This window comes from Gnatocerus cornutus, chromosome 3 (assembly GCF_029298725.1).
Source record: "Gnatocerus cornutus isolate USDA-ARS CGAHR chromosome 3, icGnaCorn1.1, whole genome shotgun sequence".
In the NCBI taxonomy this organism is placed as follows: domain Eukaryota; kingdom Metazoa; phylum Arthropoda; class Insecta; order Coleoptera; family Tenebrionidae; genus Gnatocerus; species Gnatocerus cornutus.
The window spans coordinates 14,504,948-14,645,337 of record NC_142235.1 but is presented as its reverse complement, the minus strand read 5'-3'; the positions used below and the strand labels follow the sequence as shown (position 1 = coordinate 14,645,337).

General features: G+C 35.9%; 14 protein-coding genes and 1 long non-coding RNA gene across 16 annotated transcripts in view; 9 read left to right on the top strand and 6 right to left on the bottom strand.

The window, feature by feature from the left end:
• LOC148177319 (cytochrome P450 4C1-like) overlaps positions 1-228 on the bottom strand; it is a 1,400-nt gene extending 1,172 nt beyond the window's left edge. The window contains exons 1-2 of the mRNA XM_088032766.1: positions 150-228; positions 1-107 (exon numbers count right to left, since the gene is read on the bottom strand). The exon at positions 1-107 is cut by the window's left edge and continues 79 nt beyond it. Coding sequence (XP_087888892.1) covers positions 1-107; positions 150-207 — 165 coding nt within the window. The 5' untranslated portion in view covers positions 208-228. The remainder of the gene's footprint in view (positions 108-149) is intronic.
• Positions 229-3,123: 2,895 nt separating this feature from the next.
• Positions 3,124-4,938, top strand: LOC148177318 (cytochrome P450 4C1-like). The gene is made up of 7 exons (XM_088033309.1): positions 3,124-3,322; positions 3,368-3,568; positions 3,615-3,800; positions 3,849-3,915; positions 3,980-4,259; positions 4,313-4,550; positions 4,595-4,938. Exons 1-7 carry the CDS (start codon positions 3,124-3,126, stop codon positions 4,936-4,938), a joined length of 1,515 nt encoding a protein of 504 aa, XP_087889435.1.
• Positions 4,939-6,532: 1,594 nt separating this feature from the next.
• LOC148177317 (cytochrome P450 4C1-like) lies at positions 6,533-8,264 on the bottom strand. Its single transcript, XM_088033308.1, has 6 exons — positions 7,862-8,264; positions 7,635-7,820; positions 7,521-7,587; positions 7,203-7,476; positions 6,925-7,162; positions 6,533-6,876 (listed from the first exon to the last, which is right to left on the bottom strand). Exons 1-6 carry the CDS (start codon positions 8,262-8,264, stop codon positions 6,533-6,535), a joined length of 1,512 nt encoding a protein of 503 aa, XP_087889434.1.
• Positions 8,265-32,525: 24,261 nt separating this feature from the next.
• On the top strand, positions 32,526-33,279 carry LOC148177316 (uncharacterized). The gene is made up of 3 exons (XM_088032774.1): positions 32,526-32,694; positions 32,852-32,974; positions 33,027-33,279. Exons 1-3 carry the CDS (start codon positions 32,618-32,620, stop codon positions 33,154-33,156), a joined length of 330 nt encoding a protein of 109 aa, XP_087888900.1. The 5' UTR covers positions 32,526-32,617; the 3' UTR covers positions 33,157-33,279.
• A 912-nt stretch (positions 33,280-34,191) lies between these two features.
• Positions 34,192-41,770, top strand: Sos (Son of sevenless guanine nucleotide exchange factor). Of its 2 annotated transcripts, XM_088032105.1 has the most exons (13): positions 34,192-34,616; positions 35,956-36,075; positions 36,128-36,271; positions 36,393-36,557; positions 36,775-36,786; positions 37,005-37,177; positions 37,227-37,387; positions 37,515-37,823; positions 37,870-38,927; positions 39,097-39,366; positions 39,414-40,345; positions 40,398-40,844; positions 40,898-41,770. In XM_088032105.1, the coding sequence occupies exons 1-13, from the start codon at positions 34,521-34,523 to the stop codon at positions 41,046-41,048; spliced, it is 4,038 nt and encodes a 1,345-aa protein (XP_087888231.1). In that variant the 5' UTR covers positions 34,192-34,520; the 3' UTR covers positions 41,049-41,770. The 2 variants fall into 2 exon arrangements, with proteins under 2 accessions (XP_087888231.1, XP_087888232.1); XM_088032106.1 differs by lacking the exon at positions 36,775-36,786.
• On the bottom strand, positions 41,708-42,504 carry agt (O-6-alkylguanine-DNA alkyltransferase). The gene has a single exon (XM_088032107.1). It carries the CDS (start codon positions 42,310-42,312, stop codon positions 41,779-41,781), a length of 534 nt encoding a protein of 177 aa, XP_087888233.1. The 5' UTR covers positions 42,313-42,504; the 3' UTR covers positions 41,708-41,778.
• Positions 42,505-43,243: 739 nt separating this feature from the next.
• On the top strand, positions 43,244-50,241 carry LOC148177313 (uncharacterized). Its single transcript, XM_088032493.1, has 5 exons — positions 43,244-43,644; positions 44,116-44,447; positions 44,493-44,661; positions 48,120-48,489; positions 48,541-50,241. The coding sequence occupies exons 2-5, from the start codon at positions 44,215-44,217 to the stop codon at positions 48,849-48,851; spliced, it is 1,083 nt and encodes a 360-aa protein (XP_087888619.1). The 5' UTR covers positions 43,244-43,644; positions 44,116-44,214; the 3' UTR covers positions 48,852-50,241.
• A 2,461-nt stretch (positions 50,242-52,702) lies between these two features.
• LOC148177312 (ribosome biogenesis protein BOP1 homolog) lies at positions 52,703-55,256 on the bottom strand. The gene is made up of 2 exons (XM_088032518.1): positions 55,087-55,256; positions 52,703-54,925 (listed from the first exon to the last, which is right to left on the bottom strand). Exons 1-2 carry the CDS (start codon positions 55,180-55,182, stop codon positions 52,757-52,759), a joined length of 2,265 nt encoding a protein of 754 aa, XP_087888644.1. The 5' UTR covers positions 55,183-55,256; the 3' UTR covers positions 52,703-52,756.
• A 153-nt stretch (positions 55,257-55,409) lies between these two features.
• Positions 55,410-56,568, top strand: unc-119 (unc-119 lipid binding chaperone). Its single transcript, XM_088032519.1, has 3 exons — positions 55,410-55,844; positions 55,890-56,062; positions 56,110-56,568. The coding sequence occupies exons 1-3, from the start codon at positions 55,498-55,500 to the stop codon at positions 56,226-56,228; spliced, it is 639 nt and encodes a 212-aa protein (XP_087888645.1). The 5' UTR covers positions 55,410-55,497; the 3' UTR covers positions 56,229-56,568.
• Positions 56,569-57,658: 1,090 nt separating this feature from the next.
• Positions 57,659-58,961, bottom strand: LOC148177310 (sn-1-specific diacylglycerol lipase ABHD11-like). Its single transcript, XM_088032403.1, has 4 exons — positions 58,885-58,961; positions 58,336-58,834; positions 57,942-58,300; positions 57,659-57,842 (listed from the first exon to the last, which is right to left on the bottom strand). Exons 2-4 carry the CDS (start codon positions 58,729-58,731, stop codon positions 57,704-57,706), a joined length of 894 nt encoding a protein of 297 aa, XP_087888529.1. The 5' UTR covers positions 58,732-58,834; positions 58,885-58,961; the 3' UTR covers positions 57,659-57,703.
• Positions 58,962-61,396: 2,435 nt separating this feature from the next.
• Positions 61,397-68,722, top strand: LOC148177309 (fatty acid synthase-like). The gene is made up of 18 exons (XM_088033307.1): positions 61,397-61,857; positions 61,906-62,109; positions 62,155-63,111; positions 63,160-63,534; positions 63,581-63,807; positions 63,851-64,196; positions 64,237-64,488; positions 64,534-65,509; positions 65,559-65,689; positions 65,737-65,893; positions 65,939-66,585; positions 66,632-66,787; positions 66,834-67,085; positions 67,132-67,285; positions 67,332-67,687; positions 67,737-68,022; positions 68,069-68,332; positions 68,381-68,722. Exons 1-18 carry the CDS (start codon positions 61,397-61,399, stop codon positions 68,720-68,722), a joined length of 6,543 nt encoding a protein of 2,180 aa, XP_087889433.1.
• A 2,226-nt stretch (positions 68,723-70,948) lies between these two features.
• On the top strand, positions 70,949-78,626 carry LOC148177308 (fatty acid synthase-like). Its single transcript, XM_088033306.1, has 19 exons — positions 70,949-71,409; positions 71,456-71,659; positions 71,704-72,663; positions 72,712-73,086; positions 73,133-73,362; positions 73,406-73,751; positions 73,792-74,043; positions 74,089-75,064; positions 75,117-75,247; positions 75,291-75,447; positions 75,496-76,142; positions 76,189-76,344; positions 76,391-76,642; positions 76,690-76,843; positions 76,890-77,245; positions 77,295-77,583; positions 77,630-77,893; positions 77,942-78,279; positions 78,404-78,626. Exons 1-19 carry the CDS (start codon positions 70,949-70,951, stop codon positions 78,624-78,626), a joined length of 6,771 nt encoding a protein of 2,256 aa, XP_087889432.1.
• A 7,344-nt stretch (positions 78,627-85,970) lies between these two features.
• LOC148177307 (uncharacterized) lies at positions 85,971-86,794 on the bottom strand. Its single transcript, XR_015769773.1, has 4 exons — positions 86,538-86,794; positions 86,409-86,486; positions 86,121-86,355; positions 85,971-86,059 (listed from the first exon to the last, which is right to left on the bottom strand). It is a non-coding gene; the product is annotated as an uncharacterized LOC148177307 (long non-coding RNA).
• A 3,971-nt stretch (positions 86,795-90,765) lies between these two features.
• On the top strand, positions 90,766-98,128 carry LOC148177306 (fatty acid synthase-like). The gene is made up of 17 exons (XM_088033305.1): positions 90,766-91,220; positions 91,270-91,473; positions 91,518-92,903; positions 92,949-93,178; positions 93,223-93,571; positions 93,612-93,863; positions 93,908-94,883; positions 94,934-95,064; positions 95,112-95,268; positions 95,316-95,962; positions 96,011-96,166; positions 96,213-96,464; positions 96,511-96,664; positions 96,713-97,068; positions 97,117-97,405; positions 97,456-97,719; positions 97,769-98,128. Exons 1-17 carry the CDS (start codon positions 90,766-90,768, stop codon positions 98,108-98,110), a joined length of 6,600 nt encoding a protein of 2,199 aa, XP_087889431.1. The 3' UTR covers positions 98,111-98,128.
• Positions 98,129-110,435: 12,307 nt separating this feature from the next.
• LOC148177305 (fatty acid synthase-like) lies at positions 110,436-117,797 on the top strand. Its single transcript, XM_088033304.1, has 17 exons — positions 110,436-110,899; positions 110,950-111,153; positions 111,198-112,586; positions 112,632-112,861; positions 112,906-113,254; positions 113,295-113,546; positions 113,593-114,568; positions 114,619-114,749; positions 114,797-114,953; positions 115,001-115,647; positions 115,696-115,851; positions 115,898-116,149; positions 116,196-116,349; positions 116,398-116,753; positions 116,804-117,092; positions 117,143-117,406; positions 117,456-117,797. Exons 1-17 carry the CDS (start codon positions 110,436-110,438, stop codon positions 117,795-117,797), a joined length of 6,612 nt encoding a protein of 2,203 aa, XP_087889430.1.
• Positions 117,798-140,390: the final 22,593 nt, after the last annotated feature.

Here is a 140,390-nt window from a genome sequence, read left to right as displayed (position 1 = left end):
ACGGGCCATGATGGTACTCTGTCGGGCGAAGACCTCCACGAAACCATCGAGGACTTTCTGGTTGAATGCTGGCATTATGATCTTGCGATGGCGCTTCCAAATGGGTACTAATGGCAATTGAGCGACCATAGATAACAGAGTTAACTTACCAGAAGCTGTGAACAACCCATAACCGACCACTGGTTCCGCGTATTTGTACAGATACATCTTAGAAAGAGCGTACGGACTGGTGAGTACCTTCTCCAGGTACTCCGGCTTGGAAACACCGTAGATAAGAGTGGGACCGTACCAAACCTTTGCCAGATTCGGATAATTAGTAAAGTGCTTTGTTATGGTATTGTAGATTTCTGCAAAATGGTCTGTTGACTGTTGGTGATGGAAAAACACGACGTACCATCGGTACCACCGGTAAAATCCAAGAGGTTGCCGATGAGTGGCCAACCTTTAGGTCCTGGGACGTTTCTGGAGTGACGGTACAAATGGCGTCTTTTCCAATGGTACTGTAAGTACCATATTAGCGCGATTGTGACCAGAGATAACCACAGGGCAACGTTTAGGGACCACTTTAGTTCAATCGCATTCATGGCGGGTTTAGAACAAGACTGGTGGACCCATTTGGCCGGCAGTTCTTTATTTGGCCCCCTCTGTGGGTATCTGAACTAGATTTGAGATTGCGAGGTTGGTGAGTATGAAAATTTTTTTGAGAATCGCTACATCTATTTCAATTTTGACAGCTGAGTTTTAATTTTGACACCAAAATGACTTCTCCGTACTCTGAAATTTCTTTGGGTAGTTTTATCATTTTAGCTCTTCTTTTATACGTTTTAGTGATTGGTTTCCGTAAGTTTAAACTATAGAAAACTAGTACTTTTATTTTTAGTTTTTAGTACTATGGATCCAATATTGTACTCAAAATAGTGTTTTGTGTCCTTTCTCGTCAAACCAGATCCACTGCTGTTATTACCCTTCAAACGACCAAAATATCTGCTCAAGTTGTCATATGAAAAAAGAACCTTCGAACTCTTTTTGCTGTCGGAGGAGGCACAATCTGTATTTGAAGATTTACAGTTGAAATAGAATTTCATAGATTTGGGTGCTGTAATAGTTTATTATGATACGAGTTTTATAATAAGGATTTTGGCGCACGCACGAGCGCAGCAAGAGTGGTCTTGAATCGATCAAATCGAATTATTTTGAAAAATTTTGAAGAAAATAAGTTAAAAATTGACAAACTTTGGTTTGTATTTTATTTTTTAATTATACAGGGTCCGGCAACACTTGTGTCCACCCCTAAAATCGTCTTTAATTTTAAAGATAAAATTTTGAAACTTTGCATACGCTCAATAGTTGACAAAGCTCTAGAAGCTGACGCAAAAATTTATTTTTTATCACGGTTTGGTTGGCGTCGCGACGTCTAAGAAGTATAATTTTTAGAGATTTTTGAGTTTTTGCGTAAAAATTCGCAAATTCAATTTTTTTTCAACATAACTGTGATACAAATATCTGAGTTTTTATTTTAAATCTAATGCAAATTGTGTTTGAAATTTGCGAAATAAACGTTGTTTTATCAAGTTAGTTTTCAAAATTATGACAGCGCATTGGCAAACTACGTTTACACCAAAATTTCACAAGTCACTTCATTCACTCTTATAAAGGTTAATTTTGATTATCACGGGCATGTTGCACTTTATGGACACCAGAATTCATTAATTGACATCGACAAGACGACAATTTCACCAAGTAACACTTTTGTTACAATCTAAAGCGAACCAAAGAATAGATGTCATTTGTGACACAAGATGTTGACAGATGGGTGTAAACGTAGTTCCCAATTTTGACGTAATAAAATTGGAAACTAACTTGATAAAACAGCATTTTTTTCTCAAATTTTGAAGACAATTTGCATTAAATCTAAAGTGACAACTGAGATATTTTTAACACATTTATATTGAAAAAAAATTAAATTAGAGGTTGATATCTCAAACCCTCACAATTAACTAACAATTACATATATTTAAGGCGTCGCGACGCCAAAACTACAGGGATAAAAAAAAATCTTTGCGTCAGCTTCTAGAGCTTTGTCAACTATGAGCGTGTGCAAATTTTCAAAATTTTATCTTTAAAATTAAAGACGATTTTGGGGGTGGACACAAGTATTGCCGGACCCTGTATAGTATTTAACATAGTTCGGAATATTTTGAAAAATTTTGACAAATTAAAAAAATATATATATACATAACAACAAACCTCGGCTACGTCTCGGTTTGTATATGTATACTATTTTATTCCCAACTATGGCTAAAACTTATAACGGTCTATTTTCTAACTCCCTAAAATTTATTAGACCAAATAAATCTTTTTCAAAATTATAAAAAAATTTAAAAGCAAACTCGGTTTGTATACTATTTTATTCACAATTATGTTCTGACTTTTTAGATTCTAGAGTCAACATATTTTAAAAAATTTTGAAAAAAATAGCAAACCGAGGTGTTTGTATACTATTTTATTTTCAATTATGTTTTGACATTCTAGAATCTAAGTGTGTAGGAGCAAAATATTTAGATTTTTTTTTTGAAAAAATGTACTACACAATTTTATTTTGACTTTCTAGAATCTAAGTTCAACATATTTGTAAAATTTTGAAAAATGTATATAGAAACAAACTTTGGCTACGCCTCTGTTTGTATACTATGTTAATTACAATTATATTTCGACTTTCTAAAATCTATTGTAAGTATAAAATAATAAAAACAAAATTAAAATAATTTGATTAAATCTGATATTGACTCATTTCCAGATCTAAAATCTAACATTTTAAATAAAAAAACTTAAAATTTGATTCACCTACACAATGTCAATTTAAAAAAAAAATATTGACTCGCTCGGTCTATATCTCGTACGCTAAAACCTCACTTCACTGACTTGATCCATTAACAACTGTTATTTTAAAAAATGCGAAATATTTAATTTACTACAAATTTAGATGTGTTCTTGATTATTGCGAATGTACCGGAAATGGCAAGGACGAACACCAAAGTCAAAGACAAAATCATAAGAAGGTCACCAAACCCGATTTCCTCGTAACAATCTTAAAAATCAAATTTAAAAGTGCTATTGTCCGTCATGGCTGCAACATCATCTCAAGAGCTGCAGTACTACCTAAACGTATCTTTATGGATAACTTTGGGTACCACCATCATAATATGGCTCCTCCGGTACCACTGGAAAAGACGCCACTTGTACGCCCTCGCCCGGACAGTACCAGGACCCAAAGGCTGGCCCATCATAGGCAACGGTCTGGACTTTACCGGTGATTGCGAAGGTACGACTCTAACTCCAATTTACAAAATTGAGTACAAAATTTTAGCCATATTTGACAACATCATGAGGCATTTCAACACTTTCCCGAACTTTTTTAAAGTGTGGTTTGGCCCGAAATTGGTTTACGCTATATCGCATCCAAAATTTGTCGAAAAAGTGTTGATGAACCCGAAGGTGCTAAAGAAACACGACTTACTGGAGTATATTAAACCAGCGATGGGACCCCGTGGGCTCTTCACAGCGCCTAGTATGGTAAAAAAAAATTCTGGTACGATTTTTATTGTGAGTTTTAGTACCCGTTTGGAAGCCTCACAGGAAGATTATTTTACCAACTTTTAACCAACAAATCCTCAATAGTTATGTGGAGGTTTTCGCGCGGCAAAGTACCATCCTGGGACAGCAACTCGAAAACCATTTGGGTGAAAGTGAATTTGACGTTTTCCAAATAATGAGTCGTTGTACTCTTGATATATTATGTGGTACGACTTAGGGTATTCGTACTACTTATCGTAATGATGTTTTTACAGAAACTACAATGGGAATTTCGATGCAAGCACAGACGACGAATTCTCGTTTTGGCGAGTGGCTCGAACGGTAAGAGCAAGGCCGCGAACTTGGCTAATATGGGTTAAACTAATGTACAAAAAATCCTTGACAGGTTGTTGGAAATCGCGTTTTTACGCATTTATATAATTTGGTACCACTCCGATTTTATTTTCAAACAGACGCAACTCTACAAAGACGAGTGTTTTTTTCTTGAAAAGTTCAACAAGTTTACTGAAAATGTCATCAAGGAGAGGAGGAAGACCTTTCAGAAAAATGACGGAGATGGAAAGGGGAAAAGACAGTCGTTCTTGGACTTGTTGTTGGAGGTGTCAGCGGAAAATAAGTTGACTGAGGACGATCTTCGAGACGAGGTCAAAACTTTCCTGATCGGGGTAAGTTAATCAAACAACCAAAAGAAGTAGCTTTTGTTCTTTGACCCCTCCAGGGCACGGACACCACAGCAAACACCCTCAGCTTCATCTTCATTCTCCTTGGCCTGCACCCCGAAATTCAAGACCGCCTCCTCGAAGAAGTCCTGCAGGTGGTAGGCCCTGACCGAATGGTAGAGTCCCAAGATTTGCCCCACCTCAAATTTACCGAACGCGTCATTAAAGAAACTCTTCGCCTGTTCCCACCTGGAGGTTTTATCGGCCGCGAAATCGACGAAGACCTTGCCGTAACAGGTATAAAAAACTCACATTTTTCCATAACTTTCTGTTGCTTTTAGACGAAATTACCATTCCGGGCGGTGCGTCAGTTCTTATTGGAGTTCTAGCGGTGCATCGAAATCCGGAAGTTTGGCCGGATCCTTTGAAGTTTGATCCTGATCGATTTTTACCGGAAAAGATGGAAAAGAGACATCCTTGCGCATTTTTACCGTTTTCGAAAGGACCTAGGAATTGCGTGGGGTTTCTCTTTGCGCTGATGGCGACAAAGACGATTCTTGCTATGACAATTAGGAAGTTTCGGTTTTCGACGACTTATAAGAGCGTGGAGGATGTTAAATTGAAGACTACCATCATGACTAAACCGATTGATGGGTACAAGATTAGGGTGGAACTGAGAGAATGAGTCAAGGGTTGGAATTATAAAAAAGAGTTAATGATATGTTAAATAAAGCGGTTTTTAAAAAATGTGATAATATTTATTTGTAAAAGATTTAAATTGCCCGGCGCATTCACCATTTTTGATGAGTTTAAAAGTTTTTGGAAAAACTCCACTTTACGTAAGTAAGGTTTTTAAATTGTCTTTTTGGGATAATTTTTAACAATCTTTCTATATGTCTTAGTTCCGAAGAACTAAATATTTTAAAGCTTCAAAATTTTCGCCCTCAAGCGACAACCCAAAACTTTAATAGCTTCTGATTCAGTTATTTGTTGACGTAGGTACGTCAAAAACTTACACAGTTTTGGATTCTGCGTAAAATTCTGCTTTAAATAAGCACTACTAATTTAAGTTTGCTTTACAAATAAACGAGATATTGGCAGAATTATGAGGTATTTAGATTGTCTTTTCTGGGTAAAATTAAACAAACTGTTTGGTGTGAAAATATTTTTTAATACTTTTCAGTTATACATCAATTGAACAAGCGGCTTGAGATCTATCAACTCGCCAAATTTTAGATCGGTAGGTCAAATAGTTTACTAGTGGCGATAAAAAAAAACAAATTCAAAATTTTTATCGTTTGAAACGCAATTAAAAAATTATTGAATTTTAGACATTGGAAACCGGATTCTAAGCAACAAAAACGCAAAAAACGATGGCGAAAACCGCATCTTTCTATTTGCCGTAGTTCCGGAGATATAGAGCACCAAATATTCTGGAGCGCCAAAATTTTGGCTTCTGACAACTACTCAAAATTTCAGTCGCTTTTAATTTAGTTATTTGTGTGCGTTTATAAAAAAATTGCATTGTTATGGATTCTGCGTAAAATTCCATTAATTATACACCAACAAATTTACATTTTTTTTTAAATAAACGAGATATTGACCGAAATAAGTTTCCAGTTGGTCTTTCTATGAACAATTTTAGGATTTTTTTTAAGGCGAAAACAACGTTAAGTACTTTTGAGTCATACATAAATCGAAAAAGCAGTTCAAGATCTATCAACCGGCAAAATCTCAGATCGATAAGACAAGTAGTTTTCGAGTGGCGGCCAAAAACCCAAAAATTCCGAATATTTCAAAGCTGCAAAATTTTGGCATTTTGGCTACTACCCAAAATTTCAGTCGCTTTTTAATTCAGTTATTCGTCTGCGTATATGTAAAATTCGCACAGTTTTGGATTCTGCTTGAAATTCTGCATTAATTGAGCACCTACAACTTAAATTTACTTCAAAAATAAACGAGATATTGATCGAAATAAGTTTTCAAAGAGTTTTTTTAGGGTTATTTTATGTATCTTTTTTGAGACAAAATCGACATTTGGTACCTTTGAGTTTACATCAATTGAAAAAGCAGCTCGAAGTATTTTTCGAGCGCCGCGACGGTCGAAAAACCAAAAACTCAAAAAAAAGATTGGATGTTTGAGAGCTGATTTTAGACAATTCTTTTAAGTTTTACATTTTAAAATTAAAATCTAACAAAATACAAAAAAAAATTGGTAATTTTAGCGAACCCCAACACCCCACAATTGTTCCTTTTCTTTCACAACTCTCACAAATTCTTCATTTTCTCGGCTTTACAGTCAGTTTGTGGCCATCCTGAGGTTTCAAAACCAAATTAATTTTCAATTTAATTTCTTGAATGCTCTTATAACTCGTAGCAAACTCAAACTTCCTGATGGCCGTAGCGATAATCGTCTTCATAACCATCATGGCATATTTAGGAGCTATACAATTTCGTGAACCCCCAGAAAACGGCAAATATGCAAAAGGGTGTCTCTTGGCCACTTCTTCAGGCAAGAACCTGTCAGGATCAAACTTCAGAAGATCTGGCCAAATCCCACCATTTCTATGTACGGCAAAAATGCTCAAAATAACTATTGAAGCTTTAGGTAACACGACACCATCTAAAATCTCTCAGTTATAACAAACAGCAAAAGAAAATTACTCAAAACCTTGAAGAGGAATATCTCCAGTGATGTCTCTGACAAAAAAAGCACCAATTGGAAAGAGCCGCATGGTCTCTTTTACCACACGCTCTGTATATACCAAATGGGGTAAGTCTTCAGACTCCACCACCCGCGTGGAGCCTAAAACATCAACGACTTCTTCGTACACTTTTGACTGAATCTCCGGGTGCAATGCCAACATCACGAAAACAAAGGAAACGGTGTTAGCTGTAGTGTCAGAACCCTGAGACAAATGACAGTGGAAACGGTAGCAAACAACTCACTGCGATCATGAAGGTACTAACTTCATCCCGAATCTCTTCTTCAGTTAGTTTGTTGTCAGCAGCAGGGAGCTCGATCAACAGATCTAAGAAAGCTTTGCGCTTTGGTACTTTGGTGGTACCACGTTTAGACATTTTCTCAGCGATCACTTTTGAAATGAACGCCTTGTACCTTTCGGTTAATTGGCAGTTGTCGCGGTACAATTGCGTCCATTTGAAGATGGGATCAAAGTGGTACCACACCACATAAATACGTAAAAACATGATTTCGAAAAGTCTACGTCGTCTTAGTTAAAATAGAATATTCGTGATGGTACTTACCTGTCCACTGATTCTCCGAAACTGGAATATTCGGTTTGGGCGTTTACACGTACGCCCATCGCAGTTTCTACGAGTTTGGTTATTAAAAAGTACCCACGACTTTTATAGTAGTACCACAGATGATATCAAGGAAGCATGGACTGACTATGGTGTACAAATCAAACTCTTTGGTTTCAACCATGACCTCCAATTGTTTTCCCATGATGGTACTCTGTTGTGAAAACACCTCCACGAACCCATCGAGTACTTTTTGGTTGAACGCTGGCATTATGATCTTGCGATGTCGCTTCCAGATGGGTACTAATGGTAATTGAGCAACTATAAATAACAAGTTAACTTACCAGAAGCTGTGAACAACCCATTTCCAATCAGAGGTACCAAGTGTTTACATAATAGTTGATTCTTAGAGAGAGCGTGTGGACTTGTGAGTATCTTTTCTAGGTACTCTGGCTTGGAAACTCCGTAGACGAGCAAAGGACCGAACCATATCTTTCCCAGATTTGGGTGCTCAGAAAAAAATTTGGTGATGGTACTGAAAGTTTCTGAAATATGGTCGTTACGGTTGGTGATGACAGAACAAGACGTACCGTCGGTACCACCGGTGAAATCCAAGGCGTTGCCGATTAGCGGCCAACCTTTGGGTCCTGGGACGTTTCTGGAAAGACGGTACAAGTGGCGGCGTTGCCAGTAGTACCATAAGTACCATATCAGAGCGGTTAACAGGGATAACCATAGGAAGACCATGGCGTGACTGGTCAAACTATAAGGACCTCCGTTCTTTTATGTAGCCTTTATGCGTCAACTCAAATTGCGTTTAATAATATAGCCATTACACCACAAGTAAAAAACGAAAAAGTACTACCAATTTACATATCACTTAAAGAGTATTGTCTTGTAACTCCTACATGGTAAAAAACAGCAAAAAGATTAGAACAGAATTTATTGAGGACGCCTGTTTGGACTCTGAATTAATTAGAAGACGTAAAACTAGTTGCCTAGTTTATCAAATTCTAGCGCTCTGTACAAACTTCGCGTTTTCCCCACGAGATGTCGCCGCTCTCGCGCATTAATTCCAGATCCGTACTCCCCCGTTTCTTCCATTTTTTTGGTTTATTACATCAAAGAATTAAACCCTTTCGTCTCCGATGCGCACAAAGTTGTCAAAGACCGCATCCATCATCCAATTTAATACGCCGCATGAATTTTACATTTTACATCATATCAACACTCATACGTGGAAAACTTTCCAATTTTATTTAAAACATCTTACCTTTACGATACGGCACATTATGCATACGAAAACAACATAAAAGCCGCATGAAAATCCCACAAAGAGAAGCAATGTCGGCGTACTTTAACATTTCAATTCCATCAGCATAAAAGAGGTAGAAAATTGATGTGGACGACGAAATGAGGCGGCTCTTTGACCCGAAATCAATTATTTCGGGCACTTTGTTACGGGCAAGCTTTCAAAAAATGAAATGGTGGTAATGTGATTATTCGCGAGCGGGAAAGAGCTTTTTAAAGGAAAAAGTGGTGTTTTTTTAGGACCGTGGCCGATGAAGATTTGACGGTAAAAAACGGGTATTTTATTGCTCTAGATATACAGTAATCGACATATTTTTTCAAATTTCTATTATTAAAGCGTACCAAAATTTTCACAAATTAAAAAAAAACTATTTCAGTTAGTTTTGATCCTGAGGTTATTGTACTTAACTTGTTTTGTAACTGTGTCCGATTTCTAAATTTTAGAACAAAAAACACATTTTTTTAGATTTCTATTTTTAGGACAAACCAAAATTTCGAAAATTTTTGTAAAAATTGTAACTCAGCTAGTTTTGATTCTGGGGCAATAAAATTTGGAGAAAATATGGTTCATGATGATTGGCTTAACAATTGTGACAAATTACTAAATTTAAAATCAAAAAACACAATTTAAAAATTTTTAAAAAAATACAAAAGTTTCATAAAAAATTTAAAGTCGTTATTTTTGATCCTGTAGCTATAAAATTTCGTCAGGTTATTGTCCTTGACTCGCTTTGTAACTGTGCCCAATCACTAAATTTTAGAGCAAATGACACATTTTTTAGAAATTCTTATTTTTAGAACGAACTAAAAGTTTTTAAAATTTTCGTAAAAGTTATAACGCTGCTAGTTTTAATTCTGTAGCAATGAAAGTTGGGGAAGGTATTATTGTTCTTGACTAGCTTAACAATACTGACAAATTACCAAATTTTAAATCAAAAAACAAAATTAAAAAAAATATATCTTTGAGGAAATATACAAATTTTATAAAAAATTTTTTTTTTTTATTCTGAAGCTACGAAATTTTGTCAAGTTATTGTTTTTGTCTCGCTTTGTAACTGTGCCCAATTACTAAATTCGAGAGCAAAAAAACACATTTTTTAGAAATTTTTATTTTAAGAACGAACTAAAAGTTTTTTAAATTTTTGTAAAAGTTATAACGCAGCTAGTTTTGATTCTGTAGCAATGAAATTTGGGGAAGATATTGTTTTCAATTTGCTTAACAATTATGACAAATTACAAAATTTTAAATCAAAAAACAAAATTTAAAAAAAAATATATTTTTGAGGAAACACAAAAATTTTATAAAAAATCTAAAGTCGCTATTTTTGATTCTGTAGCTATGAATTTTTGTCAAGTTATTCTTCTTGTCTTGCTTTCTAACTGTGCCCAATCACTAAATTCTAGAGCAAATGACATATTTTTTAGAAATTTTTGTTTTTAGGACAAACCAAAAATTTTCAAAATTAATTTTTTTAAAATTGTAATTTAGCTAGTTTTGAACCTGTAGCAATAAAATTTAGAGAAGTTATTGTTCTTGACTAGCTTAAAAACTGTGCCAATTTATTAAATTCTAGAGAAAAAAACACATTTTTTAGAAATTTTTATTTTAAAGACAAACCAAAAGTTTCCAAAATTTTTGTAAATATTTTAACTCAGCTAGTTTTGATCCTGTTGTAATGAAATTTGGAGAAATTATTTCTAAGAGAAAAAATAATTTTTATTTTGAATTTCTGTGTTCTCTAATTCTCGGTTCCTTAAACTCTTATTTTCTCAAATCACTCACGCTAATATCATAAGATTTATTACGTTTTTGTCACATTTTTGTTGTCCAAAATATTCATCTTCCCGAATTATAACAATATCAACGTTACAGTCATTAGATCAAATTTTCATTTTCTTATATCCAATACATATTTTAAAACTTTGAAAATTCTAAATTTTTTATTTTCTCGAATTTAAAAAAAAAAAAATTCAAATTTCCCAATTCTGACAATTCGAATTTCTGTGTCCTCTAATTTTCAGTTTTTAAAAGTTCTATTCTCTCGAATCGCTCACTGGAATATGGAAAGATTTACTACCATAGTCATTTTTCGAATTATTACAGTGTCAATGTTGCAGTCATTAAATCAAACTTTCGTTTTTACGCATTTTTAAAAATTTGAAGATCTAAAATTAATCATTGGTACTTTTAACTGTGATGTTTTCAGAGTAAAAAATATTCATTTTCCCGAATTAAAAAAAAATATAATTTTTAAATTAGTTAGTTCTGACGGCATTTCGATTTTCTATGTTTCCTAATTCTTAGTTTCTAAAAATCCCATTTTCTCGAATAAATAAAATTAATTAAAATTAATTAATTAATTTAATTAATTAAATAATTAATTAAATTAATTAATTAATAAAATAAAGTAAATCGTAAGATTTACTAAAATACTATTGCCACATTTACGTTGTTTAAAATATTCATCTTTCCGATTTCTTACAGTGTCAATGTTGCAGTCATTAGATTAAATTTTCATTTTCTTAAAACTTCAACAAAAAATGAATTCACATTGCTTTTACCCAATTTTTAAGACGATTTTTAAATTCTAGAAAAAAAAAACACAAGAAAGAGAAATTAGAAATTAAATTAAATAGAATTAGAAATTTTCATTTTAAAGACAAACCAAAAATTTCCAAAATTTTTGTAAATATTTTAACTCAGCTAGTTTTGATCCTGTTGTAATGAAATTTGGAGAAATTATTGTTCTTGACTAACTTGTCATAGTTTTCCACCGCCGTTGTAGAATTTATTACTTGGCCAAGTATAAGTTACTTTGTTTCTTTGTTTGTTTATTGTAGTTTTAGTAATAAACGGCGGAGCTTGTGAAAAATTTTGTCCGTTTGTTTGTCCCCAACCCAATTTGAAACGTGACAATCTGGACAACTTTGCCAAATCACCAAATTTTTAATCTAAAATCTTTTTTTTGAAAAATTTTGAGTATAAAAATGAATCAAATTTTTAAAAATTTCTGAAATTTGCACGTTTTTAAAACATAATTTTAAGAAGTTACTATGCTTGACCACCTCAGTAGTTAAACCAAAACACAACTTGTAATTTAAAAAAATCAAAAAACAATTTTTGAAAAAACAAACACTGTAATTTCCGCAGTTTTAATTTTGTAGCAATAAAATTCGGAAAAAGACTTGTCAGCTAAATACCTTTATCAGATTACAGAAAAATAGAACAAGAAACACTAATTTAAAAAAAATAAAACTCCCACTATCCCGGAATTGAAAAGCTGATGAAACAAATCAAAATCTTCTGATTAAATTCTAGCTTCTCATCAATCACGCATTTGTAACAAAATGAATCATCAGGCATTTTTGTTTCCTTATCGCATTCCACGAGTACTTTTTATGCGAAAAATTTTGAAACTCGTGTCTATTTCAGAGTTCATCAATGGTCATTATCACGAGCAGCAGCCATGAAAAGATTTAACACTAACCTCCTTTCATTAAAAGTTCAGGAAACGATTACGCGCCATTTCATCAAAAAATAGATCAGAGACAAATAAAAAAAAAATTCGGCCATTTTGTTTGACGAAAGGGTCAAACTTTAACCTAAATCTCTTGATAAGAGGACGTCTGTGTGATAAAATTCTCCGTTTTACGAGAATTAAACTCTAATTAACAACGTATTGATAATCCCATTGATAAAAGTTCGTAGTAAATGCTCGCAAGTTTATTTTCTTTTTGTGATTTCCGGCGGACTCGTGTTCGCTCAACTTTGAAATATGAAATACACGGGAAATTTGATTTGGCCTCGAAGATGTTTGTTTTCGGTTTTATTTGATAAAATGTTGGAGGGGTCAGTTTGAAATGAAAATAAAAAATAAATTATAGATGGCAAATTGCTACAAATTTGGATGGATATTGCTTTATCTTTATGGTTTGTAAACAGAAACATGAAGTTCGTTTACGGCGAGGTTAAAGCACAGAAGGCGAAATTAGAAGTATAAAATCGGCAGTTAAGACAGATAGTTTTTTTAGCGGGACGCTGGATACTAATTTATGGGCTATAAGCGGTTTATTATCCCTAAAATTCCCATCAAATTAACACGACGAAATAATCGAAAATCGATATAATCGACAATTGGGAATTTATTAGTAAAGTGGCTGACGAAGTTTGTTTTTTAGTAGTGAACTTTTTATTTTTTGCAATTATTGCAGTGCCAGTTTTTTAACGAAACAATGAGTTTCCGATAGTATCGAATTTTCACCACCGACAGTTGAAAATGTCATAAGGTCAAATTTTCTTTAGTGAATACAATTGAACCACAGGTACTGACGACAATTTAGTCTTTAAATAATCTAATAAAACCCCAATTATTTATTCAAAATCTTTTTGTTTAAATTATCTATTTTTACTCATTTCAGTTAGTAATATTTTTATTATCTCAAATTTTTATAGTTGTCCCGATTGTTACAATTTCCAAATTCTCGGACTTTTAAAATTTAGAAATACCACACTTTCAAATCGATCGTTGTGACATCAATATAACACACTTAATGATTCTATTGCTAAATTTTCTTTGTTTAAAATTTTTATTTTTCCAAATAGAATTTCAATGCTGCAGACATTAGGTGAAATTTTCATATTCTCAGATTTTCAATTTGTGGAAAGTTTAAAGTCCATAATATTTATTTTCTAAAATTCCCATCTTCTCAAATTACTTACTAAAATGTCAGTATCGTAGTTCATTTTTTTCTATTGTCACACTTTTATTGTTTCAAATGTTACACGAATTATTGTTGTCAGCAAATATTAATTGTGACATATATGGTGGAGGCGCCGGGTAATTCACCCGATGGTCGTTGCAATTAATCTTACTATTGTTCAAATTTTTACTAGTTTTAAGGTTCATACATTGATACAAAACTCAGTGTTTAAAATCTTTATTTCACCAAATTTCTAAGAGAAAAATAATCACACTTTTCTGTGATTCCTAATTTTCAATATATAAAAATCTCATTGTCTCAAATCGCTCGCTGTAACATCAATACCGTAACGTTTACATTTTTGTTGTTTAAAATATTCTTTTCCTTGAATTATTTTAATACCACAGTTGTAGTCACTTGGTCAAATTTTTATTTTCTCGCATTGTAAATATTTAAAAATTTGAGATTTTGAAGTCAATTATGAATTGGTACTTTCCACTGACGCGTTTTCAAGTGTTTAAAATCTTTATTTTCAGTAATTTTCAAAAAAAAATTTCAATTTTGCCAGTTCTGTGTCATCTAATTCTCAGTTTCTAAAAATCTCATTTTCACGAATCGCTCACTGTAATATAGTTAGATTTAATACCATTGTCACATTTTCGTTGTCCAAAATATTTATCTTCCCAAATTCTTAGTCTCAGTGTTGCAGTCATTAGATCAAATTTTCGTTTTTTATATTGCTAATATTTAAAACTTTGAAGATCTGAAAAAAATAATAATCAGTGGAACTCAAATTTGTTAATTCTGAAATTTCTGTGTTCTCTAATTTTCAGCTCTAATAAATATTAATTTCTCAAATTGCTAACTGGTATATGGAAAAATTTACTACTTTTGTCACATTTTCGTTGTCCAAAATGTTCATCTTTCCGAATTATTACAGTGTCAATTAATGTTGAAGTCATTAGATCAAATTTTCGTTCTCTAGCAGTTTCAATATTTAAAAATTTCTAGATTTTAAAATAATATAATCAGTGGTACATTGCAATGTCGTGCTTCAATGTCCAAAGTGTTTATTTTCCCGAATTTCTAAGAGAAAAATTAATTTTTATATTAGCCAGATCTGACGACATTTTGAATTACTGTGTTCTCTAATTCTCAGTTCCTTAAACTCTTATTTTCTCGAATCACTCACGCTAATATCATAAGATTTATTACGTTTTTGTCACATTTTTGTTGTCCAAAATATTCATCTTTCCGAATTATAACAATATCAACGTTACAGTCATTAAATCAAATTTTCATTTTCTTATATCCAATACATATTTAAAACTTTGAAAATTCTAAATTCTTTATTTTCTCGAATTTAAAAAAATAAATAAATTTTTAAATTTCCCAATTCTGACAATTCGAATTTCTGTATCCTCTAATTTTCAGTTTTTAAAAGTTCTATTCTTTCGAATCGCTCACTGGAATATGGAAAGATTTACTATCACAGTCATTTTTCGAATTATTACTGTCAATGTTGCAGTCATTAAATCAAATTTTCGTTTTCACACATTTTTAAAAATTTGTAATTTGTGTTTTCAGTGTAAAAAATATTCATTTTCCCGAATTAAAAAAAAGATGATTTTCAAATTAGTTAGTTCTGACGGCAATTCGATTTTCTATGTCTCCTAATTCTTAGTTTCTAAAAATCCCATTTTTTCGAATGTAATATCGTAAGATTTACTAAAATACTATTGCCCCATTTATGTTGTTTAAAATATTCATCTTCCCGATTTCCTACAGTGTCAATGTTGCAGTCATTAGATTAAATTTTCATTTTCTTAAAACTTCAACAAAAAATAAATTCACATTGCTTGTACCCAATTTTTAAGACGATTTTTAAATTTGACAGTTTTGATAACAAAAATTTAAATTTTCCTGTTGCCTAACTTTTAGATACTTAAAAATCACATTTTCTCCAGTCGATCAGTGTAACATCAATGTAGTAAATTTAGTTAATATTTTCCAGTTTTAAAAAATATTCATTGTCCCGAATTGTTAACCTGTCGCTATCATTGGTTCAAATTTTTACTTTTTCACCTTTTCAACCGCAAAAAATTTCAAAGTATTGAATTAATCATCTTTATTTTCTCAAATTTCAAAGACAGTTTTTTTCCATCGTTCAAAATCTTTATTTGCACGAATACTTGGTCCCCAATTTTTCAGTAATCAAAATTCACCTTCGAAATGACCTACTCAAAATTGATAAAGATTTTTTTAATGCTGGCGTTAGTGGTAAAAAAAAGAGATGTCCCTGCACGCATCGAGTTAGCAGAGACGTGCAACCCGAAGTCTGTGACTTTGTATTTACTACAGATAAGAGGTTAAGTAAGTTGATAAGAGTAAAATTAGTATATAATTGCCAAAGAGATAACGAGTGTGTAAATTCGCGTAAATCAACAAACCGTTCTTGAATTTAACAGGTGTCCACCCAAAAATGTCCACTTTTCCCAATATGTACTTTAATTAATACAGAAAATGACTCGTTGACAGCTTGTCAAACAGACAAGACGGAAACACGCTTCACTCATTTTCCGCTGGGGTAGATAAAAGATAGTGAAACAATTAACCTGAATTATAGAGAAAACTGCCAAATATTGATACAAGACGAACTTGACACGCTTTTCTAATCAAGCGTGTGATTACACTTAAATCAGATTGGAGGGCGTAATTGCGTATAATTTCATTTAGACCCTAATAATTGCCGCTAATTTCTCCAAAAGCCACTGGAATTATCCGGAAACGTTCGAGGATTTTGACGTCGAGGTGCTAATTTCTCTCGGCCTCAATCCAAGCACAGTTAGAAATTTTTGTTTGGATGGTTCGTCATTCGCTGCCAGTGCACTTGGAATGATACGAATATCAACTCAGTCTAATTATAGTCTGTAATTAATAAATAAACATAAAAAGACGTCGCATAGATATTGCATTTTATTGCTTTTTTTAGAAAGATTCCGGCGGCCACGTGACGGGAGTGCTTTCCAAAACGTGATTTTTATCGGGACAGTCGGATTAGATTTGCTTAGAATTTGACGTGGGGTTTCGTGAGGTCATGAGGAAAATTCCCAATTTTCTGATGTAATTTTAATGAGAAGCTGGCGTATACGATGGGGACCATAACAGCTCCTTGAGGGACCCCCTCTCTCGAAAAAATTGAGATATTGGAATCGCGGGGACCTTTGGACCCACCGCATCATCTCAGATCCGCATTTCTAGACCATCTGTGTTAGACCTTGATATTACAAAAAAGATAAAACAAATGTAAAAATAAGCATTTTTTTCTTATTTTTGACTCCAAACATGATGTTACTAGAAACCAAGTTGCAACAGATATATCAAGAGGTTGCTGGCCTGTGGGAATTTTGCAATGCTGCCGTGATATTTTTAGTTTTCAGAAGATTCAATCAAAATCTAATCGGAAGAAGAAGAGTTTCAAAATTAAGTTCTCTCATAATTGGAGTTCATGTGATTGTTTGGTTGACACTTATTTGTAATTAGTTCCGTGTCACTGGACGAGCAAAACACTTTTTTGGGTCAGTTGTAAATATTTTAGACGTTTGCATCATTTCAATAAAAGTTTTATCTTAAAATTGCCCAAAAGCAAAACAAAGTAATTTAGAATTGTGTAATTCAGAGTCACCAGTTTTGCATAACAATCATAATCTTGCCGATTCTTGACCAGCTTAACAGTTACATCAAATCGACAATTTTTTTAGCGAATACAATTTTGGAAATTTTTATTTTCGACAAACTAAAAACTTTCAATTATTTTTCTCAAAATTGTAACTCAGCTAGTTTTGATCTGGTGGCAATAAAATTTTGAAAATTTATTGTTTTTGACTCCCTTAACAACTGTGCCAAATTCGCAAAGTTTAAATGAATAAACAACAATATATAAAAATTTTCATTTTTAAGGAAAATCAAAAATTCAACTAAAATGCATTGTAATTTTGTATCCTACAGCCATGTAATTTCGGAAATTTATTGTACTTCTTTTGTAACTGTGCCTGATCATTAAAATCATAAACACATTTTTCAGAAAATTTTGTTTTCAAGACAAACATTTTTTTTTTTAATTTTTGAAATTTTACTAAAATCGTCATTTTCGATTCTACGGCTATAAAATTTTGAGATTTTTTTACTTTTTGCCTTTTGCAACTGTGCCCGATCATACAATTTTAAGGCAAAAGGCACATTTTTCTAAACTTTTTATTTTCAAGGCGAAGCAAAAATTTTCAAATTTTTTAAACAAATTGTAATTCAGCTAGTTTTCTGTAGCAACGAAATTTAAGGGAAATATTTTTATTGACTAGCTTAACAACTGTGTCATGCCACCAAATTTTAAACCAAAAAACACAGTTTTTTAAAAAAAATTTTTTTTAGGAAAACAAAAAATTCTACTAAAAATGCAAAGTCGATATATTTAATTCCGCTATAAAATTTCGAAAAGTTATTTTGTTTGACTCGCTTTGTAACTGTCCCTGATTATTAATTTTGGAGTAAAAGACACGTTTTTTAGAATTTTCATTTCAAAGACGAACCAAAACTTTCCAAAATTTTTAAATTTTTTTCAGCTAGTTTTGATTCTGTGGAAATGAAATTTGAGGAAGATATTGTTATCAATTAGTTTAACATCTGTGCCAAATTCTCAAATTTTAAATCAAAAAACACAATTTAAACACAAAAAAATAGAAATATTTTATGGAAAACAAAAAATTTACTAAAACTGGAATATCGTTATTTTCGATTCTACGGCTATGAAATTTCGAAAATTTATTTTACTTTTTGCCCTTTGTAACTGTGCCTCACTAAATTTTAGAGCAAAATAGTATATTAAGTATTAAGAACGGTAAGGACACTTTACCGATGGAAGACGATTGTTTGGAGGAGGACCGCAGCGAATTATTGTCTGAGATCGGTATAGTCCTTAACGTTCGTGATGCTTATAAAATTTTTTGCACGATAGACAAATTTCAATTATTTTTATAAAACTAAATATGTTACAAATAATTGACATTAATTGTTCTTCAATAATTCCTGAAAAGTCAAAATTTCGGTCTGAGAATGAATATAAATCCTTCTTTTTTAATGACTATTTTTAAATTTTTACTTACCGTTTTTTTTATCTTGGTAACCAGTAAACTCAACTTACTGTTCCAACAGCAGGCGCGGTAACTAAGCAAAATTGTTCTATTGTGCAAAAACACATTTTTCAAACATTTTTATTTTTAAGACGAACCAAAAATTTTTAAAATATTTGAAAAAATTAGAACTCACCTAATTTTTATTCTGTGGCAATAAAATTTAGGGAAGCTTAACAACTGTGCCAAACCACCAAATTTTAAATAAAAAAACACATTTTTTATTTTTTTTTATTTCACTAGAACCCAAAATTTTAATTAAAAATGTAATGTCGTTATTTTTCATCCTACGGCTATGTAATTTTGGAAATTTATTGTACTTTAGTTTATTTTGTTACTGTGTCCGACTACAAAATTCTACAGCAAAAAACACATTTTCAGAAATTTTTATTTTTAAGACGAACCAAAAATTTTCAAAATTTAATGAAAAATTGTAATTTAACTAGTTTTGATTCTGTGAAATGAAATTTAAGGAAATTATTGTCTTTGTCTAGCTTAATAACTGTGCCAAATCTCAAAATTTTAAATAAAAAAACCCACTTTTTTTAAATGTTATTTTTTATAATAAACCAATAATGTTTTAAATTTTTGTCAAAATTATAACTCAGCTAATGTTGATTGTACGAGAATAAAATTTCGAAGAGTTAATTGCCCAATTGTCATTTAAAAACAGAGAACAAACAAGAGATTGAATATTCCGTTAAATCTGGAAGGGGTGAAAAATAAATCTAGAACATGCCACAACCCCATCAGATGCATTATTTATATTTAGCCACCTAAAAAACTTCGTCCTAATTTGCTTTTTATTCTTTTCATTTGCAGGCGCGGCAAATTTTTCCGTCACTTTTTCCCATTTTAATCGCAAGACACCCCAACTTTTTAATCTCGATTGATGAAAGAGTTAATTTGTATTTTAATAGACTTGATGAAGTTTACTTTGAGCGCTATAGAAATTTTTAACGGAATTAAAGAAAAACCGACCTTTAGATGTTTTCTATCTTAATTAACACATAAAGTGTCTTTTAAATTCAATTCCGGGAGAGCGATAACGGAATAAATTTCCCAAATAGAGAAAATACAATAAGCAGCTTCTATTCAAATACAAATGAAGTGGAATTAAAAAAATGGTGGAGGCGGTGGAGGCGCCTTATCTCTCACGTCAAATTCGATGAAAAATTTTTATCAGTGCGTACGTCAAGATGATTATCGAATTGTGAGATAACGATCGAAAAATTCCCAAGTTCTATCTAATGTACGTGGGGAAATTTAGACGGATGATATTTATATCTTCTTGAAACTTTAAATTACGGTTTAATTTGTGTTAACAGACTAAGTCAAGAGTGATAAATTTCAGTTGTGCAGAATTTAAATATGTACTTATTTTATGTTGGAATTTAGAGAGACGCGACGCAAAATAAATAAAAATATTTTTCATTTTAGCCACAATTTAAATAAAAGTTCTATAGATAGAAATAAAATATTAGTTTGGCTTTCAGGTCTTTGGCCCTTGAAATTTTCTTAGTTTCTTTATTTCTTATTTTGCCTCTAATTCTAAGAAGCAATTTTCATCGAGGAAACTAAAAGTTTCTCGTAGATTTTCTGTGATTTTCTATAGTCCAGAACTTCTCATTTTCACATTTCAATTTTCTAGAACAACAACTGTTATTTAAAAATTGCATGTTTAGAATCAAAAGTTTATCAGATTAATTCAATTTAGTTCCGATTTTATTGCAAAACACAAAATCGCGGTTGCAAAATTTCGACAGACCACCAACCTCGTGATTTCTTTTTTAACTTGTTTTCCAGTGGAATCTCTGAAAGTCTAAATTTGGATTAAAAACACGAGTAGAGGAATCCAGAACACAGTATTAACCTCCGCAAAGATACAAAAAGTTTGGTGATTTTATTAAAATATCTAAGAACTGAACCTCCGGTTTCCTCTATCTATTTGTTTTTTGATTTATCTGTTTTATAATTTCACCAACTTACGAATCCCAATGGTGTGTTGGGATCAAAGGTTTTTTGTGATACCCATATCTCAATTTTTTGAGACCGACCTACGTCAATCGAGTTCTTCAAACTGGCGGGGTCACTCAAGGAGCTCTTGTGGGTCCGTTTCTGTTCACTATACTGCATATTTCCGCGTTTTGTTGCTATGGGGCAATTCTGATAAAAATGAAGTGCTGTGGACGTTGGATTAACATTGTTGGCATCAGGAAATGTTCTTGCGAGTTGATACGCCAAAGTCTCAAAATATAATTGGTTTTACTATATCCAAAAGTTTTTGAAGAATCTAAATTTCTAACACATCTGATATCTGAAAAATTAATAATTAATTAACTATGATTATTAATTTTAGTAGTGTTTTGGTTTCTTTTAAAAGCTGATTTTTAAAAAGTGTGTTTATAAATTTGAAATTTAGTGATTTTTTACAATTATTATGTTAGTCAAGAATAACAACTTCTCTAAGTTTCATAGCTGTAGAATCAAAAATAACGACATTACTTTTAAAAATTTAGTAAATTTTTGCTTTGTCCTAAAAATAAAAATTTCTAAAAAATGCGTCTTTTGTTCTTGAATTTAATGATTAGACACAATTACAAAGCGAGTCAAGTGCAATAATTTCCGAAAATTTTATCACCACAGTATCACAATTAACCGAGATACAATTTTTTTTTAATTTATAAAATTTTTGGTTTTTTTTAAAAATAAAAATTTTTGAAAAACATTTTTTGTTCTAGAATTTAGTGATCAAGCACAATTACAAAACGAGTCAAGTGCAATAACTCCTAAAAAATTCATCACTACAGAAACAAAATTAGCTGAGCTACAATTTTTTCAAAAATTTTTGGTTTGCTTTCAAAATAAAAATTTCTGAAAAATGTATCTTTTGTTCTAGACTTTGGTGATCGGGCACAGCTGCAAAGCGAGTCAAAAACAATAACTTGACGAAATTTCATAGTTAGAGGATTAAAAATACCGACTTGGTTTTTTCGTTTTCTTCAGTATACAATTTATTTAAAAATTGTGTTTTTTAATTTAAATTTTAGTGATTTGACATAGTTTGTTAGGCTAGTTAAAAACAACAGCTCCTTCAAATTTCATTGCAACTAAATCAAAACTAGCTAAGTTACAAAATTCAAAAAAAAATTCAAAATTTTTGGTTTCTCTTATAATTAAAAATCTCTAAAAAATGAATCTTTTACTCTAGAACATCGTGATCAGGCACAGTTACAAAAAGAGTCAAGTACAATAAATTCCCAAAATTACATATCTGTAAAATTAAAAATAACAACCCTACATTTCTTATTTCTCACAAAAATAAAGATTTATAAAAATTGTGTTTTTTTATTTAAAATTTGGTGATTTGGCACAGTTGTTAAACTAGCCAACAACAATAATTTCCCCAAATTTTATTGGCACCCGATGCCAACTGACTTACAATAAACTAGCTGACTTACAATAATTACAAAAATTTTCAAAATTTTGGTTTGTTTCAAAAATAAAAATGTATAAAAATTGTACTTTTTGATTTAAAATTTGGCGACATGACACAATTGTTGAGCTAGTCAAGAACAATAGCTTCTAGATATTCCATTGTTCTAGAATCGAAATTAGCTGAGTTAAAAAATTTTAATTTGTCTTTAAAGCAAAAATTTCTTTAAAATCTGTTTTTTGCTTTAGAATTTTGGGATCGGGCACAGACACAAAGCGAGTCAAAAACAATAAGTTGATGAAATTTTATAGCTATAGAATCAAAAATACCGACTCAACATTTTTTGTAAAATTTTAGGTTTTTTCAAAAGTACAATTTACTTTATTTATTTAAAAATTGTGTTTTTTGATTTAAATTTTAGTGATTTGACGCAGTTTGTTAAGCCAGTAAAAAACAACAACTCCTTCAAAATTTATTGCAACTGAATCAAAAGTAGCTGAGTTACAATTTTTACAAAAATTTTTAAAATTTTTGGTTTGTTCTAAAAAATAAAAATTTCTAAAACTGTGTCTTCAGCTCTAGAATTTAGTGATCAGCCACAGTTACAAATTGAGTTAAGTACAATAAAAAATAATGACTACATATTTTGGAAAATTTTTAAAAATTGTGTTTTTTGATTAATAATACAGGATTATCTATAAATACAAGAAATTCAAAATAAGACTATAAAAAACTCCAAAATTAAGAAAAATATTTGGATTTTTTTTGGAAAATTAAAAATAAAAATTTTGTTGCATCTTGTAAAAAATCTAAAAATTGGAAAAATTTAGAGAATATAGAAAATACGAAAAAACAAACAACAAAAACAGAATAAATAAAAAGTATATTAAAATGGAAAATTAAAATGACTAATTAGCGAGCAAAAAATCAAATAATCTCCGAAACCGAACAAATCCGCCAACTTAAGATCTCCACTTTCAAAGATCCCATCCACGAAACATTTTATTAACGCACAAAAACCAAAGACCCTCGAACGCACCTGTCCCATGACCTTACCTTTCCCCAATAAAAGAGCAAAAAACATTTATTTTCTTTTCCCCAGCGTAATTTTCCCGGTCGCAGAGCATGAAATAACCGTGTCAAAGTCAAGTATCTCATGTTTATTCAATTTTATTGCGATTTCCTTCACCCTCTTCAAGGCGCCTCCACACCCAAGATCAAGGCGCCATAATCACCGGAAATCGCCAAATTCCCTAAACCCATCTTGAAAATAAACAAACACTATCGTAGCCGGTCCTGGAAGAATACATTACTCAATTGTTTTATAGCTATTACGTAAAATGATTCACCATCTGTCCCATTCTTAAATAAAAGTTATAAGGACGTCAGTCAGTTTTACGAGAGGGAAATTTTATTCCGTGTGGGATATTACAAATTTTATTGTTTTCATTATTAATAACGCATCTGAAAACGATACAATTTTATTAATAATAATAACAGAGATATCTGCACTCTTATCGTAGAATTATGTTTATTGTTTCATAAAGTGTAACACGTGTTATCTCGTCTCCGATTTTACACGTAAGAGCACTGATAACAGATAAAGTGGGTGTGTAAAATCCTAATTGTGTAACCGCACAAAAAGAGATTTTCATTCATTTTTCCTGACAGGAAAACAAATATTTGAGACTGTTCTATTTCTAGATTTAGTTTTCGCATGTAAATACAAGGTCGCGACGTTTATAAAATACCGATTTCGAGATGTTTGCTTGTAAAAATAAGAAATTACAACAAACTGAGATTGATGTGGTTTAGCAGTCTGAACTGCCGTTAAAATCGTAAGCAAATTTGTAAACGGAAATCGGCAAATATTTGGATATTTTGTTAAAAGTGTTAATCAGAAGAAATGAAGACGTTCTGGGCAGTTACACAAAATTTCCAACGATGATTCAGCGCGACTATAAGTTCCAAGTTTGTTTAATTTTGTTATTACTACGGAATTAAGTAATTAAAGTAAACAATGAGTGTGGACTTTGCTCCCTTATCAAAAATTCGTACGAATATTACAAAATTACGGAACTAATATTTGTCTCATCCAATTATTTTTGTGAGATCTTTTAAATAGGACGAATGCCAAATTTGTTTTAATTTAAGTGAGTTGCACTTTAATAGTCAATTATCAGTTGAGAATTACTGCGTGACATTGCAGTTTTACTTGTTGAAATTTAGTGGAAACTTTTGTTAACTGTAAAATTTAGGAAAATTTCTTAAGATTTTTATTTGTGCAACTGTTTATATTATAAATATAACGGTTTAGGAGAAAAAAGGTATCCACAGGTGGAAAAAAACTAGACGTTGTGTATTTTATTTATTATTTCAATATTCTGAGACAATCTTCGAATTTTTAAAAATGTAAGAATGTGGTTTTTATGCCTATTTAATTGTTTTTTCAGTTTTTGTATTCCTTGCAATTATCAGATTTTCTTCAGTTTCCAAATTCCTCAGCGTCTTAAATCATTTCGTTTTGTAAATTCCATTCGAGTTTGATTGAAACTTTTGGCTTCTGGTACTGTAGAATGCCTTTACCGAACTTGTTAAACTGTTGGAATTCCTCCGACTCTTTGGATTGTTTGAATTCCATCCATTTCTTAGACTTGTTGGATTTTTGAGACTACTTGTATTAAACACATTTTAGATTCATTGCTACTTTCGAATTCATTGGATTTTTTCAGTTCATAAAGTTTACAGACTGTCTAGATAACTTATTCAATTTCTTAAATTTCTAAGAATTAGGAGACATTTGCAGATTTGTTACTTTTTTAGATTTCTTGGAAACTTAAAATAAAAATTGAATCTTTTGCATTTCTTCTTATTCTTTTAATTTTTTACGATGGTTTTGATTCTTTATCCAAATGAATTTTTGGTTCTGTTTAATGATTTAAATTTCTTAATATTTTTGCATCCAATTTTTTAGATTTTCTAAATTTTTCGTCCTTTCTTGTATTTTTATTTTAGAGACCTTTATCCCTTTTAGATTCCTCTCTTCTGAGATTTCCAAAAATAAATATTTTAATTCCTCAATTGTTTGAATATTCTTATATCCATTGATTTTGATTCATAAAATGTTTTAGAACATTTTAGAACAAGACACAAAAATTTTGATTCTAAAGCTGACCAAATTTTCTGTATTTTTCGTAATTTTTAAGTTACAATAGTAAAAATTTGTGGCATTACTTCCGTCCAGATGTTTATAAACTTCCTTAATTTAGAAGGTTTTAGAAGCAAAAACAATTCTTACATCAAGACAAATTAAAAGTTTTCAAAATTTCTTATTTAATTCTGTAACTTCGGTAATTTTAAAGATAATTTAATAAAATTTAAATTCTTTACTTCTTCTAAAATGTTTATTGACTGTGCTAGATTGCAAAATTTTAGAACGAGAAACAGCAATTTTACAAATTTTCTTTTGAAGGCGATCTGAAAGTTTTCAAAATTTTCAATTTAGTTCCGTACTTCTGGATTTTTAGCCAAAGCAATAAAATTTTGCAGCATTGGTTCTGTTAAACTGTTTATAACTAACATTAAATAATAAGATTGTAAGTTTAAAATTAGCAATTTTAGAAATATTAATTTTAACTAAAATTTTTCAAATTCTTTTGTTTAGTTTGGTAACTTTAGTAATTATCAAGAAAATTTAAAAATTTGGAGGCGTTTCTTGTTTTCAAATATTTATTGACTGTGTTGGATTGCGAAATTTTAGAACGAGAAACAGCAATTTTAAAAATTTTCTTTCAAGGCAATCTAAAAGTTTTCAATTTTTTCAATTTAAAATTGTTACTTTAAGAATTTTGAAGTCAATGCAATAAAATTTGGCAGTATTGTATTTTCAAAATTTGTTGTTAAATTTCGTAACTTTAGTAATTTTGAAAAGAATTTAATATAATTTGAAAGCGTTACTTGTTCCAAAGTGTTCATTGACTGTTAAATTTTAGAACGAGAAATAACAATTTTAGGAATTTTTTAGATATTTATCATTTGCTTCAATCAGAATTTTTAGAGTCATCAGTATTATGCTCCTTAAATTGTTTTTTCAAATTTTTAGGCTTTTTAGTTTTATTGAGCACTTGGAGCTCTTTCAGATTTTTTATTAGACTTTTTGATACCTTTGGATTTGTTAATTTCAACTGAGGTTTTTACGGTTTTTTGGATTTCTCAACCTTCTTAGATTATTCCTAGTTTCCGATGGTTTTGATTTTACCTCAATCTTTTGCCTTTTTTGGATGTTTTAGATTTCTTAAAAAGTCTGAAATTTATCTGAATTCTTTAGCTTCATTGAATTCTTCAACTTTAGAACCTTCAAAATTGTTTGATCTTTTTGAATTTTCTGTTTTTTGTTCGTTAAAAGACTTTATATTTCTGAAATAATTTTGACTTTTTATATTCCTTGAATTCCTATTTCAATTGTTTGGATTTTTTCTACGTACGATTTTTTTTAAACATTTTTAGCTGTTTTTTTTTCACCGCTTTTGAATGTGTGCAAATCTTTTTTTTTTCTTTTTTATTTCACCGCTCAAAACGTTATTAATTTTTTTATTTGAATAAATCAAATGTTGACACTATCAGCATTCATAAAACAAGACGGATAAAATCGTCTCACTTGGATTAAATTTATTATTATCCACATATGTTCAAAACGAGGCTCAACTATGTTTCGCAAGAGCACAATATAAACATCACAATCATAATCCAAATTAAGTTAAATAAATTGAAGCATATGTTTTTTAGTTTTTTCAGTTTATCGCACGACGAGCTTTTGATCCGTTTTCATGCGTGAGTTTATGGATATTTAACTACTCTAAACAGTACCTAATTATTAATTAATTATTAATTAAATTATTAATGATTTATGTGTTCAAAGTTGTGCATGTTCACAGCAGTAAACTCTTGCGACATGATAGTCGATTTATTTTAAAGCTCTCCGACAAAGGGCTTTGATAGTGAGATTAAATAAATTTGAACTAGGCAGGAAAAGCGATAATACAAATATTCAATGAAAGAGAAAGATAACTGAGGGCCGAAATATTGTTATTATTCAAAGGAAGTAGACTGTAAATCTTTCAAAATTTTAGGAAGAGGAAATTAAAAATTTTGATCTGACGACATCACTTGTAAGTCATGATTAGAACAATCAAATCGATTGGAAATGATATCGCTGCGTCATTAATAAAATTCGCGTGTAGTAAGCAACTTTTAAATTGAATATACATCCGTCAAATTATAAGAAATCTGACTCACTTTACAACAGTCATTGTTCGGCTCAAGTTTATTCTTTCGTAAACTCCTGACGCCAAATTTGAAGACTAAAAAATTTAATCTTTGAGATTATGATAACCTCTCAAAAAGACACTTAAAATTGCAAAACTCTCATAAAACAATAAAGAAAAACACACACGTAATCGGCAACAAAAGTGTGAAATTGCGGCCACAACTCGCTAATTATGAGTCAAAAGTCCGAAAAAAAGTAAACAAATACTTTCGCTTTTCGCGGGGGTTTTCCTTAAAAGTTTCACTTCCAGGTACTGGTCTAAAAACACTTTTATGGCGCGATAATTATAGCACTCAATGGTAATAAAATGAGCCATCAGGGGTAAACTCCAATAAAGAACAATAAAATCTCTATTAGAAGTGCAGATTGTGATCAAGTGGGCGGAGTATGAAACAAAAAATTATTTAAAATTGCGTCACATATGACGTAAAAGATGACTTGGCGCTTTCCAATGTTATCTTTGATGAATTGACAAGTTTGGACATGTTAGATTTCACTTGTGGTGAAATCGGAAGATGAGAGTCAAGGTGGGTTCTGGGATTTGGAAAATTGGCAGTTGGCGAGATTAATAAAGTGCAAATTTATGTAAATTTTCCGACATCAGGATTTCCGACGTTTGAAAAATTGGTTTTTGCAGTAAATCTACACAAGAATATGTGAATAATCAAAAAAAAAGTTTTATGAAGTAAATTAAAATAACGAGACTTTCCTAAATTTTAAAAGATTGAAGATCTTTTAAATATAGGATTCGAACAAATTTGGGTCTAAAGTTGAAAAATTTAATGAAGCTAAGAATTTCTTAAGAAATCTTAAACATCAAGAAAATGCGAAAGATTGAAACAAAATCAAAACCATCTGAAATTCTTATTTCTCCTACTATTTTTTTTTAATTTAGCACATTTCTGAGGAAGTAAATTTCCAAATTTCACTAAATTATCTTAAAAATTATGAAAGTTACGGAATTAAACAGAAATTTTTACTCCCCTAAAAAATTTCTGTTTAATTCCGTAACTTTCATAATTTTTAAGATAATTTAGTGAAATTTGGAAATTTACAAAAAAAAAGAACCAAGAATCTAAAAATCTAAAAAATCCTAATAACGAATGCAAAAAATTTAAGAAATCTAAGAAAAGAGAACCACGTGAATCTAAACCATGCCACAAATCTAAAAAAATTAAGAATGTTAGAAAAGTCTAAAAATTTCTCGGAATCCGTATAATAAAAAAAAGGATCCCAAAAGTTTAGCAGCTCTAAAGAATTCAAGAAATTTAAAACATCAAACAAAACAATGAATTTATTCGGGTATAGAATCAAAACTATCGTAATAAATTCAAAAAGAAAAGAAATCTAAAAAAATTAGGAAACCGAAGAGATCCTTAGGTACCAAAAAATCTAAGGAAGCCAATAAATCTTGTTTACTGAATCTAAGAAATATAAGAAAACGAAAAAGCAATATAAAGAGTTCAAAGACTTTATAAATTGAAAAAATTTAACGAAGTCTATGGTCTCAAAAATCCAAGTCTAAGAAATGGATGGAATTCAAACAATCCAAAGAGTCAGAGGCATCCCAATAGACCAACAAATTCGATATAGGCGTTCTACAGTACCGGAAGTTAACAGTTTCAATGAATTGAAGTAAATTTACAAAGCGGAGTTATTCAAGACTGAGAAAATTGGAAACTGAAGAAAATCTAATTATTGCAAGAAGTGCGAGGAATGTGCGAGATCTAATCCAAAATTCCAAAAAGCAAGAAATCTGAAATATTCGGAAAATTAGAAATTTGTGTTGAAACTAAGGAACTGTTGCAGTTTTCGAATTTACAAAATCTTCCTAATTTAGAACTAAATGTTCAAAAACTAAATATTGCAGAACTTTAATTATAATCGCCGACCCACCTGCTCTGCAGCTTTCCTTTTAAGTTTTTCCCGACCCTTCTAAAAATAGCCTCCTTTATTGTTGTTTTCATAAACATCGCAAAATGTTTGCCCACACTTATTTATTATCAAAATGACGAAAATGGATTAAACCCGTTCTAAGAACGCCAATATCTTTCCTATCGCGTTTCCCATTTTTCGAAACAAAAATTTATTGTTATCCTTTTTCAAACGAACTCAATTAACGCACGTTTCTGCTCCGAGTGCTCCATTTCGATGTCTCCAGGCTGAATTTCATTTCATTTTCTCCGGAACTTCATTTAGACGACTTTTGGTGACTGTACAGCGCATTTTATCAATCATTCCAAGCTTATGTTCGCAACAATTAAATGATTGGACGTGAAGTGGTGTCGGAAATACTGAAAGATAGTCTGATGGGATTAGGGAGGATCTATGCGTTAAAAATAAAAGGGATTAGAATCGGTTTCAGAGATCGGAATTGCATCACTAAAAAATACGAGAGGGTAGAAAATACGTGCTCAAACTTGTCAAAATATAAATAGTTAAATTATTTGTTTATTTATTTGTGAAATATTTAAGTGATAAGCAGTAGTACGATCGCTATCAGTTGGGTCAGACTTAGGTTGAATCAACGCGTAATTTGAAATGAAATTTGCAAGGAAATATTTAATTCTAAATTTATTTCGTACAATGAAGAATTTTGTTGCTATAATTTGTATAATTAGTGAAAATTAGTCCAAGTTTCAAAATTTACGATTATTTTTGGCAAACTAAACAACTCTAAAGTATCAAAGTAATGCAAATTAGTCAAATTTCTCATAATTTAGTGAAAATTAGTCCGAATTAGTAAAATTTGTTGCTTCAATTAATATATTCTTATCGTTGTAATTCATCAATTTATGAAATTGAGTTTAAAATTAGTTCATTTCTACATCATTTAGCTCATTTTAATGTGAAAGAAAACACATTTCTTAATTCAGAATCTAATTTAAGTTTGAGTTTATCTCAGAGTTGGAGTCCGGTCTAATAATTTATTGTAAATTAGTTAAATCTTGCCCAACTTGGTCTACTTATTCAGATATAGTTCTAATTAAGTAATTTCAATTTTAAATTAGTCAAACTTAACAAAATTTCAAACGTTAGTCCAAAATAATGTATGTAGTTCAATTGAACAAAATTAGCTGAACTGAAAATAATTTAGACAATATTTTGGTGCAATCTATTTCTTTTCAGTAATATTATATGACAATGTTTTATCATTTTAATGTAATTTAAATTACATCAAGAGAGACTAATTTCTAGTAATTGAGTTTCAAGATTTTTTTTTAACAAATTTTGGCGAGATTAAAATAAGAAACATTTATTTATAGTAATTTAAAAGTAAATCAAGAAAATTTTGTTCAAGTTTCACAATCTACAATTATTTTTGTGTTTTTCAAAGTACCAAAGTAAGAAAAACTAGACTAATTTTACTAAAACTTTGTCCCAATTAGTGCAGAAAATAGTCTTAGTCCAATTTAGTCTATTTTGTCAGATCTAGTTCTAATTATATTGGTTTTATCTAAAATTAGTAAAATTTAACAAACTTACATAAATACTTAGATTCTTAGACAAAATACTAAAATTATGTAAAAAAACTTGACTTGTAGTTAATTTAAAAAACTAGACTAATTTTGGTTTGACCAAATTAGAAGCAAATTTTAAAAATTAGCCAGTTTTTTTTTGCCCTAATATTACTAATTGAGATAAATAAATTTGATTAAACTGATTTGAATTTAACTAAAATTTAGGTAAAATTGAAATAAAAAAAAGGAAATCCAATAAGGTTGATAAAAATTACACTAATTTCAATAATTTTACTAAAACTTTTGCTCCTAATTAGTAAAATTTACTAATTACATTTATTACCCTTTTACTTTTTAATTTATTTCTCTGTTTGCGGTAATTAATATAAGTGTCAATAGTTCAACTATTTTATTTTGTTTAGATAAAAATTATTTAGCTTAGACTAATTCCATTCTCATAAATTAGTCAAAACCATCACAGATCAAGTTCTAATTACATTGTTTTCATGTTAATTTAGTCAAAATTAACGAAATTAAAAACTCAGATTTTACCTTATTTAATAAGACTAAAATTAGTTGAGATAATTAGCATAAACTTGACAAAGTTGGCGTCAAATCAGATTGAATTTAATTAAATTAAGGACAGTTACATTTTGATTTCATCAATTTAACAATAAATTTTTGTTTTAATTAGTGAATTAAGAAAATAGGAACGAATCAGTTGTCTCAACATTAAACTAATTTGTTTGATTTTTGGTTTGACTATCTTAGAAGATTTTGAAATTGTAATTAAAACCGAATAAGTTTGATTAAGCTGATGTAACTTTGACTCAAATTAGAATTAGTAAAATTAGTATGTACTAAATAATAAATACAATAGATGGTAAAATTTGACAATGGCAGTCATCTTTAATTTAACAATTTTGGACTAAATGTTGACTAACTTGAATAGCATCCAGTTAGATTAGTTTTTGCGTAAATTGGTCACTATTTATAATAAAATTAAAGTTGAATGCACTGTAATCGGATTACATTTTTATTGTCATCCTACTTCCAACCTCAACAACTTGTTTAGTATTCACTAAATATTTTGCAGTTATCAGGTGTGCAAATAGCACAAATTAATCCAAAAACTGACACACATCATATCTTACACATATGGCCTCCAATCCTTGCCACACATTCGGCGCTTTGCCCAAATCTAATTAACGTCATATCAAGCGTCTCTGTCACAAAATTTTTGCGGAAACCGAGAACAAATAAGAAAAAACCTATTCTGGCACCATCTATATTTCATTCTCATGACAGTTTAATTTTTATGGCCTCACCTCTATTAATCAAAAATTACCGTAATTACCGGGAGCGAATCACTATGTCCACAAATCTAGAATGCTGCATCATTTGTTTAGCCGGCGCCAATTGTTTAATTTCAAATCAGTGACGTCTCGAGGCTAGAGCTGATCAGGATGTAAAATTAATAATTCGGGGTGCTATATACAGGGTGTCTTGTGCAACATGACGTAATATCTGCGCACGTTCGAAATATTCAGCGATATATAAAACACATCTCAGCGTTCCGTCATCATAGACATCAGAGATAGCGTCGTGCGACTTTCTATAGTGAACATTGCGAGTGACAAGCGACGAGTTGTGTTTTGTTTTTTGAGTGGCCAATCAAAATGAATAGTTGTGCAGTGTGTATTTTAATTTTTCTGGTCGTTAGTGTACCTAATGTTTTCGCTGGACCTAGAAACAGGTAAGATCAAGTCGCTTGTGCTAAAAAAAAAAATCCAATTTCCGCGGCTCTCTTGAGGCTTCGCGCTTTCAAACAAATTCAATTTATTATTTCTCCGGCGTTTGATTGTTTCGAGCTTTCCAAGCCTTCTAGTCTTATAATATTCTATTATTTTCAGAGTCAAGAGGGTCTCAGATGCTCATTTTGCGGACTTGCAATCGCGGATAGCCCTGAATAACAAAATCAAAGGTGTTTCGATTACGATGCCGGTGGGTGGTGGCCGTTTTGATCCGGCGATTATGTAAGTACGGTCCTGTTAATCCCCGAAATTTTTCTTAAGGTTTTATTTATAGTGGTAGGCGACGACGGTCTCAAGCTCGCTTCCTTGACGTTCTTTTCAACCAGTCTGAAGAAGATAAAGGAGACCCTGTGGATCTAAATGATTATGACAGCTTACTACAAAGATTTCGAAGTTATGAATAAAAGTTTAATTGTTCTCGAATCTAATCCAAACAGTATTCGTTTTACTTAGCTAGTCTAGTCGTTATTTAAATAATTTATTTCTTAATTTATTTGTACATGTTATATTTTTTTACAATGATTAAATTTATTCAAGAAATCTGTCTTTTTATTCGACGCCATCTTCTCTGAGTGGAATAACTCATGAACTGATAAGTGAAAACAGTGTTAATGTCCGATGAACGGTTCAAGTGTCAAGGAAATGCATGGGTCATTCCACAGGATTACGAACAGCAACAAATTAAATTTTTACTGTTTTTATCAAAAAATGTGTCAAATTTGTAACAATTATAAGTATAATAGGTTGTCTAAGCATCTCTCATTGGTCACTTTTACAACTTGTTCATTTTCCTATTATGATCTTTTTTATATGAATTGTATTGATTCGTCACTTTTATGTATCTTCATCCTTTACGTGTGCAGTGAGGTATCTAAAATATTTTAGCCCAAACAAAAGACAAATATGTACACAAAAACTGCATTGTTTTCTCTGAATCATTCGGCATCACAAGACATTTATGGCGCAGTAGGCGTCGCATGTGACATGACCAACACCGCATTGACGTTCGAGTTATTTTTTGTTTTTTGACGCAAGGCGCCACACAAAGTAATAAATTGTCTCATGTGTCAACAAAACAAAGCCTACTCGCTGCCATAAAACAAAAAAATAAACCAATTCCTACTTTTTGGCATTGTTGGCGCCAATGCAAATGTTTGTTGTTTCAAAGTGGTGTCCTCTACCGGGTAAACCAAGAATGTCAATTTTCTGTCAAAATGATCCAGTGTCGGCACCCGCTGATCGGTTAAAAGAGACATCCGCTGAACAGTTCGCGCTATCGATTCAATTCTCAGCGCACACTCCCTCTATTTACGCATCTGATGGAGAGAGAGGCTCTGACGCGTCTTTTAGTGCCCCCAACAAAGAGAGAGCTGCGAGACATGCGCTCGTCTCATCACAGCTTTTTGTGGGAACGAGACACGGCTATCTCCCCCACGCGTGTTGGAAAGAGACGCCAAAGCCCCGATCGACAGTCCAAAATGGCGGCTGACAACTGATCGGTATTTTGTTCATCAGCCGTTGCGAAAGTGAAAAAGAAAACAAAATCGGTGCAAAGCCTACTTCGAGTGCTTGAAAATGTGCAATATAACGTGAAATTCGCCCTGTTTTCGCCACCCCCTCCGTCTCCTCCCCCTCTTTTGAGGGTGCTTTTCGGTTATGGTTTTCGAACAATGGCGGTTATAATACATTGTTTTGAGTGTGTGTGTGTGTTCGTTTCTTTCGTCTCGATCTAGTGTGTTGATGTTGCCCGTCGACGTTCATTTGTTTAATGATGAATACTGTTAATGCTGGCGACATCTACGATTTCAGTAACGAGGAAAATTCGGCCAAATGGAAAGGGGTGCTCACCGCCGCCTTGAAGAAGGTAAGGGGGCTGTGTGCTTTGGGGGCGGCGGAATTCACACTCCGGCAGCCCCCAGGATAGTTAGAAAAGTCAATCATTTTGGTTGGTAACACCGCACCCGGCAACTGTCAAACCCCTAGCGCCTTTTCGGGTTTTTTAAAAAGGGGAATTACCGAAATTTCAAAATTTGATCTAGTTGGCCGCTGGCTTTTGTTTCAGTTGATTGACAGTTGAGTGATGACGTCATGTGCCACAGATACTTCCATGTTTTGTTGTTTTTTATAAATAATTGATTGATTAGAGTTGTGTAATGCAAAGAAATATGTTTATTCAGCCAGTTGCAATAATGTTGACAGAATTTTGACATTTAAAGATCAAATGACAACTTTCTGGTCAATATATCAAGTCAACTGGAAAAACTCAAGGTCGTTTAAAAATTTGACAACTACAGTCGAGAGCAAAAAGTTTTGGTCGTCAAATTGACACTTTTAGGAGGTGGTGCGTGCAAACGACCAATCAAACGACAATCTCATGTGGTGATGTCAAAACAGTGACATTGACGAAGAAAATTTTTGGTTTGCTCGCGACTGTAAGTTAAAAAAAATTGTAATTTGTATTTCAGGATATAAAAGTTACAGTTCTGTTTTCAATTAAATGCTTGCCCTCTTTTTATATAAACATCGAACGCGTGGGGGTTGATCTATAAAATTATAAGGTTAAAGGTTAAATCATTATTTTTAATATAAATAAATAAATGGCAAAGGGAAAACAGAACAAAAGCAAGTAAAGTTTAAAATAACACATAAACAAAGAAATGTGTTGGTAACACTGTCAATCGAAATGTCAAACAATAAAAGATGATATATGCCAAATACGATGATTTTAAAAAGTTGAAAGCCTCCTAGATTGAAGTTAAAAAAAATGTCTTTTATGACTTACGTAATTTAAAAAAGTATGATCATATTACAGTTGCGAGCAAAAAATTCTTGCTGTTGGCACTGTTTTTGACATATTACTTATAAAGTTTGTTGGTCTGTTGTCTGATGGTCGCTGGTAGTCAGTATAACCTATAGATGTCAATTTGACGACCAGAATTTTTTTATGTCGACTCTATATAATTTGGTTCAAATTACAGTTACAATGTCAAATTATTGAAAAAAAAAACTGCCGGCCATGACTTTAAAATGCTCTACAAAATGTCGTTTTTAATCCTATTTCAGTCCTACCAACTACAAAATAACCCCACAGCCTGCTTAATATTTGACATATTTATCGTAACATGCAACAAAAATCCCTAACATGTTGGCATTGGTGCCAACTGAACGCAACAAAAACCACTGCATGTGTATCCGTTTTGCAGGTTCTGGACCAAGTGCATCCCTCTTTAGAAGCCCGCGATGATGCCCTCGACTACGTCGAAAATCTTTGCTTGCGTCTGTTGGCAATGCTATGCGCCAAACCTAGCCCACATACTGTGCAGGTTCGTTTGTATTCATCCCTCGAATTTCCCGACCCTAACTGTAATCTTCCAGGATGTCGAATATAGAGTACAAAGCACCTTCCCGACACCCATTGACAAGTGGGCGTTGAAAGAGGCTCAAGGAGCTCTAGATCGGGGCAAGAAGAAATCGGTGTTGCTGTTGCCTGTTGACAGAATTCACAGTTTATTGCAAAAGGTGAGGAATTTAAAGGGTTGAGTCACTTTTAACAGTTTTTCAAATGTTCCAACGCCGCCCAGACGATTTTTTCTTTTTGAGTTTTGTTTTGTTGTAACGTTGCTTTTTTGTTTCTTTTCAGGAATTGTTACTGTATAAGGTTGATGCGACCGTCTCTCTCTTTCTAGTCGCTGTTTTGGAATATATTTCGGCCGACATTTTAAAATTGGCGGGGAACTACGTGAAAAACATCAAACACTTCGAAATCACGTATCAAGATGTTCAAATTTCAATGAACGCCGACAAGGTGAGTGGGGAAATCACAAAGCCATACGTGGTTTTATCATTTTGAGGAGACTTCCACATAGAAAGAAAAATCTAGAATTTGTGATAAGTCTCATCTAGAATAGATGTTTTCTGTTTTTAACGTGAGGATAGGATAGGTTTTTCTTTTTGGCATTTTTGTGATAGGGAGGCTTTTCGTTTTTTGATTAACTTGCTTTTGCTTTCACGCTGCGTCACAGCCCACAGCCATGGTAGGTAGCCATGTTTTAATTTCTTTCATATCGCAGCATGTTTCTTTCCTTTCCTTTTCTTCTTCAGTACTTACAGAGTAGATCGACTCGATGTTGGCTTGATTTTAGTTGCCGCTTGCCGACGTTCACTTTTTTTCCACTTGTGCACTCTTGACTATCTTTTCGGTAGTTTTTTCGGTTCCATCAACTCGTTTTAACATGTCGTGTTTTGTTTATAGGCTCTCATGGACATGTTCTATCAAGACGAAGGTGGGGGACCTACTTTACCGACTGAAACCATATTACCGACTGCGCCGCGCACGAGCCTCACATATGAAGAAGTCGTTCGAGAGCTTATCGCTTCGGAAAAAGCGTACATTAAAGAGCTGCACATGCTCATCAAAGTCTTTCGGTAAAAAAAATGGAGGTCACGTAACAAAGCTAAAGCGAGGTTGTTTCAGAGAGGAGATAATCAAATTGAGCTCCGACCCGAACGAAATCGAATTGATATTTTCCAACATTATGGATATTTACGAGCTCACTTATACTCTTTTAGGAAGTTTAGAAGACGTCATCGAGATGGCTCAGGATCAAATGTCATACATTGGCAGCTGTTTTGAAGGTAGTTATCCAGCGCCACCTAGCGGATGCACAAAATATTCATTCTTTTGTGACAACCCTGTACATCAGTGGTTTTAAAAGATTTATATTTATTGGACATTTTATGACTACTTTTTCTGCGTTTCCAGAGCTCGCGGAGGCGGCGGAGTTCGACGTCTACATCAAGTACGCCAAAGACGTGACCGCCCCCTCGTGCCGCGACACCCTCAACAAGCTCCTCTCGAAACCGGAGGTGGAAAGCGCCCTTTTTACCGCAGGCCAAGGCATGCGATTAGCTCTAAAATATTACCTCCCAGCACTGTTGATGGGCCCCATCAGGCACTGTTTTTCGTACCTTGAATACATCACCCTCCTCCGTGGCCTGTCGGTCGCTGAAGAAGATAGAGAGACGTTAACTCAAGTTGAGGGACTCTTAAAACCTCTGCAGATCGAACTAAGTATGTCAGGTCTCGAAAAAGTGTAGTTTGTGACTTTTTGTTGTAGGCCGCTGCGTACCTTCGCCGGCGATGCTGCGCAGTTGTTCGACGCCGTTCCTGCAGGTCCGCGCACGGCGGCAGGCCGCGTTGGATAAACTCCACGAGATCGAGAAGAATGTGGAGAATTGGGATCCGAAGGACTTGGGGCAATGTTGTAACGAGTTTGTTCGCGAGGATGTGTTGTTGAAGGTTGGGGGAGGGAAGCGGCTTACGGAGCGGCGGGTTTTCCTCTTCGATGGACTTTTGATTTTGTGTAAACCGAACACGAGGAGGCAGAGTTCCGTTCATCAGAACCACGCGGATTGTCGGTTGAAAGAGAGGTTTTTCATCAGGAAAGTGGAGATTGTGGACCACCAAGACACTGATGATATCAAGAACGCGTTCGAGATCGCGCCGAGACACATGCAGCCCTCGGTCATCCTCAGCGCGAAGTCTCCGGAAGATAAGAACTCCTGGATGGCCGACCTGGTGATGTTAAACACGCGCTCGATGTTGGAGAGGATTCTAGACAGCATCCTCTCGGATATCGAAAGGAAACATCCGTTGAAGCTCCCTCCGCCTTCGTTGTACAAGTTTGCAGAGCCGGACTCCACGGATAATATTATTTTAGAACAAAGGGAGAACGGAGGAGTGCCTCTGATCAAAGGAGCCACTCTCTACAAACTCGTTGAAAGACTGACGTATCATATTTACGCTGATCCGAAGTTCGTTCGCACGTTTTTGACGACGTATCGGAGTTTCTGTTCGCCGACGGAGCTGCTGAATTTGTTGATTGCGCGGTTCCAAATCCCGGATCCGTCGTTGGTGTACGAACAAGACTGTTTAGATAGTGATAAGATGCAGAAGAACAACCAGAGGGAGGACTGGAAGAAGTACCGGAAGGAGTACTGCCAACCGGTGCAGTTTCGCGTGCTGAATGTCTTGAGGCATTGGGTTGACCACCATTTCTACGACTTCGAGAGGGATCCCACGCTGCTGGTGAAGCTGAGGGACTTCTTGGACGCCGTCAACGGGAAGAGCATGCGGAAGTGGGTCGACAGCGTCCTGAAGATCCTCCACAGAAAGGTTCGTTCTTATCAAAGCTCATTTTCTAGTCAGTTGCGACTTTACGCACGTGTGTCTTAACTTGACATAAAAACATCAAAAACATGACAGGTATAAGTGAATGACAGATAACCAGACATACGTTTAGAGAAACAGGCGACTAGATAATTCATGACTTATTTTTTAATAGGTGGAAAACGATTCGCAAAGGCACATCCAAAGACAGAAGTTCCCCTACGACGAGCAGCCGCCCCCATTCGAATGGCACATTCCCTGCACTGAGGAAGAATACGGAATTCTCACCCTCCACCCTGTGGAAATCGCCCGACAGTTGACGGTCCTAGAATTTGATCTCTATCGCATGATCAAACCCTCGGAGCTGGTGGGGGCCGTGTGGACAAAGAAGGACAAAGAGACGACGAGCCCCAATTTGTTGAAGATGATCAAACACACGACCAACGTGAGTACTGCAATTGATTGTTTCTTACGACTCACCACGTTTTCTAGGTGGGCCGCTGGTTCGAGAAGAACATCGTCGAAGCGGAGAACTTCGAAGAGCGCGTTGCCATTTTGAATAGGATAATCGAGATCATGAGTGTACTTTACGATATTAATAATTTCAACGGGGTGATTTCCATAGTTTCCACGTGTGCGTCGGCGTCGGTCCATCGGTTGCAGTTGACTTTCCAGGCGCTGACTCAGCAGAATAAAAGAGCGCTGGAGGATTGTCGTGCGGATGATCATTTCAAGAAGTACCAGGAGAAGTTACGTTCGATCAATCCTCCGTGTGTTCCTTTCTTAGGGATGTATCTGACGAACATCCTCCACATTGAGGAAGGAAATCCGGATTTTCTCCCCAACACCAAGACGCAACTGATTAACTTCTTCAAGCGAAGAAAAGTCGCCGAAATCACGGGGGAGATCCAGCAGTACCAGAACCAACCGTACATCTTCAATGTTGAACCGAAAATCAGAAGATTCCTAGAGAATCTGAACCCGTTTGGAGATATGTCGGACACGGAGATCAGCAACTACTTATATAATAAGTCGAAGGAGATCGAACCAAGGGGGCTGAAGCAAGTGCAGAAGTTCCCTCGGAAGTACCCCCATTTGAGTCTGAAGAGTCCGGGAATCAAGACCAAAACAACCAAGCAGTTAGCGACAATCGTCAACAACACCATGAACTCCACACTGAACTCTACCAATTTCAAGAGTGACGACTCCAAAAGCGAAGATTCCTCCAAGTCAGATAACGAGTTCAGTGTCTTCGCCCCCGTGCAACTGGGGACTTGTCAAAACAGCCCCACTTTGAGCCCCGTGTCACCCGCAGCTACCGCCACCCCGTTTTTGAGTTGGTTCCAACCAAACCACAGCAGGAGCCCGAGCGTCACTTCGATCATCTCCAACTCGCGAAATCCGCCCCCACCACCTCCTCAAAGGTGAGATGAGATTTTGGAGAGTTTGTTATTACTTTTGTTTGTTTGTTTGTAGTTCGAAATACGCGCACCACAGCCAAAGTTCCACCGGCGGCTCCAATAGTCCTGGTCCCCACAGCCCCGCCTCTCCCGGCCCCGCTCCTCTCCCTTACGAGCCGAACAGCCCGCGTCTTCCACTAACGCCTCCTCCGGCTCCGCCTCCTCTCCCGCCGCGCCGACGACGCGACAGCCCCGAAATCGGCTCCCCGCAACTCAAAGCCAACAGTGACCACTCGTGGAGAGAGTGCTCTCCGCCGCCACTCCCCCCACGACGGTGCGAACCCGGCTCCTCCCCCAGTTCACACTTCCACCAATCACATCATTCCTCTTTTAGCTCGTTTGGGGGCACCATGCCCAGGTTGAACCCTACGCACACTTCGCAGTTACATATGAGGCGGCATTCGACGGTGCAACCGCAAGTTCCGAGGAGGTCCGCGCCTCCCGTCGTCAATGGAGGCATCATGTAAGTAACATTTCACTCGGGAACTGGACGGGTTTTTATAGTTTGGTTTGCAGAGTTCCGCCGCCTCAGTCGAGTAATATCTCGCCAAGGTACGACTCGTCAGTGGGACAGACCACCCCCAGGTTGCCGCCACGGCCGGCGGCGAGGTCCGCTGATATGGTCACGGGGCCAATGTTCCAGTATCCGAGCACCACGACGACATAAATGGAAGGACGAGAGTGAGGTTGGGGCTTTCTGTTCTTTTACCTTAGTTGGGGTGGAGTCTTAAGAACTCAAGACTGTACTCGATTTCAAACTGAGTTGCTTCCACGATGTCACGTCAAATGTGGCAGGCATTTACTGTCCAATATGACAGAACTGTCAGATACGACGTTGACTTAACCTCGCTTTGACTTAACCTGACCTGACCTAACCTCACTTCACGAGAAAATTATTTCAAATTGTCTTATTCAGAGGGTGTGTGTACAAAACCTTGTTGTATTTATTACGTATTTTATGTAAATCGAAGTGTTTAAAGTAAGTTCTAGATCTGACGGTGTTTTTCCTCCCCATAACTGTACATTGTGTAAATATTGTAAAAACTGTAAATGTATAAATATAGTTGCCAAAACAATGTACTATGGTAAACATAACGTTTTCTATGTTGAATTTTTTATGAAAACAAATCTTGATATGGTGCGATTGACCACAGGGCTCAATCCCACTATCTCAAAGTGGAAAGGAATTGTTAAAGTATAGATGTTCTATTTTGAGTTTCAAGCAATTGTCAACTTGTCTCCCTCTCAGACTTCGCCGACAAGTTCACAGTTGCCCCATTTAAATCGATGATTTTTTAATCTGTGATAGTAGAAAAAGGACCATACTTTGTAAAAAAAATATATATATTGTATGACCTTCGATATAAGTACAATAAATGTATCAATGTAGCAAGCGTCTAAATAGCCCCCTCGAACCTGAGCATCTTCTCTTTCCTCTCCGGGCCCCCACCGTACTTATGCAAACTTCCGTTTTTCTTAATCACGCGGTGGCAAGGCACGAAATACGGAATACAATTCTTGGCCACGGCTCGAGCGGCGGCTCTTGTAGCCTTCGGACGCCCTATCAACTTAGCGACGTCTTCATAGCTTACAGTTGTCCCTTTCTCGATTTTCAGGAGGGCTTCCCACACCTCCATTTCAAAGCTCGTGCCTTTAAGATACACCTCCAACTCTTCAGGATTTCGGAAGAGTTTCTGTAACTTGGCGGAGACAAGGAGCTGATTCTCGCTCAACGAAGCGAAGCCCCAGGCAGCCCTCAAGTCATTCAAAGGGACTTCAGTTTCATAGAATTTCAAGTAGCAAAGGGCATCGCGGTGGAAGGCCCCAAGACAGTTCCCGAAAGGCGAAGGGGCGCTACCGTACTCAAGGAAAAGCGCCGGGAGCTTTTTGAAGAGTTCGGGGGGCATGCGAGTTGTCTTGACGGCGCTCATTGGGGCAAGTTGTGCAACAACCAAATTAAAAGAAAACGGGGCTGGGGGTACCTGTGGGGCTCCTAATCAAGTTCGAGGTGCTTTTACACGGTGTCTTTCTCACAATTTTCAAAAAACAATGAAGGAAATTGCGGTGGTTTCAAATATAGGGTTGACATTTCCGTCACTAGCTCGGAAACTAGGGACTTTAGTTGGGTGGTTGGTACGGATGTATATATTTTCTTTCATTTTCACCCCCCATGAGCGATTTTCTTGGGGATTGGGGGTAATGGTTGGGGCTCCATCCCTTTCTGTGCCGCCTTGTGTCTTGAGACAATTTATAAGCAAGTTTTAGTTGAAATCTCAAGTCACTATATCTAGTGATTTTTGTTGGTGGATTGGCAGCGGACGATTTTTCCACATTTTCTCAATTTTCAAAAAAAGATAAAACAAGATGTATTTTTGTATTTTCTACGTTTTTCGTTTGTTTTAATTAATATATTTCGAAATTATGTTTTTGGGGTGAAACTGGCGTATTTCCTTGGGGTTTTCTTCCGGCGTCGCCCCCGCGACGCCGATGTTTGGGCCCCGTCCATTGTTAAGTCCTCGCGACGCATGACGCATTAACAATTTTCATGACGCATCTCCCTGAATTTATGTAAATTTGAGCGTTGCCGCCCTTACGTCGTCTCTTTCAATTGTTTACAGTACAGTCCCGTCTTCGTCATCCGTCAAGCGTTTTTTTTCGTAACGTCGCGTATTTTTTCGAGGAGAGTTGCGTCGCGACGTCGATTCTGGCGTCGCGTGATGTTTTTCGTCACGTCCGAACCACCCTCTGTCTCATTTGCGTGTTATTTGTCGGTGGTGGAATCGGAGTTTTTGTCACAGAGTGTACCAAGCCGGCAAAATTGCAAATGGCGGGGGTCTATATATAAATATTATATTTAGAATTGTTAGCACGTTTTCGGTTTTGTGGTGGATTTTGAGTGAAATTGGGGGTCGATGTGAGAGTTTCGTTGTGTTTTTTGGAGATTTTTAAGGTTTCGGGGTGGTTTTGGGCGAAGGAAGACGGGTCACAGCCTACTTGTTTATATTTTAAAATTGAATAGTACACCCCCTGGATCTCGGAAAGTAAATATTGTAGTGCGCCGGTGCTAGTGAGGACGTACGTGCACGTTTCTTACATGCTTCTAACGTGTGTCTTCGGCGACACCGCCGTCGTCAACTCAAGTCGGTGATTGGTCCTTACAAGCAATATAATTATTTAAGTGAACATTTTGCATTAAAAGTTTTTATCGATTTTTTACGCATTTTTCTCGGTGCTGGCACTTGAAAAGCGGTCTTAAAGCAAGGGTAAGTCCACCCTCTACCCCCGACACTGTTCTCTCACTCATTAACACCTAATTATCGCCGTAAATATTGTTTTTGTTGAATATTTTTTCGTCGCTATTATTTAGGGGTTAACCAATATGGCGAACCTCGCTTTTTATGTAATGTTTATCAAAGAATCGACGCTTTTTGTTGTTTTTCCACCCCCAACACCCTCGAAACCCTAAATTTACGATAATTGCACCTCATGCCCTCCCTGAAAAAAATCCAAAACAACCCCCCACGTTGGCCTTGGATTTTGACTTTTCACGCGCTTTTCGTTTGTTTTCCGCCACTCGCTGTAGTTAGGTTATGTTGAGTATTTTTTTGTTTTTCGTCTCGGAATTTTCCGTCCGTTCGACCGAGGCGATTATTAAATTATGCGTGACCACACAGCCCCCTTGTTTTATTTATTTAAACAAAATGGCGCACTGTCTAATTTCCAATTGTTTCCAGGTCTGGGACGATTGTACATTGAAAAATTATTTTTGGAGGAATATACACCGCCCCCTTGCTCTAATGATCGAGTGAACCACTGTCTACAATCATTCGAAGATGGTGACGCCTCCTCAGCAGTTCTGTGTTCGATGGAACAGTTACCAATCTAATCTCCAAAATGCCTTTCCCAAGCTCCTAAACTCGGAACACTTCGTCGACGTGACGTTAGCCTGTGAGAACGAAATGTTGAAATGTCACAAAGTTGTTCTTTCGGCTTGTTCCACCTATTTTGAAAAACTACTCTTAGACAATCCTTGCCAGCACCCTATCATCTTCATGAAAGACATGAAGTGAGTACAAAGACAACCTGGTTCGCCGCTAAATTTTTTTTGTAGGTTCCAAGAAATGCAGTCACTTGTCGATTTTATGTACAAAGGAGAAGTGAATGTTACTCAGGACGACTTGCCATCACTTTTGAAGAGCGCGGAAGCTTTACAGATAAGGGGGCTGTGTGGGCACGAACAACTGCTAAGTCAACAACAGCTGGGGGCCCTCAAGCCGCAAGTACGTTTTAGTAGGCTTGGAAGTACTATTTTTTCGTTACTTTGACAACGGAGTGACGTCCAATACAGAGTGTTTACATTAGTGCAACTAAAATGGCTTTGTTTTGATACTGTTCTGCATCTGTCACTGTTAGGTTATGACCATAATTGACATTTTTGATAGACAAATTGATGACTGGTGATTGCGTCATTTTTATCAATTTCTTCCGTCGCCATGGTAACGCTTACACCCAATTTAATTTGATGTTTTAATTTATACATTTTTTAACCAGGTAGCTTTATTTTTCGTACATTTTTGTAGACTGTTTGATATTTTTGACAATTTATTTTTTTTGGCACTTGTTCTGTGACACTTTTGAGTCTAAAAACTTTGACGTTTATTTGAATTTTGGATTTTAAAATGTTTATATTTGTCAATTTTTTGAGTTGGTCTTATTTTTCACATTTTATCAGTGGAGATTTTTTTAATTTTGGGACCCACAAAATAAACAGTAAAAAACTGATTTTGATTATTCCGGGAGTAAAAACACAATTTTTGACAATATTTCAATTTTTGTTTTTTTTTGTACATTTTTGGATTCTGTTTAGCATTTTTTTATAATCTCTTTTGGGGCTTGAAATTTTGACACTTTTTAAGTCTCAAAAGTTTGAGGATATTTAACAAGTTGATATTTGACAATTTTTGGACTTTGCCAATTCTGACTAACCTGGGATTAGCAACACAATTTTTGAATTACGCAGGTTAATAACATAGGGGTCGATTTCAAGTGTGACTTGCGTTACTGCAAATCCCATTTACAACATAGCAACGCCAATCATATTGCTCATACCTTGGCAACGGTTGCAAATTTGCGTTAACGGCAGTGACTTGAAATCAACCCGTTAGACAATAAAACGCCGATTTTGACTATTCCGGAATTAATAACACTATGACAACGTTTGAATCGAGCAGCTTAATTTTTGTACATTTTTGATTCCGTTTGACATTTTTGAAAATCTGCTGTTTTGGGGTTAGATCTTTTGACATTTTTTGAGTCCAAAAACTTCGAGATTTGTGTGAATCTTGTATAACCTTTCGTGGCAAATGATTTTCAAATCGATATTTTACAATTTTGGATTTCTAGTCATATTTTTAACAATTCATGAGTGAGGAGATATTTTTTAATTTTGCGGTGTCACAACTGTTGATGTAAAAGACAATAACCAGCAGATTTTGATTATTTCGACAATAAAAACACAATTTTTGACTATATTGAATTCGGGGAGCTTTTGCCTTTTTTTAATTATTCGATTCTATTTGACATTTTTGACAATCTGCTGTTTTGTGGCGAAATCTTTTGACACTTTTTAAGTCAAAAATGACAGTAAAACGCGGACTTTTGTTATTCCTGAATTAACAATCCTATTTTTGAATCGAGCAGTTTTTTGCATCTTTTAAGCCTGTTTGACATTTTTGACAATCTAGTGTTGCGGGGTCTCATATTTTGACACTTTTTGAGTCAAAAAATAACAATAACGCATATTTTGGTTATTCCGGATATAACAGTCTAATTTTTGACAATTTTTGAATAGAGCAGCTTAATCTTCTTTGCATTTTTGAACCCTTTTTGACATTTTTGACAATCTATTGTTTCGGGGTCCGATGTTTGGAGTCGTTTTGAGTCTAAAAATGACAATAAAACGCAGATTTTGGTTATTCCGGATATAACAGTCTAATTTTTGACAATTTTTGAATCGAGCAGCTTGATTTTCTTTGAATTTTTAGAGCCTGTTTGACATTTTTGACAATCTAGTGTTTCGGGGTCCGATATTTGGAGTCGTTTTGAGTCTAAAAATGACAATTAAACGCAGATTTTGGCTATTCCAGAATAATAATCAAATTTTTGACAATTTTTAATCGAGCAGCTTGATTTTATTTGAATTTTTGGAGCCTGTTTGACATTTTTGACAATCTATTGTTGCGGTATCTCATATTTTGGCACTTTTTGAGTCTAAAAATGACAATAAAACGCCGATTTTGGCTATTCCGAAATTAACAATCAAATTTTTGACAATTTTTAATCGAGCAGCTTGATTTTCTTTGGATTTTTGGGGCCTGTTTGACATTTTTGACAATATATTTTTGCGGGGTCTTATATTTTGACACTTTTTGAGTCTAAAAATGACAATAAAACTCAGATTTTGGCAATTCCGAAATTAACAATCAAATTTTTGACAATTTTTAATCGAACAGCTTGATTTTCTTTGAATTTTTAGAGCCTGTTTGACATTTTTGACAATCTATTGTTGCGGTATCTCACATTTTGGCACTTTTTAAGTCTAAAAATGACAATAAAACGCTGATTTTGGCTATTCCGAAATTAACAATCAAATTTTTGACAATTTTTAATTGAGCAGCTTGATTTTCTTTGGATTTTTGGGGCCTGTTTGACATTTTGACAATATATTTTTGCGGGGTCTTATATTTTGACACTTTTTGAGTCTAAAAATGACAATAAAACGCCGATTTTGGCTATTCCGAAATTAACAATCAAATTTTTGACAATTTTTAATCGAGCAGCTTGATTTTCTTTGGATTTTTGGGGCCTGTTTGACATTTTTGACAATATATTTTTGCGGGGTCTTATATTTTGGCACTTTTTGAGTCTAAAAATGACAATTTTTAGCTATTCCGGAATTATAGTCGGAATTTTGTAACTTTGGTTTAACCCCGCCCACATAAACAAATGACGATTTGAATTTGTCGAATCAAGGAATGGCTAGCCTCCTTTACCCAACATAATAAAAAATCTGACAACTAAAGTGTCACACGTGTCAAGAAGATTTGCAGTTTTGCGGGTATTCAATTAATCGTGAAAACCTTCGTCGATTTTGATGGTGTTTCGTCTTCTAATGTTTGGATATTTCTACCCCGGCTTCTCGCAAATATCAACGAACTATCAAAATGTTGCAGAGTAAATCAGACTTTCAGCTAAAATTCAATTGGCCCAAAAGGTAGGCAAAGTTAAACCAAAGTTATAAAATTTTGACTTAAAACAATCAAATTTTTGACAATTTTTAATCGGGCAGCTCGATTTCTTTGCATTTTTGGAGTCTGTTTCACATTTTTGATAATTTGGAATTTCCGGGCTAAATCTTTTAATACTTTTTGAATCTAAAAACGGCAATGAAAACGTCGATTTTGCCAATTCCAGATTTAACAACACAATTTTTTGTACGTTTCTGGAGCCTGTTTGACATTTTTTACAATCTGGTGTTTGGGATTACATCTTTGACACTTTGAGGTTAATGTGAGTCTTGTGAAATCAAAAAGTCGATATTTGACATATTTTGACAATTTTTGGATAATTCGTCATTTCTTTCACAATTTTTAGAGAAGAAACTTTTAACATACAAGACAATAAAATGCCAGTTTTGACTGCTCCCGGATTAAACATCGAATTTTTGCAAATTTTCCAGGCCAAATCTATCGTAAACAATGTCGACAACAAAAACCACGACGCGCCAAAACCCAGCGAAGAAGCCTCGAAAGAAGAAAAGCCTGAAAGCTGCGAGAGCGCGAACAACCCTTCTTCGTCCGAATGTGATTCCAATGATGGCGTCCAACACAAAGGTAACGACTCGATGTCTACCAACCACCTGAAGCGGTTTTTCCCCAAACAAGAAATGAAAGAAGAACTAGGAGACAACGACTCCTACTACGAGGGCGAAAGTGACTTGATGGACACCGAGTTCTTGGAGGAAGACGTGGCAATCAATACGAATGATCTCAACAAAACGCCGGAATTTGCCATTGCAAACGTGTCTTGTCAGTACGATGGTACTCCAGGTAAAAATTGACAGTACCGATAGATAGAGTAGATTTCTTGATTTCTTGCAGGATCGGCGACAAATCGGCGCATCCGACGGTCCGACGAGGAGCTCCGCCGCGCGGCCGAGTGCATAACAAGAGGACAAACCTTCCAAACGGTCAGTGATCAGTTTAATATCCCCATATCGACAATCCGTTTTTATATGGCAAGAAAGGGCATCTTACCTCGACGCAAACGAGGCAGGGCATGTTCAGGTCCTACAGGTTTACCAATGCCCGTGCAGTCATACAACTCGCCGGGTAATACCAGTCCTGTGGGACCCCCTTACCATATCGTCCACTATAAGTTACCAGCGCTGGGCGTCTCAAAATTAAAGTAAAACAGGACAACACTAATAGGCGGACCCTCATTTTTTTCCATCATGACATTTTTTTTTATTTCTTTTACACTATTTATCTATTTATTTTTACGTTTTATATGCGATTCAGTATTTAGGTTTTTTATTTCGACTGTACTTAGAGTAGGAGTTTGCGCGCTGCCAAATATTTTTTTTTATTCTGCCATTTATTTATTACTAAATAAGAAAAAAAATGGAAAATTGTCTTCTAAGATATTAAGATATTGTCGTGGTTAGAGAATGTAGGACGTTGTGACTTAGGTTAATCGGAATTTGGTGAAAATAGAATTGTACAAAATTCTCTCATACTGAAGATGACAACTGTACTAGTCCGAAACGATGATTATTTTGTATATGTGAGATTGCCTCTTTTTTTTTAGTATTTTTTATAGAATAGGGCTGCCATTCGTGAGACCACGTGATATTTTTTTTCTCATTCATCTATTTATTCCCACCATCATCGTGACGTCACACCATAATCAAAAGTAGGCTTCCATCGTATTTTAAGAACAAGAAGAATCTCTTTTTTTTCGTATTACTTAGAGACTAAGAATTTAACCAAAGCAGTCGACTGATAAATAGAGTGGCAGCTTAAAGAGACTAAGCAATACCAACACAACACAAAACAACACTAGAATTTTACGCTTATTTTTGTTTATTTTCGTTCCCTTTCGCCAGTGATACACGTAGCGAACCGCACTCACCTCATGTTTAGTTCCGGGGCGACTTTTTGTCGTCCGTCTTGGAGAGTCGTGCGACAGAAAATCGCGCCACTCTTCTCGTATCTCATTTTTAGTGAAAAACAGATAAAAACCGAGACACCACTGTTTAGGTGCCAGATTCTCTGATCTTTGTAAAAAAAAAATAAAAAGTAAACAATCGTATTTATCGGGCAAGTGTTGGCAACACTGTCGTCCCGAAAACAGTAATTATTATCGATAAGACTTAGTGATAAGTGATTTGTTAGATTTAGACCAGTTTGTGTTGAGATATTTTTTTCTTTCACTACGTTTATTATTGTTTCTCTGTCTCTGATTTTCTCATTTTTTTTAGTTTGTAGGTTCGTGTATGATATGTAGCCGTTGTCTTAGTTTAGGAATTGCTCTCTCAATTTGAGTATTGATTCGGTTTTTTTGAGACGACAAAATTTGGCCGGTGACGGCCGGTTTGAGTACCTATTATCGGTTTTTCGCAGCTAAATTCCGTTCAGTTTTTCTTACTTTCGTAGCCAACCTCTCCCTGTAAAGTATATTATGTGTACAAGTGCCATCTATAATATATTTTTCTAGTTAAATAGAACGCTTATGTCTTGTGACTTAGACATTGTATACAGTATTCTGTCGTAAATATACAAGTATTATATACAAAACTAGATGGAGACGTTTTGTGCCTTTCACGCGGAATTTTCCTTCTTCCTCGCTCCTTTCTGTTTTTCTCAAATTCTTTTAGTCTTTAATTGAACTAAAATGAGATGAGATGTATTAATTTCCGACTGATTTACTAGTTTTGTACTAAATTTTGACTAATTACGACTAATCTGATGGAAATTGAGCCAAATTGGAAAAGCCATTTGCTAGAAATGTATCAATTTGAGATTAATTTACAAGTGTTAGACTGAGCAAATTCGACTAAATTTTGCCTCAAATTAGTCTAAATTGAGCTTATGGGAGTGTCATTAGAGGAGGTGCACTAAATAGAAAAGTTTTTGACAAATCAAATTTGAAAGTGACAAATCAAAAATTAGTAAACTAATTAATTATTCTAAATTGGACTAATTATGACTAATTTGATATAAGCTGAGCCAAATTGGAAAAACATAGGTAACTGAAAAGTCAATCATGATAAACTAATTTGCTCGAGATGTTCTAATTAACTAATTATAATAACTAGTTACCAAACTACTAATCTTGAACCGGGCAAATTAGTCCAAATTTTGCCCTAAATAAGTACTATAAATTAATCTAAATTGAGGATGTCATTAGTAAGGATACACTAAATAGAATAGCCTTGAATTGCGACTAATCACAAATTAGTAAACTAATTATCTTTTCTAAATTAAACTAATTTTGACTAAATTGATAGAGTCTCAGGCAAATTAGAAAAAGCACAATGTAACAAGTCTGATTAGATCAACTAATTTGCTCGAAATGTTTGAATTTCTGACTAATTGCCTAATTGACTAGTTTAGCAAATTAGTCTAAACTAAGCTTATGAGCTTATCATTAAACAGAATATACTAAATATAAGATTAATAATTCTACTGGGACGAATCAACGGACAGGAAAGGAATGTATCTGGGACTAATTAATTATACTACAGTGGACTAATTACGACTAATCTGATGGAAATTGAGCCAAATTGGAAAAGCCCCAATGTAATAAGTCAGCCTAGATAAACCAATTTGGTCGAGAAGTTTTAATTTCGGACTAATTACCTAATTTAGGAATCTTGGACGGGGAAATTTGGACTAAATTTTGCCCCAAATTAGTCTAAATTGAGCGTATGAAGATGTACTAAATAAAAGAGTCTTGGACTGGGACGAATCACAAACCAGTAAACTAATTATAAGTAATTATACTAAATTGGACTAATTTTGACTAAATTGATGGAGTTTGAGCCAAATTGAAAAAGTCACAATGTCATAACTTGGTCTAGATAAACTAATTTGCTCAAAATGTATTAATTTTGGACTAATTTCCTAATTGACTAGTCTTAGACCGGGCAAGTCGGACCAAATTTTTTTGCAAATTAATCTAAACTAAGCTTATGAGGTCATTAGACAGGATATACTCTAGAAGATTCTAATCTTGGATTGGGACGAATCAAAAACCAGTAAACTAATTAATTATGCTAAATTGGACTAATTCCAATTAAACTCGTAGTCTGGGCCAAATTGGACAAGCAAAAGAGCACAATTAGTCTAAATTAATAAACCAATTTCCTCGACATGTTTTGATTACGGACTAATTTCCTCACTGACTTATCTTAGATCGGACAAATTGAACTAAATGTTACCCGAAATTAGTACTTTAAATTAGTGTAAATTTGACTTATAACTAAATAAAACAGTCTTGGATTAAGACAAATCAAAAGCCAGAAAACTAACGTAGTTGGGACTAAATAATTATACTAAATTGGACTTTTTAATAAGTGATGGAGCCTAAGCCAAATTGGAAAACCCACAATGGAGTAAACTGTGCTAGATAAACTAATTTCCTCTATATGTTTTAATTACGGACTAATTTCCTATCTGACTAGTCATGGATTGGGCAAATTGGACTAAAGCTCACCAGAAATTAGTACTTTAAATTAGTCCAAATTGAACCTAGATGAAGTCATGAAAAAGGATGTACTAAATAGAAGAGTTTTGGACTGGGGCGAATCAAAAACCAGGAAACGAATGTACCTGCGATTAATTAAGTATACTGAATTAGACTAATTACGACGGAAATTGAGTCAAATTGGAAAAGCCACAATGTTATAAGTTAGCCTAGACAAATTAATTTCCTTGAGATGCTTTAATTTAGGATTTATTTTCTAATTAACTAGTCTTAGACCGAAATTGCCCCAATTAGTACTTTAAATTAGCCAAATTAGGCCGGAACTAATTAATTAACTAAATTGGACTATAATTATGAATGGCGATAAATTAAGTCAAGCCATGTGGATTAAATTATTTGTCAAAGGCAAGAACTAATAATTAATTAGTCGTATCCGAGCAAATCTAACTAAATTTACTTGACTTAAGTGTTTTAAACTAGATAAACTGGTTTGATGTGATCAACTTTGAACTGTGGAACCAATGAAATTAGGAATGTTAAGAAAAAAAAACATTTTGAATCAACTTTTTATTAAAAAGAACTCTTCATCCATTATTAACTAAATCCTTAGTTCGAATACAACTTAACCGTCCCATCCGCCCCCGACGAAAACACCCACGGCTGTAACGGATGGAAATGGACCCCGAAAATTCCAAAGTCATTATTAGTCTCATGGTCCTGTAACCTCTTCAATGGTACAATAAGAGGATTCTTCAACAAATCATTATAGACCATTCCATGGGACACTATAAGACTCTTATCATCGGAACCCGACGCAAACAGTGGGTACCGTTTATGGAACGCTACACCCCTCACAGCGGTACCATGAAGCCTCAATGTTTGATAAGGCTTGGTGCTAAGGTCCAGGTCGAACCACAACATCTTCCTGTCATAGGTACCAACGAGGAGGTTATCACCGCCTGGATGGATCGCCATGGTTGATATCCATTTCGAGTTGGTGAGGAGCTTCTTCATGAGGTTCTGTTTGACCAAATCGTAGACACGGACGTGTCTTTGCGTCGCGACGAAGAGGAAGGGTTTAGTTGGGTGGAACAAGACACATTGGACTAAGCCTTTGGATTTGGTGAAGGGGATTTGGGAGCGACGCCGACTGATCTGGTTGATGAGGACTGATCGGTTGAGACCGTCGGGCATCACAGTTGCGAAGTAGTCTCCTTTTCCGTGCCAGGCGACTTGGGAAACCTCTTTGAAGTGCTTGAGGACGATCCGGACGCCTCTATCGTACAGATCTTGTTCCACGGAGCTGCACCACTCCACTGTGGTTTTAATGCGTTCGCTGATGATGGCGTCACTCTGAGGAGGTGTCTCAAGAACTGTATCAGTTTTCTCGCACACGACGAAGTCCCCGAGGTGTGGGTTGACGAGGAGGACACTATTCCCAGAAGCTACAAGAATAAGAGAGAGGGCGCTGTTGGGGCACCACTCCACAGAGCGTACGACTCCATCCGTATCGATCGTCTTAAGACATCTTCCAGTGTTGACCTCCCAGATTTTAACAGTACCATCATCGGAACCACTGACCAAGTACTGACCACTTTTATCGGTACTAATGGTGCGGACCATGTCACTGTGTCCTTTGTACTCCACCGCGAGGACTGTTGGAAATGGTTGGAGGTCCTTCGGACTCGGGAGTTTCGGCACCAGAGACTCCGGTTCGATGTTCAACTTCATTTTAATCCCTCGAGGACACAAGTACAAGTCGAGGCATCTCAAGAACCGCTCTTTGATAAACCGCGAGTAAGCCGGCACCTGCCTCAAAGACCCGTACTTCTGAGGTACGAAATGCAACTTCCGCTTCCACGGCGCGGTCTTATGTTTATTCCACTGTTTCAACTCCCTCTCATCGAATAAGTACTCCGGAGGTGGATTGTACGACTCTGCATGTCCAGGAAGATGTCTCTTCGGCGCCGCTATGTGCTTATGAATCCTCCTCATCTCCTCGGGTTTGTCATCCGTCGCCCACAACATATAAAACTGCGGTTCTTTCTTCGCCCTCAACTTTGCCGCCTCTGCTCTTGTCTTAATCCACCCCATCTTCAGCGCGTGGACTAATTTCGACACCTTCTTCGCGTCGCTCTGGCTAGGTAAAAACGACCTCTTATGCTCGGGGTATTTTCGCACGGGAGTCTTCATCACCTCGCTGGTGAACCATTCAATCCACGGCGCGTATTCATCGAAAGTCGCGTCTGGAATCTTATTCGCTTTAATGCGTTTAATCAGACTGATATCGTCATCAGACAGGAGGACGTTTTGACCAGTTTGCGGATCCTTAACAGTGCGCCAGAAGTCCGGATCCTCCATACGTTTAAGGAAGTCGTCCAACTGATCCCCAGTCTCAGGTTTTATGATCTGGTTGCCGTCCCAGTCGTACCCCAAGTGCTTGAACTCGTCGTACCAATTCATAGGGATGTTGCCAACGGTATTGCGAATGTCTTCTTCGTCGGAGGTGTCGTGGTCTTCGTATTCGTCCGGTTGGGACGTGGAGGGTGTTTGTGCTGAGTCAGCCTCCGTCGCTTCGTCTTCATTTTGGTCATTTTCAACATCTTCGTCTGTTTCGGGGTCATCTTCAGCTTCTTCGTCCGTATCCTGGTCATCTTCGTCACTACTTTCGTCGCTTTCCTCCAGGTCTAAGTCGTCTTCTTCGTCGCTTTCTTCAATGTCGCCTTCAGAGTCTGAGCTGTCGTCGTCACCATTCACGGTGTTGAAGAGCTCCTCCTGGAATATGTTGAAAACAATAACGACAGACCAAAATTTGAGTTTTTTAAACTGACGAGTCAATATTAATGAAATTTTATGCAAAATCAATCAAAATTAGTTGAATGTTATGCTTGTGAAGATCAAGGGGGCTGCAGGAAATGAATGTTGGTGCAACTAACCTCACTTTCCGCCGATTCCGCTCCTGAGTCCGGGTCTTCGTTGTCTTCGTTCTTCGTTTCAGTTTTTCTTTTCAAATTCTTCCGTTTGTTGCCCATTTTAACTCAGTTTTTAATCATCCACGCATGTTAAAAGTGAGGTTATGTCAACTTGGTTTGACATGTGTAAACGATCTAGGGAATTTTGGTAACATCCATTGGTACTCTGGGACAAAATAAATAAATAAAATTGTGTTTTTCTTATTTTGTACAGCAATTGGAAGCTCTTTTTTGTATAAATAAGTAACAACTGCGTGTAAAACCCGTTTTTTGTTCGCCGAGTTCCTAAATCTGGTCTAAGTTGGCGTCCCTGTGGATTGACAGTCGCCGCTGTCACTCACCTGTCATTTGTACTTTTGTTTATAATTCAATAAAATGAGTGTTGTGCGTGAAAAAAGGGAAAGCATCCCTCGCCCCCTGCCAGTGGTGGACTCTTCAAAGACCATAACACCTGAAGACGTCCTCAGACTGACGAAAATCACCGAGACGTATTTGTGCGATCCCGACGCCAACATCTACGACATCGACTTCACCAGGTTCAAAATCCGCGACTTGGAAAGCGGCGCCGTCCTGTTCGAGATCGCCAAACCCGTTCCAGAGAACGTGGATGACAACGCAGAGAAGAACCAAGAGAATGAAGAGCCGATAGATCCGAATTCGGGGCGATTTGTTCGGTACCAATTCACGCCACAGTTCCTCAAGTTGAAGACAGTGGGGGCAACGTAAGTAAGGCGAAAGTTAGGGTGAGAGCTGATGGTTTGTTGCAGGGTTGAGTTCACGGTGGGTGGCAAGCCTGTTAACAGATTTCGGATGATTGAGAGGCACTTCTTCAGGGATAAGTTACTGAAGACTTTTGATTTCGAGTTCGGGTTTTGCATTCCGTACTCGAGGAACACCTGTGAGCACATTTATGAGTTTCCAATGCTGCCGACAGATTTGGGTAAAATTAAGATTTTTTTTTGGCTACTTAAATGTTTTTTTTTTCAGTGAATGAGATGATTGCGTCGCCGTTTGAGACTCGATCGGACTCGTTTTACTTCGTAGACGATTCTCTTATTATGCATAATAAAGCTGATTACGCTTACAACGGGGGGATGTCGACATAACCTCAAACTTTTTACAGGGTTGTTACAATAAATTTGGATGTATACTGATTTGAAGAACCACTTTTCTTGTACTTTACAGTTTTTGTGTTGCACTGTTTCACGATAGCTTGACATGTAGCACTGCAGCTTTGTCTACAATTTTATTTGTAGGGATAATAATCAAAGTGAATACGCAATAAATTTAGATGGTTGTCGCACAAGAGAACTGTGCAAGGGGGTTGCCCTGAAATTATTCGTTTGTAGGTTTCTACACCGTGATAAAGATAAATGTGTTCTAAATTGTGTATTTATGTACATTTAAATGCATTTATTTACAAATATACCAGTTAATTTAAAAGAATCTCATTTCTGCTCTGTCAAAAGTGCTCGTTCATCTACAATAAAACATCAATTGAGTATTTAAATAGTGATGGACCAGTGCCCCGCCTCTTCTGTCTACTGAAACACCGCCTTCGGGAATAATCGATCGTGGTCGCTCCACCTACAAACCAATAAAAATGGTAGGTATGCACATATTTTACCATGTGTTCAAAATTTTGTATTTAGGTGCGTTTGCAGGCATTTATTTCCAAATATGTTTTAATTTAAAAAGAGTTTCTTTTCTCCACCTGTCAAAAAACACCCAATTCGTAAGCTTGTTTACTAACAATTTATAATAAAATGTTTGTTGCCTATTTAAAAAGTTGGGCCGCCTTTTTGCCCCGCCTTTCTACGTGTACTGAATTTTCGTCCTTGGATTTACAATTGGCGGATCTGCTCGTGGTCGCTCCGCCTACAAAGCAATAAAACAATATTTTTAAAAGTATTCATATGTTTTATGTGATTTAAATTGTGTATTTATGTGCAAATAACCATTTAATTTAATAAACGTTTCTTTTCTGCATCTGTCTGTCAAAAAAACAAAATTCCTAGGTTAAATTACTTACAATTTACAATAAAACGTCTATTGGCTATTTAGAAATTTTTATGGGCTTTTTGCTGTGCACTGAGTGCTCCGCCTTTTCTACATACTGAACCTTCGCCTTTGGGTTTAATGGGTGGGTAAAAACTCGTTATCGCTCCGCCTACAAGCCAATAAAAACGATATTATTAAAAAACGACAGCTATTTTCATATTTTACAAGTGTATTTATGTACTAAATAAATGCATTTACAAATAAATTAAATAAATAATTAATTTGTACACTCGTTTACTTCCAATTTACAATAAAATGTCTATTGGCTATTTAAAAAGTTAATGGCTGTTCTCTATGTAGCCAGTGCCCCGCCCCTTATATGTACTGAATCCTCGCTCTCGGGTTTATGGGCAGGTCTAAACTCGTGATCTCTCCGCCTACCATCTAATAACAACGAAACTATTGAAAGGCAATAGGTGTTTACACACTTTAATCTAAAGGAGGTCTCTTTGTCTGCGCCTATCAAGAACAACTCTCAAGTCATATGGTCGTTTATTTACAATTATTTACAATAAAACGTCTATTGGCGATTTAAAAAGCTGATTGTGGCGTCCAAAAACTGGGCGGGCTTCTCGCTATGCAACCAGTGCCCCGCCCCTTCTATGTACTGAAACTCCGCCCTCGGGAATAATTGGCGGATCTGCTCGTGGTCGCTCCGCCTACAAACCAATGAGAACGAATTATTAAAAGGTGCAAACAATTTCAAAGCCCTCTTGGAGACCATTATTAGAATAAAAACAATTAAAATTTTAACGTACGGTATGTAATCCGAGTTGCTGCCTCCCATGAACAAAACGGGGCCTTCATACTTGTAATTGGGGAGTACCGGAAATTTGGTAACCTCGTGGTAATTTTCCTCCAATGTCTCAATATTAATTCTCCATGTATAGCCCCCACTTCTGTGTACCAAATTCGTTAATAAAAAACTCCTCAAATCTTTGTCGTCAATTTTTTCAGCTAACTGTGCGTCGACTTGGGCTCTCGCCACTGACATTGCCCCATCCTTTGGCAAACTTACTCCTTTCAAAATATCAAATAAAACGGGCATTGTCTTCAAACTGGCACTGTTGGAAATTGGTGAAATGTCGGCGACTATCAATTTTTCTACAAAACTGGGCTACAATATTAGAAAACATCTACAAGGAAGCTTACATATTTTAAAGCGAACAACATAACGGCGCGCCCCCCCATGGAGTGCCCCAAAAGCGCAACTTTTTTATACTGTAATTGGTCAATGAGACTCTTCAAATCTTCCGCTAAAAGGTCATTGCTGTGGTCAGTAGTATGGGGGCTATCGCCATGGTTTCGTGCATCCACTGCGATAATCTTCCGATTAGTTTTACTATGGTAAACTTTACAGAGACTGTTCCAGTTGCCTTTAGAGCCAAAAAGACCATGCTTGACGAACAAGGGGGGCACAGCCGGAGATGCTGGGGGGTTGGTATTTTCGTACGAAGCATAAGCTAGTCGCACGGGCTCCAACTGGGAAGACTGACGAACGGCGAACTTCACGGGGGGGCCTTTCAACAGGTTTCGAAAGATGGTCATTTTGAGGTTATCTAAAAGACGAGGTTGAGGTTGAGATTGCGATGAGAGTGCACGATAATATGCAAAGTAGTGTGGTTTTGGAGAAAATGATGCACAGGTTTATCTGGAGAAGAAAATTGGAAATCTTCTTTGCGAGATTTGAGGTTATGTTACCGGTTTTTAGGTTGGTACTGCTGTTATCAAATATTCGGAATAAGCTTCACTATTTGTACTGTAATGTGACTTTACTGATTTCTTTTACCAATAAACAGCGTCTTTGGAGTACTTAAGTGTTTTATGTGCCTTTTTCCCTGATTTCCTAGGTATTTTTATAAATCCTGGTTCTTTCATTGTTTTCTGCGAAATTTAAAATCGGTGTTTAAAATACGTGTTTAATAAATTGTAGGCATTTTGTTGTGTTTCAGAAGTTTTGAGAGATTTAAAACACAGAAAAATTAAAGCACACTATTATACTTCCTCTGTTCGGAAATAAGTGTCCGATTTGAACTTTTTGTCTGTCCGAAAATAAGTGTCCACTTTTTAAAAAAATTGTATTTTTGTTACAATTAACAACTCAACAAACTTTATTACTTATAAACACACTGCTAATAGAAAATCATTGAACAATTGAATTATTAGCATTCTTGATTAAAATGTACTTTAGAATACCCATTTTGCTTTTTTGTAAAAGGTATACTGATACACACCTTATTGGTTGTGTTTAGACAAATTAGGCTTTTTCTTCGTCAAATTCCTTAAATTTTCGTTTGCAGTTTCCATATTTTCATCAAACTGGTGTTTTAATTTTTCAGTTCAAATGACGAACAATTGAATTATTTATTACGGGTGAAAAACCCAACAACTAGCAAAATTGCACGTACTGTCACATTAAATATGGATGTAACTGGCAGTGATAGTTGTTTTCAAATCTTTCTTAACCAAACTTTAATTCAAAAGAAAAATCAAAATCGGACACTTATTTCCGGACAGAGGGAGTAATAAGTAATAATAAATAAAGTAAGGCGCGATATTTATTTTATTTTCAAGAGTAGTTTTACTCATTTCTGTATTGTAGACTAATAGATTTGATATTTTTCCACCTTTATTGTTATTTTAAGTGTTTTATGAAACAAGTTCTGATGCTATTTTCACTAATTTGCATATTAGGTAGGTACAATGACGGCCAAAATAAAGTGGTATAGTTCGGGGACTGAAATACCGTGTTTATGACTTAATTGGGGTACTCACTGCACAAAGAGACAAAACCACCACCGTTGTTGATTTCTTTATCTTGTGGTTTCGCCTCTTTGTGCAGTAAGTACCCCAATTAAATCATAAACACGGTATTTCAGTCCCCGAACTATACAGCTCTTGAATGACAAATTGTTATCCGGACCAAAAATTATTAATTAACAGTTGAACTACTAGACCTACTAATAAAGGACGTTATCATATCTACCAATAATAGGCACTTAAAGATTTCCGGCGATTGTTTGTTTTTAGGTACTATTAATGCATGATTTGTTGGCTGAAATAATGCATTAAAGTGGGTTATTAATGAATGATTTAATGTGTTTATTATAGGCAACCTATTACACACGCAATACAATAAATTCAATAATGATCTGAAGACGCTGTTCTAAAGGCCCTGGATCTGTTTGTTTACTAATACCAAATCAAAACGACGATTTTCAGACTTTACATAGAGATTCCTAGTTCGATAGACATTGTTTGAAATTACACTCAAATTTGTCAACTGCGGACACATCGAGCACATCTATCATAGCCTCACTTTAATTTTTGTGTATTTGGTTGCATAATCATCTTTGTACCAATTTTCTTTTTATGGTGATTTTTTCAATATTCGATCTCCGAAAAAGTTTTGTAATTAACTCTATGGTTAATGGGCGATTAATATTCTCGCTTATTAACGGTTAAAATCGCTTAATTATTAATCGCTTTTATTAACCAACTTGTTTGTTAAATAACTGTTATCCTACAAGGGGCAACCTGTGTCTACAATGTAAAGGTGTTTTGTAATTGTGGATGCATTTAAAAGTAAAAGAAAATAAGGAAAACACTGTATAAGAACTCTAGAACTGTAATATCAAGTTTTTTTCTTATGTTTTATTAATGTCATTGTTTAACATACAAAAATTATCATTATGCCTACTTGGAACATCTGTTTTACATAGCTCAATTTTAAAAAAAATGTGGTCAAAGACTTTGATGTTCAGAAGCAATTATCATAAATCTTCGTAGGATAATAATTATTTTTTTATATCGTCTTTCATGCTTTTGACTTTTGAAGTTTGCCACCGACTTCTCTATTTTGATTTTTGAAAAACGTAGAAAATTACTTCGCTCGTCTAACGTCTGAGGACACTCTTTGACTTCCCCATTTGAATGCAATTTTCATGTTATAAGTTTTAGCATACAATTTCAATTTGTTTGTATGCTAAATTTGTAACCATAGTTGCTTTTCAATGTTGCGAATAAATAACACATTGCAATTTTTACAAGTTTATAATATTTAAGAATTCAAGGGCAAAAATTAACCTATTAACTTATACGTGCGCATTGTTTTTTCTGTTTGTGCATTTGAACCTCCACCCTCCTTTATGTATATTCAAAATTTTCTGGTATTTAATAGCATCGTTAGTTAACGACAACGTAATGTGAGAAAATGTGTTCTAACGACAATCCTAGTTACCAATATGGACGTTGGTTATCCTCTTGTCCCCCCAGCGAAGAAGTGGTCATCTCAGGAATGTCCGGACGTCTTCCTGAATCCAACAACATCTCCGAGTTTCATGACCATCTCGTCAATAAAGATAGCATGGTGACTGATGACAATAGAAGATGGGAAATAAAGGATCCTGAAGTGCCACAACTCTGTGCGAAAATCTTCGACATCGATAAATTCGATGCTGGATTCTTCGGGACGCATTTTGACCAAGTGGAAACTATGGATCCTTTGATACGTGTTTTTATGGAAACTGCCATTGAAGCGATTATGGATGCAGGAATGAATCCGAAAGAGTTAGAAGGGACGAAAACTGCAGTTTTTGTTACTTCAATTGCGACAGGTGTTGAAATAGGTGAAGTTTATAGTAACTTGGAGTTGAAGAAACGTGTAATAACTGGGTAAAAACTTAGTTCTTTAAAACTGGTTAATACTGTGACTATTTTTAGGATGTTAAAATCTTTTATGGCTCATCGACTGAGTTACTACTTGAAACTAAAAGGTTGTTCTGTAGCACTCGACACCGCTTGTAGCAGCAGCTCAAATGCTATGGATTCCGCTTTTAGAGCGTTAAGAAGTGGTCAATGCGACAATGCTATCGTTGCTGGTGCAAACCTAATTTTGCATCCTGCTAATACTCGTCACTTCTTTAGGTTCTGATTTTCTAACTAAAGACCTCTTTTAACAACTATTTTTAGACTAGGAATACTAAGCCCTGATGGTGTCTGCAGAGTGTTTGATGAAGACGCTTGTGGTTACGTCAGAGGCGAAGCCATAGCCTCTATTTTCTTACAAAGGGCCAAAAACGCTCGACGAATCTACGCGACTGTCATTAACACCAAAGTTAACAGTGATGGCTTTAAAGAACAAGGAATTACATTTCCATCAACACAAGCTCAAATGGCTCTCATGAAGGAGATTTACGACGAAAGCGGCATTTCTCCTTCTGACCTCAGTTATTTAGAAGCTCATGGAACTGGAACTCAAGTTGGTGATCCTCAAGAAGTTGAAGCGATTGATAAAGCCTTAGCCAAAAGAAGAAATCAGACGCTTTTAGTAGGATCTGTCAAATCAAGTATTGGTCACACGGAAGTGGTGTCTGGAATCTGTTCCATTATCAAAGTTTTGCTTGCTATGGAGTCCGGTGTAATAACCCCTAATATGAACCTGAGGAAAATAAAGAAAGGCTTGAAGGGTTTTGAAGAAGGGAGGATGAAAGTAGTAACCGAGTTAACGGAATTCACAGACGATGATCGTATTGTTGGAATAAATAATTTTGGATTTGGTGGTAACAACGTACACGTCATTTTAAGATCAAGGAAAATCAAACCTGGTGACGGAACACCCACTGATGATCTTCCGAAGTTGGTTTGTGTAAGCGCCCGTACTGAAGAAGCTGTCCAAAGACTGTTAAATGGTGCGAAGATGGACGCTGACTTCATTGGACTTCTTCACCAAGTCTTCAAGATTGATTTCCCCGGTAATTTTTACCGAGGGTACACTATACTTTTGAAGAATGGAATTAGAAGGTCATCTTCAAAGTTTACGACAACACAGTTACCATTCTACCTCTTCTTCGGGAAGTTTAACAACAATTTTAGAACTTTAGGATTGTATTTATTGCAATTTCAACTTTTCAAAGACATAGTTGGAAGGTTAGTGCGTTAATTTTTATCATAGATGACTTAAAAGTCTGTTTGTAGAATCAACAAAGTCTTGAGGAAGAAAACTTTTGACGACATCTTGAAGGGTCGGAGTGACGAAAAAGACAACTTTGTTGGCTCTCTTTGTGTTCAAATAGCAATTGTCGATATTTTGAAAGAATTAGGTGTTTTCCCCCAAAGGGTTTACACGGATTCTTACTGTAAGCTTGTGTCTGCGTATTTGGATGGTACTATCACTTTAGAGGAAGTGGTTTCTTCAGCTAACCAAAAATCAGACTTTCAAACTTGTAACAAGGAACTAGTAGAAATACCTAAAAACTCCTTCACTGTCAACGTCTCAGACTCTTCTTTAAATTGCAAAGATATTGAAATGGTCGATGGTGGTACCGTCACATTCCTCGAAGTCTTAGGAAGGTAAACTTACCACACTCTCACTGCCAAAAGTCACTTAACTTTGCAGATTGTATGAAAACGGTCACACTCCGCAACTCCACAAGTTGTACCCAAAAGTCGAGTACCCAGTCACTCGTGGTACTCCGATGATTTCGCCTTTAATTCAATGGGATCACAATAGATGTTGGAACACCTACAGATATGTGGATGGTATATCTCGTTGCGACCAGAAGGAGTTCGAAATTGCCCTTAGGGTTGAAGAACATAAATTTATTTCTGGCCACGTGATCGATGGTAAGTTACCTCAACAATGGTCATCAAGTTATGAAGATTTTAGGTCGGAATCTCTTTCCGGCGACGGAGTACTTACGCTTGGTCTGGCAAACTTTGGCTCAAAGTCGACGTTTGATGATCACAGATGTTCAAGTAGTCTTTACCGATTGCAAGTTTATGAGAGCAGTGACCATGTCGAAGAGCGATTTTGTGACTCTTTTGGTGACGATTCATCCAGGGAGTGGTTACTTTGAAGTCACGGAAAAGGATTCGCTGATTGTTAGCGGGTTTGTTCGTGTGGGCGTGGATGAATGTGGTCTTGAACCAATAGAGTTTAATCATGATCCCACTGAAGAGTTACAACAAGAAGAGATCTATCGAGAGTTGTATTTGCGTGGTTACAATTATAGGTAAACTTTCCATCAAAGAAAGACTTCTATTGTGGTTTAGTGGTTTGTTCAAAGGCATCCAGAAGTGTAGTGTTGATGGTTCTGTTGGTTTGGTTAAGTGGGAAGATAATTGGGGGGTCTTCATGGATAAGATGTTGCAGATGGCTATTCTGCAGACGGATTCTAGACTGCTTTTTGTTCCTGTTGGTATAAAAAAATTGAGTATCAATCCAGAAAAACACTTGGTGGTGATTGACCACCTTGAAGAATTGTCAATTCCTGTCTGGGTTTGCAAGGATGCCAACATTATCAAGTAATTCCTTCTGGTTACTTAACATAATTCTGCATGTACTTCTAGATCTGGAGGCATTGAAATAAGTGGACTTCTGGCCAAATCAATTTCAAAGAAAAAACCGCGACTGGAACCAGTCCTAGAAAAGTACCTATTTGTTCCCAACGTTTCATCTTTATCTCTAGCGGAAGCTGTCAGAGTCAACACTCAGATCATCCTTGAGAACTCCTCAGGAACCCATTTCCAAGCGGTTGAAATCGCCGATGAATCCTCTCAACGTGACGATTTTCTTTTACACTTAGTTAGTGAAGTACTGGATGACATTCCTTTGGTGGTTCCCGACTTTACCATTTCTTCTAAAATAGAAATCGAAGAATTTCCAGGTGTTAAAGTTACCAACGTCACGCTAACACCTGAAAGCAACTTAAACTTGCTTGTTGGTACTCAACTTTTACAACGCCCGAATTTGAAACAACTCATGCTCTCTTTGAGTACCAATGGGTTTGTTTTCACGCGCGAAGATGTTGCGTTTGTACCAGAAAGTACCAACGAGATTGAGGTTCTCACTGCTTACTCAACGGATAAAGAGAAACTGATTATGTTCCGACAAAGTCAACCAGTGTTAAACACAAAGTTCATTGAAGTGTCTTCGAGTAACTTTGAGTGGTTACCGCAAGTGAAAACTGCTCTTGAGAATGAAGAAAATGTTGTTGTCCACTCGAAGAATGTTGAACCTGAGGGAACGTTGGGTTTGGTCAATTGTATCAGACGCGAACCAAATGGTAATAAAGTCAAATGTTTCTTTACCATGGACGAAAATTTTGACTACAAGGACCAGTTAAGAAAAAATTTGGGAATCAATGTGTACAAGAATGGTACTTGGGGGACGTACCGACATTTGCGTCTTGAAGAAGAACCAGAAGTCGCATGCGAGCACTGTTTCGCCAATGTTACCAACAGAGGTGACATTTCAAGTTTAAAATGGTTCCAAGGAGAGTTAAGTGAGAGTACACCACTACCAACAGGAAAAATTTTAGTTTCAGTGAGTGTTACACTTAATAGTTGACTTAAGATTTTCTGAATGATTTCAGACCTATTACTCTTCTGTGAATTTTAAAGACATCATGCTTGCTTCAGGTCGTGTCTCTGTGGATGTTTGCGTCCAGAGCCGTTTGGACCACGAGTGTCCCATCGGTTTTGAATTCTCAGGAAGAGATCCAAAGTAAAATTTATTACATTGTCAACTACTTAAGTAAGGGTGTTTTCTAGTGGTCGTCGCGTGGCTGGAATGGTTACCAACAAAGCTTTATCTTCTTACATCGTTGCTGATTCAGATGGTTTATTGGCAATTCCGGATTCGTGGAGTCTTGAGGACGCAGCGACAGTTCCAACAGTGTATTCAACAGTCCTCTATTCTCTTTTAAAAGTAATCAGAAAGTTTACGAGTCATTTTTACCTCTCTGTTTTGTAGGTTGGTCAGATGACGCACGGCTCGTCAATTCTAATTCATTCTGCTACTGGTGGCATCGGTCTTGCTGCTTTGAACGTCTCTCTTCATTACAATTGTGAAATTTTCGTCACTGTTGGCACTCAAGAGAAGCGCGATTACCTCAAGACGCATTATCCCCAAATTTTGGAGAGTCGTATCGGTAATTCGAGGGATAATTCTTTTGAAGAAATGATAAAAAAGGAAACTGAAGGTCGAGGTGTTGAGTTTGTGTTGAACTCTCTTGCTGACGATAAGTTGAAGGCTTCGGTGAGATGTTTGGCGAGAGGCGGATGCTTTTTAGAGATCGGTAAATTCGATTTGGCCAATGACACTTCTTTGAATCTTCTATTAATGGAGAGAGGAGCGAGCTACCATGGCGTCATGTTGGATAGCATCGCTTATAACTCCCCGGAGAGAAAATCGGAGTTGTACCAATTGATGTCGAAAGGTATTAAAGAAGGTTTTGTGAAGCCTCTCCCGCGAGTTGTCTTCAAAAAAGAAGAGGTGGAGGCGTCGTACAGGTACATGATGACTGGGAAACACATTGGAAAGGTCTTGGTGAAGATCAGAGATGAAGAAAAAGAGAAGACTGTTGTTCCCAGAAGAATAAAATTCAATGCTACTCCAAGGTGGGTACTAATTTTGTACCATCACTAGTAACAGCAAAATTTTAAGATTTGTTTGTGACGTCCGATTCTCCTATGTCATTGTTGGTGGCCTCGGAGGATTTGGTTTGGAGCTCGCTGATTGGCTCGTGTTGAGAGGAGCAAGAAAACTCGTTCTGGTTTCTAGAAATGGAGTTCAAAACGGATACCAAAAGCAAAGAATTGGGTAAAAGATTCGAATACGGAGACCAACAACTGACTCAACTTTCTAGACTTTGGAAGTCGTACGGTGTTGATGTCAAAGTGTCAACTAGAGACGTTACGACAAAAATTGGATGCATCCAGTTGTTGCAAGAAGCAACAAAGTTAGGGCCTGTTGACGCCGTCTTCAATTTGGCGGTGGTTCTTAGAGACGCCCTCTTTGAAGATCAAACATTAGAATCCTTCTTGACGTCAATGGCACCAAAAGCTCGAGCTACTGAGTTTCTAGACGAGCTAACAAGAGAATTCTGTCCTCAGTTGAGGTCTGTTAAAAAACATGTTAACAGTCGTTTAATTTTTTTTCTTTAGACATTTCGTCATTTTTTCTTCAGTGTCTTGTGGTCGTGGTAATCCAGGCCAAACCAACTACGGAATGGCAAACTCAGTCATGGAAAGGGTGTGCGAAAGGCGCAAGGCTGAAGGTTTACCAGCAGTTGCCATTCAATGGGGAGCAATCGGAGACGTGAGTTTCGCTCCTTCCGCAACGTCTTTTCCAACAGTTTTTCTAGGTCGGTTTGGTAGCAAAGATGCAGAAAGAAAACAAAGAACTGGTCATTGGTGGTACTCTTCAACAGAAAATCTCCAGTTGTCTTGAAACTTTAGATAAATTGTTAACCCAAAATCACCCCATAGTCTCTAGTATGATCGTAGCGGAAAAAAGCAACAAAAGTTATGGTATCGTTAGCGCAACTGAAGCCGTTTCTAACGTTATGGGAATTAAAGACTTAAAAACAGTCAGTCCACATTCAACTTTACCAGAATTAGGAATGGACTCGATGATGGGAACGGAAATCATTCGATTGCTTGAAAACGAATTTGAGATTTATGTTACTCCGAAAGAAATGCGAAATTTAACATTCGCAAAGTATGAACGTGTCGTTTGACGTCCAATTATTACTTCGTATTTTTTACAGATTGGCCGAAATTGAAGCTGATAAAAGCAACAAAAGAGGAGAAACTGCTCCAACTAAATCAGATAACGTTTTTTTTCGGACCCTTCCTCACATTAGTACATGTAAACTTCCAGTTATTGAACTTAACAAGAAGGAGAGTAAACGTGTTGCCTTTTTATTCCCGGGAATTGAAGGAGTCTTTGGACATATGGAGACATTGAACAAATTAAACGTACGCCTTTTGGGTGTCCAATATCATATTAATTTCGAGGAGACAGTTCAAGACCTAGCTCTCAAGATTTTATCGGTGAGTGCCTTAAATTTCTTAGAAACCAAAATCAAGTGAATTTTAGCACGTCGAAGAAAAAATCACCAAAGAAGTTGGTTTCATTCTTCTCGGCTACTCCTTCGGCGCCAACGTCGCTCTAGAGCTAACTGCCCTTCTAGAAGACAGAGGTTACACTGGAAAAACAATCCTCATTGATGGTTCCCCTACGTATCTAACAGCTGCAGCTAAAGTTAATAACTCCATCAAAGAAGACGAAGGCTTTGACATTACTCTTATTCAACAGGTTTTGGGCTTGTGGTTGCCTACCGAAGAACTGTCACAGTACAAAGTATATGACAACGCACTACTAGAATTTAAACTCAAAATTCTGTTTCAGGACCAGTTTGCAAAGTGTTCTACGTTTGTAGAGAGAATAGATCTTATGATATCATTAATTCCAAGCGAAGTCATAAAAGGGACAAATTTTGACAAAGACTCTGCCATTGCTTTGTTCAAGCGGTACAAAGCTATGATCAGTTATAGTTTTAGTCATGCGAAAGTTAAATCAAATCTTCAGTTGATAAAACCAGAATTTCCTTTGGCCGAAGATGATGAGGATTATCAATTATCAAAACTGTGCGAAGAAGCAGTGGCCGTTACGACCATTGGAGGAAATCATTTGTCGATGTTGAATCAAGATGAAATTATTGACAGTGTACACAAGTTTCTTGAACTGTAGATGTTAGGTACTACAAATTTGATCAAAAAATAAATAACTGTATTGTTGGTTTAAAAAATTCTTGAATTTTTGGAAAATTTTTGCAAAATGGGTTTTAGATCTAAATCATAATTGCACGTTTTATGTTTTTATTATTCGTTAAAGAAAAAACAAAAACAAAAGCGGATATTTGTTTCTTTTACTCTACAAGTTGTAATTGACCACAATTGGTAATCACGTCTGAATGCATAATTGGAATTAGCATACAATATGTATGTATTATGTCGAGCCATTATTTTAAGGTGTTTTTAGAAAATTGTAGTTTACAAATTTGATCGGGAACTATCAACCTTGAATTGATTTATTATTATTATACTAATTTACTAAAATAATTCTATTTTATTGTACCCGATTGCAAAAATTTTGCTAAATTAAAACTTGTATTTTTCCATTTACATTTACACTCACAATCATATGCAAAAAGTCGTGAGCCCGTTGAAAATTTCCACCAAAATTTAACATTACATAAAACACATAAACAAAAGCAGGAAAACCAGACCCCGACATCCTTTGTTTTTTGCATTTTTGCTGGACATCCAATAAGTTGTTTTTTTAACATCCTTTAATTGACTTAAAAATTCGTTCAATAATCGTCAGAATTTGAGCCAACGAACGAGAAGTTCCAACGTTGAAATAAACCCCAAGATAGTTATTTGTTTCACTAAGCTGGAAAATGTTCTTTTGGAAATGCGAGGAAATCCAAGCATTTTCCAGACGTGTGAAACAAAATCTTGCGTGCCGACAATAACTAACAGTTACTTATTTTGAATAGAAACGTAGAAACGATTGTGATTGGTGAACATTTGCTTGTGACGTTTGTGATTGGTTAACTTTAATTGCGCTAATTTCAAAGAGTTTAGAGCTTAGAAGGTCATAGTTTGTGGTTAATGGGCCTTTCGTTATTTCATCCGCAAACTCAGTTGTGAAAATATTTTGTTACTACTTTTTCTCGGATAAATTTTTCGCTGGAAACTTACTGATGAAAATTATTTTTTGTGTTTTTAAATAGATCTGACCTTAAGCTAAGATTTGATACCAATTAATCATTGAGAAAAACTACTTACACTGCCAAAAAACTACTGACTTTGTAAAAATTGAGATTGCGGTATTTGCCGCTTAGAGAACGAAATGCATACAGGTGTCCCAGAACTCGTGACCCAGAGAAAAAAGGTTTATGGAGGCAACAATTTTGAGCAAAAATTTCGAAACAAAGATTTTTTAGCTCAAAAAATATGAAAAAATGGTGACCAATAATTCTGAAGCAAAACAGTATTTGAAAATCGGTAATTATGGACACATACCATCATTCATTGGTCTGATGAACATTACACTCTTGTTGTCTAGGATATTTTACTCCATCTCTAGATTAAGCTTTCGGGATTGGTTACTTTTTTATCTTTTCTCGAATACTATTAAATTGAATCAATTTTTGTTTTGAAATTTTCCATCTGCATTGCTCTCGGCAGCCTCTCTCTGTACACGCGCAACAAGGAATATTAGGAACGTCAAAACTCTTTAGACTAAGGAAGGAATTCCAGAAGAACAGTAACAATTCTACATATCCCTGATATACCAAAAGGGTATGAAAATCAATCCCAACTAAAAGGAAAAACGTATATAGTAAGGCCAAAAAAAATACATATTGAAGTTTTTTTTGCAAAAATTTAGGAGTCTCAGAGCAAAAAAGTCCCGAAATTTAAAGTATTGATATTATACAAGGAATGTAATATCATTTTGAGTATTACCGACCTTTCCCCTGTAAGCGCGAACTGTGGAAAAATTTTCAACTTACGTGTGACGTCCAAGAACAGGAAGGAAGACACTTTGACTTCTACATTTTTATGCAATTTTCACACTTTCAGTTTTAGCATGTTTGTATGGAAAATTACCCAAAACCGACTTGCAAAATGGAATTAAAGAATTAAAGTTGTTTAGAGTCGCTGACCATAGTTACTTCACAATGTTGAGGATAAATAAAACATTGTAACATTAATAATTTTTGTAAAATTAAAATCAAGGGCACAACTTAACCTATTGACAATTTAAATGCATACGCTTGTGCATTAACCAATTCCTGCGCATTGTTTTTCCCGTTTGTGTATTTGAACCTACACCCTCCTTTATGTATATTCAAATTTTTCTGCTATTTAAAATCATCGCTAGTCAGCGGAAATTCAATGTGAGAAAATGTGTTCTAACGACAATCCTAGTTACCAATATGGACGTTGGTTATCCTCTTGTCCCCCCGGCGAAGAAGTGGTCATCTCAGGAATGTCCGGACGTCTTCCTGAATCCAACAACATCTCCGAGTTTCATGACCATCTCGTCAATAAAGATGACATGGTGACTGATGACGATAGAAGATGGACAATGGAGGATCCTGAAGTTCCAAAACGATGTGCGAAAATTTTCGACATCGATCAGTACGATGCTGGATTCTTCGGGGCGCATTTTCACCAAGTTGAAAGTATGGATCCTATGATACGGATTTTCATGGAAACTGCCATTGAAGCAATTATGGATGCTGGAATTAACCCTAAGGAGCTGGAAGGAACGAAAACTGCAGTTTTTGTTACTTCAATTTCAACAGGGGTTGAGGTGGGGGAAGTTTATAATAACAAGGGGATGACAAAATTTGTAATAACTGGGTAAGAACTTAATACTCCAAAACTGTTCCTACTGTCATTTTTTTAGGGTATTAAAATCTCTCATGGCCCATCGACTGAGTTACTACTTGAAACTAAAAGGTTGTTCTGTGTCATTGGACACTGCTTGCAGCAGCAGCTTGAATGCTTTGGATTCCGCCTTCAGAGCTTTAAGAAGTGGTCAATGCGACAATGCCATCATTGGTGGTGCAAACTTACTTCTACATCCTGCTAATACTCGTCACTTCTTCAGGTTCTTATTCCAATTTGAAGACCTCTTTTAACAATTCTTTTTAGATTAGGAATTCTGAGCCCTGATGGTACCTGCAGAGTGTTTGATGAAAACGCCTCTGGTTACGTCAGAGGCGAAACCATAGCCTCTATTTTCTTACAAAGGGCCAAAAATGCTCGACGAATCTACGCGACTGTCATCCACGCCAAAGTTAACAATGATGGCTACAAAGAACAAGGAATCACATTTCCTTCAAAACAAGCCCAAATTTCTCTTATGACGGAGATTTCCGACGAAAGTCGCATTTCTCCTTCTGAGCTCAGTTTCCTAGAAGCACACGGAACAGGAACTCAAGTTGGTGACCCTCAAGAAGTTGAAGCGATTGATGAAGCCTTCGCCAAAAGAAGAAATCAGACGCTTTTAGTAGGATCTGTCAAATCAAGTATTGGTCACACGGAAGTGGTGTCTGGGATCTGTTCCATCATCAAAGTCTTGCTGGCCATGGAGTCCGGTTTTGTAACTCCTAATATTAACCTGAAGAGAATAAGGAAAGGCTTGACGGGATTCGAAGAAGGGAGGATGAAAGCTGTGACCGAGTTGACGGAATTCAAAGACGACGATCGAATTTTTGGAATAAACAATTTTGGGTTTGGTGGTAACAACGTACATGTTATCTTAAGAAGGTCCGGGAAAATTAAACCTGATGGTGGAACACCCGCTGATGATCTTCCGAGATTGGTTTGTGTAAGCGGCCGTACTGAAGAAGCAGTCCGAAGACTGTTAAATGGTACGAAGATGGACGCTGACTCCATTGGACTTCTCCACCAAGTCTTCAAGATTGATTTCTCCAGTAATTTTTACCGAGGGTACACTATACTTTTTAAGAATGGAATTAGGAAGTCATCTTCAAAGTTTACGACTACACAGCTACCATTTTATCTCTTCTTCGGCAAGTTTACCCACAATTTTAGAATCTTAGGATTGTATTTATCGCAATTTCAACTTTTCAAAGACATAGTTGGAAGGTGAGTGCGTTAATTTTAATCATAGTCAACTTAAAAGTCTGTTTGTAGAATCAACAAAGTCTTGAGGAAGAAGACTTTTGACGACATCTTGAAGGGTCGGAGTGAGGAAAAAGACAACTTTATTGGTTCTCTTTGTGTTCAAATTGCGATTGTTGAGATTTTGAAAGAGTTAGGTGTTCCTCCCAAAAGAGTTTACACGAATTCTTACTGTAAGCTCGTCTCTGCGTACTTCGATGGTACTATCACTTTGGAAAAAGTGCTGTCTTCAGCTAGCCAACAATCAGACTTTCAAGCTTGTAACGGAGAACTGATGCAACTACCTAAAAACTCCTTCACTGTCAACGTCTCAGACTGTTCTTTAAATTGCAAAGATATCGTAATGGTCGATGGTGGTACCGTCACGTTCCTCGAAGTCTTAGGAAGGTAAACTTACCACACTCTCATTGCCGAAACTCACTTGACTTTGCAGATTGTATGAAAACGGTCACACTCCCCAACTCCACAAGTTGTACCCAAAAGTCGAGTACCCAGTGAGTCGTGGTACTCCGATGATTTCCCCTTTAATTCAATGGGCTCACGATAGACGTTGGAACACTTACAAGTTTGTGGAAAGTAGCATATCTCGTTGCGATCAAAAGGAGTTTGAAATTTCTCTCGCTATTGAAGAACATAAATTTATTTCTGGCCACGTGATCGATGGTAAGTTACCTCAACAATGGTCATCAAGTTATGAAGATTTTAGGTCGGAATCTCTTTCCGGCGACGGAGTACTTACGCTTGGTCTGGCAAACTTTGGCTCAAAGTCGACGTTTGATGATCACAGATGTTCAAGTAGTCTTTACCGATTGCAAGTTTATGAGAGCAGTGACTATGTCAACGAACGATTTTGTGACTCTTTTGGTGACAATTCATCCAGGGAGTGGTTACTTTGAAGTCACGGAAAAGGATTCGCTGATTGTTAGCGGGTTTGTCCGTATGGGCGTGGACGAAAGTGGTCTTAAACCAATAGAGTTTAATCATGATCCCACAGAAGAGGTACAACAAGAAGAGATCTATCGAGAGTTGTATTTGCGTGGTTACAATTATAGGTAAAGTTTCCTCCAAAGAAAGATTTCTATTGTGGTTTAGTGGTTTGTTCAAAGGCATCCAGAAGTGTAGTGTTGATGGTACTGCTGGTTTAATTAAGTGGGAAGATAATTGGGCGGCCTTCATGGACAAGATGTTGCAAATGGTTATTCTGCAGACGGATTCCAGACTGCTTTTTGTTCCTGTTGGTATAAAAAAATTGAGTATCAACCCAGAAAAACACTTCCAAGTTGTTGACCAACTCGAAGAATCGTCAATTTCTGTCTGGGTTTACAAGGATGCCAACATTATCAAGTAATCACTTCTAGTTACTTAACATAATTCTGCACGTGCTTCTAGATCTGGAGGCATTGAAATCTGTGGACTTCAGGCTAAATCAATTTCAAAGAAAAAACCTCCACTGGAACCAGTCTTGGAAAAGTACCTCTTCGTTCCCAACTTTTCCTCTTTAACTCTAGCGGAAGCTGTCAGAGTCAACACTCAGATCATCCTTGAGAACTCCTCAGGAACGCATTTCCAAGCGGTCGAAATCGTCGATGAATCTTCTCAACATGAAGATTTTCTTTTACACTTAGTTAGTGAAGTACTAGATGACATTCCCTTAGTGGTTCCTGATCTTACCATCTCTTCTAAAATAGAAATTGGAGACTTTCCAGGTGTTAAAGTTACCAACGTCACGCTAACAGCTGAAAGCAACTTAAACTTGCTTGTTGGTACTCAACTCTTACAACGTTCGAACTTGAAACAACTCATGCTCTCTTTGAATACCAATGGTTTTGTTTTCACGCGCGAAGATGTTGCGTTTGTACCAGAAAGTACCAACGAGATTGAGATTCTTACTGCTTACTCAACGGGTAAAGAGAAACTGATTATGCTCCGACAAAGTCAACCAGTTTTGAACACAAAGTTCGTTAAAGTGTCTTCGAGTAACTTCGAGTGGTTACCGCAAGTGAAAACTGCTCTTCAGAATGAAGAAAATGTGGTTGTCCACTCTAAGAATGTTGAACCTGAGGGAACGTTGGGTTTGGTCAATTGTATCAGACGCGAACCAAATGGTAATAAAGTTAAATGTTTCTTTACCATGGACGGCAATGTTGACTGCAAGGACCAGTTAAGAAAAAATTTAGTAGTCAATGTGTACAAAAATGGTACTTGGGGGACGTACAGACATTTGCGTCTGGAAGAAGAACCGGAAGTTGCAAGTGAGCACTGCTTTGCCAACGTCGCCAACAGAGGTGATATTTCAAGCATGAAATGGTTCCAAGGGGAGTTAAATGAGAGTACTCCTCTACCAAAAGGAAAAGTCTTAATTTCAGTGCGTTTTCCACCCCAAAAAGTTGATTTAATTTAGTTGGGTACCATTTCAGACTTACTACTCTGCCGTCAATTTTAGAGACATTATGGCGGCATCTGGACGTGTCAGCGCCGAAATACTCAGCAACACACGTTTAGATCAAGAGTGTCTTATTGGAATTGAATTCTCTGGAAGGGATCAAAGGTAAGACTTCTTCACCAATTGTCAAACTAAAAAGGTTTTGTAGTGGTCGTCGCGTGGCTGGAATGGTTGACAATAAAGCTTTGTCTTCTTACATCGTTGCTGATTCAGATGGTTTACTTACCATTCCGGATTCGTGGAGTCTTGAAGAGGCAGCGACAGTTCCAACCGTGTATTCAACAGTGCTCTATGCTCTTCTAAAAGTAATTCGAAGACGAAGAAAACATTTTTTCCTCATCGTGGTTTTGTAGGTTGGTCAAATAACGCGCGGTTCGTCAATCCTAATCCACTCTGCTACTGGTGGCATCGGTCTTGCTGCTTTGAACGTCTGTCTTCATTACAACTGTGAAATTTTCGTCACTGTTGGTACCCAAGAAAAGCGAGATTACCTCAAGCAGCACTATCCCCAAATTTTGGACAGTCACATCGGTAATTCGCGGGATAATTCTTTTGAAGAAATGATTAAAAAAGAGACTGAAGGTCGAGGTGTTCAGTTTGTGTTGAACTCTCTTGCTGACGATAAGTTGAAGGCTTCGGTGAGATGTTTAGCGAGAGGCGGATGCTTTTTAGAGATCGGTAAATTCGATTTGGCCAATAACACTTCTTTGAATCTTCTATTAATGGAGAGAGGAGCGAGCTACCATGGCGTCATGTTGGATAAAATCGCTTATAACTCCCCGGAGAGAAAATCCGAGTTGTACCAATTAATGTCAAAAGGTATTAAAGAAGGTTTTGTGAAGCCTCTCCCGCGAGTTGTCTTCAAAAAAGAAGAGGTGGAGGCGTCGTACAGGTACATGATGACTGGGAAACACATTGGAAAGGTCTTGGTGAAGATCAGAGATGAAGAAAAAGAGAAGACTGTTGTTCCCAGAAGAATAAAATTCAATGCTACTCCAAGGTGGGTACTAATTTTATACCATCACTGGTAACAGCAAAATTTTAAGATTTGTTTGTGACGTCCGATTCTCGTATGTCATTCTTGGTGGTCTCGGAGGATTTGGTTTGGAGCTCGCTGATTGGCTCGTGTTGAGAGGAGCAAGAAAACTCGTTCTGGTTTCGAGAAATGGAGTTCAAAACGGATACCAAAAGCAAAGAATTGGGTAAAAAATTCGAATACTGCGACCAACAACTGACTCAACTTTCTAGACTTTGGAAGTCGTACGGTGTTGATGTCAAAGTGTCAACTAGAGACGTTACGACAAAAATTGGATGCTCCCAGTTGTTACAAGAAGCAACAGAGTTAGGACCTGTTGACGCCGTCTTCAATTTGGCGGTGGTTCTTAGAGACGCACTCTTTGAAGATCAAACATTAGAATCCTTCTTGACATCAATGGCACCAAAAGCTCGTGCTACTGAATTTCTAGACGAGCTAACAAGAGAATTCTGTCCTCAGTTGAGGTCTGTTAAAAAAACATTTTAACAGTAGTTTAATTCTTTTTTTTTAGACATTTCGTCATTTTCTCTTCAGTGTCTTGTGGTCGTGGTAATCCAGGCCAAACCAACTACGGAATGGCAAACTCAGTCATGGAAAGAGTGTGCGAAAGGCGCAAGGCTGAAGGTCTTCCAGCAGTAGCCATCCAATGGGGAGCAATAGGAGACGTGAGTTCCGTTCCTTCCGCAACGTCTTTTCCAACAGTTTTCTTAGGTCGGTTTGGTGGCAAAGATGCAAAAAGAAAGCAAAGAACTGGTCATCGGTGGTACTCTTCAACAGAAAATCTCCAGTTGCCTCGAAGTTTTAGACAAATTGTTAACCCAAAATCACCCCATAGTTTCTAGTATGGTCGTAGCGGAAAAAACCAACAAAAGTTACGGTATAGTTAGCGCAACTGAAGCCGTTGCTAACGTTATGGGAATCAAAGACTTAAAAACAGTGAGTCCTCATTCGTCTTTTCCGGAATTAGGAATGGACTCGATGATGGGAACCGAAATCATTCAATTGCTGGAAAAAGAGTTCGAGATATATTTTACCCCTCAAGAAATGCGAAATTTAACGTTTGCAAAGTATGAAGAAGTTGTTTTTTATGCAATTATTACTTTATACTTCTTGCAGATTGGTTGAAATTGAAGCTAATAAAAACAACAAGAAAGGAGAAGCTGCTCCAACTAAATCAGATAACGTTTTTCTTCGGACTATTCCTCACATTGATACAAGTAACCTTCCAGTTATTGAACTTAATAAGAAGGAGAGTAAACGTGTTGCCTTTTTATTCCCGGGAATTGAAGGAGTCTTTGCACATATGGAGACATTAAACAAATTAAACGTACGCCTTTTAGGTGTCCAGTATCATAATGTTAATTTCGAGGAGACAATACAAGACTTAGCCATCAAGATTTTATCGGTGAGTTCTCTTAACTTCTTAGAAACTTAAATTAAGTGAATTTTAGCACATTGAAGAAAAATTCACCAAAGAGGTTGGTTTCGTTTTCATCGGCTACTCCTTCGGTTGCAACGTCGCTCTAGAGCTAACCGCTCTTTTAGAAGACAGAGGTTACACTGGGAAAACAATCTTCATCGATGGTTCCCCTACGTATCTAACAGCTGCAGCCAAAGCTAATAACCCCATCAAAGAAGACGAAGATTTTGACATCACTCTTATGCAACAGGTTTTGGGCTTGTGGTTGCCTACCGAAGAACTCTCACAGTACAAAGTATATGACAACACACTACTAAAATTCGAACTCAAAATTCTGTTTCAGGGCCAGTTTGCAAAGTGTTCTACGTTTGCAGAGAGAATAGATCTTATGATATCATTAATTCCAAGCGAAGTCATAAAAGGGACAAATTTTGACAAAGACTCTGCCATTGCACTATACAAACGGTACAAAGCTATGATCAGTTTCAGTTTTGGTCACGCGAAAATTAAATCGAACCTTCAATTGATAAAACCGAAATTTCCTTTGGCCGAGGATGGTGACGATTACCAATTATCAAAACTGTGCGAAGAAACAGTCGCCGTTACGACCATTGGAGGAAATCATTTGACGATGTTGAATCAAGACGAAATTATTGACAGTGTACACAAGTTTCTTGAACTGTAGTTGTTAGTTACCACAAATTTAATTGAAAAATAAATAACTATTGTATATTTGTTTAAAAGTCTTGAATTATTGGAAAACATTTTATATTAGGTAGATCTAAATCTTTTTCATCCGATTAAGCAAAACAATGAAAGAATTACACGAGAAAGCCAGAGCACATTTTTTTTGGTTTTCTGTTTTTGCTCGAACATCTAATGAAATCTTTATATTTAAAATACCTGTCTTAATTAGCTTAGAAATTTATCCATTAAACATCAATTTTAGAGCTCTAGCCAATGAAAGAAAAGTTACGTTTGAGTTAATCGCTTGCTTGCGTTTTTTATTAAAAACTAAATTAGTGTAGTTAGTGACTTAGAATATCGAAAATGAAAAAACTAGTCATGCAACGGACCGTTAGACCTGTAGTGAGTCTGTTAGGCAAAACGTACGAAACTCGTCTACAGTCATGGAAAACATAAGCAAAAACAAAAATTATATGAACACCACCACGCATTACAGGACCGGCTGGACTAAAAACCCAGTGGGATAAAAACCTAGCCTTCACAGTCAACTACTAAGCTACCCATAATACTCGATCTTTTCAAAAACGATGACAAAAGTTACAATGATTTAAACAAGAAAATTACAATTATGAAAGCGTAGTAACGTGTCTGTACGATTTGTTTTGGATTTGCGAGAAATTTGAATTGAATTGCAAGTTGATTGTCGTATTGCGGTCTGCCTGCCTCTTCTTCTCAGTTTTCGTCCAAATCATAGCACATTAGATTACATCTTTGGAATTTTCGGATAATAAAATACACCCGGGACTGGGTTTCCGGGCGAACCCGGCCGACTAGCACCCGCAACACTCCACTGTAGGAGTACCTCAAAGGCCTCCAGTCAGAATACGGACACCCGAAAAGATAAAGCGTTTGAATTTGCCGCTGAAAACCGAACGACCAATGACACTCATTCCCTCCACATTCTCACTCTCGCGGGAAACAAAAGACGGTTTTAGCAAACACACTCTAATATCGACCGTGGATCATTTCGATAAATCACCTAAACCAAAATCCCGCGTGGTATCGGCTGAAACAGACAAGACATACATGACGACTTGGGCCTTCTTCTTTCTTCACTTCTTGAACGACAAAAAAAAAGGAACAAGAATTTTTGAATCGCGGCACCGTACGACACATTACGACTTGTCAGAAAATAAAAATACAACAACGTTTTATGACGCGCTCAAAATGGCGCCCCCAAACCGAAGCGACGCGCCAGAATTGGCGCGCTTTTTCCCACGCCCATTCTGAAACATGCAAATTTGGAAAAGTCCTCGAAAACCGATATGCGCTAACATTAAGTATTTAATCACATAATTACACATACAAGCGAAAGTAACAAGTTTCCTGGGAGTACCACCCACGCTTCAACCCCATTTCCCTTAACATTTGAACACGAAAAACCTCCCAGAAACCTGCTAACAATCAAAGCTTTCCCGACCGAAAAACAAATAAACATTTTACATACCTTTTTCAACGTTAGCTTACCGATAACCTTTTTACTCACTTGACTTACACTAACGTTTACAACAAAAAAAACTACTAAATGTTAAAGCATGCAAAACAAAAACTAAAAGAAACAAAACAAAACAAACAATGCACAAAAAAAACAAAAGCGGTAGCGCTAGTCACTACAAAAGACTTGTTTTTCAACAATGGCGGCACCACTCTAACAAAGACGGCCTGCTCTGTTTTGAGTACTAGGTGGAAGTGATCTCCACTGGTCAACATCCCTTTCCGTATCTTCCGCTGGGCGGGCGGGTGGCGGTGTCACTTCCGCCCCGCGGCGGCGGTACTTTTAAATTCAAATCGTGCCATTACATGTTAAAACGCTTGCAGAACTAACAAAATTGATCCGTTCAGCAGTATTCGAAGATTGCGAGGCTTTGACAATTCCACAACGAAGTATTTGTCGAATGGCATAATCTGCTGTTCTTGCATCTGTTGCATCATTGGACCCCCTCTCTTAATCGTACATGCGAAAACATCCCTTCTATTGTATCTGAACTAAATGATCTTGTGAGAACATAGTAAAATCCTACTTGACTCAGCAAGAATTGAATGCACAAGGCAGTGCTTTTTGCCGTAAATTGTAATGCGTGAGCAGTCTCTTCACTCAATCCTTTTAGATCTGCTTTTGCAGAGTTCGCCTGAATGTTGTCAACAAATTTTGGGAAAGTAATATTTAACCATGAAAGACGTTCGTCTGATATAGTTCAGCCAAGTTGGTCTGAGCTACTATAAAAGCATAAAAATCTGCGGGCTACCGCAACGGGACAGCTTCAAAAGATTCTCAAGTGCACATAATGAGGGTTTATTTGCTCAAGTTTGCACCCTGCCATAAAAACAGGATCTCTAAACAGGCCAGATGTCTCGTCATAATTGACAAAATACCACAAACTGTCCGGTTGCGGTTGCCGTCTAATTTTTATAATTTTATGGTGGCTCAGACCAATTTGGCTGAACTATACATCCACATAGGGAGCCACCGAGTCATCAAGAGAATGTATGTAGTGTCGTCTACTGGAAACATTATGCACCTGGAAATAGTGATACATATTTTCCATGTATTTCAACGTTGGAAAACCTTTCATCTCCAGCCTCATTCAAAAATTTCAAAGATGCAGTCACAGCGGGCGAAAATACTTGAATGGCCCTCAGCACATTCATTTTTTCAAAATTCGATGGAAACAAATGTTTTTTTGTCAAGTGCCTGACAGGTTTTACATGTAGCCCTTTCTGCAATTCATATAGATCTTTTAAATAACTTGAAGTTATTCTTCCTTTAGAAGACTGCATGTCGTGGTCCAGAAACAAATTTCTAGCGTTTTTCAGAGCATGGCAAAAGTCAAAACTTAGGAAGAGTGGGATGTGCTCTAAAATTGAATGCTTAATAGTGTTCTAAATGGTACCATTACCGAACTTCCGAAAAAGAGCTACGTTTGATGACATATTGTCGGTCACCATCCTGATTACAATATAGCCACAGTCTGTTAAAAGTTGCAGAACATTTTTTGTTAAAACATATAGCTCTTGAGTGGTAAGGGAACCATGGAAAAAATAGCCTGCAGGGATGGTGTATTTTATACATAAACCGTGTACGATGAAACAAAGCATTTTGTTTGCTACTTTAGGTCCACTTCCAATATTGTGCGGTGTTGTTGTATCAAGTCCGTAAATTTCATCTTCTGGGCGACTGTAATGGACTTTCTCCTTTATGGCCATAACGTCAATTATTATTGAGCAGATTCTTTCGATCGGTTTCTTTAACTGAGATATTTTCATAGATAAACGTTGCTTTATTAATTCATTGCGACCTTGAAATTCACCCAGATATCTATAGTAAATCCAGCGAGTAAATAGGCTGATTTGAATTGTATGGCATGAAACATGGCAACTTGAAATACTCTAGAATTTTCCGTCTTTTTGGGGATATTAATCTCGATTTAAGTTGGTTATGCAACTACGCCTTCCCGCCTTTTTTAGAAATTTGTCAATCATTTGACATTCACTGACATTCGTCATTCTTGACTACTTTAAGATTCACTTTTTGCACTGCTCCTTGAGTTTTGTTGATAAAATAATGTCTAATTACTAGTTTATCGGTTTTTCTCTTGTGCAAATTGTCTTTCGTTTTGTGTGCCTCTCGATTTCCTGGCGGAAGGACTTATCTAGCACACAGCTTTAAAGTGTGTAAAATTGAGGGTTTTTGAGGTTTTCTCTACGTTACCAAATTAATGACAAAACACCGAATTAGTTAGATTGTTAATTCCCTTTCTATAATCAAGTAATAGGAGCCATTTTTATAGCAGTAAATTTAGTAAAAATAATGAATTTTAAAATTAGCATCATGACAACTATTTTAAATTTGGCGGTTGTTGGTACTAGTTTTTATCGCGCAGATTTGGTTAGAAAACCATCATCTGTTTATTCGTTGGACAGACTATACGAATTGTCGTTTTCGATGGTAATTTTAGCAAATTCTGATGACAAAAGATGTAGCCTTTTGAACAGAACCTCCATACAGTACACAATCGGATTGAAATTTCTGACCATCGGGTCTTTTTTTATAATGATTTCTAATTAGATCTAGAAGAAATATTGATCTTTCGTCAGAATTGTTCGCATCTTTTACGATTTTATTTAATTTGAATGTTTGGAAGTGGCGTAATTTTTCTTCTAAATCTTTCATTTTTGATGAACACTGAGAATACATGCTTTTGGTTTTTTTCAACTGTTGTTTCAGAACTTTACACTGATATTGAAGATCCTTAATTTCTTTATCTTTTGGCGATTCGGTGCTTATGATTGGGGTGGGAAAGGTCGGAATATCTTCTTCCAAATTTACACGAAGATTAGGAGAAGGAGAAGGATCCTAGAGTTAGGAAAGAAGTTAAGGTTTGTTTGAAAGAAATGTGTTTTACCTACAGACAACATAAATGGGACAGCATTTTTACTAAGGCATGTTTTCTTCGACGTTGTTATTTTACATTCCGCACTGAAGTGGAGCATATAACGGAACGGTCGTAAATTTTAGACAAATCTAAAATAATTTAGACATTATTTGACATAAGAAATGAATAGTACAAAACTACCACAAAAATCTGCGAGCACTTCAAACCATTTGCTTCGCGCAATTTCGTTAGCCGGTAACTCAAAAAGTGGCTTCTCTGGGTTTCCACTAATGAAACACTTCCTAACCATTTTAAAAGTGAAAGTCTAGAGCTCAGTGTTCAAAAGCAACGTAGAACAAGAAACAAGGATAACAAAAACGAGAAAACAACACCTAATAACTAAACTCAACAACAAAAACAACAAGAACTCAAAAAAAGCAGCAAAATTCTATTGACAAGCAATAAATGATGACAATAATGACATTAATACGCCAAAGCCAACTTGAAGTTGGTTTAAAAATTTGAAAGTCACCTTCCCCGCCTCGATTAAACTAAGGTCACTAGATCAAAGTGTCTGTTTTATCAAAGTCCCTAAATCTATAGGTCTGAGCGAGTTGCCAAGTATGGGTGGGTGCCATTACGGGGGGCGAGAGGGAATGTGACGTCATAACGGTTCGTGTCATGTAATTGGACAGGGTTCCTAGAGAGAGCAGTGGCGCATTTGTATGATTGGTCCTCTACCCAAAAAAAAATGTCAGTCTCTTTTTGGCTCTTCGGCCTGCTTATTATCATCGTATTTACCTCCTATTTGAAGAAAAACACATCACAAATATCCCAGGATCTTAAGACACAGAGTCCTGGGACACAAATAATTCAATGACAAAAACCTTATTCATTGAAAAATCGGAAGTTGTACGGTCAAAAAGTTTTGTGTTCCTCACCATTTCCTGGCAGAAATTGCTATATGGCAGACCATTTCAAAATGTGCGAAATCTTGAGGTTTTCTTGATGTTCCCACGTGGTTGTGGAAGAAAATGGTGAGGTATAGTTTGTACGGTGAGAGATTGAATGACAGAAAGTCACTAAATCTACGCGATAAAAAGTGTACCAAACGCGCGAAATTTAAAATAACAAAATAACCCCAGTTACTGACAACCCTGTCAACCCATTTCGCGTAGGAATTTAGTGTTTTTAGTGTATTTTGTAGCATAATTTGCTACCAACCTATATGTCAACTGTCGAAATATCCCAATCTCTCACCGGATAAACTATACGCGCAAAATTTAAAATAACAAAATAACAAAGTAACTCGGGTTGCTGTCAACCCTGTTAACCGTAGGAATTTAGTGTTTTTAGTGTATTTTGTAGCATAATTTGCTGCCAACCTATATGTCAACTGTCGAAATTTCCCAATCTCTCACCGGATATACTATAAGACCAAACTTTTCTGACAGTGCAGCTTCCGATCTTACATTTGAAAGCATTTTGATACTGATTAGCCAAGTGCGAATTACTATTCTCATTAGAGGCACTTGGGTCAAGCAGCGATTGGGGACACCACTTGTGCTCGTCATGAAACCTTAAAAAAAGCTTGTTTGGTCGAATTAGTTTATGACTGAATTGAGTCTCAAAAGTGAAAATACATTCACGCAAAAATACACCGGTGTACTGCAGGTTGCTTGCTGACCAATGTATTCAAACTTCGCGCCAAAAGGCGAACCGTTTTGACGTCATCAACGCGATTAGTGGACTCGCTCAGACCTATAGATTTAGGGACTTTGCTGTTTTATAAGGTACCGCTGTTAGTGACAAAAAGAAAGACAACGATATCTTCTGTCTATCTCTACATGCGCACTAAATTTTGTGTTGTTTGTGTGGACACATTGCTTTATGAACTGTCAATTCTTGTCAAATATCGTTTGTAATAAAATGATTTGAATGTGCGATTTCTCAACACGAATCGTTATGCTGTATTTGTTTCCTCCGCCGTAAGTAAATACTATTTGACGTTTTATGTACGACGACTTTCCACTAATTTCAGAAAACTCCAAATAGAAGGTAGATGGAAGCCCAATCGAAGCCGACAATCATTGTGACATTGGTTAAGCAGTACGTATTGGGGGAATACTAAAGTTGGTTTTTGTATATGAACCCTTGAGTACTTCTTATAAGGTTATGGAATTTTGTACCTGTTAGTTTACGAATTCTGTGAACTAAATTTAAATAATGTTCCCCCAATTTGTCTTCAATCGCTTTTGTGTTTCAATAGCCCCAATACCAACATGAACTTCTTGCATTCAGGCGAATAACTCGTTCATCTTATTGTTAATATGAGTTGAAAATCAAATCTATGGACAAGAAAATGGCAGAAGGATTACATCACAAAACCTGCGTTATGAATAGAAATGTTTCAATGGCCTAAAAAATAAGCAAAAATCTTGTAAAGTGTAAGTTTGTCGGCCTCACCGGGAAACGTCATCAAAATGTGTTGTAGAAACAACTGACTTGCTACCCTAATCTAAAAGAGGCACCTCATAAAACAGCAGAGGGACAAGATACAGTCATTGCACTGAACACTGCAGATACACAGCCTCAGGAGGGAGATACAACATCGCTTTCAACATCAGCGGCAGAAGATGATTGGCTTGAAGCCACTGCTGCTTCCTCATAATGAAAGGGAACACTGAAAATGCAATAGAACAAGAAATACACATAAGAGAGGCAAAACAGGTTCTACAGTTCTAAGTGGCGTACGAAGGTCCTTAAACACATGGGTGCTAACTCATAGCTATACATTCATGGAGAAAATTTAGTAGAATAAAAGATTTGATTAAAATTATTTTATTGTCGTTGAGTTAATATGCTGCACTATTTCTTTGGTTTTTGGATACAACGTTGAATCTTCATTTTACCTGAAATTAATCATTGATTTTCTTGTTACTTCATAAGAAAATCACAAGGTTTCATTGCAACAATCTGTATTTCAGTGTTGTGCACCCTCAAGTTCTTGAATATTTTTCCACATTCAAACTTCTCAACTAATTCAACTATTATACTCTTATTAGTCATTTCCTCACTATACGCGTCACTTGCATTTTCCATGTATGTCCGTCCTAATGCTTTTTCTCAGTTCTTCTTTAGGTCTTATAATTTTTATATTTCTCGCTACAGTTCACAACATATAAAGAATTTATAACACTTATGCCCTTACTGTATACAGGTGGAATCGTTGAAACACTGCCAAAGACAACGCTAGAGGCTCAAACACATGACTCGCACTTCAATGGGATTGATAGTAATGTTGGTTTGCTCACTCACTTCTTACGTATTCAAATGGTCTCCTGTAGTGTTAGAAATAGATTTAATTTTGTATTTTAGGGTGTTAAATAATTTTGCCATAACCTTAATATTTGCTCCTGATATTCGTTTTGTTGATGATGATAATTGCAGTTGTTCTGTATTAACTCAATCAAGATCTTAAACATGTACAAATTTGTAAACTCTCTCTTCTTAATAGCGCTTGAAGAATATCTCATGTACTTCATTTTCTGCTCATGTATTTGCTACTTCCATTTATGCAATGCTTTCTCTCAGTTCCTTTTACATCACATCATTATTACCACATTGTCTGCATAAGCTACAATATAAAAAGTGCTGATAGCATATTCTAATTAGGGCGTTACTGCATACAGGTCGAATCGTTGGAGATTAGAAAAGACAGTGCTTGAAGTCCGAGACCGTTTCTGAGTGTTGCACCTCCTTAACGTGCTAAAATGGAATCGGTTCTAATGTCGGTTCGCTCACCTCTTACGTATTCACATAGTCTGTTATAATGTTGGAACCAATTTTCTTTTTGTACCCACGGTTTATTTAAGTGTATTTTAAACAAATAAATTTAAGATAACCTTACATTTTGTCAATGACAAATTTTACGTCAACAATTTTATGACAATTCCCTAGAATCTTGCGTCTCGTTCTAACCCATTGATTTATGGACTATGTCTGTCTCTCTTGAATTGCGCACTGGAAAACTAACAGCGGTACCTTCTAAAACAGACAATTTGATCTAGTGACCTTAAAAGCGCCCGAGCAGCAGCGCCCTCCTCGGCAAAAAAAAGCGTTTTCTCGGAAACATTCTTGATACGGGGAAATGAGATTTTGCACAGGACGTAGATATACAGCAGGTCGTGATAAAAACAATTGTTTTTATTGTGAAACGCGTTTGCGTTTCACAATGAAAGTATTGTTAACGCAAAGTAGAAAAAATTCTTGAAATCGCAGGGAATAAGGTTGTTTATTTTTACTATTTTCACAAAAATTGACAAATACAATAAGGTTTTTTTTATCTAATTTAGTATTTTTTTAATTTGTTGTTATTTGTGCTTGGTTTGTATAAAACAATTTGAACTTAATGACCGCTTGACGACGTACACACAATAATGTAAAATTTTCACAATAAAAAAATAATTTTAAATAGCACCGGTTCGATTACTACACAATTCAATATAGGTACATATTCGATGATGTGTACAAATTGTTAAATAGTTGCACACGCGTCATTTCAGCGATGACTATAGTAAATAAATTCTTATTCAATTTGCATGTCATGTATATGCATATGTCTACAGAATTTGGCTATAATAAGGCTTAACAATGGTTATATTGATGCTCTTTAAAAATTATGAAGTCAACCTAGAAATTTCATGCACGAGTCTAAAAGTGAACTAATAAAATAAATAAATAAATAAAAACTAAATTAAATAGATTTATTAATACATAGGGGAGTATTATAATAACAGTTATTTATGTGCTAAGTCATTAAAGTGTTTCTTTATCAAGTGAGTCTGAGATTACAAGCCGAGCGAGCAAAGCGAAACACTTTCCTGACGTAGTGCATACAAACTTTTATCGCTGACTGTAAACAGATGTAATTGTAATGAATCGGCAAAATAAGTCATCAGCTCGATTTTACTGCATTTTTAACGCTGTTTTTTGAGCACCACTCCAATAACCAAACGCATTGATAGCATATCTAGAGTAGTTTTTAGCGAGTTTTGTTTGATTTCCAGGAGTGTACTTTCTTTAGCTTTTTCACTCATTATTTGCTATTACTATAATTACAATTGTCACAAAACGAAACACTAATGAAGGCAAAATGTTGTATGTCGCTACTTTGATGGTTGCGTTCACATACAATAATTAATTATTTATGCACCGAATGCACCCACTGTTTTTAAAACCTAAAACATGCATTTTCCTAATTTGTATTTTAAATATTCCCACTCTTATAAAGAAACAAAGCTTTTAAAGCACTCGGTGTCAAAATGGTCTATTAAAGCATCCAAAACAAATGCGGAAATATTGGAAATAGCTCTGTTACAACAGCAAATTAAAAAAAATAGTATAAAAAACTTGTTCATAAGGCCATTATAGCTCTCATCTTTATTCGATTTATAAACTTGGATAATGTGCCTTAAAATATGTATTTCTTCTTTATATCAAAATTTGTAAAAAAAAATTTGCACAACAAAGTAGAAAATTATTTAAAATTTTCGTAAACATGTGAAAATAAAATTCTGTTTCCTGGATTAGTAAACCATTCAGAAACCGTCATTTTAAATAGAACACTATATTTGTTATCACAGATCGACGAAAAAGTAAATTTTCTGTTGATTTGATGTTTTGTCACTGTTCCTAAACAGTCTAAAAAGAATTGTAAAAATTAAAATTAAAATTTTTTTTTTACAAAATTTTGGTCTAAAATTATCATTATCCTTATTGCATTATACATTATCATTTTTATCCTTTTTATTTGTTACTCTTCAGCAGGCCCGAGCCGAAACCTTCTTGCGCCCGTGTGCGAACCTAATGTGCCGCCCCTATCTCCCCCCATACAGTACTCAACCAAAATTTTAAAACAAAAAAACAAAAATAATGTAATTATAATTAACCAAAATACATTGTTTCATTCAGTGTTCAACGTTCCACGATCGTGATTGGCTACCGATTTTCGTGTTTCGCCTTTAACACTTTTTGTTTTAAAATTTTGGTTTCGTATTGCTGTCTGTAGGTGTGTATTATCCATTCTATAAAATTTTGAAATTTTCCAGAAATTTTATAAATTATGGGTCAGTTTACATTGAGATTCACTTAATTGCGTATTTAATTTGATGATTGGCCACAGTTGATTAGCAAAAAAACAACCAGCCAAAATTAATAATTATTAAATTTTAAAGATTCAGGAGCCAGTTTCATAATCATTCATTTAAAATTTAAAACGAATTTTTGCTATAGAAACAAATTGTTGTAACAATACTTTAATAAAAGACCTTTAGTTAAAGCCGCCTTTAAGCGACGATTATAAAACTGGCCCTAAGTTACCTTCGGTAAACCAAGCCCCGAAATTAGAAATATTTGCCTATTATAAATAATTTTCTTTATTTTGTAAATTATATCTTTACACTTCTTATTATTTATTATCTTATTAACTACAGGTGTCTGGAAAGTTGCACACCAGTGCAGCGTATCATCGGACAATGCCATAAATCACCAAATGTTTAAAAAAATCCATGCTTTCAATTTTTTGGAATCTGATGGATTGAAGAGTAAAAGTTTAATTCCAAAATTAACAATTTTTGTGCAATAATTTCACGTTCAAATTTGTTACGTAAAGAACATTTTGTGCAGAGGCAAGATGCAAAAAAATCGAAAAAAAATTCGTGAAATAATGGCTGAAAAGTATTAAACAATATTTTTGAATATGACTTTGAAGACTAGAAATTCAAATTATTGAGGGAACAGTTTAGCAATTTTGTCATTTTTCTAATTTTATTTTAATCCTTTTTGATACTCTCGGGAACCATCCAATTACCCTTTTTCAAGATGGTGCGCCACTTTCCGGACACCTGGATATCTAGGCACTGACTTAAAAAACATGCCAACGGAAGCAACTCGATATTCAAAGAATATTATTTGTTGCACGTTAAAATTGCACTCCTATTAGCGTCATTTGAGACAATTAAAAATTCACACAAAAATTTGCTGAATTTCAGAACTGATTTGCACGTACGTTTGTTTTTAAATGCTCTCACAATGAATAAGAGAAACGAAATATAATAGAAAAGAATGTCTTTTATGGCAGTTTGCAACGAAATTGGTCATAGAGTAGTTCTAGATATACAACATATTAAAGCTATGAATAAAAATAATCGGAAATATATCTGTAATTTGAACGTTTTTTTTTGTTTGGGCTTTTTAATTTTTTTTGTTTTGAATATTTTTTTAATAAACCGGTTATGTGGCCTCCCCCAATGAGTGGCCGCCCGCGTGCAAGGCACGCATTGCACATATGGACGGCTCGGGCCTGCTCTTCAGATTAATTAGTTTTCGAAAACTATTAAATTCATTTTAGATTTATAATAGATTTTTGAACTATTCTATCAGATCTTTTTTTTTGGATTTTCAAGCTTTTTTCAGACTGCTCAAATTTTTTATTAAATTTTCTACTTATTTTTTTACTTTTGATCCTTAGATTCTTAATTTTTTTTTATTTTTCTAGGAATTCCTTTTCATATTTGACTTGTATTCTCACTTAAATTAACAATTTAGGAAATAAAAGATATTAAACTTTTTAATTTAGAAGACACGCAGTAAGCATTTACCCGAGCGCAAACTGTGGGAAAATTTTCAACTTACGTGTGACGTAAAAAGGAAGACACTTTGACATTTTCATGCAATTTTCACACTTCAAGTCTTTCTATTTCGATCTGATTTAATGGAAAAGTTATACCCTAAAATCGACTTGCAAAACGAAATGAATTAAACTTGAATAGATTGGCTGGACATATTTGTGAATAAATAAAACATTGCAAGTTTTTCCAATTTCTATAACTTGAAGTCAAGGACAGAATGCCACAAATTACCATGAAAAAAATATTTGCATTGTTTTTCCTGTTTGTGCATTTGAACCTCCACCCTTCTTTATGTATATTCAAATCTTTCTGCTATTTAATAGAATCGCTAGTCAGCGAAAATTTAATGTGAGAAAATGTGTTCCAACGACAACCTTAGTTACCAATATGGACGGTGGTTGTCCTCTTGTCCCCCCGGGGAAGAAGTCGTCATTACAGGAATGGCAGGACGTCTTCCTGAATCTAACAATGTTTACGAATTTCGGGACCATCTTTTCAATAAAGAAGACATGGTGAATGATGACACTAGAAGATGGTCATTGGAGCATCCTGAAATTCCAAAGAGATCTGCAAAAATTCCTGAAGTGGACAAGTGCGATGCTGGATTCTTTGGGATGCACCATCGCCAAGCTGATAGCATGGATCCTTTGATACGAATTCTACTGGAAGTTGCTGTTGAAACGATTATGGACGCCGGACTAAACCCGAAGGAGTTGGAAGGGACGAAAACAGGAGTTTTTGTGAGCACTTCTACTTTTGGGAGCGACGAAGCGGTTGCTACCACTGAAACGCAAAGATTTGGAGTGACAGGGCAAGCCGATCATTCTTTTAAACCGGCTTTTATTGTTGGAACTTTTTAGGAGGTTGAAGACCTTTTTAACCCACAGATTAAGTTACTATCTAAGACTAAACGGTCAGTCTTTTGGGGCAGACACTGCTTGCAGCAGCACTATGAACGCCTTCGATTCTGCTTTCAAAGCTATAAGAACTGGTAAATGTGACAATGCTATAGTTGGAGGTGCAAGCTTGCTGCTGTTCCCTGGTACCACTCGACAGTTCTTCCGGTACAGTTTTCACAAGATAATAAAAATTTAACAATTTTTTGTAGATTAGGAGTACTGAGCAAGGATGGTACCTGCAGAGTGTTTGACCAAGACGCTGCTGGATACGTCAGAGGAGAGACCATTGGTTGCGTCTTGCTCCAAAAAGCGAAAAACGCGAGACGCATCTACGCGAAGGTTATCAACACCAAAGTTAACAGCGATGGTAACAAGGAGTTCGGATTATTATTCCCATCGGCTCAAATCCAGAAGATTTTAATGACGGAGATCTACGAAGAAAGTGGAATTGATCCTTCTGAAATAAGTTACTTTGAAGCTCACGGTACAGGAACTGCTGCCGGTGATCCTGAAGAAGTCGACGCGATTGATGTGGCAGTAGCACAGAAAAGAAACACACCACTTTTTGTCGGTTCTGTTAAATCAAGCGTTGGCCACTCTGAAGTTTCGTCTGGTATTACCGCTCTAATTAAAGTCTTACTCGCAATGGACACCGGGCTCATAGCACCGAACCTTCACTTCAAAACAGCGAAAAAAGGAATGAAAGGCTTCGAAGAAGGAAGAATGAAAGTGGTGACGGAGTTAACGGAACTCCAAGGCGAGGAGGCTGTTGTTGGAATCAGCAACTTTGGATTTGGAGGTAGTAACGTGCATATTATCTTAAGGAGACATCCGCATGCTAAGATTGATGGTGGAATCCCCAAAGATGATCTTCCAAGGCTGGTTTGTGTGAGCGCGCGCTCTGAAGACGCCGTCCAAAGTTTCTTAAATGGTACCAAACTGGACGCTGAATATCTAGCACTTCTACATCACGTTTTCAAAATTGATTTTGCCGGACACCCGTACCGAGGCTACACCATCATCTCCAAGAATGGAGTCGTAAAAAAATCCTCAAAGTTCTTCTCAACTCAGTCACCTTTCTATCTCTTCTTCGGTCAGTTTAACAAGAATTTTAGAGTTGTCGGATCTTATCTGTCAGAATTCCCACCGTTTAAAGACACAATTGGAAGAATTAACAGTTTTTTGGAAAAGAAGTCAATAAATTTTTGCGACGTGTTGAAGAATAGTACTGGGAAGCAGTACGACTTCTTTGGCGCATTGTGTATCCAAATCGCAATTGTTGATATTTTGAAGCACTTAGAGGTGTTTCCAACGGCTGTCTTCGCTGACTCCAACTGTAAATTTGTAGCTGCGTACCACTACGACACCATCAACTTTGAGGAAGCGGTGTCTTTGGCATTCAAAACCATCGGACATGATTGTAACTTTAACTTTGAGCTGTCGTTCAAAAACCAAGTGCAACGTTCCATCCACGAGTCGTTGACCACCTTATCCAAAGAGTCCATCATTGTCAACGTCTCAGACTGTGTCCTAAATAACAAAGATCTTCTTATTGCCGATGGTGGTACCGTTGCGTTTCTTGATATCTTGGGAAGGTAATCTACTCATTTATCTTCACCGAAATTTTACCAAACTTTCAGGTTGTACGAAGAAGGGTACACTCCCCAACTCCACAAGTTGTACCCTCAAATAAACTACCCAGTCAGTCGTAACACTCCGATGATATCTCCTCTGGTACAATGGAACCATGACAAGATCTGGACCACTTTTAAGTTCGACGAGTTCGTAGCGACTGAGTCTCAACAAGAAGAGTTCGGCATTTCCTATATGAATGAAGAGCATAAGTTTATTTCCGGTCACGTGATAGATGGTAGGTTGGTACTACTTGAGTGGTTTAACAACGAGAATTTTCAGACCGGAATCTCTTCCCGGCGACGGAATACTTACGTTTGGTTTGGGAGAGTCTGGCACGGAACCGTCATTTGATAATCACAGATCTTCAAGTTGTCTTCTCCAACTGCAAGTTTATGAGAGCGGTGGCGATGCCAAAAAGCGATTATGTGACGTTCTTGGTGACAATTCAGGAAGGAAACGGATACTTTGAAGTATTGGAAAACAACTCGATGGTTGTGAGCGGGTATGTCCATATAGGCGCGGAGGAATGTGATCTCGAACCACTCGACTTTAATCTAGACGATCCTACAGAAGTGTTACAACACGACGAGATCTACAGGGAACTGTATTTACGTGGTTACAACTACGGGTATTTTAAGATTTGATGAAAGTTTTCCATTGTCTTGTAGAGGTGTGTTTAAAGGAATACAAAAATGTAGTGTTGGTGGTACCGCTGGTTTAATCAAATGGGAGAACAACTGGGGCGCCTACATGGATAATATGTTGCAGATGTTTATTCTGCAGGCCGACTCTAGATTACTCTTTGTCCCTGTTGGTATCAAAAAGTTGAGCATCAATCCGAAGAAGCACTTCAAGGTGATTGAACAAGTTAAAGAGTCTAACATTCCCGTCTATGTATACAAAGATGCCACCATCATCAAGTAAATTTTCGCACTTCTCAACGTAACTCTACTTTTGTTTCTAGATCTGGAGGAATCGAAATAAGTGGACTCCAAGCAAGATCAATTTCCAAGAAAAGACAACGTCTTGAACCAATATTGGAAAAACATGTATTTGTGCCTAACTTTTCATCTCTGAGCCTTCCAGACGCCATCAGAGTCAACACTCAGATTATTCTTGAAAACTCATCAGGGAATAATTTTAAAGCCGTTGAACTCATCGATGAGTCCACACAACTTGATGATTGTCTCTTACATTTAGTATGTAACGTCCTAGATGACATTCCCTTAGTGGTTCCAGACCTCACCATCTCTTCTAAAACACAACTGGCAGAATTCCCTGGCGTTAAAGTGGCCGACATCACTCTTACATCTGAAAGTAACCTGCTTCTGCTTACTGGTACCAAACTCTTAGAACGTCCGAATCTAAATCAACTTATGGTTTCTTTGAGTACCAGTGGGTTCGTGTTATCGCGCGAAGATGTTGGGTTTGTACCAGAAAGTTCTAATGATGTTGAGATTATAACTTCTTACGGAACTGATAAAGGAAAATTGGTCTTGTTTCGGCGAAATCAACCAATTTTGAACACCAAGTTTGTACAAGTGTCTTCAAGTAACTTTCAGTGGATATCAGAATTAAAAAGTGCCATCAAGAACGAAGAAAACGTGGCCATAGTCTGTAAGAACGTCGAGCCGGAAGGTATTTTGGGTTTGATTAATTGTATCAGACGAGAACCAAACGGAAGTAAAGTGAAATGTTTTTTTAAAATGGACGAAACTTCAAACTTGGAGAATCAGTTGAAGAAGAATTTAGCTGTTAATGTGTTTAAGAGTGGAAATTGGGGGACGTACCGACATTTGTGTCTTGAAGAAGAACCGGAAATTGAATGTGAGCATTGTTTTGCCAATGTTACCAACAGAGGTGATATTTCAAGCATCAAATGGTTCCAAGGAGAGTTAAGTAGGAGCACGCCGCTTCCTAATGAACAAACCTTAATTTCAGTGTGTATCCCACTCATAGATTGACTTAAGTCTCATGAAAATATTTTCAGATTTATTTCTCTGCTCTTAACTTCAAAGACATCATGCTTGCTACAGGTCGTGTCTCAGTAGAGGTTTGCACCCGCAGCCGGTTTAACCATGAATGTCCCATTGGTCTTGAATTTTCTGGAAGGGATCCAAGGTAAAATTGATCACATTATCAATTATCTGATTAAGAGTGTCTTTTAGTGGTCGTCGCGTGATTGGAATAGTGGAGAATAAAGCTTTGTCTTCACACATCGTTGCTGATCCAGCTCTTTTGTGGCAAGTGCCACACTCGTGGAGTCTTGAAGAAGCAGCCACAGTTCCAACAGTGTATTCTACAGTGCTGAATTCGCTTATACTGGTATAAAAATCACTCAAATTTTTAATTTGTTAATCAAAATTTTACAGGTTGGTCAAATAAAACGAGGCTCTTCAATTTTAATCCATTCAGCTACGGGTGGCATCGGTCTTGCTGCTTTGAACGTTTGCCTTCATTACAACTGCGAAATTTTTGTCACGGTTGGTACTCAAGAAAAACGCGACTACCTTAAGACACACTACCCCCAAATTTTGGAGAGTCATATCGGCAACTCCCGAGATACTTCTTTCGAGGAATTGATTAAAAGGGAGACTGGGGGCCGAGGGGTTGACTTTGTATTGAACTCTCTTGCCGACGATAAGTTAAAGGCTTCCGTGAGATGTTTAGCAAATGGTGGAAGCTTTTTAGAGATTGGTAAATTTGATTTGGCCAATGACACAACGCTTAATCTTCTGCTGTTGGAAAAAGGAGCAAGTTACCATGGGATTATGTTGGACGAAATTATCTCTAATAATGAAGATAAGAAGTTCGAGCTTTATGAGTTGATGTGTAAAGGTATAATGGAAGGCTTCGTAAAACCTCTTCCGCGGGTTGTGTTCCAAATGGAAGAGGTTGAAGAGTCGCTTAGGTACATGATGAGTGGAAAACACATTGGGAAAGTCTTGGTGAAGATTAGAGGCGAAGAAGAAAAGAAAATTGTTGTTCCTGAAAGAATGAAATTCAACGCAAGACCAAGGTGGGTATACTAATTCTAAACCATCATTGGTAACATCGCCATTTTAAGATTTAATTGTGACGCCCGGCTCTCGTACGTCATCATTGGAGGCCTTGGAGGAATTGGTTTGGAGCTCGCCGATTGGCTTGTGTTAAGAGGAGCAAGAAAATTAGTTTTAGGATCACGAAATGGAGTTCAAAACGGATACCAAAAACAAAGAATTAGGTGTTGCTTTTGCATGTCTAAACCAATAACTAAGTTAACTTTTTAGTCTTTGGAAATCGTACGGTGTTGATGTTAGAGTGTCAACCAAAGACGTTACAAAGAAAGAAGGATGCGCTGAATTGTTGAAAGAAGCCATGGATTTAGGATCTGTTGAAGCTGTCTTCAATTTGGCGGTCATTCTTAAAGACGCTCTTTTAGAAGAGCAAACCGCGGAATTGTTCAAGACTTCGTTTGCACCAAAAGTTGAAGCAACTATAGTTTTAGATGAATTGACAAGGAAATTGTGCCCACAGCTGAGGTTTGTCTTAAAAACTTCAAATAGCCTCCACTGTTTATTTTTTTAGGTATTTCGTCGTTTTTTCTTCAGTGTCGTGTGGACGTGGCAATGTCGGCCAAACCAACTATGGAATGGCAAACTCAGTAATGGAGAGATTATGCGAAAATCGCAAAGCTGAAGGTCTTCCGGCGGTGGCGATCCAATGGGGCGCCATAGGAGATGTAACCAACAGTTCTTGTACAACTAATTTTTCCAACAACTTTTTTTAGGTTGGCTTAGTGGCAAAAATGCAGAAAGAAAACAAAGAGTTGGTCATCGGCGGTACTCTCCAACAGAAAATCTCCAGTTGTCTTCAAGTGTTGGACAACTTCTTAACCCAAGACAATCCCGTCGTCTCCAGCATGGTCGTGGCAGAAAAAAACAACCGAAGCTTAGGTGTTATAAGCGCAACAGAAGCTGTTGCTACCGTCATGGGAATTAAGAACCTGAAGACTGTTAGTCCACACTCAACTTTAGCGGAATTAGGAATGGACTCCATGATGGGGACCGAAATTATCCAACTGCTTGAAAACGAATTTGAGATTTATGTTACCCCAAAAGAAATACGAAGTTTAACATTTTCAAGGTACTGAAAAGGGTACAGTGTCATTTTTGAACTTATTATTTCTTGCAGATTGGCAGAAATTGAAGGTGATAAAACCAAGAAAACTGATCTAGTTCAAGCGACTAAACCACAAGGAAACATTTTTGGGTACAACATTCCTCAGTTTAATAAAGATGATCCTCTTGTTATTAAACTTAACGATAACAAAAGCGAGATTGTCGCTTTCTTGCTTCCGGGGCTCGATGGTGATTTCACGTGTCTCGATGCTTTAAATAAGTTGAACGTCCGTCTTATTGGTCTCCGATATCAAGGTTTCTTCGATGAAACCCTTGAAGACATTGTTACAAAGATTTTGCCAGTGAAGTACTCCAAATTTCTTAATAATGTTAAACTAGACGTAAATTGCAGAACGTTGAAGAAAAAATCTCCAAAGGTGTCGAATTCGTCCTGATCGGTTACTCCTTCGGCTCCAATGTTGTTCTAAGGCTAGCCTCCATCCTTGAAAACAAAGGCCACACTTTGAAAGTTATTCTCATCGATGGTGCTCCAACATATTTGGTCGCTGCAGGAAACGCTCAATATCCTGTTGGAAAAGACGAAGATTTAGACAGTGTAATCATAAAACATGTCCTATCTGCGTGGTTACCCGCAGGTCAAAATTTACAAACCAAAGTAAGTTTTTGACTCTCTTAAAATTTAAAACTTCAGATTTGTTTTTCAGGATGTGTTCTCTAAGACTTCGACTTTTCGCGAAAAAGTTGATCTTGCGATTTCGCTCATCCCGCCTAAATTCTTAAATGAAAAAAAAATTGAAAGTGATATTATTGTTGGTGTGTATAACCGTTACAAAGCAATGATTAAATACACTTTTGATGACGATAAAATAAAATCAGATGTTTATTTGATGAAAGCAGAAGTTCCTTTGGTCGACGATGGTCATGACTACCAGTTGTCAAAACTGTGCGAAAAAACAGTTTCTGTGACGAAGATCGAGGGAAACCATTTAACGATTTTACAGCGAGATAAACTTATCGAAAGTATGAACAAGATTATTGTGCAGTAATTGCTAGTTTTTATGTTATTTGAGCAAATAAATATTATGTACCTTAAGGAAGCCGGAAACACTGTTATTTCAAACTTTTTACTTGATGCCATATGGTAACATCCAACGTTGAAATTAAGAGTGGACTTTCCAGTTTTCCCAACATGACAAAAGCAAACGAATAATGTTCACAAAATTTATATTTGATGGACGGTTCTGTATGCTTTAGCTTTAATTTAATTTTTAAATTTAGTTTTGAAATTTTTTCTCCTCTGAAATTCCGAAAAAACGGCTAAAAATAAGGTAATTGATCAAATGGAACAACTCCAGGGAGAGACGTCAGGGAAAATACGAATTACACAAAAGAAAGAGAATTCTGTAATATTAGAATACTCTTTAACGAGCATGTAATGAAGGCTATTTTAACAAGATTACAATACGAACGAAACGAGTGTTTTAATTCTTCCGAGTGTAATAATAGCCTATTACATGCGAGTGAATGACACTATTTTATCTTCGACCAAACAACATTTTGTATCTTTAGCTTCAAAATGTAATTTACAAATACGTTAACAAAGCAAGTCACAGCAGAGGTGATGTCGAGTTTGAGTGAAACCTATAGGTCCAAAGTTCAAATCTCTGGAAAGCTGTTTTTCTACGAGCCTGCCCGAAAATTTCGTGTTTGAAAAGTATGCAACTTTAACAACACCTTTGATTGACAGCTGCCAAAAGGGATTACCGAGGATTTGGTAATGAGGGGATCATAAACTTTATGGAAACGGTCGCTTGACCTGCACATTTCCTAAGAAACCCAGCGGTTGGAACAATAAATTCGTGTTGGACCAACGATGAGTTAAAATATTAGGATTTGAGTTTCTCTGCGTTTTGAGCCCGTGAAATTTCTGGTTCTAGTAAGCAAAAATTTTACAGTCGTAATTTTTTTTTCGATTAATGGAAAATATATGAATAAAATCCGCAAATTTCCAGTTTCCATTGTACGTAATGGAAGAATGTTTTTTTAATTAAAAATGTAATTTTCGTAAATGTGGTCCGAAATTTTTCCTCACTGGTCGCCGGGGAAATTTTAAAATTACTTATTATTTTTTTATTTTTATTTGAGAAAAACGCATTTAATTTTTTTTAACCAAACCTTTTACCCGACACATGAGTTTTTGGACCTTTTCGACTCTGTTGTTTTCTGTGATTTAAAAATTAACTCCTCATAATAGTACATCCCAATAATCAATAAAAATACTTCTCTAATTCATTTTTAACAATTTTAACATTTTAAATTGTCATAGTTTCTATGTTGGTTAATATTTTTTAAGCCTGAACCAGCAAAAAAAAGCAAAATTGGCGTTTAATGTTATTATGCGAAAAACTATTTTTTTAAAAACCTGTATCCACTTGGGTCTTTAATTGTAGGAATGTCACATAATAATCCTCGTCTCTAATAAGCTAATCATTACCTGCTACCGATGGATTTTATACGTTACCAATAAGACAATTTGCTTTCAAAAATGTCGAAGCTAACACCATAATTTTCATTTCAAGAAAAGAGTGTAAAACCCAAAACTTCAAATCATCCAAAAGCAATTAAAAGTGTATTTCGGAAAGCCTATAAATAAATATCTTGAAAAAATATTTAAATTCTTTCAATTTTTGGATACTTGTGTTTTTGACTGTGCACGACTTGTAAATCAATGTACTTTTTTAAATTTCCAGAGTTTTGTCGATTAAAGTTGGTCAGTGGCTTTTATCAAACTTGCTGTTTATTACAGAGAGAGAGAGTATTTATCGTTGATGGCCAATTTTTGTTCTTTAGATTAAATTATTATTTGCTTTTAATTATTTTAATTTACAATGGCAAACGGTTCAAAAAATCATTTAAGTACATCAGTTAACCAAAAAAGTAGGAAGCAAATTGCAAAACGGTTCTTGATAAAATACAATGTATTCTCAAACAACAAATTTCGTCAAAAAATGCAGTTTAATCATCGTTCTGATGATGGTAAGCATTACTATCCAAATGCGCGTCAGCAGTTTTTGACGAAATTTGGTGTTTGGGAATAAATCGTGTTTTTGATAATTTTTGTCAACACCAAGATTTGAGCCAACAATTTTATTAAAAAACGGTGATGAAAAATATTAGGAATAGTTCCGAAAGTGAACTAAATAGAAATAGTTAATTATTTACATTGAAAAATAAGAACTTAGGGCCCGATTTCAAATCAGTGGCGCAAAATTGCGTTGACGCAGTTGAAGATACCTTTGCTCCCTACCATCGCTAAAGAATCATTTACAATGTCAGGATTAATATGAAGGTTTACTGCTTTAATGACTATGTATTATCAATTTGTACAGGGAATTAAAAAAACCGATACTTTGTTCAACTTAGCTCAACTTTACCTCAATTATTCGGTCACAGTGTTTTCGCTAGAGCTTTTTCAATGAATAAATAATAATTTTACACAATACAATAATTTACACATTATTACTCCTCATTTATTTTGAATACCGCATAATTTGTGACAGTTGTGGAGCTTACGACAAATTTAAGAGGATTTATGTATTGAAAACAATCACGAACAGGTCTTTGGGTGTTCCAGTACTCGTTTATGTTCAATTCAATGGATAAATCTTCTCAAATTTGCCGTAGAGCTCCCCAATTTTTACAAATTATGACCTTGAAATGCGGTATTCAAAATAAATGAGGAGTAGGTTTACCCAAAAATAAACAATTTCACGTTATTGTATTTTAAAAAACAACTTCTTTTTTTAAATAAATTTTAAACACAATTTGCGTACAATCAAAAATTTTTTTAACACATTTATATTAAAAAAATATATACAGGGTCCGGCAACACTTGTGTTCACCCCCAAAATCGTCTTTAATTTTAAAGATAAAATTTTAGAAATTTGCATACGCTCACAGTTGACAAAGCTCTAGAAGCTGACGCAAAAATGTGTTTTTTATTACTGATAGTTTTGGCGTCGCGACGCCTTAAAAATGTAATTTTTAGTTAATTGTGAGAGTTTGTGATATCAACCCCTAATTTAATTTTTTCACTATAAATGTGTTAAAAATATCTCAGTTGTCATTTTAGATTCAATGCAAATTGTCTTCAAAATTTGAGAAAAAAATGCTGTTTTATCAAGTTAGTTTCCAATTTCATTACGTCAAAATTGGAAACTACGTTTACACCCATCTGTCAACATCTTGTGTCACAAATGACATCTATTTTTTGGTTCGTTTTTGATTGTAACAAAAGTTTTTCTTGGTGAAATTGTCGCTTTGTCGAGGTTAATTAACCATTTCTGGTGTCCATAAAGTGCAACTTGTCCGTGTTAATCAAAATTAACCTTTATAAGAGAGAATGAAGTGACTTGTGAAAGTTTGGTGTAAACGTAGTTTGCCACTGCGCTGTCATAATTTTGAAAACTAACTTGATAAAACAGCGTTTTTTTCGCAAATTTTAAACAGAATTTGCATTAGATTTAAAATAAAAACCCAGATATTTGTATCACAGTTATGTTGAAAAAAAATTGAATTTGCGAATATTTCCGCAAAAACTCAAAAATCGCTAAAAATTATACTTTTTAGGCGTCGCGACGCCAACCGAACCGTGATAAAAAACAAATGTTTGCGTCAGCTTTTAGAGCTTTGTCAACTATGAGCGTATGCAAATTTCTAAAACTTTATATTTAAAATTAAAGACTATTTTAGGGGTGGACACAAGTGTTGCCGGACCCTGTATATTACATGGTTCTAAAAACCCTCACAAATAGATAAAAATTACATTTTTAAGGCGTCGCGACGCCAAAACTATCGGTAATAAAGAACAAGTTTTGCGTCATCTCCTAGAACTTCTTCGACTATCTATTAGCGTGTGTAAATTTTTAAAATTTTACCGCTAAGACAATTTTTGGGGTGATCACAAATGTTGCCGGACCCTGTATCAGAGATAAAAAAATATTATTTCTCAATACACTTGCTAGTAGTACCTTCGATGTTTGTTGCCGAGAGCGACCAGTTGGGTCTTTGCCTGCTTTGACCGCCTAGTGAGCGGGCGTAAATTATGAGATTTGAAGATGATTTGCGTTAGTTGTACTGTTGGTTGCCTATTTTTCATTTGTTTTTTTTTTATTAATAACTTCAAAATTATAGGATAATGATAAAAACAAAAATGTCACCTCCATAGAAGTTTTAATTCTCCACATGTTGGTATTTTTTAACTTCGTAGGTTGCTTCATATTCCTTAAAAACGAAAAATGGGAATTTCAGTTTTTAATTAATTAAAATCAAATTTTTCACTTTTTCAAAATTTGAAGATGTCACCTCCATAGCTCTACCTGAGACGCATACATACATAGGTCGAGCGATTAAGTCCAAAATGCGCTTCAAAAACGAAAAATCGTAAGCCACATAGGGGATATATGCGTAGCGTAGAGCCTTAAGGGTCTATGAGCTTGCCCGAAAATTTCTGTTTGAAAAGTATGCAACTTTAACAACACCTTTGATTGACAGCTGCCAAAAGGGATTACCGAGGATTTGGTAATGAGGGAATCATAAACTTTATGGAAACGGTCGCTTGACCTGCACATTTCCTAAGAAACCCAGCGGTTGGAACAATAAATTCGTGTTGGACCAAAGATGAGTTTAAATATCAGGATTTGAGTTTCTCTGCGTTTTGAGCCCGTGAAATTTCTGGTTCTAGTAGGTAAAAATTTTACGGGCGTATTTTTTTTTTTTCAATTAAATTGAAATTTCCAGTTTCCATAGTACGTAATGGCAGAATGTTTTTTAATTGAAAAATGTAATTTTCGTAAATGTAGTCCGAAATTTTTTCTCACTGGTCGCCGGGGAAAGTTTAAAATTACTTATTATTTTATTATTTTTATTTGAGAAAACGCATTTAATTTTTTTTAACCAAACCTTTTACCTGACACATGAGTTTTTGGGCCTTTTTTACTTTGTTGTTTTCTGTGATTTAAAAATTAACTCTTCATAATAATACATACCGATAATCAATAAAAATAGTTCTCTAATTCATTTTTAACAATTTTAACATTTTAAATTATCATAGTTTCTATATTGGTTAATATTTTTTAAGTCAGAACCACACAGGAAAATCAATTTACTTTTCTAAATCTCTTTAGTGAGTTTTGTTGTTCAAAGTGGGTGAGTTGCTTGTATCAGAATTGCTGTTTATTACAGATATAGAGAGTGTTTACCGTTGCTGGCAAATTTTTGTTTTTTAGATTAGATTATTATTTGCTTTTAATTATTTTATTTTACAATGGCGAACGGTTCAATAAATCATGTAAGCACATCAGTTAAACGAAAAAGTAGAAAGCAAATTGCGAAGCGGTTATGGAAAAATGTTAGAAAGAGTTCCAAAAGTGAAAATGTAAATAGCGGTTTTGAGTCAGAGTTATCGGACGATGTCTTTGAAATAGAAAATGTTTCCAATAATACAAATTTTTCTCTCAGTGGTCGTAGAATTGTAGATATAAATCATTTGTTTAATACTATAAAAAATTTAAAACACGATCAATTTAATTGCAATTTTCAGAACTTTGATATAATTGCGGAAAAACGAATAGGTTTAAAAAGTATATTTACGTATAAGTGTAACATGTGTAGAATTGTAGATACTTTCAGTTCAGAACCAGAAAATGCTAGATGTGAAATTAATGAATCTATTGTTTGCGGAAATGTTGCTGTAGGTGGGGGTCATGCGCAATTAACTGAATTTTGTGCCGCTTTAGATATTCCACAAATGAGTTCTAAAAAATACGTTAACACGGAAAGAAAAGTTTTTGAAAAAACGCAAACATTGGCTATTGATGAAATGCTATCTGCTGGACAAGAAGAAAGTAAATTAGCGGTGGAATTAGGTGATATTGATGCTGATGGGGTACCTTTTATTACTGTAATTGTTGATGGAGCATGGTCCAAGCGTTCTTATAAGTCTAATTATAATGCTTTATCGGGAGTTGGATGTGTAATCGGTGCGAGAACCAAAAAAATTTTATATGTGGCTGTTAAAAATAAATTATGCAAGTTTTGTAAACGATTCAAGACTGATAAGAAATCAGTGCCCCGCCATAAACGTTTTGCAAATTGGAAAAAATCATCCACATCAATGGAGGCAGGTGTTATTTTAGAGGCCTTTAAAAAGTCTGTTCAGATGCATAATTTAAGATTTAAATTTATTATCGGTGATGGAGACAGTAGTGTGTATAAGAAAATTCAAGCAGCAAGACCATATGGACCAACATATTTTATTCAAAAAATTGAGTGTAGAAATCATGTTTTAAGAAATTATTGTACAAAATTGCGCGAAATTTCAAAAATTCCCAGAACAGACCTTCAAGTTAGAAAATTTTTGCGAACAAATATACTTAAATTTAGAACAGCTGTAGTAAGTGCGATTAGATACAGAAAAAATGAAAATTTGCCATTCTCAGAAAAAATCGAAAATTTAAAACGAGACATTCATAATGGACCTGCTCATATATTCGGTGATCACAGTAAATGCGCAACTTATTTTTGTAATAAAGTTGGAAATACCACAAATTTGATTGAGTATAATAATTTTAAAAATAGTTCTCTCTACGATATATTTTTACCTGCGTTAAATAGAGTCGCGAATTTGTCAGTTAGTTTACTTTACGACGTGGATAATAACATAGTGGAATGTTTCAATTCTGTCGTTAATAAATTTGTAGGTGGGAAACGAATTAACTTTTCTCTTGCCGGGTCTTACCAAGGGAGATGTTATGCGGCAGCATTGAATTTTAATAGTGATCATACTTTTGTATATAAATTTTTAAAAAACAATGCGGGATTTGATACTCCGGGAATATACGTTAATAAATTTCGGGAACATAAATTAAAACAAAAGAAGAAAAAGCATGGTAGAAAAATTAATGTTAGATTACAAAGTGCAGATTCGGATTATGGTGCGTGTAACAAAAACTCAGAATCCAACGAAGTAGTTCCGGACATATTATTGGAGGAGTACGAAACAAGAAAAAATATATTTTTAAATGAGCTGTCTTTGGCCAATGGTTTAGATATTGAAAGAAAAACAGTTCAGCAGCGGCATAGCGATGAATGGAACAAAGAACGGCAAATTAGATTGACAGCGAGTAATTTCGGAAAAATTTGTAAAATGAGAGACGGAACAGACACGTCAAACACGGTAAAGTCATTGTTATATGGTTCTGGTTTGAGGTCAATAAAACTACCGAATGCATTACAATACGGAGTTGATAATGAAGAAAAAGCCACAAATAAATTTATGGAAATCACGGGTTTAAAAGTTCAAAATTGCGGTTTGTTTATAGACGATGATAAAAAATTTTTAGGCGCCACCCCTGATGGGTTAATTGGAACTGATGCGATAATTGAAATTAAATGTCCTTATTCAGCAAGAAACAGCACCATTGAAAGAGCGGTAAACGAGAAACTTATAGATTTCTGTCAAATTAATCCTAATAACGAAGGTACAATAGAATTAAAACGGTCCCATAATTATATGTATCAAATTCAAGATCAGCTGCATATTACTAAACGGGATAGATGTTTTTTTGTAGTTTATACAAAACTAGATTTGAAATATACAATTGTAGAGAGAGACAATGATTTTTGGAATACATTTATGGTTTCCCATTTGGAAAAATTTTATATGAATGCCTTACTTCCTGAAATAATAGATTCTAGAGTTAGCCGAGAACAAACGATTAGAAGAATTTGAAAGAAAGACTTATAAATTATGTTCATTCAAATGTCCGGATTGTCATTTCTAAAATAAAGTAGTTTTATAGTTAGAGTCAAAAGAGTGCAGCAGGCCTATTGGGGAGAGCACTTAAAAAAAAACGCGCCGTCTCTCTGTACCCCAAGGGTGGTGTAGAAAACAGTGAATTATATTACAGTTTAAAAATATTATTTCTCAATTCACTTGCTACAAGTACCTTCGATGTTTGTTGCCGAGAGCGACCAGAGTTGGGTCTTTACCTACTTTTACCCGACAGCAGTTTATTACAATTGGGCGGAACGTCAGTGACCCCCTAGTGAGCGGTCGTAAATCATGAGATTTGCATAAGATGATTTGCGTTAGTTGTACTGTTGGTTGCATATTTTTGATTTGTTTTTTTATTAATAACTTCAAAATTATAGCATAATGACAAAAACAAAAATGTCACCTCCATAGAGGTTTTAATTCTCCACATGTTGGTATTTTTTTAACTTCGTAGGTTGCTTCATATTCCTTAAAAACGAAAAATGGGAATTTCAGTTTTTAATTAATTAAAGTCAAATTTTTCACTTTTTCAAAATTCGAAGATGTCAACTCCATAGCTCTACCTGAGACGCATACATACAGAGGTCGAGCGATTTTTCAAAGTCCAAAATGCGCTTCAAAAACGAAAAATCGTAAGCCATATACCGGGTATATGCGTAGCGTAGACCCTTAAGAAATAATAATCCCGTATCGATACAATATTGACTGGTATCCATGTAATAACGAATATCACTTCACATGCAGCAGTAAGATGTTTCGTTAATTGATAAAATTGTAAAAGAATCTAGTCATTACTTAATTAGTCCTAGATAAACATATTTTTCTACGACCGTATTTAAAATGCCGTTTTAAGTCGTCATATTACTTAGTGATGCTAAGTGACATTTTAAACACCCGTGACCAAGAAGATATAAAATTACTAAACTACTAAAGTCACAAGTTGAAGTTAGGCACGGATGAAATTAACAGTTGGAAATTGAATTGTGATTTCAGCGGTTTCGAATAGATTCTTGACATTCAAAATACAAGACAATAAATTGTTTATTCTAAAAATTTTATAATTTCAATAAAGTTGATATTTTATATTTGAGTTTTAATATTTATTATGGTAGCAATCTGAGGTTGTAGAAAAAGTATAGTATGTAACACGTTTATAAACTACTCTAGACACTTACTTTAAACACTTCCGCTACGCTTTGCTCTTACCTAAATGTACTCGTGACTAAAGAGACGTTTATAAAACGTGTTACATCATATACTATTATGTGTTCTATCGCATACATTTTTTTGATTTTAGAAATAATGTCATTGGTCAGGCAAAATTTTGAAAAATGTATCTTATAATAAATTTGAAATTTATGAATATGAAACACACGTATTATATTACATGTCACATTGTCCAAAGGTTTATCGAATCTAAAAATAAAATATCGATATTGGTGAATCCAGAAACGATAAATCACTATTTTCATATTTATAGTTTCATACATGTCGAAGAAATTAGCAATTTGTCAGGAGTTTCTGTTATAATCATAGTAATTTAAGTAATTTAAGTGAGCTTGTTGACCTTTCTTTTTTTTGTTATATTTAGATTTTTTCAGATTTCATTTCAGTATTAAATTCTCCTATAAATAGAACGAATAAACTTTAATTACATTGTTAAGCCATGAATAGGTATAACTCAAAACCATTGTGTTTTTGTTTCAATGTCAAGGATAATTTCATAAATATTTTTCGCGTGTAGGTAAATTTGACTATTCAATATTAAAACAATTGAATGTAAATAAACGGTTGACATAATTATTTATGTTTTGCACTATTGGCATTTTTGTACTATTCCCCTCTTCATATTCAGATGTTTGGGGTCCGTAACTGAGTGAAAACTCAATAAACAAAAATGACTTCTAACAATCGTGTCGACTATTGTATGGACGTTAGTTGTCCTCCTGTTCTCCCGGCGAGGAAGTCGTCATTTCAGGAATGGCAGGACGATGTTTACGAGTTCCGGGACCACCTTTTCAAAAAAGAAGACATGGTGAATGATGACACCAGAAGATGGTCATTAGAGCATTCTGAGATTCCAAATGATATGTGCGAAAATTCTTGAAGTAGACAAGTGCGATGCTGGATACGAATTCTACTGGAAGTTGCTGTTGAAACGATTGAAAACTATCGGTGATAAAAATAGTAGATTTTGTTATACGGCAGAAAATGTCGAGCAATTAAATTGCAGTAGCGAGGCGAAGCGTAGCGTATGCAAAATTGCGAGACAGCAAAGCCACTTTTCGCCCAAATAACAAATACTACTTTTTCTCCAAACGTTAAGTTCAGTTCCATGACCGACAATGAGTTGAAAAATTGAACGATAAACATGGATGGCTAGCATGTAGTTGTCATTGTGACACTTACTGTGAAAAATATTGGTTTCAAAGAGTTTCAAAGTTAAGATCGTGCAAGGGCCATACAAAATGTGAGTCTTAAATAGTAACCTTCACAAAAAGTACTTTTTCTGCCTAGGCAGACAAAGTGTTTACATGTCAACGAGCGCTGTTCATTACTTATAACAAAATTGCCTGCCTTAATGTCTCAAAACTACTAAAAAATAGTGACTTTTTGTGACGTTTGGAGAAAAACAAATTTTTGCGTCTGCTCCTAGAGCTTTGTCAACTATGAGCGCCCGGGCAAATTTTCAAAATTTTCTTTAATATAAATACGATTTTGGAGGTGATGTTAAATGATGCCGGACTCTTTATGTTTTGGTTTAATGTATTTAAAACTTTTCTTTTCTGAAATTCCAAAAAGACGTCCAAAATCGAACGATTCTAGAGAAAGACTTCTGGGAAAATAACAATCATTCAAAAACACGAAAAAAATCTGAAATATTTACATGCCATTTACTAAATATTTTACTTCAAGGTCATAATTCGTCAAAATTTTTAGACTTTAAGGACAAATTTGAGAGTATTTAGGCATTGGATTCTATTGAAAAGATATTTCAATACAGAAAAGGACTCACGATTTTTGCAGAGCCGCATTCATTTTCGGCTTTTTTTAAATGCTACTACTACTTTTAGTTTATAGTTTAAAGAATCAGTTTTTGAGTATGCTTTTCAAAAATATCACGTTTTAAATTTTTGATTAGGGCGTTGTTAAGTTATGAGTTTTTTTACAAAAATTTTGAAAGTCACCATGGTTGACTTAAAAATGTACATCTTTATTATCTTTTGAGATAAAAAGACAAAACTCGACAAGTTTGATAGCAAAACTACACTCTCTGCCTTGATTATACTAGAAATAAATTTTATGCATAAATGTAAAAAATATGATTACACTTTATTTATAAACAACCACGTTGTCGAGGAAAAATCCTCGAAACAAAAAAACGTTTGTTGTTGATTCTTCAACATGTCTTAACTTGTGATACGTATGTCATAGTATTTATCGAAAACCTCCAACCACCAAATTAGGCAAAAAAAATGATAACTCAAGTCTTTCAAGACATTAATAAAAAATACTTTGCGAAATGTAAACATTAATTGTTAAGAGAACAAAATAGCTTAGAACGAATCAACCGGGTGATGAACTGACTGGAGCAAAATAGTCGTGAACAAAAAAGTTTGGAGGTGATAAACCAGTGATAAACTGTCGGGTGGTTACTGTCGGTGGCAAACTCACCGCAAACCACCTGTTATAATATTATGAGTTTTACATGAAATTCTTACATACAGGCGAACCTCGATAAGCAAGAGCTAAAGGGGCAGGGAATTTTTTCTTCCTTGTGGAGGTTTTCTTATAGTCATAAAAGTAGATTTTTAAACAAACCAAACATTCTTGATTTTTTTTTACAATAGGCGCAGATATTAGACTTGAAAATTTTAAGTGGGCTAGCTGGTACATTCTAGAGGGTGATTAAATAAAAGCGCCCAAGCTACCTATCATGTTGCAGCTAATTTTTTCCTGAGCCCACAATTGAAAAGTGAAACGAAATTTGCGCTTTTTAAACTAAGGTAGAAGCATTTTTTACAATTAATAATATCTTGTAGTAAAAAAGAACAAAAAGTGCTTTAAATCAAGTTTGTTAAACTTTTAATAAAAATATCATTTCTTTGCTTTGTCGAAAATTTTCAATGTTGCAACACTGTAAAGTTCTTATAGTACTAGTTGCTAAATACATAGTTACAAAAACTACCGAACGTAAAATTTTATTAGAAAGAGTTTAGCAGCCATTGCCAAGTTGAAAAAGAATGAGTTTCAATTAATTTTGCTTTGATTTCTGAGATGGTTTATCTGAAAAAAATAATCAGATTTTTCGCTTATGCAGGTTTGACTCTACTTAACAGGTCAAACGACTATTCTTTATAACCTAAAACCATTGTGTCTTTGTTTGTTGTTTTAATTTCAAGGATAATTTCATAAATATTAATCGATTGGCGTAATTTATCTTTTGATATTTTTAATGTGTTCCCTCTTATAAATATTTAGATTGTTTGAGTATTTAATTGTACCGCTATAAAGTGAAAACTCATTGAGCGAAAATGTGTTCCAACCATCGTATCGACGACCCAAACTACCAGTATGGACGTTGGTTATCCTCCTGTCCACCTGGCGAAGAAGTTGTCATTTCAGGAATGGCAGGACGTCTTCCTGAATCTAACAATGTTTACGAATTTCGGGATCATCTCTTTAACAAAGAAGACATGGTAAATGATGATACCAGAAGATGGTCTTTGGAGCATCCTGAAATTCCCAAAAGATCTGCAAAAATTCCCGAAGTTGACAAGTGTGATGCTGGATTCTTCGGGTTGCATTATCGCCAAGCGGATAACATGGATCCCTTGCTACGAATTCTACTGGAAGTTGTTGTTGAAACGGTTATGGATGCTGGACTAAACCCGAAGGAGTTGGAAGGAACGAAAACGGGAGTTTTTATAAGCAGTTCTACTTTTGGGAGCGACGAAGCGATTGATACCACAAAAACGCAAAAATTTGGAGTAACAGGGCAAGGCGCTGATCTTTTTTCTACAGAGTTTAATTGTTGAAACTTTTTAGGAGATTAAAGAGCTTTTTAACGCATAGATTGAGTTACTATTTAAGACTTAATGGGCAGTCTTTTGGAGCAGACACTGCTTGCAGCAGCACGATGAACGCCTTCGATTCCGCTTTCAAAGCTATAAGAACTGGTAAATGTGACAATGCTATAGTTGGAGGTGCAAGCTTGCTGCTGTTCCCTGGTACCACTCGACAGTTCTTCCGGTACAGTTTTCCCAAGATAATAAAAATTTAACAATTTTTTGTAGATTAGGAGTACTGAGCAAGGATGGTACCTGCAGAGTGTTTGACCAAGATGCTTCTGGTTACGTCAGAGGAGAGACCATTAGTTGCATCTTGCTCCAAAAAGCGAAAAACGCGAGACGCATATACGCTAAGGTCGTCAACACGAAAGTTAACAGTGACGGTAACAAGGATGCCGGATTATTATTCCCATCGGCTCAAATCCAGAACATTTTAATGACGGAGATTTACGAAGAAAGTGAAATTGATCCTTCTGAAATAAGTTACTTCGAGGCCCACGGAACAGGAACCGCAGCTGGTGATCCTGAAGAAGTTAACGCTATTGACATGGCAGTAGCACAGAAAAGAGACAAACCACTTCTTGTCGGTTCTGTTAAATCAAGAGTTGGCCATTCGGAGGTCTCGTCTGGTATTACTGCTCTCATTAAAGTCTTACTCGCGATGGACACCGGGCTCATAGCTCCGAACCTTCACTTCAAAACAGCGAAAAAAGGAATGAAAAGCTTCGAAGAAGGAAGAATAAAAGTGGTGACGGAGTTAACAGAACTCCAAGGCGAGGAGGCTGTTGTAGGAATCAGCAACTTTGGATTTGGAGGTAGTAATGTGCATATTATCTTAAAGAGACATCCGCATGCAAAGATTAATGGTGGAATCCCCAAAGATGATCTCCCCAGGTTAGTTTGCGTGAGCGGGCGCTCTAAAGAAGCCGTACAAAGATTTTTAAATGGTACCAAAATGGACGCTGAATACGTGGCACTTTTACATCATGTTTTTAAAACCAACATCGCCGGACACCCGTACCGAGGCTACACCATCATCTCCAAAAATGGAGTCGTAAAAAAATCCTCAAAGTTTTTCTCAACTCTGTCTCCATTTTATCTCTTCTTTGGTCATTTTAACGCAAACTTTAGAGTTGTCGGATCATACCTACTAGAATTTCCACCGTTCAAAGACACAATTGAAAAGATTGACAGTCTGTTGGAGCAAAAAATCTCTATAAACTTTGGCGACATTTTGAAGAATCGCGCTGGAAAGCAGTACGACCTCTTGGGCTCACTGTGTGTTCAAATCGCATTTGTTGACATTTTGAAGCACTTAGAGGTGTTTCCAACAGCTCTCTTCGCCGACTCCAACAGTAAAATTGTAGCTGCGTACTACTACGACACCATCAATTTCAAAGAAGCAGTGTCATCAGCAGTGAAAACCGCTGGACATGATGTGAACTTCAACTTTGAGCTATCGATCAAAAACCAAGTGCAATCTTCTATCCAGGAGTCGTTGACCACCTTATCCAAAAAGTCCATCATTGTCAACGTCTCTGACTGTATTTTAAATAACAAAGAACTTCTTATTGCCGATGGTGGTACCGTCACGTTCCTTAACATCTTGGGAAGGTAAATCACTCACTTATCTTCACCGAAATCTTACCAAACTTTCAGGTTGTACGAAGAAGGGTACACTCCCCAACTCCACAAGTTGTACCCTCAAATAAAGTACCCAGTCAGTCGTAACACTCCGATGATATCTCCTCTGGTACAATGGAACCATGACAAGATCTGGACCACTTTTAAGTTTGACGAATTCGTGGCGACCGAGTCTCTACAAGAAGAGTTCGAGATTTCTTACATGAATGAAGAGCACAAGTTTATTTCCGGTCACGTGATAGATGGTAGGCTGGTACTACCTGAGTGGTATAACCACCAAAATTTTCAGGTCGGAATCTCTTTCCAGCGACGGAATACTTACGTTTGGTTTGGGAGAGTCTTGCCCGGAATCGTCATTTAATAATCACAGATCTTCAAGTTGTCTTCTCCAACTGCAAGTTTATGAGAGCGGTGGCGATGCCAAAAAGCGATTATGTCACATTCTTGGTGACAATTCAGGAAGGAAACGGATACTTTGAGGTCTTGGAAAATAACGCAGTGGTTGTAACTGGGTTTGTTCGTATGGGCACGGAGGAATGTGATCTTGATCCGCACGATTTTAATCCAGATGATGCTACAGAAGTGTTACAATACGACGAGATCTACAGAGAACTGTATTTACGTGGTTACAATTACAGGTATTCTTATATTTATAGAAAGTTGTCTATTTTCTTTTAGCGGTGTGTTTAAGGGTATCCAAAAGTGCCATGTTGACGGTACCGTGGGTTTAATCAAATGGGAAAACAATTGGGGCGCCTACATAGATAAAATGTTACAAATGCTTATTCTACAAACTGATTCAAGATTACTCTTTGTCCCTGTTGGTATCAAGAAGTTGAGCATCGATCCAAAAAAGCACTTGAAAGTGATTGAGCAAGTTGAGAAATCAAATCTTCTCGTTTATGTGTACAAAGATGCCAACATAATCAAGTAACCCGTCTTATAAATATTTAATTTGACTCTACATTTTTTTTAGATCTGGAGGAATCGAAATAAGTGGACTCCAAGCAAGATCAATTTCCAAAAAAAGACAACGTCTTGAACCAATATTGGAAAAGCATGTGTTTGTGCCTAACTTTTCATCTCTGAGCCTTCCAGACGCCATCAGAGTCAACACTCAGATTATTCTTGAAAACTCATCAGGGAATAATTTTAAAGCCGTTGAACTCATCGATGAGTCCACACAACTTGATGATTGTCTCCTACATTTAGTTTGTAACGTCCTAGATGACATTCCCTTAGTGGTTCCAGACCTCACCATCTCTTCTAAAACAGAACTGGAAGAATTCCCTGGCGTTAAAGTTGCTGACGTCACTCTTACATCTGAAAGTAACCTGCTTCTGCTTACTGGTACCAAACTCTTAGAACGTCTGAATCTAAATCAACTTATGGTTTCTTTGAGTACCAGTGGGTTCGTGTTATCGCGCGAAGATGTTGGGTTTGTACCAGAAAGTTCTAATGATGTTGAGATTATAACTTCTTACGGAACTGATAAAGGAAAATTGGTCTTGTTTCGGCGAAATCAACCAATTTTGAACACCAAGTTTGTACAAGTGTCTTCAAGTAACTTTCAGTGGATATCAGAATTAAAAAGTGCCATCAAGAACGAAGAAAACGTGGCCATAGTCTGTAAGAACGTCGAGCCGGAAGGTATTTTGGGTTTGATTAATTGTATCAGACGAGAACCAAACGGAAGTAAAGTGAAATGTTTTTTTAAAATGGACGAAACTTCAAACTTGGAAAATCAGTTGAAGAAGAATTTAGCTGTTAATGTGTTTAAGAGTGGAAATTGGGGGACGTACCGACATTTGTGTCTTGAAGAAGAACCGGAAATTGAATGTGAGCATTGCTTTGCCAATGTTACCAACAGAGGTGATATTTCAAGCATCAAATGGTTCCAAGGAGAGTTAAGTAGGAGCACGCCGCTTCCTAATGAACAAACCTTAATTTCAGTGTGTATCCTACTCATAGATTGACTTAAGTCTCATGAAAATATTTTCAGATTTATTTCTCTGCTCTTAACTTCAAAGACATCATGCTTGCTACAGGTCGTGTCTCAGTAGAGGTTTGCACCCGCAGCCGGTTTCACCATGAATGTCCCATTGGTCTTGAATTTTCTGGAAGGGATCCAAGGTAAAATTGATCACATTATCAATTATCTGATTAAGAGTGTCTTTTAGTGGTCGTCGCGTGATTGGAATAGTGGAGAATAAAGCTTTGTCTTCACACATCGTTGCTGATCCAGCTCTTTTGTGGCAAGTGCCACACTCATGGAGTCTTGAAGAAGCAGCCACAGTTCCAACAGTGTATTCTACAGTGCTGAATTCGCTTTTACTGGTATAAAAATCACTCAAATTTTTAATTTGTTAATCAAAATTTTACAGGTTGGTCAAATAAAACGAGGCTCTTCAATTTTAATCCATTCAGCTACGGGTGGCATCGGTCTTGCTGCTTTGAACGTTTGCCTTCATTACAACTGCGAAATTTTTGTTACGGTTGGTACTCAAGAAAAACGCGACTACCTTAAGACACACTACCCCCAAATTTTGGAGAGTCATATCGGCAACTCCCGAGATACTTCTTTCGAGGAATTGATTAAAAGGGAGACTGGGGGCCGAGGGGTTGACTTTGTATTGAACTCTCTTGCCGACGATAAATTAAAGGCTTCCGTGAGATGTTTAGCAAATGGTGGAAGCTTTTTAGAGATTGGTAAATTTGATTTGGCCAATGACACAACGCTTAATCTTCTGCTATTGGAAAAAGGAGCAAGTTACCATGGGATTATGTTGGACGAAATTATCTCTAATAATGAAGATAAGAAGTTCGAGCTTTATGAGTTGATGTGTAAAGGTATAATGGAAGGCTTCGTAAAACCTCTTCCGCGGGTTGTGTTCCAAATGGAAGAGGTTGAAGAGTCGTTTAGGTACATGATGACTGGAAAACACATTGGGAAAGTCTTGGTAAAGATTAGAGGCGAAGAAGAAAAGAAAATTGTTGTTCTGGATAGAATGAAATTCAACGCAAGACCAAGGTGGGTATACTAATTCTAAACCATCATTGGTAACATCGCCATTTTAAGATTTAATTGTGACGCCCGGCTCTCGTACGTCATCATTGGAGGTCTTGGAGGAATTGGTTTGGAGCTCGCCGATTGGCTAGTGTTAAGAGGAGCAAGAAAATTAGTTTTAGGATCACGAAATGGAGTTCAAAACGGATACCAAAAGCAAAGAATTAGGTGTTGCTTTTGCATGTCTAAACCAATAACTAAGTTAACTTTTTAGTCTTTGGAAATCGTACGGTGTTGATGTTAGAGTGTCAACCAAAGACGTTACAAAGAAAGAAGGATGCGCTGAATTGTTGAAAGAAGCCATGGATTTAGGATCTGTTGACGCTGTCTTCAATTTGGCGGTCATTCTTAAAGACGCTCTTTTAGAAGACCAAACCGCGGAATTGTTCAAGACCTCGTTTGCACCAAAAGTTGAAGCAACTATAGTTTTAGATGAATTGACAAGGAAATTGTGCCCACAGCTGAGGTTTGTCTTAAAACCTTCAAATAGTCTCGACTGTTTATTTTTTTAGGTATTTCGTCGTTTTTTCTTCAGTGTCGTGTGGACGTGGCAATGTCGGCCAAACCAACTATGGAATGGCAAACTCAGTAATGGAGAGATTATGCGAAAATCGCAAAGCTGAAGGTCTTCCGGCGGTGGCGATCCAATGGGGCGCCATAGGAGATGTAACCAACACTTCTTGTACAACTAATTTTTCCAACAACTTTTTTTAGGTTGGCTTAGTGGCAAAAATGCAGAAAGAAAACAAAGAGTTGGTCATCGGCGGTACTCTCCAACAGAAAATCTCCAGTTGTCTTCAAGTGTTGGACAACTTCTTAACCCAAGACAATCCCGTCGTCTCCAGCATGGTCGTGGCAGAAAAAAACAACCGAAGCTTAGGTGTTATAAGCGCAACAGAAGCTGTTGCTACCGTCATGGGAATTAAGAACCTGAAGACGGTTAGTCCACACTCAACTTTAGCGGAATTAGGAATGGACTCTATGATGGGAAGCGAAATCATCCAACTGCTACAAAATGATTTCGAGATTTATGTTACTCCAAAAGAAATACGAGGTTTAACATTTGCGAGGTACTAAAAGAAGCGTAGTGATTGATATTTTCACTTTGGCTTTCTTGCAGACTGGCTGAAATTGAAGGCGATAAAACCAATAAAAATGAAGACGTTCGTGCGGATAGAACACAAGAGAACATTTTTGGGTACAACATCCCTCAGTTTAATAAAAACGATCCGCCTGTTATTGAACTAAACGATACCAAAAGCGGGATTGTTGGTTTTTTGCTTCCGGGACTTGATGGCGATTTTGCGCATTTAGACGCATTAAACAAATTAAGCCTGCGTCTTATTGGTCTCCGATATCAAGGTTTCTACGATGAAACAATTGAAGAGATTGGTACAAAGATTTTGCCAGTAGAGTTCTTCAAACTTCTTAATAATTTTAAACTAAAAGTCATTTGTAGAACATTGAAGAAAAAGTATCCAAAGGTGTAGAATTCTTCCTGATCGGCTACTCTTTCGGCTCCAATGTCGCTTTAGAACTGGCATCCATTCTAGAGAACAAAGGCTACACTTTGAAAGTTATTCTCATTGATGGTGCTCCAACATATCTCGCCGCTGCAGGAAATGCTCAACATTCCGTTGGAGAAGACGAAGATTTTGACAGTGCAATCATCCAACATGTCCTTGCTGCGTGGTTACCCGCTGCTGACAATTTCCTGTCCAAAGTACGTTTCTAACTCACTTGAAACCCAAAATTTTAGACTTGTTTTTTAGGATATGTTCTCCAAGTTTTCCACTTTTTGCGAAAAAGTTGATTTTGCAGTTTCGCTAATTCCGCCTAAATTCTTCAATGGAAAAAAAATTGAAAGTGAAGTTATTGTTGGTGTATATAATCGCTATAAAGCAATGATTAAGTACACTTTTGAAGAGGACAAAATTCAATCAGATGTTTATTTAATGAAAGCAGAAGTTTCTTTGGTCGACGATGGTGATGACTACCAGTTGTCGAAACTGTGCAAAAAAACAGTTTCTGTTACAAACATCGAGGGAAACCATTTGACGATTTTACAGCAAGCTGAGCTTATCGAAAGTGTGAACAAGATTATTGTGCAGTAATTTCTAGTTTTCATGTTATTTGAGCAAATAAATATTATGTAGGAAAGACCGGGGTGAAAAAATATATTCACTCTTCAAAAGAATTTCTGTTTGGCGGAATTAAAAACTTTAAAAACGGGAAGCATTTTTCAGCACGACAAATAATATGAAATGAACGATTGAAACAATTGAAAAAGCGACCAAATTATCAGTTGCAAGACACTATTTATATAGAGCGACAAAATAAAAGATTGCAGGACGTGAAATTTTATTTCCCAGTAAAATAAAAAAATCGGGCGGCAAGTTATACAGGGTGTTCAAAAATAGCGGGCCAACTGATAAGAACGTCAAACTTTAAGACGCAGTGAATTGGAAATGCTGTTTAAAATTTTTATTTGGAGCTTTGTACGGGAGCAAAATAACTTTAAATATTACGAAAAACGGCAACAGTGTTCAATTCTTTCGGTAATTATTAGGAGTATAATTTTGAGACTAGAGCAACACTTTGGTAGTTACAATTATTAATAAATCATGTAATTGGTTACTATGGTTTGCAATTAATTTTGATAACACCTGACCAGTAAAAGTCACAAAGTAGATCAAGAACCATTTGTTCTCTTCTTGGTGTGCGAATAGTCCTGGGTCCTCCATGATAAATTTGGTTCCAATTGGCCCGTCTCACGTACCTGTTGATAAACTCGTTGAAAAGTATTCTTGGAGGGAATTTGCCGGTTAGGAAATTCACAAGCGTACTCCTTTACTGCTTCTCGACTGTTTCCTTCACGTGTCGGTATATTCAGCAAAATTATACATCATTAGACAAATAAACTCCTCTAGTTTGTGACACCTAAAAAATGTTTGACTTTTTTAAAAAAATGGCCATTGTCAGGCACTAGGCAACAATTAATTACTGAATTCTTGAAGTGAAATGTTGCCAGATTAATTTTGCGCTTTTGAGCTTAATTTTAAAAGTGCAAAATAACGTTTTGCATCAACATTTAAGGCATTTAAGGCATTTAGGTATGTAAATATCACCCAAAACATGAACTCTAGTAGAATTTTGTAAACCTTGAGTTCATTATAAGGAAAAATTTGTGCCATAATAAGCGCCCCTTTAAGTGGCTGCAGATTTCCAACGAAGCACTCAATAATTTAAAAAACTTAATTTAGCTACTAGTTATTATCTGAAGATTCACGTAGTGAATAGTTGGTCCGCCATTTTTTGAACACCCTGTATTTATCAAGACAATAAAGATATTCCCCAGGCAATTAATTTATTTCACCTGGTTGTTTAATAACTTCAACGACAGAATGCGACAATGACAGACTAAACAATTTTTCAACGACATAAATTTTAATTTCTCGACAGGCACAACAGAACAACAAAATAGAAACAGCAAACCGCCGAACGTTTAGGAGATAGAAAAAAACTCAAAATCAGACAAACACATTTTTAAAATATCTTGCACGACAGAATGTAACCAAGTATCTACTTTTTTCTAGCGGACTGCTAGCAGAACAGAAGAATGTGCAAGAATCTTAGAATGACGATATTTCCGCTAAAGAGTTGACGTTGTTCAAAGATGTCGATAAAAACTGAGAAACTTTTGAGAAGTTTAAACAAACTTCCAATTCTATTTGGTGTATTAATATTAACACCAAAAATTTAGAGAGATCTTTGTGCACTTGCCCATTTTTTTTGAAAAATTATATGTGCAAACATGCCCTAGGTTTGCAGATTCGATTAAAGGCTGTGGGCTGTGGTTGTACCCGCTGCAGCAAAGCAAGTGCCGATAGGGCAAAAACGCAAAAGAGGGAGACCATCGAAGACCAAGAAGGCATTTATTTTATGGTTATTTTTAATAAAGTTTGTATTTTTTTACTTTCGGTATATGGCTTGCGATTTTTCATTTTTGAAGCGCATTTTGGACTTAATCGCTCGACCTATGTATGTATGCGTTTCAGGTAGAGCTATGAAGGTGACATCTTCGAATTTTGAAAAAGTGAAAAATTTGATTTTAATTAATTAAAAACTGAAATTCCCATTTTTCGTTTTTAAGAAATATGAAGCAACCTACGAAGTTAAAAAAATACCAACATGTGGAGAATTAAAACCTCTATATAGGTGACATTTTTGTTTTTGTCATTATGCTATAATTTTGAAGTTATTAATAGAAAAACAAATCAAAAATAAGCAACCAATAGTACAACTAACGCAAATCATCTTCGTCAAATCTCATAATTTACGACCGCTCACTAGGGGGTCACTGACGTTCCGCCCAATTGTAATAAACTGCACATACTCGAAGCCCAAAAAAAGAGACAAAAGAAACGAGATTTGCGCTACTACTCAGACGCATGCGTTGGAAAATGTATTAACGCGCTTGCGTAGACTAGTTAAATGCCGATATGCCGGTACGCCGGTACTTGCCATGTTGAAAAATTTCCTTTTACCTCTGCTTTTACCTCGTGGTACCTAGTTGTGTCGACTTGTGTGTTTTAGTGTGGCTTGAAAGTATTATTATTATTCAGTGCTATTTTATGAACAGTTTATAAAATGGTTAGTGGCAAGAATTATTGTGTTTTATGTAACTCTGCAAGGGGTGCCAACGTGTCTTTGCATAAGTATGAAAACTTTATTAGTTATATATTATTGTATTTATTTGTGTTTACTCTTTTAGATTTTCTCGTGATGAATTATTACTAAAATCATGGAAAAATGTGTGTGGTTTTAATGCTAATGATAAGGTTAATCCCTTATTCTTATGCAGCAAACATTTTTTACCAAGACTTTCGTTAATCGGTGTCTGGTCATAGTACACAAAGAAGATTGATTAGTAACGCCATACCTTCTGTGAACGTTATTCTACAAGCAGAGTTATTTAAATCAGTTGATGCAGTTGGCAATAGCAAGGAGTCCAAAGTTATTTTTGCTGATGGTAAATTATTATTAAGGCGAGTGCCAAGACATTTTTCTTATGGAGAATCCCATGTAAAGTATCGTCTAAATATTTCGCTTATTTTTTCATGTATCAGTTTCGTTCTTATTCTCAACTGCTTGTATTCATATTTTCTTCTAAAACTAAGAATCAAACATTGGAAAAAACATTTAATTTAAAAGTTAAAGGACTTGAAAATTCGATAATTTAGGGGTAGTTTTACGAATAGAAGTTTATGTCCGATTTTTGTGAATTTTTAAACTTAGAATTAGTAAAGAATACTTTCAAAATCACTTTCCCGCTAAATTTAAATCGATATCATTAAAATTGGTCTAGTTATGAGTGAGATAAACTAAAAATTTTTCAATCAAAGCTCTGAGCTTTGCAGATAATTTACGACTAGGTTGATTTATAAGCGTACCTTAATTTGCGGTTTCTTGACCAGCTTTGGAAGTTGTAAATCAAGGGATTTCTTCTAAAATTTTTACCTGCTTGTTTCGCACAGAGGATAATAAAATGGTTACAATTAGAAGAGCGTTATTAAAAGTGCTAATAAGTACAAGCACATCGAAGTTTCATAATGCTTGATGTATGAAATTATAGAAACAACTATGTAGTATGAAAATTCATTTAATTTATAGTCATGTTTTCAACTAAAGTCTTTCAATGACACACGAATTAATTTCTTGACTACTTCACGGTGTTGGACGTAAAATTTAGAAAATGAAATTTAATAAAATAGTAATTTATTATTATTTTTCTTATTACATATTTTATTATTTATGTTTATTTTTTTCTTATTTCACTAGAATTTAAAAGTTCATCAATGAATAAAAAATGTTGAATGAAACAAAATTGTTTTGAATGGTATGACTCTATGGAGCGACCTGACCGGATGCAATTTACCTGATGTTTGCAATATTGGATTAGAGTTTATCTAAGAAACTGACCGGAGTTTTACTAGGTGATGACAATTTCTTTCATTTTGCCGCCGGCCGGTTCAACTTTTACTGAAAAACCCACTAAATCTTGTTCCTTTGAGAACAATATAAATTTTTTTTGGGAGAATAAAAAGGTTGACTTCTGGTAACTAGAAAAAAATGGAACATACATTGTAAATTCAAATCATAATTGGTATTACCAAATCCAAGGGCAGTTAAGAATAACACGAAAAAAAAAGTGTATTCTGGATATTTGGTTTGGACAAGAAAGTGATATGAAATATGAATATATTTATGAAGACACAACTTTTTGGAAAAAAAATGGAACCAAAATTGATTAAGTTTTATTTTGATCACATGTTGCTGGAATTAATTGACTCTAGGAAACAAAGATTGTCTATTCCGATCCGCCGTCATTGAGTTTGTATTACCTATGTATTAGTTAATTGTCAATATTGTAAATATGTACCTATTATGTAAATACAACTTTTCTTATAAATACTTACTAACATGTACATATTATACACATTATTATACTATGTATTTTGTATCTTTTGAGTATACCTTCATACCAAATACGTATCTATTTGGAAACAAATAAAATTAAACATAAAACAGATAAGTTTAGTTTTTTTTAGAAAATTTCTGTTTGGCATTCTAATATTAAATAATACTTTGATCTATTTATTAACTACCGTGCATTTTGAAGCGACTCCCAGGACTTCAAACTATGTTGAAGAGACACAAAATTCTAACAAAATACATGAGATAAACGTAACAACACCTGAGGTTTCTACACCGAGGAGAGCAAAGAGAGCTCTATATGCCTAGACTCCAGAATTTTGAAAAATCTAAGAAAATTAAAACATTGCAACAGTGTAAACGACGTTTGGAAAAACGTGTACATACTTTGACATAATTTGCTAGAGGAACTGCAGGCCAAAAATCTTATCAACGGAGAAGCGGCCAATGAACTTTTGGTAATTTTATTATTTTTACAAATTACATCGATTAATATCAAATTTTATTTGTTTGCAGTAACAAGGGACTCAATCTTTCCCCTGAGTTTGCTTAATCAATGATTGCCGTAAAGTTAGATTATTTTTTACCATTGAATTTTCATTGAAATATGAGTAGACAAACATATTTAGTGGGATGAAAGTGAAGCTTTTTGAATTGTCACTTAACATGTTTATCCACTCAGCTCTCTATACTTCAATCTAGATTTAATATTAATTGATAGTTATAGTGAGAAGTTGGATTTTTTTAAATTATATTTAATTATAGGAAAGAACACCGGAGGCCATAAAGAATATAATCCATCGAACTCTGGAAGGCAAAAAAACGAAATATTCTCCTGAATTGAGGAAATTTGCCTTGACTCTCCATTTTTACTCACCTAGAGCATACGAATATGTTCGTGAAGAATTTGAAAACCTGCTACCACATTCATCTACTCTTAGGGAATGGTATACAGTTGTGAACGGAAAATCCGGGTTAACAAGACAGTCTTTTTCTGTGCTGGCAGAAAAAGTGAAAGAAGGACCAGTTATTTATAACTTAGAGTAACTTAGTGTTGGATGACATGAGTATCAGAAGTCAAAGCATTTACAAAGAAAACCGTTTGTATGGATATGTGGATCTTGGGGTGGGAAATGCTCCAACTGATAGCTGCTCATTAGCTAAGGCCGCTTCTGTAATAATGGCAGTTGGCTTGAACAGCAATTGGAAATTGCCAGTAGCTTATTTTTTAATTAATGCTTTAGATTCATGCACAAGAGCTAGCTTGCTCTCCAAATGTTTGCAAGAATTGTTTGAAATCGGGGTTCAGTGCAAGTCTATTACTTTTGATGGTGCAGCGACGAATATTGCAATGGCAAGAAGTTTGGGAGCTTCATTTGAATATGGTAGCAATTTTAAACCTTATTTTAACCAACTCGAAAGAAAAGGTGTATGTTTTTTGGGATCCTTGTCACATGTTAAAACTATTACGTAACACATTAGGGGACAAAAAAGTTTGTGGGATGGCGATGAAAAAATATCGTGGGAACATATAGAAAATTTGGTAAATTTACAAGACAAGGAAGATTTACACTTGGCAAATAAAGTAAGCAAAAAACACATACACTACCAAGACAACAAAATGAACGTTTCATTGGCTGCACAGGTTTTGAGCGAAAGCGTTAATATAGCTTTAGTTTATTTATCGACAAAAGTGTCACATTTCTCTGAGGCCTTGCCAACAGCAATGTTTGCATTACATGTAAATAATGCGTTTGACATGCTTAATGTTCGCTACCTTTTTCATAAGAAAAAAACTCATTATGTTGCGCTCAATAGTGAAAATTATAACTACTTAAAATCTGCAAGTACGCATATAATTGATTACCTAGCAACATTAAAAGATAATAATAACTGATTAAATCAAGTCGGAAAACAGGCTTTCTTGGGTTTATAATTTGCCTAACAAATATGTTTTGTTTGTACGATGATTTAAAAACACAAGGCCTTAAGTATTTATTAACGTTTAAAGTGAGCCAAGATCACATTGAGACATTTTTTAGTTCAGTAAGAAGTCGTGGGGGTTTCAACAACAACCCAAATTGTTTGCAATTCGAATCTGCGTATAAACGTCTTTTAGTCCACAATGAGGTAAAAGCTTGAAAAGTGGGTAATTGCCTTAGAAGCAATGTACCTATAATGTTTTGCAATCGAAATGTAAATAATAAGGTTGTGGAGAATATTTCAAAAACTGATTTCTTTGATGAAAATTATTTACACTTTTCAGTCAATTTATCATATGTTACTGTCGACATTATTGAATATATTTCAGGATTTATCTGCAGTAAATTGATAAAAAAAATTCATTGTGTGACATGCAAAAACCAATTGTGTAGTATTAAGGAACCTAGAAAACTAATTAGCTTAAAATATAGAGGCCTATATAGTTCCCCCTCGAATGACACGGTTAAATTATGCACATTAACGGAGCAAATTTTTAAGCAAAGCAAGCATCTTATAAAAAAGTATAAAGAAAAATTTAGTTTATTTGTTTCGACTAAGGTCTTATTAAATTGTTTCAATTTATTCAATCATCAGACCATGCTGGAACATATAAAAACCCAAGATCCCATTGATAACCATCGAACGGTGATCTTAAAGGAGGCTATCCAACTGTATATTAAAATTCGTGTCAACCATGAATTGAAATTATGTTAAGACTAAGAAAACGCCGTTTACGAAATTAGTCTTTTATTGCCTCCGTTCGCCACACACAATAAACTATTCACACACTCCTTTGTCTTCTCGCCACGCCACGCTGGTCTTACCGCCAATTCTCGTCTCTCTTCCCGCCCTGTCACCTGTCAACGCCTAAATGTCCCTAGCACGCAATGCCCTCACCTGTCACTGCGCGCCAAGTTCAAATTAGTTTAACATTCGGCCTTCCTGAAACATATTAATGTCCTCATTAATACACATCGCCATGAATACAATTTGAACAATCGCTCGCTCGCTCGTTCTGCATCAGTCGCCTATTGTCCACCACCAGAACCACAACAAAGACACCCAAACATGTACACACACACCCATTATCCCTCCAGCAGATCAATCAGATCCTGCCGAGACTCCTCCTCATCCTCAGGCGAATCCACCGGGCCATAGTCAGAGTCAACCACCTGTAAGGGATTAGAATCTGTTACACCCTGTGAAGAAATCACATTAGAACTTTTGGATTTCGCCTTGCCCATCACCATGGAAGCAGGGACCACGCTTCGATATCGCCTTAGGGCATCCACAGCCACCAAGAATTTATTCTTCTTGTAGCCTCGCACGCCTTTTACTGCAGTAATGATGTATCGATCGCCTTCAAGTACTCGAGTCACCTTGTAAGGACCACCAAACCTGTGCGTAAGCTTACTAGCGCCTCTCGTCGCCGTGCACGTAGCTGCTTTTCACCATAGTACCAGCTCGCCTAACCTGTACTCGGTAGCCGGCTTATGCCGCCGATCATACCTCGCCTTCATCTTCGTGGCCACTTCACCCAGGTTTACCCGTGCTTTCCGCCGTTTCGCCATGATCTCTGTTCGCTCGCGCCGTTGGTCCTTATCCACCAGATCGCCAAAGATTGTCCCTGTCACCCGAGCAAACATGAGATCCGCCGGCACTTGTCGAGTACTCGCATTGATGGTGTTATTGATTCCCCATATCACCGAGTGAATCTTCTCGTCCCATCTCGCCTCGTTCTCGACGCTTGCCATCAACGATTCTATTATCGTTCGGTTCGCCCTCTCGCATTGTCCATTCGCCCTAGGAGTTGCGATCGCATTCATGGTATGGCGTACCCCCTGTGCCATCACGAATGAGCTGAACACCTTGCTTTTGAACGCTGTGCCTCTGTCACTGATGATTCTCCGTGGACATCCGAACATGCCGAAAATCTCACGCAACACAACCACCACTTCCTTCGCCGTCAACGTCTTGGTCGGTTTGGCGATGACGTATTTTGTGAAGCCATCAATCACCACCAGAAGATAGCTGTTACCTCGTACGCTTCTCACCATTGGCCCCAAATGATCCACATGTAAAGTGTCGAAAGGTACGTCTACCTTTTTGATGGGATGCAGTTCTCCTTCTGCTCGTCCATGCTGTCCTTTGCTGAATGCACACGGAATGCAGGCCTCCACGTACTTCTTCACAAATCGCCCCATTTTTGGAAACCAGTAGTGTTGCTTCACAAGTTTCAGACACCGTTGAAACCCTGGATGTCCAATTTCATCGTGACAACGCCGTAGCAAGCTGAATGTCGCCATGGCAGGGACAAATAACCGATCGCCTAAGGTTGTTCGTCTGTAGAGCCGATGATCTTTCACCACGAACTCGCTCTTTAGTTGTTTGTCTGCCACTCCTTCTTTTAGTGCCGCCATGATGTTCTGCGCCTTTGGATCTTGCAGTTGCACCGTGAGAAACCAGTCATCACCCGCCAGCAATCTCACATTCAAATCACCTTTAAGACTCGCGCCTTCGTCCCCAATTGCAATTTCATCGCCTAATTTAAGAACATCATCGTTTGACGCTTCACCACCATCGCCATGCGTCAAAGACTTAATCGGATTTCGACTGAGTGCATCAACATGCTGCATTTTGCTACCAGGCCTGTACTCTACCACCATGTCGTACTCTTGGATAGCCAACCACCATCTCGCGATTCTCGGAACCAGATCTCTCTTAACCAATGTAGCTCTCACCGCAGCACAATCGGTTACCACCTTGAAAGGTCGGCCAAGAATGTACACCCTGAAACGCTTAAGAGATTCCACAACCGCCAATGTCTCCAATTCGTAGCTATGGTAGATCTGCTCTAATTTAGTTGTCGCCCTACTAAAATAGATGACAGGTCTCCAGCCACCGTCTGTTTGTTTCTGCATTAGAATTCCGCTCACGCCTAGTTTGCTTGCGTCTGTGTGCACTTCACTGTCTGCCTTACTGTTGAAGAGTGCTAACACCGGTTTATTCGTCAGCTTTTGCTTGAGCTGTTCAAACGCATCCTGCTGCTCAACGCCCCAACACCATGGTACGTCCTTCTTGGTCAACGTCGTCAAGGGTTTCGCCAAAATCGCAAAGTCCTTAATGAACTTCCGAAAGTAACTCGCCAATCCTACAAACTGGCGAACCTGTCGTACGTTCGTGGGTACTGGAAAGCCTACCATCGCCTGGACCTTCCTCTCACCTGGACAGATACCCTTGTTGCTTATTAGATGACCTAGATACTCGATCTCCTCCTTTAGGAACGCACACTTCGCCAAATTGAGCTTGAGATTTGCTTTCGCCAACAATTCAAACACCTGTGCCAAGATGTGTAGTCCTTGTTCCACCGTAGACGATGGTATCAACAGATCGTCCAAGTATGCCAACACCGCATTGCCCCTGAGACTACCTAACATCTTGTTGATCACCCGCTGAAACACAGCTGGAGCATTCGCCAACCCAAATGGAACCACCAGAAACTCGTAATGCCCCTCCGGAGTAATGAAAGCCGTCTTTTCCATCGAATCCGGGTGCATCGGCACCTGATGATAACCTTGCGCCAGGTCTAACGTCGTGTAGTAACATTTATTCGCCAAGCTGTCCAATTGGTCCTCAATCAATAGCAGCGGAAATCGATCCTTCACCGTTATCGAATTCAATTCCCTGTAGTCAACGCACATTCGAACATCACCGTTCTTCTTGGGAACCAACACGATGGGACTTGCATACGCCGAGCTACTCTCTCGTATGACTCCACTTTGAAGTAACGCATTCACCTTGTTTCTGACCTTTTCCTTCTCGCTTTGCGCCAAACGATAAGGTCGTCTGTGCACCGGTTTATCAGATGTCAACCTGATCTGCATGCTCGCCAAATCTGTTCGCCCTCAATTCCGCACCTGGAACATAACGCCAGCTTCTCCTGGAAGTACCGCGTCATGGTCTCGCCCGGTTGTTTCGTCCTGTTGACCAACTCCGCCAACATGACGCCGAACGAGCACCGCCTAGGAAACGCCGTCCTCAGCACCACCTTCCACTCCTCCCAAGAGCGTTGCGCCATGCCGATCCGCCGCAGCCAGAGCTTCGCCTGCCCTTCTAGCTTCAGCTGCATGGCTAGTACCCTACCGCCTGGGGACAAACCATGTACCTCCGCCACCTGCTCGACAATTGCGAGCCACGCTTCGATGTTATCGTCAGGATCGTCAGGGTCGAACACTGGAATCAAGTCGCACGCCGCACGACTGAAACCAGTCAACCCCCCGGATCCTGCATGACTCGTCCCATCGCCTTGAGCTTGCCTTTCCTCGCCTGATTCGCCCCGTGGCCCTACGCCAGCCAGTCGATCAGTCAAGGCCGCCATGCCCCTTAACAACTTGTTGACGAGGAAGGAGTTGAGCCTCACCTCGCCCAAGCCCTCCATTTCCTCGTCCAACCTTTCGCCGACGCCGATGTTTAGGGTATCGTCATCCCCAAACCCAGCGCCAGGGTCAGGTCCCCCATGCGCCATAACCTGATTTTCTTTTCCACGTTGTCGCCTACCGTGAGCCTAGTGCCTATCCCACTTCTGACGTGTTAAGACTAAGAAAACGCCGTTTACGAAATTAGTCTTTTATTGCCTCCGTTCGCCACACACAATAAACTATTCACACACTCCTTTGTCTTCTCGCCACGCCACGCTGGTCTTACCGCCAATTCTCGTCTCTCTTCCCGCCCTGTCACCTGTCAACGCCTAAATGTCCCTAGCACGCCATGCCCTCACCTGTCACTGCGCGCCAAGTTCAAATTAGTTTAACAATTACATGAAAATGTACCGTCCATTCGCCAAAAGTTGACAAAATTAATTTTATTCAAAAATCTTTAAATTTAAAAATTTAAATATAGTATAATTTTTAGCATAATTTAAATTAATAATATGACCAATAAAATTATGTACATATTTAATATGCACTTAAGTGTAAATAAATGTCTTAATCGAAAAAGATTTTTTTTTTTAAAACGGTAACCTAACCCTTGATACTAAAATTATAGAAAAGTGAACTGATTTGAATTTTAATAAATTTATTTTCATATAGAAATTTCAAATTTGGTGCAAATTTGACGCAAGCGTAGATGTGCCAATGCAATTCTCAATATCTTTTTTTCAACTTCATTCACCTACACATTGCGTAAATAGGAAAAAAGTGGGGATGGTTGGTATATTGTAGAAGTATGTGCACACGGGTATGCGCTTCGTTCATCTTCGCACTGAAATTGTTTGCAATTTTAAATTTTCACTACGAGAAAACTGTATGAAATGTGGCATATTTTATAGTGGTCGTCGGAAAATGTGTTATCATATCAAAGAGTCAAGAAGAAAATAATTTTAAATGCTACAAAGAAAAAAAAATTCCATTGGAAGTTTGATTGTAAACATGATGTTATAGTGTTGGATTATCAAAATTATGTCTAGTACGCAAAAAACAGTTTTTAATATTCACTTTACTTTAATTCACCTTGACCACTAAATATTTAAATTAAACTGAATTGATAATTGTACATATTCAAGTACTTTTTCAACAAAGTATTCGGTCATGTTATGATAATACAAACAATCGTAAAAAGTAATCAGTTTGAAAACAAAGGTTATTCTACTTTAGAGTTCACAAATTTTTATCTTCGTTCTTCTTAATCACATGAGACAAAAAGATGTCAAATGATCATTCAATTTTGAAAAAATAAATACCCAAAAATTTGAATATAAAAGAAAGAAGACCTTTTAAATTAACGACAAATAAGTCCTTTCATTGAAAAAAGAATCTAATTGTAAAATCCAACTTTGAGAAATCTGAATATAAACGAGTGAAGACCTTCCAAAATAAAAACAAAAACAACTACATTTGTGGAATAAAGTACATACAGAGTGTCGCTTAAATTTAATTATTTGTTTAATTTTATTTTGATATTCAGATTCTAAGTTCATAAACCGTAATTTAAAAAGTTAATTTTTTCGATAAAATTATGTGTTTAATTATGTATTGATTTCTCATTTAAGAGAAGAGCCAAAGTATTGAAACTTTGAAAAATCCGGTGCTCTACAGTATGTCCCCGGATTGAGTTCACAAGAGAGAAAAAAAGTTTATTTTCCATTTTACAAAAAAAATGACAAAGAAATAACATTTTTTGCTTATTTCAAAACAGATAAATCTGCCATTAAAATTTCAAAATTATTAGTTTGTACTCTTAAAATTAATTTTTTCATTATTTTTATTTATTAAATTTTGTAATCGTATTTAATAATAGCAGGCTGTGGATTCACAATATCAAATAGTACGTTAAAGATTAAGGGAAAATTTACCCAATAATGTGTAAGTATGTAATAAAAATTGGAAAAGAAATGCAATTGCATCCTTAACAATAATTGAGAAAATTCGAAACCGCCTTAAAGAATTACGAGTTAGAATTGAACTATGTGCTAAAACAGGTAATGGGTCAATCAAATACTGGAAATTAGTTTGAGTTAAAGAATAAATTTCATTCCTTTGAGATTTTTTGCAAAATTGAAAATATAAAAGTTCTTTGTTATTTTTTTTTCGATTTTAAGAACACAGCTTGATAATGTTAAAGTTTTAATTAAAGATTTATTTATTTCAAATTAAGTAAAAAATATTATTCCTTTGTCATTTTCTTGTAAAATGAAAAATAACGTTCTTTTTCCTCTTGTGAACTCGATCCGGGGACATACTGTATATCTCCGGAACTACAACAGATAAAATGATGCGGTTTTTGCCATCGTTTTTTTACGTTTTCTTAGTTTAGAATCTGGTCTTAATTATCAACATTCACCGTAGTTCAAAAACATTTTTAGATTCAGGCGATTCCTGAAATGACGACCTCTCGCAAGGGCGACAGAAAGATAACTAAAGTCCATACTGGTAGTCGTTGATACAATCCTTGGCACATATTTTTGCTTCATTTGCACATATAACAATGCAAACACCTGAAAAATCTAAATATAAAGAAGGGAAGAAGGATATTTTGTCGTTTGGAAGTAAATGTGCTATCATATCAAGGACTCAAAATAATTTGCGAGAAATAAAACTGCCCCTGAAATAAATACAAACGCGCAATAGTTCAAGGAACGATTGTTATTTCATCCAGTATTGAGTTCAGTGGAACATGCGGCATAAAAACAGAGAAACTAAACTGATTTTCGAAATAAAAACCACGATGAATTAATAAATTACAGTAAAAACTCGATAACTTGAACTTTTATCTGATTCGAAAAAAGTCGCGTTATCAACCTTTTAATTTTAAAGATTTTGTTTATTAATGACATTTTAAGTTATAGTCGTACAATAGTATATTATGAAACGCGTTTCATAATGAACATTTTGCCGCACGCACGTTCTTAAGACACGACGAGCGCAGCGAGGAGTGTCATAAAGTAGTAAGTGCGGCAAAATGCATTATGAACAAGTATCATACGCTATTTTTTCTATTTCGCCTTATTTTAAACGAAAAAACTTGATTTCGAAATCTAAGGAATTTTAGAGTAGTTGGCATTTGCAAAATGTTCGGGAAAAAATTCAAAGTAGCCAAATCCAATTTCAGTCAGTTTGACAGGTGTGACGTTTTGAGGTTACTGGAGTGCAAGGGAGCCAAGAGAGCGAAGATGTTGATCATGATCATGATGGTTCTCTTGCAACCAAAGAGTTTTTCTCAGATGAATTATTAAGCCAAGTACAACAAGAAATAATAGTGTATTGATCGATTTATCAAGGTTTAACAAAACCAAAATCTAAATTGTCAACGTTGACGGCAGGTTGACGGTTTGTCTGCTGCAAACCTAAGAAAAATATATGTTCCTGGAAATATTGGCACGGGATTGGTTCACTACGATACCGAAATACGCTCAAACGCGTATCGAAATATCTTCATTATGAACGCGAAGTAGAAAAAAAATAGCACGTTCGCGTGCAAAAAAGCACTATTTTAGCCACTTGTTTTACACTTAATATATAAAATACCCTAAGTTCTGCTGACTTAAAAATTATAAAAAAATAATAAAAATCGGGTTATGGAGGTGTAAGTTAAAACGTTTCTAAGGTATTCGTTTCTATTATAGCTTTTCGTTTTGTTTTTAGTATCCGCTACATAATTTTAAGTATCTAAGACTATAACACATACTTTCAAACAATTGGCGAAATTTTTCTTTGTCGTCTTTGAACTTTTTCCTTCTTTTATATTCAGATTTTTCGCATATATAAATGCAATACTGTTGAGTAAAAATTCACTATGTGAAAATGGGTTCTAACAATCGTAGCGATGATCCCGACTACCAATATGGACGTTGGTTATCCTCCTGCTTGCCTGGCGAAGAAGTCGTCATCTGAGGAATGTCAAGACGTCGTCCCGAGTCTAATAATAACGAATTCCGGGATCATCTTTGTGAGTATTCCAATCATTAGAGATGACTTTTAGACTTATTACTCTGCTGTGGACTTCAAGGACATTATAATTGCTTCAGGTCGTGTCTCAGTGGATCCAAAGAAAGAATCTAAAAACATAAGAATTTTCGATTTTCGTCAATAAATAACTGAGTTATGGTCCTTTGAATTTTTAGGTTGTTGCCAGAGGGCCAAATTTTTGAAGGTTCCAAACAATTCGTGCTCGATATTTCGGAAACTGGATTTTTTACATAAGAAAAAACATTTTGATTTTTCCAGTCAAAATTTGCAAATTTTTACAAAAATTCAGGACTAAAACTATGCCAAATTTCTGATATCGATATTTCGCTAATTTTTTAGAGTAAACTTATGTTATTATACATCAGAGTACGTAGTATTTTGCGCAGATTCCAAATCTGATTTAAATTCAGATTGGACAACAAATAACTGAATTATAGCCGATCAAAGTTTCGGAAAGTTGATTTTCATTTTTCCTCATTTTGCGTAATTTTTAAAGTTAAATATCTGGGAAACTGTTTGAGATATTGAGATGCGGTTTGCGCCATTCTTTTTCTCGACTTATTTTACGTCAGAAAATGTTCTCAAAAGCCTAAAATTCAAAAGTCGATTTTTCGCGAAAAAAAAATCCGACTCAAACAATGAAAATTTTTTATTTTTTTTATTTTTGGCCATAGCTTGTAAACTATTTGTCCGATCGATCTCAAATTTGGCCAGGAGATAGATTTCGAGCTCCTGGTTCGACTGATGTAAATTCAACGCTATTAAACCTCTTTTCATTTTGAAAACAGTGATTGAAAATCACCCTAAAATGACTTCTTCAAAACAGTTTTTGGCCAATGCCTCGTTTATTTATTAAGCAAACTCAACAAATCTGGGCTCATTTTACGCAGAATGTTACGCTGAATCCAAAAACATAAGAATTTTCGATTTTCGTCATTAAATAACTGAGTTATGGTCCTTTGAATTTTTGGGTTGTCGCCAGAGGGCCAAATTTTTGAAGGTTCAAAACAATTCGTGCTCGTGTCACGCAAAAAAAAACAAACTGACCGACTAAAGTCGCTCGGGCCGGCTGGTGACAAAATTACGCCGGTAGCTCAGTCTGGGTGGGTTCGTTAAAACTCACCGACCCGACAATCTTGAGGGCGCCAGGATCCTCCGGCTACGACTTGCGAGTACCCGGATCCAAAGTACTCGGTGTAGCTTACCCGAACAAAAAAAAAAAGAAAACGAAGTGAATACTAACCAGGAACGAATATATAAAAAAAAACACACTAATAAAACCTAAATAAAAAAATACAGGAAAAACAAAGACGTCGTCTCTACACCGGCAATCGTTGCTGTTAGATTTACGACGATTCGCTGTAGACCGAACGCTTGCGCAAGCCGACGGCACACCGAAAATCCGCGCAACAATTCGATCGTACAAACTCGCAATTACCGGGTCCCGACTTACAAGGACGTCTGTACAACTAAAAAAAAACAGAAACAGAAAAAGAAATGACTAAGTGTGAAACGGTTGATTACAGTGAAGCTGTAATCTCCCAACTACTAATTACAAGTAACAATTAACAAGGACGGTTACGGTGAAGCCGTAAACTCCCACAGGAACTAGTTAACAAAACGGTGACACGATGGCTCGAACAAAAACGTGGATAAAACGATCTGACCTTGACTCCTACAGCTCCTCCTACCGACTCTCCTCTAGGTGCTCCCGACTGGTGAGCCTTCCCGAATCCAACAGGGAAGAGGTTGTACGGCTTGGTCAACATGGTCAGCCGCAATCCAGTTTCGAACTTCCAGTACGCACCCCCAACCAAAAGGGGAAAAAAAAACGAAACTGAGAATAGCCCAGAATAGAACAGACTAGAACCAAAATAGAAGGCCCTGGGGTGGAAAATACCCTTAGGAAGATGAATACACTGGAATACTTTACTTACTACGATGGAAATCGGCCTTAAGGTTTTCCACGTGGTTCACGTCGTGGTGGATTTACTCGATCTCGAGACCCAACAAATTCCGGTTGCCTCCAGGAACCTTAGTGACCCAATCCCGATACCAATGTACCAATCAAACCAAAAAGGCCACTAAGTCACACTCCAAATTCCAAAATACCGAAACACTCTGGAGCACCGTACGCCTCGAGATCTAAAACGCAAGAGAACCACGGAACCAGAATGGCTGCTATCGCTTCTTCGGCTTTACGTCACATTTCGTCATTGAGAAGGTGACCCCTTGACAGGTGAAAATTTGGGGTTATTTGAATCAAAACAAAGAATGAAAGTGATCGTAAAGAGTAGCAAAACGAAGCCAACGGTAAGTAAACAGCTGGAAAATTATTCATCAACCAATCGTAGACCTCAACGCACACTATGAACAAAATAAACAATCGCAAGAAGAAAAAAAATAGCAAGAGTAGCACCGTTGATGTTGCGGTCAAAAAGAAGAACGACCCACGACACGATCAACACCAAGCAGGCTAACGTGGTTGTGAAAAGGAAGAAAATAGAAGTTAGAAAAGTTGAAGCAACGACGAAAACTAAAGAGTTGCAACCTAGACAACCCCGAGGAACTTGTAGCAGTCCTCCAGCTAAAATTCTGAGGCTCAAACGTATTCCTCCAGTCACCTCCGAACTGGTACCTAACAAACTGGTAACTATTAACATAATTGAACAGAATTCGTAACGGACAATGTAACTCGCCATGCGGTTACACTAAAATAGGCAACCAATAATTTACAGGCGTCAAAAGGTCACGAAAATCAACCCTTTCTAACGCCTTCCCTTCTAACTCGAAATTGTCACGTTACACTCGATATCTCGGAAACTATTTTAGATATTGAAATGCGGTCTACGCCATCGTTTTTTTCGCAATTTTTTACATAAGAAATAGTTTCAGAAAAGTTTTATTTTAGCATAAAATAGAAATGATGAAAATTTCATCAAGAAATTTCAACTGGTTAAGGCCATGTTAAACGTTTCGCGCAACTCAGTTTTCAGATCTTGTCATATACCTGTCATGAAGTGCGGGACTCGGACATTTTATAACAGTCTTGTTATCTGTTTGGGTAGACAAGACACAATAGTTGAGGGATAGAACGGTTTTGGGCGTAAAAATTTACCACGGGGTATTTTCGAAGCACATTTCTCTTGTGATCCGAAAGTGTGGTATTAGACACTGTTTGCAGCCTAACTTTTCAGCAGCAATAAAAATATTTGTTTTCAAACCCCACAAAATTGCTAAACAGCACATGAATTTTCGTAAGAAGAAAGTTGTAAATTTTACCTGGAAACCAAATTTGAAACTGTATAAATTAAATCGATATTATGACTCGATAATACTCCAAGATATTTTTGGACGATTAAGATTAAGATTAAGAAAGAGGTCTGAGTGAAAATTTCTTTTTTATTGCTTTTCGTGTAAAAGTGATAAGATTCCAAAGTTGACCAATCAAAACTCGAACAATAATTAAAGATCTGACTGCAAACATAGTGGTTTGGTTTTGACAAAAAACGAGAATGCCAAACAACTGTCACATTAGTCAATGGCGGCACAAATGTACTTGATGCTGAATATTTAATTCGAAAAATATATCGTATACGAAATTATAAAACCATTCAAATTGTTCTTTGTTCCGATCTAGACTAATATACAGGGTGTTATGGGAATGAGAACACAAAATTAAACTGGTAAGAGAACTCACCATATGCAACAATTTTTCTTAATAAAAAAAAATCCAAAATGCTTTCGTTTTCGAATTAAAAATCAATGAAAATTTGCTGTGAAAAGCGTTACTCGCCTATGCATTAAGGATACTAACCTTCCTCTATGCGACAAAAACCATTGCTTCATAAAAACGAGTGGTTACATCAGGTTGATACTTTGTCGCTCATTTGTTTGTAGGAAAAAAAAACAGCAATAAAATCACGAAAACCCAATTGAACAATTTGTTTATAAAAATTGTTCAAAATGCCGTTCTTCACTGTTAATGCATGCCTGAATTCTCCGGGCCATTGAAGGTGGTGTTCTCACAATTATCGCTGGGTTTTAGGGAATTGTTTCAGCCCCAGCATTCACACCTTCACTTATTTTTTCCACTGAATTCACGGGGTTCGCGTACACCAACTCTTTGATATGTTACCACAAGAAAAAATCGCAGAGATTTAAGGCGAGTGCCAAGACATTTTTCTTATGGAGAATCCCATGTAAAGTATCGTCTAAATATTTCGCTTATTTTTTAATGTATCAGTTTCGTTCTTATTCTCAACTGCTTGTATTCACATTTTCTTCTAAAACTAAGAATCAAACATTGGAAAAAACATTTAATTTAAAAGTTAAATGACTTGAAAATTCGAAATTTAGGGGTAGTTTTACGAATAGAAGTTTATGTCCGATTTTTGTGAATTTTTAAACTTAGAATTAGTAGAGAATACTTTCAAAATCACTTTCCCGTTAAATTTAAATCGATATCATTAAAATTGGTCTAGTTATGAGAGAGATAAACTCAAAATTTTTCAATCGAAGCTCTGAACTTTCCAGATAATTTACGATTAGGGTGATTTATAACCGAACCCTCATTTGCGGTTTCTTGACCAGCTTTGGAAGTTGTAAATCAAGGGATTTCTTCTAAAATTTTTACCTGCTTGTTTCGCACAGACGATAATAAAATGGTTACAATTAGAAGAGCGTTATTAAAAGTGCTAATAAGTACAAGCACATCGAAGTTTCATAATGCTTGATGTATGAAATTATAGAAACAACTATGTAGTATGAAAATTCATTTAATTTATAGTCTGTTTTCAACTAAAGTCTTTCAATGACACGAATTAATTTCTCGACTATTTCACGGTTTTGGACGTAAAATTTAGAAAATGAAATTTAATAAAATACTAATTTATTATTATTTTTCTTATTACATATTTTATTATTTATGTTTATTTCTTTCTTATTTCACTAGAATTTAAAAGTTCATCAATGAATGAAAAATGTTGAACGAAACAAAATTGTTTTGAATGGTAAGACTCTATGGAGCAACCTGACCGGATACAATTTACCTGATGTTTGCAATATTGGATTAGGCTTTATCTAAGAAGCTGACCGGGGTTTTACTAGGTAATGCCAATTTCTTTCATTTTGCCGCCGGCCGGTTCAACTTTTACTGAAAAACCTACTAAATCTTGTTCCTTTGAGACTGTTGATAACAAGGTACTCAGAAATGGTAATCTGTTTTTTCCAGAAAAAGTCTTGCTTATAAAATTTTGACAAAGTGGGGTAAACAGAGCCAATCAGAACGTTATAAGCAATTTCAAAGTTACCCTTTCCAATATGTGGATTGAAAATTTTTCATTTGTTGTTTTGTGCTTTCCTGTGTTGTTTGGTGATTTTCTTGGTGTTCCTTTGTGATTCGTTTTGTTAGTTCCTGAAAAAAATTCTCTGAAGATTCCTGTATCTAGAATTTGTTCTTTGGAAGGTAAGTAATCTGTTTAGTATTGAAATTGTAACTAAAATTAATTGCAAACATCTCTTACATAGAAGTTATTTAATTTTTAGTACTCATAACATTTTCCTGAACATGGCTAGACGTAATAAGGAAGGATTCAATTCAAACTTTAAAGATGCGGTGGAGAATAAAAAGGTTGACTTTTGGAAACTAGAAAAAAATGGAACATACATTATAAATTCAAATCATAATTGGTATTACCAAATCCAAGGGCAGTTAAGAATAACACGAAAAAAAATGTGCATTCTGGGTGTTTGGTTTGGACAAGAAAGTGATATCAAATATGAATACATTTATGAAGACACGACTTTTTGGAAAGAAAAAATGGAACCAAAATTGATTAAGTTTTATTTTGATCATATGTTGCCGGAATTAATTGACTCTAGGAAACAAAGGTCGATGCCAATTCGTGATAGCTAAATTATGTACATAATGTTAATATTTTTGTCTACACTTTTTATATTATACATATTTCCATTTCAATTATTTTCCATTGTATATTCCGATCCGCCGACACTGAGTTACCTATGTATTAGTTAATTGTCAATATTGTAAATAAGTACCTGTTATGTAAATACCACTTTTCTTATAAATACTTACTAACATGTACATATACACATTATTATACTATGTATTTTGTATCTTTTGAGTATACCTTCATACCAAATACGTATCTATTTGAAAACAAATAAAATTAAACATAAAACAGGTAACTTCAGTTTTTTTTAGAAAATTTCTGTTTGGCATTCTAATATTAAATAATACTTTAATCTATTTATTATTTGACTAGTTAAATTATTTTTTAACAACGTACTAATGTACTTTCAATTTTAAAATAAAATTTTTTGATTCAAATTATTTTACCCATGAAAAAGTATTTCTACCAGACAGAGGGAAAATAAGCGTTTATCATTTTACAATCACTTTACGATAGCACAGTATGGGGTGTTGTAAACAGAGGTACCGCTTGACACCCTTCCCGATGTGACAGCTCAGCTCGAATTCTGACCAGCGACGAGTCTTGGCACTCGCCACAACACTGGTTCATTTCTACTTATCCACTTGTTTTCAAAGTGCACATTTAGCCATTGGGACACGAGTACTGTACAGACGCTTTACCCCGACCTTCCCCATAGAGAAGCATCATATCCGTGTATTCCATGTTGGTATAAACCATTTTGTACCACCTTTTGGACTGAACGATCTGATAACTTTGACACTGTGAAAATTCACAACAAACTGAGCGTTTTTAATTAAATTACAGCTGATCAGTCGTTTTTATGACAAAAAATTGTGATAAGGTTTAAGTCAAAAAACCTCCTCGTTGCAGAAATGAAAGTGAATTTGTTTAGAGATATCGAACGGTTGGCCAAATTAAGGGCGGAAAAAAACGAAAATTAAAATGCTTATCTAGAAAAGTTGTAGATCTTGATACGTTCTAACCGTTTAAATTTTGTGTATTTAATTTCATAACCTGTTATGATTTTTTTGAATACAATTTTTGTAAATTCCCAAAATGTTTTACTTTATGTTAAACTTAATAGTTCTAAACACCACCGCAAATTAATTTAGAATGGTCATTAATAAAGTGTTTTACAAGTGAACTTATAACGCAGAGTTTTTTTTATGCTTTTTTGTTCTTTAATTTTATAGCAATTCAATGGTAGGTGGACGACTCGTCAAAATGTAGGGGGGAAAAATTAGTTTAAAAACATGCGATTTCAAAAAAAAATTATTAAGTAAAGTTGTTGCAAATGGTGAGTTCTTTTACCAGTTTAATTTTGTGTACTCATTTCCATAACACCCTGTATAAACGCTGTAACAAGAAATGATTTACTGTAATCTCAGGACCATTGCGAAACTATTCAGCACACTCTTTGACAGATCTGTCAGGTATCTAGATCTGTCAGGTACGCCTATGTCACAAAATAAAATATCAGGTGTGACATGTGTGAGATTTTGTTCGACAAAATAAAGTAACTCCTCTTAAATTTGGCGTAAAGCTCCACAACTGTCACAAATTATGACCTTGAAATGCGGTATTCAAAATAAATGAGGAGTACGTTCGCGTCAAAATTGACCTTCATACAAATGAATCAAGTGACTTGTGAAAATTTGGTGTAAACGTAGTTTCTCACTCACTGCCCGTCATTATTTTAAAAAGTAACTTGGTAAACCAGCGTTTTTTTTCTGATTTTAAACACAATTTGCATTAAATTTTAAGTAAAAACAGATATTTTTATCACATTTATTTTAAAAAAAAACTG

Bases quoted from the DNA above. Each gene is read 5' to 3' on its own strand.
- LOC148177305 (XM_088033304.1), top strand. From the start codon at position 110,436: ATGTGTTCCAACCATCGTATCGACGACCCAAACTACCAGTATGGACGT. The intron at 115,648-115,695 runs GTGGGTATACTA...CGCCATTTTAAG, and splicing joins AAATTCAACGCAAGACCAAG to ATTTAATTGTGACGCCCGGC. The intron at 116,350-116,397 runs GTAACCAACACT...AACTTTTTTTAG, and splicing joins AATGGGGCGCCATAGGAGAT to GTTGGCTTAGTGGCAAAAAT.
- LOC148177312 (XM_088032518.1), bottom strand. From the start codon at position 55,182: ATGGGCAACAAACGGAAGAATTTGAAAAGAAAAACTGAAACGAAGAAC. The intron at 54,926-55,086 runs GTTAGTTGCACC...AACATATTCCAG, and splicing joins CGGAATCGGCGGAAAGTGAG to GAGGAGCTCTTCAACACCGT.
- LOC148177309 (XM_088033307.1), top strand. From the start codon at position 61,397: ATGTGTTCTAACGACAATCCTAGTTACCAATATGGACGTTGGTTATCC. The intron at 66,586-66,631 runs GTGGGTACTAAT...CAAAATTTTAAG, and splicing joins AAATTCAATGCTACTCCAAG to ATTTGTTTGTGACGTCCGAT. The intron at 67,688-67,736 runs GTATGAACGTGT...TATTTTTTACAG, and splicing joins CGAAATTTAACATTCGCAAA to ATTGGCCGAAATTGAAGCTG.
- Sos (XM_088032105.1), top strand. From the start codon at position 34,521: ATGATGAATACTGTTAATGCTGGCGACATCTACGATTTCAGTAACGAG. The intron at 36,076-36,127 runs GTTCGTTTGTAT...GTAATCTTCCAG, and splicing joins CTAGCCCACATACTGTGCAG to GATGTCGAATATAGAGTACA. The intron at 36,272-36,392 runs GTGAGGAATTTA...GTTTCTTTTCAG, and splicing joins TTCACAGTTTATTGCAAAAG to GAATTGTTACTGTATAAGGT.
- unc-119 (XM_088032519.1), top strand. From the start codon at position 55,498: ATGAGTGTTGTGCGTGAAAAAAGGGAAAGCATCCCTCGCCCCCTGCCA. The intron at 55,845-55,889 runs GTAAGTAAGGCG...GGTTTGTTGCAG, and splicing joins TTGAAGACAGTGGGGGCAAC to GGTTGAGTTCACGGTGGGTG. The intron at 56,063-56,109 runs GTAAAATTAAGA...TTTTTTTTTCAG, and splicing joins AATGCTGCCGACAGATTTGG to TGAATGAGATGATTGCGTCG.
- LOC148177308 (XM_088033306.1), top strand. From the start codon at position 70,949: ATGTGTTCTAACGACAATCCTAGTTACCAATATGGACGTTGGTTATCC. The intron at 75,248-75,290 runs GTAAGACTTCTT...AAGGTTTTGTAG, and splicing joins TTCTCTGGAAGGGATCAAAG to TGGTCGTCGCGTGGCTGGAA. The intron at 76,643-76,689 runs GTCTGTTAAAAA...CTTTTTTTTTAG, and splicing joins GAATTCTGTCCTCAGTTGAG to ACATTTCGTCATTTTCTCTT.
- LOC148177313 (XM_088032493.1), top strand. From the start codon at position 44,215: ATGGTGACGCCTCCTCAGCAGTTCTGTGTTCGATGGAACAGTTACCAA. The intron at 44,448-44,492 runs GTGAGTACAAAG...TTTTTTTTGTAG, and splicing joins ATCTTCATGAAAGACATGAA to GTTCCAAGAAATGCAGTCAC. The intron at 44,662-48,119 runs GTACGTTTTAGT...CAAATTTTCCAG, and splicing joins TGGGGGCCCTCAAGCCGCAA to GCCAAATCTATCGTAAACAA.
- LOC148177317 (XM_088033308.1), bottom strand. From the start codon at position 8,264: ATGGTCTTCCTATGGTTATCCCTGTTAACCGCTCTGATATGGTACTTA. The intron at 7,821-7,861 runs GTAAGTTAACTT...AATTACCATTAG, and splicing joins TGGGTTGTTCACAGCTTCTG to TACCCATCTGGAAGCGACAT. The intron at 6,877-6,924 runs GTTTTGAGTAAT...GAGAGATTTTAG, and splicing joins TGGAGATATTCCTCTTCAAG to ATGGTGTCGTGTTACCTAAA.
- LOC148177318 (XM_088033309.1), top strand. From the start codon at position 3,124: ATGGCTGCAACATCATCTCAAGAGCTGCAGTACTACCTAAACGTATCT. The intron at 3,801-3,848 runs GTACGACTTAGG...ATGTTTTTACAG, and splicing joins TACTCTTGATATATTATGTG to AAACTACAATGGGAATTTCG. The intron at 4,551-4,594 runs GTATAAAAAACT...TGTTGCTTTTAG, and splicing joins CGAAGACCTTGCCGTAACAG to ACGAAATTACCATTCCGGGC.
- agt (XM_088032107.1), bottom strand. From the start codon at position 42,312: ATGAGCGCCGTCAAGACAACTCGCATGCCCCCCGAACTCTTCAAAAAG.
- LOC148177310 (XM_088032403.1), bottom strand. From the start codon at position 58,731: ATGACCATCTTTCGAAACCTGTTGAAAGGCCCCCCCGTGAAGTTCGCC. The intron at 58,301-58,335 runs GTAAGCTTCCTT...CTAATATTGTAG, and splicing joins TGTTGTTCGCTTTAAAATAT to CCCAGTTTTGTAGAAAAATT. The intron at 57,843-57,941 runs GTACGTTAAAAT...ATTGGTTTGTAG, and splicing joins AGCAACTCGGATTACATACC to GCGGAGCGACCACGAGCAGA.
- LOC148177316 (XM_088032774.1), top strand. From the start codon at position 32,618: ATGAATAGTTGTGCAGTGTGTATTTTAATTTTTCTGGTCGTTAGTGTA. The intron at 32,695-32,851 runs GTAAGATCAAGT...TATTATTTTCAG, and splicing joins TTCGCTGGACCTAGAAACAG to AGTCAAGAGGGTCTCAGATG. The intron at 32,975-33,026 runs GTAAGTACGGTC...TTTTATTTATAG, and splicing joins CGTTTTGATCCGGCGATTAT to TGGTAGGCGACGACGGTCTC.
- LOC148177306 (XM_088033305.1), top strand. From the start codon at position 90,766: ATGTGTTCCAACGACAACCTTAGTTACCAATATGGACGGTGGTTGTCC. The intron at 93,179-93,222 runs GTAGGTTGGTAC...GAGAATTTTCAG, and splicing joins TTCCGGTCACGTGATAGATG to ACCGGAATCTCTTCCCGGCG. The intron at 94,884-94,933 runs GTGTGTATCCCA...AAATATTTTCAG, and splicing joins ATGAACAAACCTTAATTTCA to ATTTATTTCTCTGCTCTTAA.